General features: G+C 43.3%; 2 protein-coding genes across 7 annotated transcripts; one reads left to right on the plus strand and one right to left on the minus strand.

The window, feature by feature from the left end:
* Window positions 1–4,491: 4,491 nt before the first annotated feature.
* CDK1 (cyclin dependent kinase 1) lies at window positions 4,492–14,667 on the plus strand. Of its 2 annotated transcripts, none has more exons than XM_033148903.1 (8): window positions 4,492–4,609; window positions 6,261–6,318; window positions 8,090–8,246; window positions 9,172–9,295; window positions 10,666–10,836; window positions 12,149–12,312; window positions 13,059–13,200; window positions 14,329–14,667. In XM_033148903.1, the coding sequence occupies exons 2-8, from the start codon at window positions 6,282–6,284 to the stop codon at window positions 14,443–14,445; spliced, it is 912 nt and encodes a 303-aa protein (XP_033004794.1). In that variant the 5' UTR covers window positions 4,492–4,609; window positions 6,261–6,281; the 3' UTR covers window positions 14,446–14,667. The 2 variants fall into 2 exon arrangements, with proteins under 2 accessions (XP_033004794.1, XP_033004793.1); XM_033148902.1 differs by having other exon boundaries at window positions 4,509–4,679.
* Window positions 14,668–29,117: 14,450 nt separating this feature from the next.
* On the minus strand, window positions 29,118–87,029 carry RHOBTB1 (Rho related BTB domain containing 1). Of its 5 annotated transcripts, XM_033148905.1 has the most exons (11): window positions 86,840–87,029; window positions 78,806–78,902; window positions 61,980–62,181; window positions 60,224–60,327; window positions 47,738–47,923; window positions 43,741–44,717; window positions 42,141–42,259; window positions 34,176–34,326; window positions 33,396–33,484; window positions 32,204–32,309; window positions 29,118–29,757 (listed from the first exon to the last, which is right to left on the minus strand). In XM_033148905.1, exons 3-11 carry the CDS (start codon window positions 62,169–62,171, stop codon window positions 29,588–29,590), a joined length of 2,094 nt encoding a protein of 697 aa, XP_033004796.1. In that variant the 5' UTR covers window positions 62,172–62,181; window positions 78,806–78,902; window positions 86,840–87,029; the 3' UTR covers window positions 29,118–29,587. The 5 variants fall into 5 exon arrangements, with proteins under 5 accessions (XP_033004796.1, XP_033004799.1, XP_033004795.1 ...); XM_033148908.1 differs by lacking the exons at window positions 78,806–78,902; window positions 86,840–87,029 and adding an exon at window positions 73,810–73,828; XM_033148904.1 differs by lacking the exons at window positions 78,806–78,902; window positions 86,840–87,029 and adding an exon at window positions 73,322–73,383.
* Between the last annotated feature and the right edge of the window lie 57,150 nt (window positions 87,030–144,179).

A 144,179-nucleotide genomic window follows, 5' to 3' on the forward strand; every position in this document is an offset into this window, starting at 1 on the left:
GTGATCTTTGCATCCTCTTACACTCAAAGTGTGATGACCCATGCTTCTAGGATCAGGGGTGGGAGAACCTGGGGTTCTGCAGGTGTTATTGGAAACTAACTTGCATAGCCAACATAGGCAATGTTTATAAACAATGGGAGCTGTAGCCCAACAACCTCTGAGAGGCCACACGTCCCCCATTCTTGCTCTAACCAGTGTTTCCCAAACTTGTGTCTCCAGCTGTTTTTGGACTACAGTTCCCATCATTCCTGACCACTGGTCCTGCTAGATCAAAAAGTCCAAAAGCAGCTGGAGACACAAGTTTGGGGAACACTGTTCTAGAAAAAGACATTTTTCCAGAAGTCTTTCCAGCTGACTGCCTTTCTAAAACGAACTGCATGGAGTTATTGCCTCTGTGTAGTTACGCTTTATTTAAGGGGAAAAGGCTATATATCTGCACATCCATCCGTTTGCCAGCTCTGCCCTCTAGTGGGCAACTGTCAAAATAGCCACTAATAACATTTCACCCCCTCCAACTTTCCTCAAGTCTATTACAGATGAAATCCAACGAAGCTGTGATTTAGTTGACCGTTCACTGCCTTAAAAGAGCATTTCTGTGATTCCAGCATTATTAAAATATGTTTAAGTACTTTAGGTTCCAATTTTATCTCCATTTCACTCAAAGTAAGCCCTGCTGTACAAAATGGGACTCATATGAACAGGCATATATATAGGATTGCAGGATTAAACTGTTTTAACACGTACAAACTTGTAGGCAGGGCCGGCTCTGTCATTAGGCAAACTGAGGCAACTGTCTCAGGTGGTAGAAGCCCCCCAAATGGTGCAGATTTGCTGCCGGTATTGGCTGAAATTGCATCCGAAATCACACCCAAATTGGGCAAGATCTCACCCAAAATTGCAGAAGCAGCAGGGTAGGCAGAGAAGTGGTGCCAGGAGCAATAGCTATGGTGGCAGCATTTTCTGTTTCGCCTCAAGCTATGAAACAGGATGTGCGGCCCCTGCTTGCAGTGCAACTGAAAATAATAAAATGAACAAATTAATTAATAGAATTGCAGGTATCAACACATATTGCCAATCAGCTGAATATTAAATCAAATGAATATTGCAGGTTCTCAATGCCAACAATTGTTTGTGCGTCCCTACCCTAGTTCTTCACCATCAATCAACGAGAAAATAAATTGCATTCAAAATTTGTCAAAGGGGCACGAAAATGTTGGTGAAATTCTTGTGAATGGGATGCAGGGTTTGTGTCATGTTTTGAATTGGCCGGGTGTTTGTGATTTCTTTTTCATTCTGCAGATCTGCAAAGTGCTGGACAAATGTTGACTAGAAAGAAAAATGCACACTTCACCCTTGGCCACCTTGCAACAATAAGGCAAGCTCAAAACCCTGTGCCATCTGAAATTCTAAGGTGCCTGGACAATGAGGCAGAAAAAAATGGAAGCCCTTTTCATAGAATTGCAGAGTTGGGACCATGAGGGGCATCTAATCCAACCAGGAATCTTTTGCTCAACATGAGGCTTGAACCGACGACCTTGAGATTAAGAGTCTCATGTTCTAGTGTCTGAGCCACTCTGAACGGGGGGCGGGGGGAAGGAACCCTGAGGAATTAAGAAGGCATTTTTCAGAACAGCACTAGTTCTCATGGTATGTAGAGCTGACACTTTTCTTTCTGGGCAAGGCTGTTGTTTGTGCAAGTGCAATGACCTGAAGAAATATGGCAGGTGAGAGACTGAGCAGCAAGCGACCAAAGAGAGGTAGATTTTGGACAGTAAGGAAAGCCAGTGTGGTGTGGTGATAAAAGTTTGCTGCAGAGCTTTGGTTCAGGGATTGTTGTGAAGGCAAAATGCGTTAACCCCATTTAGGCTGCCACGAGCTTCTTGAAGGAACCGTACAGTGCCAACGCGATGGGCCTTGAGAAGGAGTGGGAAGAACAAGATGCGGCTTACTAGAGTAGTGGACAGGGGAGAATTCATCTGACCCAAGATCAAACCTACCTGTGAAGAGAGTCAGATGCCCATGACACGCGGCCAAGCAGCATGTGACCTGATTGCATCATTGCATAGCCATATTGTTTTTGGCCCCAGAAGGTGGTTAACAGCTTCACCTGCATACTTCCCCAGAGGCTCAAAATGGAAGGCAAAGTCTAATCAGCTTCATGTCGAGTCACTCGTCATTTGACCCAAGTGGATTTCACTCTTATAACCACTTGCATGGCGTGTTACAAAGACATCCATATTCAGCGAAAGGATTTGACTTGAAAGCTTATGAGCCATGGGGCCTGACCTTGATTTCAGAGAACAGAATGGTTGTTGTTGTTGTTGTTGTTGTTTTACATGCATCCACTACGCTCTGTATCTCATGTCATCCATAAAGGGGAGTAAAACTGGCAGATGTTAATTTTCATTCACAGCGCGCCTAACCCTGCAACTGCACTCAGAAAAAAATGTAAAGGAAAAAGAACAGCCTGCCCATCTGCTGAATCAGCTGTAGGTAAGTCTCTGCCACCCTTATCACTGTGTGTTATGGTGCTTAAAGCCAATTTTGTCCTCGGAGGGGTGAGCTAACATACACCTTCCTGCCTGTCCCTCATAGGGATCCAATATACTCAATTTTCTTGTGCGTAATAACCACACTATTTCCCTTCCTTGGGGGTGTTATTTGCAGGCAGGGCTGTTTTGCCAAATCTTTTGGATTTTGTGGCAGACCCAATTCGGGAGATTTAGTTGCCCTAGAACAGGCATCACCAACCTTCGGCCCTCCAGATGTTTTGAACTACAGTTCCCATCATCCCTGACCACTGGCCCTGTTAGCTAGGGATCATGGGTGTTGTAGGCCAAAACATCTGGAGGGCTTCAGGTTGGGGATGCCTGCCTTAGAACCTATAGTGGCTATATGCTGGCTGGCCTGAGATTTAAATTCCTCCCACCTGCTAAGCTGGGTCAATATACCTGGGCCGCCATTGTTAATTAATCCTGCAGGTGCACTACTGCTGGCAGGCACTCAGCCTTCAACTGGTCCACAACTGGATCTTCCCACATCCTGCTGATACTCAGAGGCGGAGGAAGCCTCTTCACTGCCTGGGGCGGTGGCACGGAGGCACCCCCTGGGGGCGGGGCACAACGCACGTGGATGCAACATGGAGGTGAGGGGTGGGCCAGCGAGGAGGGGGCGTCACACTTGTCACTGTCATGATGCCCTCTCCTCGCTGGCCCCCCCTCCCACCGAAAAAAAGCCGCTGAAAGGGGGAAGCAAAGCAGGCACATTCAAGCCTCCCCCCCCTTTCAGTGGCTTTTTTTCGGCGCTGGGCTCCCTGGGTCTCCAGCTGTTTTTGGACTACAAAGCCCATCATCCCTACCTAACAGGGCCAGTGGTCAGGGATGATGGCAATTGTAGTCCAATTGGAGACCGAAGTTTGGGAAACCCTGTCTTAGGGTGTCATACAGACCAGCTCACGGCACGTATCACCATAGCGGAGTGTGTGTGTGTGAGTGAGAGAGCTTGTGAACCCAGGTGACCTGCATGCCTGCTCAGTCTCCTCCAAGTGCTAAGTTTTAAAGAGTAACTTCATGGCCCTTATAGAGGACTTCTTAATTTAGTTATTATTAATTCTTCATATTAATAAAATAATATTAATATTACTTATTAAAATATTATTACTTATCTGCCCATATCCATAAAGTGTACATTTTAATGAAACTGGTCCATTTTTTCACTTCATCAATCTTGGCTTCAATATATAAATTAAAAAGGGAGCATAACATGGGAAAGTTTGGGCTATACTGTAGTACTTTTCATAATAGAATCGCTATCCTTTGCTCTGTCCCATCCTGAGATTCATTGCAGGGGGTTGGACTAGATCAGGCTTCCTCAACCTTGGCCCTCCAGATGTTTTTAGACTACAATTCCCATCATCCCTGACCACTAGTCCTGCTAGCTAGGAATCATGGGAGTTGTAGGCCAAAAACATCTGGAGGGCCCAGCTTGAGGAAGCCTGGACTAGATGACCCTCAGAATCCCTTCCAACTCTACAATTCTATGAATCCATGTGTCTTTAAAGTTGCACAGGCAGAAATTCAGCAGGTGAAGCTTTCCCAAGCAATAGGAGAGCCTCACCGATGAATTTGCGCCTGTCGTGGAGCACAGTTGAAGGTGCAGCAGGGAGACCCGGTTAAGACGGGAGGAGCAGACAGACTCCAGAAATGCGGAAGAAGTCCTCCGCAAAAACAAAAACACAGCTTGTTCCAGAAAGGCTATTCCTGCCTGAAAGCGAGCCGAAAATGCAAACCGAAAACGCCAAACACCAATTAAACCCGCCCACGTTCGAATTCCTTGGCAATAACAGGCGGCGGCGGGTGGAGAAGAGCACGCTCTGCAGAACCCTTCCGTTCTGGTTGCTGCGCCCGCCCGCTGCGTGGCAACGGGACCGCTCTTCTGCACGGCTTTGGCGCCTGCCCTCCGATTGGCCCTTTTGAAAGCAGCGGCGCGGCCCCATTGGCGCGTTGGGAGTCGGCTCAGCGCGGTCGATTTGAATCCGTCTGCGCTCGGCCTCTCTTAAGCAGGCGCTGCTAAGCCGCCGCCTCCGCTTCCTCCGCCGGTTCTTCGGAAGGTGCGTCCTTGTTTTCGCAGGGAGGCGAGGGGAACGGCTGGAAGCAGTGGGGCTGGCCCGGGCGGAGAGGGTAAGGGGGCTACAAGGGGGGGGGGGGGGGGGAGAGACGCGTGGCTGGGATAGACCAGGGCAGGAGGCTGCCGAGAGCATAAAGGGCAAGGGTAGGGGGAGCGCATTAAACCCCACTTTTTAAAACAAATGTGCAACTCTTGTGTTCCTGTTCATTCTCCCTTCACTGCTCTACACTTTTGCCTGGATGAGTGGGAGAACTGTTTTTTTTTAAAAAGCCACAGAAGCAGTGTTGCATTTTCCCCAAACTGCATCCCTTAACTCACTTCCTCTTTTTTTGAAAAATAAATAAAAAGTTTTTACTCTGAAGGCTGCAAACTTGCCATCCACAGGGGATTACTTTTGAGCAACCCCTGTAGGGAGGGCGGGGGGGGGGGGAGGAAACGCTAACCAGAGTATTTCTGAACTCTTCTTTCTCTCTGATCTGGGTATAGCGGGTTAAAAATCTAGTCTACTTGGTGGGTTGGAGGGGAGGCAGCTAGAGGTTTGTTCTTATCTCTCCCACATGTGCTTACCTAATCCCCAAGATCTCCTTCTCCTTGGCCTTTGTAAATCTGCACTTGACTCTCCTGGCCTTAGCATGTGGCCTCTTGTAGAAATGCAGTGAGTGCAGCACTTGTGAGCAGGATTGTGGCCTTTTCAGACTGCAAGTTCTGTTGGCTTAACTATTCTCAGCATCAGAGGCACGGAAAGGAGTTTTCTGGAATACATTTAAGCAGATGTCACTTTACAGCTTGTGCAATAACTTTAAAACAGATGTCACTTTACAGCTTGTGCAATAACTTTAATATGCAGCCCCTGTTTAGATCAATGATCAGACCTGGCCTTGGTTATCTGGTGACCTCCAAACTAGACTGCTGCGTTTTATGAGGAGCTGCATCTGAAAACTGTCTGGAAGCTACAGCTGATACAGAATGTTGCAGCCCAAATGTTGGTGGGGGCCAGAAGCTCTACATAACTCAAGTTTTCCACTGGTTGGAGTAGCTACCTGTTTGCTTGCAGACCCAGTTCAATGTGCTGGTCTTAACCAAGTCCTAAGCAATTTAGTGTTTTAAAGATTATCTTCTGTCCTACCTAAGCGCTCTTCTTGAGTGCCTGCTTTTAAGATATGTTAGGCTGGCATGCACAAGAGACGGGGCTTTCTTAATGGTGGCTATAAAACTATGGAGCTTTCTTTCAAAGGACTTCTGCCTTGCCCATTGAATTCTGACACTTATTTGGACCCAGCAGTTTGTGGCTGCTTTTAATTCCACAAACAGCATGTGTCTCCAGGGCAGCTTCTGGTTAAACCTTTACTTGCCTTTCCTTTGCAAATTCTTAGCCTTTTCAACCCAGACTTAACTGGAACGAAAGGGAAAGATGCCTTCTAGTTGACTACTTTTGCATGATGGCAGTAATACGGCAAAATACCTTTGCTTTAGCTTAATTACAGCTGGCTGAATTACTGCAGGAAGGAAAATATCTACATGCCACTTGAAAACACACCAAAGTGGCTTTTGGAAACCCTTCTCTTTGAAAAAACAAATAAATGTAGGGATGCACCTGTCACTACAACCGCTTGACTCTCCTTGTTCTGTTTCAGGCCTTTTCATATTGAGGAATAATGGACGATTACACGAAAATAGAAAAGATTGGTGAAGGTAGGTAGCATTTGATCTATTACATAATCCTGCTTTGTCTTGCACCTCCAGCCTAAATCTGTACACTTGGAAGCAAGTCTCCTTGAGTCAGAGTCATTGATAGTGCTTACATGGGTCATGAGAGTCCCCCACTCACTAATGTCGCATCCCAAAGAACTGCGTGATGTGCTAACCCACATACGTGCCTAGGGATAATCACTGAAAAGCTTGCATTGTGATTCCGAAACTGCTTTCCTAATATTGTACTTGCATTTGGCACCCATTCATTGCTACTAGTGAATTTATGAAATGGGAAATTTTGTGTGGAGAAATAAAGCCTTGGAAAATGATCAGCCCCACCTCACTGAGCACCCCACCACTTTCCCCCGGTTGTTGCACATGCACTTGTAAACTGAATGCTCAAATAGGACATAGATGTTTGCTCAGGGCAACGTGCTTCCATCCTTGGGCTGAAAGGCTTTGTATCATGTTAAGCCCTATGCCCTGGTTGTCACAACATGGTGATCTTAGTGGGGCAGTGTGGGCTCCTGGAGAGGAGCTTTGCTCCTTTACTCCCATGGCATGCTGCGCTAAGCCAGGCTTCAGCTTAGGGCATCACCTAAACCTTGTGCTTGACCTCTCCTTGGAAACCACAAGTCATAGCTAGTAATAAAACTTGGCTACAATGTGGTTGTTGAAGAGAGAGCTCAACCACTAGCCCAGATTCAGAAGCCCAGAATCAGCAAGGCACGCTTTTTGACTGGCGTGGGTTCAATTGCGATCACGTGGAGACCTCTGCATGCCAGGTTGGCGACTGGGGAAAGCAAAATGTCACTTGGAGAAGGATCTGAAATATTTTCCTTGAAGCTTGAATTGGTCTTATTCTGGATTGTTTAATTTGATGTTTTAATGTGTTGTAAACCGCTTTGAGATTCGTTCTTTGAAATCTAAAGTGGTACAGTATAAAAATGTAATGAATAAAATAAGAATACATTCCATTGTGGCGACCATGACCCAGGTTTAAGGTGCCATTTGGCAATTAGATTACACACTTGAGTTTCTAACACTGCAGAAGACACTGCTAGCTCAGTGGGAGTTCACACGTTTGAGTTGGCTTAATGCAGGGGTCGGCAAGCTTTTTTGGGGAGGTGGGCCGGTTCACCGCACCACAAACCTCCTGGTGGTCCGGAGTGCATGTGCACATGGCAGAGGGGGCTTCTCTCTCCCAGCCCCTCCAGTCCCCCTGCCTACCTAGAGTGCTGCCAACAGGCAGAGGCTGGCAGCGTAGGAGGAGGAACAAGCAGCCCAAAAGGGCTGCTTTCAGGCTGCTTGTTCCTCCTCCACCAATGACAGCGGCAGAAGCGGAGGAGGAGGAGGAGGAGGAAGGAGCAGCCCAAAAGGGCTGCTTTCAGGCTGCTTGTTCCTCTGCCGCTCACAAGGGCAGGCACAGGAGCCGCACTTGGCAGAGCGGCAGTGGCAAACATCTTGCTCCGACGAGGGGCTGCTGGAAATGCGCTTGGCCAGCTCAGCCCAGCCCCCTTCCTCCTCTTGGCCACGCGCAGCTGCTGCTTGCCCATTGGCCAGGGCTTCAAACCTTAGCAGGTGATTGGCTGGTGATTTGCTTCACCGGGAGGAGGTTCCGCTATGGTGAGGGAGAGGGGGGGAAATGTCGGCGGGGAAAAAAATGGTGGGGCCTTAGGTTGCTGACCTCTGGCTTAATGTATTGTGGAAACCTGGCTTAATGTATTGTGGAAACCAGAGGACTAAACTGGAGCTCTTTCCCCCCCATTAGGCACTTACGGTGTTGTGTATAAAGGCAGACACAAAGCTACAGGCCAAGTGGTGGCCATGAAGAAAATTCGGTTAGAGAATGACGAAGAAGGTGTTCCCAGTACCGCAATCAGAGAGATTTCCTTATTAAAAGAGCTACGTCATCCCAACATAGTCTGGTATGTCTACACCTGTATAACCTGGGTTTCAGCTATAAAATTGGGTTTTCGTCCCCTTTTTTGGCACCCAATGAGTCTGCTGAATTACACCTAAAAATGTGAGGAGGTCTTTCATGTGTGATGATGAGGGAATTGGAGTTGGAAGGGACCCTGAGGGGTCCGGTTGGTGATGAGTTAAGCAGAAGCAGGTGGCGTGATTGGGCTACGATGCTCGCATGACCTCTTTCTGGCTGCGTTGCTGCATGTTAGAATGGGCCATCCTGGTTGTAAACACACCGGCAGGAGTACTGGGTTGGGTCACTCCTGTTGTACAGCAGTGGCTCCACGGGAGGGAGGTCAGGTTGAGCAGAGCAGCTTGCTGTCCACTATTGTCCCTTTACCTTTTTACCCATGTACTACCTGCAACCAAAGCAGAACGTTGGGTGCCAGATGTGAAATATATTGGCATTTTTTTCAGCTCTCCCACCCCACTTCAGAAACAGGGGCTGACAGTACTAAGCAGAACACTATACTGGGTTGAGTGCCTAAATGTTCACCTTTGAAACAACTACATGCCCCCTGGTGAACATATGCTTAAATAACTAAGTGTATTGAGCTGGTTTCATTTAGGCTTCTCTGTTTCACATTAATTTATAATTCTCAGTCATTCGTCATCTTCATAAGATTTATAGCTATAAAGCTTAATGGATCAGGCAGCATGTTTAATTACCAGCTTCCACATAGGCATGTATATGCAGTGAACCTGCAGAAACCTTAGCTCGGCATGTTACGATGGCTGATTAGATGGAAGTATAATAAACTATGGGATGTTCGTCCAGTTAGAGATGAAGGGGCCTTAGTGCCGCATATAACAAACCCACATTGTATGCTTAGTGAAAAGGTTTGAGCTGTTTTGACTTCCTTTAAAAAAAGAAATTCTTTTCAGTCTTCAGGATGTGCTTATGCAAGACTCAAGACTTTACCTGATATTTGAATTTCTTTCTATGGATCTCAAGAAATACTTGGACTCCATCCCATCTGGGCAGTACCTAGATCGTATGCTTGTTAAGGTAAGGAAACGATACTGCCAACGGGTGGCTTTCAACCTACCTGCCCACGGAACCCCGTCTACGTTGATCTGCCTGCCAGAGACTCTTGAGGTGAATTGGTAAGAGTAGGCAGGTTGTGTTTGGCCAATGCTTCTCCATCATCACAATCCTTGCCATCAAAGGATCCTTTTGTAAGATCCCAAAGCGCCGTAAGGATATCTAGGAACAAAGTTTGAAAATGACTGCTGTGATTTGTTCTGCAACGAACAGGTGCAACAGCCTGGCGTAAGAATTGGTGGCCCACGTGGTCGTGGCAGCCAACAGGCAATTTTGAAGCCCTTGTTGAGGACCAAAGGTATAGCAGGGCTTTTGTGTTCTCCTGTCTCAACATCTTAAAGGTTATCCCCCTTGTGCTAATTCAGTGCTCTAGAAGCAAAACAGGGCAGTACAGTGGTACCTTGGTTCTCGGATGGCTTGGCTCCCGAACAAATCGGCTCCCGAACGCCGCAAACCCAGAAATAAGTGTTTTGGTTTGCGAACGTTTTTCGGAAGCCAAACATCCGACGCGGCTTCCGACTGAGTTCAGGAAGCTCCTGCAGCCAATCTGAAGCCATGCCTTGGTTTTCAAATGGTTTAGGGAGTTGAACGGACTCCCGGAACAGGTTAAGTTCGAGAACCAAGGTACCACTGTAATGGTCTTTTAGGTGGCTTACTGAATTTTGAAGCTGACCCTTTGAAAGAAAGCAGCTTTTCTAGCCATCTTATCTATAAAATCACCCTAGTAAATGATGTGGAGGTGCCACTGCAACGGCATATTGAAGTTAAGCGAGTATGCATCTGCTTGTCACCATTCATTAGTCTTTTGTTTTAGTTAGTGCCATCAGTGTGCATGATGTTTCGGTTTCACAGAATTGAACCCCTTGCAAGCAGGAATCTCAACTAAAGCATCCACAACAGATGGCCACCCAGCCTCTGCTTAAAAACCTCCAAGGAGAAGGAGAGCCCACCAGCCCTCGTGGGAGTCTGTTCCTACTGTCAGGAAAGGTCCACCTGTTGTTTTGCTGGAGTCCTCCTTTCTCGTAACATCAGCAAAGATAGGTCCCGAGCCCCAAAAAACTTGCAAGCTAAAGCTTGATAGTGGACAAGGGGAGCGAGGGATGCATTTCAGCAAATGAGGTGTATGTGATTGGACTCACGTAGCCTGGATTGGAGACCACTAGGAACCTAGTGTAAGCAGCTGCATTCTTCTAAAGGGATGGAAGTTTTGTAATACCTGTTTTTACCACACCTGTCCCGTCTTGCCCTTCTCGTTTGGGCAGACAAGAGGTGAAGTGCATGCCCTTCTGAACACGTCGTCTTCCAATGCCAACTCTGTTTCAATATTCTTTCAGAGTTACTTGTACCAAATCTTGCAAGGTATTGTGTTCTGTCACTCGAGGAGAATTCTGCACAGAGACCTGAAGCCTCAGAACTTGTTGATCGATGACAACGGAGTAATTAAACTGGCCGACTTTGGTCTGGCTCGAGCTTTCGGCATTCCCGTGCGGGTCTACACCCATGAGGTAAGGGACTGTGGATCTCTCTGCGCTAAATCCTACACTAAAAGGTATAAGTTCTGGATTGCTGAAAGAACCAGTGCTTTGGGGTTTAGGCAATAAAAACATTGTGTTTAAGACAGCTAATAAAAAGCAGTAAAAAATCCCAGGAAAGGTGGGGTGGGATGTCAAGAAGAAGGTGTACAGTCATACCTCGGATTACGAACGCGGCAAACCTGGAAGTGTTTACTTCTGGGTTTCGCCGCGCGTTCTGCGCAGGTTGCACATGCGCAGAAGCGCGATATATCCGCTCGGGTTGCAGACTTTTTGGGGTGCGAGCGGCACCCCGGAACGGATCGTGTCCACAACCCGAGGTACCACTGCATATGATGATAAATGCCTTGGAATATCTTTGGATAATTAATTTTAAAATTATATGGAAAAATTAATTCCTACATTGAAAGGCTAGCAAGTTCCCCCCCCCTTTAATGTTGCTTATTAAGGAGGTTGCTGCATACTATTAAGAAGAGCCCTGTTGGATCAGACCCAGGTCTGTCTAGGGCTGGGCGACATCTGGTGTTCGATATCACAGTATATCACCAACTAGACATTATTACAATATATATCACCAACCAAACATCATGGTATCTCGATATATCACAATATGTATCTGCAGCGACAGGGTCTCCCGGGAATCCCTGCAGTGGCGGAGGGCCTCACGGCACCTATTCAAGGTGGCAGATGACCTCGCCAGGCCTCCCTGCGGCAGCAGAGAGCCCCATTGCGCCTCCCCATGGAAGCGGGGGGCTCTGTGGGTATCCTCGCAGCAGAGGAGGGCCTCACCACACCTTCCTGCGGTTGTGGAGGGCCTTGCTGCACCTCCCCATGGCGGTTTGGGGCGTTTCAGATGTAATGAAGTAGTAGACTTGATAAAAATACCAGGGAGCTCATGGAGGAGCCTTGAGCTGGAAGGTGTTGCTCGGTGTGACCTCCTTTTACATGATAGCTACGCAGATGAAATGTGGTTGAGCGTGGAAGGAAGGACTGAGGCAAACAGGGCAAGAATTCATCTCGAACAATTAATACGCAAACTTCCTTGAGTACATTAGCTTACAAAATAGGAACTAGAAAACTGGCTTTTTTTCTTTGTCTTTGAAAAGCGACTTCAGAAACTGGCGTGCCGATTCCAAAAATGTCGTATGCTGGATAGTGTGGTTGAGTGATTTGCAGTAATTCATGCATAATTGTTCCAAAGCATGTTAAATCCTCCCCCCCCTCTCAAAGCTGGCGGGTTTTTTAAATTAAAAAAACCTCCTAATGCCTACTATTCTTGTGCTAGGTAGTAACTCTGTGGTACAGAGCTCCAGAAGTGCTGCTAGGTTCTGCACGTTACTCCACACCTGTCGATATATGGAGCATAGCGACGATATTTGCTGAAATGGCAACCAAGCAAGCACTCTTCCGTGGTGATTCAGAAATTGATCAGTTGTTCAGGATCTTCAGGTATCTAACTTAAAATGAGAAGTTTGTGGTCTTGTTTTCCTTCCGTGGAAATGTTGTATCCCATCAGTCTGATATTGTGTGAATTTAGTTATTATTATTTTAAAACAAACATACATGGTGCAATGAATTGAGGCCTGTGGGTTTTGCCCTGTCATAACAGCAAACTTGATAAACAAATTTTTCTAATTTGAAACAAAGTACGGTCCTCGCTATATTTGCTTTGAAGCACGTCCCACTTACATCAAGGAGACTGGCTTATTTGGCAAGTGTACTCGGGAGTGCAACCCTGATAGCCTGATCCTATGAACATTGTGCAGGATATCTTAAATAGACTGGGAGGCGTTCAGATGTTGTTGTCAGGCGAGGGTATTGCAGCAGTGTCTTGTCAACTTTCTCTGGCAATTGCTGTTGATGCTGGGTTTGGATACATTGAACTGATACGTAAAAAGTATTACTTTGGCAACAGTTGGCATGGCGGATTATGTTGAATCCATTTCACTTCCTTTAAGTGCACTGAGCATGCTACCCACCTTACTTCTGTATGTTATGGATTTTATTTTTATTACAAGTTTTTATTTTTTATTTTCTCTTGCATAGCCTTTGTGGTTCAAAAACACAGTACAGACATCTCTCCCTCCCCCCCAATCTTTCAGTAGGTAGCACTCAAAAGAAGTGTTTTGCTGAATTCATTCGAGCAGATTTGCCAAGGCTGCTTAATCAGCCCCCTTTTACTGTTTTCCTTGTAGAGCTTTGGGGACGCCCAACAATGATGTGTGGCCGGAAGTAGAATCCTTGCAGGATTACAAGAACACTTTCCCCAAGTGGAAACCGAGCAGTCTGGCCTCTCTGGTGAAAAACCTGAATGAGGATGGACTAGACCTGCTTTTGGTAAGCGACTGTTTCACTATCATAAAACTTGTGTATCGTTTTTTAAAAAATCATTCTGATGCAACATAAGACCGGTGACATCCAGGCCCCCGAGCGACTCCTGGGTGGCCCTCTCTGGCTGGTCCCCTTCAGACCAGAGTGCCGTTAATATGCGGCCCTTCTCTCCTGAGAAGAGCGCACACATCTTCTAGCATCACTCAGCAAGAAGAAAGAGACATCAGTAGATCTAAACTACGTTTATTTACAGTCCATGTACAGAGGGTCCATTTCCACGTCTGTGTTCCCCAATCTCTGGCAGAACAATCCAACAAACTGACGCAGCAGAAGTGAAACCAAATTACAGTACAATAAACACTCCGGTGGAAGAGATAAGACCAGTCTTCCGTTCCCACACTCTTACCCAGACACTCATATGATTTACACTAAACATAATAGTCCTGCTGAAGCAGCTAAGGATACTTAAAATCCTAACAGTTGTACCTTCCTGAAATAATTTTGTTTCCCCTGTGCATAAGCCTGCATAGAGTTCAGTGCGTCTAGATGTATGCAGATAAGCTGTTTAATATTCTTGGTTTTGTACATCTATAAAAATGCAAGACAGAGAGGCCTGCTGCCTTGGGCAAAGGCCAACACAGTCCAGCGTTGTACTTGCCACTGGTGCCCAGCTGCACACCTTTGGAAGCAGGGCGCAAAGGCAAAAGCCCTCCCCAGCTGTTGCTTCCCCAGCTGCTATTTATAGGTGTGCTGCCTCTGAACATGGAGGTTCTACTTGACCGCCATGGCTGACCACTACTGATGATAAACAAGCTCATGGAGGAGATGGCTAATCCCCCCCCCCCAAAAAAAGCCATCTGAAACTGTGATCATGGCTACAATCATACGGGATGTGAATGCCGTAAATATAATTGTGTGGTGTGTGGAGAAGCACGTGGGTTGGGGTCTTTTTTTGTTCATCTGTCCTGAAACAACTGCCGCATCACTTTCATAGGGTGATCCAGAATTTTAGTGCAGTGACAGAGGAGTCTTTCGCTCTCTTGTGTACATATCCACACTGGGTTTTATAAAAGTCCCCTCTACCCCACCCTCACTCCTGGTTTGTACCAAACCTGCCTTTGTTTCCTCTTGCAGAAAATGTTGACCTATGATCCAGCAAAAAGGATTTCTGGCCGCGTGGCTCTGAATCATCCTTACTTCGATGACTTGGACAAATCCAAACTACCAGCCAATCGGATCAAGAAATGCTAACTGCCCCCGAAAAAACCTGAATGTGGTTGAAGCAGAAATACTGAAACTCGTGGTATTTTCCCCCCACTGTCGAAGTTTATTGATATCCCTGTTTTTATATGTGTCTGTCGTGTCCTATTGTAAAACTGTAGCCCTGTCCATAGAGTGCTCTGGTTTGAATCTTCCTTTAATTGTAAATATTAACCTATTCACTTTCAATAAAGCTGTACACTGCTCAGTGAAGCCCACTATTTAATAATAATAAAAATAATTAATAATAATAAATAATAATAAACTTTAAATCTGCCATGGGAGCAGAGGAGGTTCCAGTTCTTCAGCATCAACCTCCCAACATAACAAAGCATCAAATTTGCATGGCAGTTGCCAAAAAAAGAAAAGAAATTACGTATCTGAGTTTTGATATGGATTTTATGAAAGGGATTGCAGCTGTTTTAACATATTCATCTCTCTCTCTCTCTCTCCCTCTCTTCCCACCCCACGCCCCTAGCACTACTCCCCACATCGAAGGCTTCCTCAATATTCTGAAGATCTGGGGAAGGGGCAATAAGGCTGCTGTTACACTGATGGGAGCCTTCACTAGATTAGCAGATGGGGCGGGTACCATTGGATACAATCCGATGGATAAAAGAAACTGCTAACTAGACAGGGACAGGCTTGACCTCCCCCCTTCCCCACCCCCGATGGTTGGAGAGAACTTAAATGGTTGCAGCCCCCCCCCCACCTAGCTGTGAAATCCAACAAATTGCTTACATGGGTTAGAAGTAGGCGTTGTGTAATGGTATCCACAGAGCACATAGATGCAGCCCATCACACACGCTCTCTGTCATAATGGCAAGCATTTTGGTAGTAATTAGTGCTATTTTTCTAGAGAAAGGGGTGCTGGAACTCGCCACAAATTCCTCCCTTCTCTTGTAATGGCAGTGACACACACCTGGTAGGTGCCGGAACTGAGTTCCAGCTGGAGGGGGGGGGGGAGACCTAGTAATGTGCAGTATGCTGTTAATCTCTTGTGTGTGATGAAATTATCTGGAGCTATAATTAGGGCTCAATCGCTTTCAGTTACAGATGTAGGATTGCAGCCAAACTACTTACCCAGGATTATAAATTGTATAGGACTACTTGGTACACCTGGTTTGGTTTAGCCATTGGTCAGTTTGACTTGAACATGGCAGGGGTTTCTTTTCCCAGTCTCTTCCCTGATCCCCCCCCCCCCGGCAACTTCCCACTTATGTGGGTTTGTTAATTTCTCACATGATCTACAGAGGTACCCCCAATTTCTTTTTTTTTTAAACGGTGAACCAACATCTCCTCCTTCAGGAGGCAGCTTTACCAGGGATGCTGGTTACAGGTATGGCTGTTCCTATTTAGATTCTTGCAGAACAGAGAATGCCAAAACTGAAGGCTTATGGGTCTTGGCAGATGGCCTTCGTGTGTGTGAGTGGTGTTGGGGCTATTGGGACTTGGGGAGCTGAGATCACTGTTGGTACATTTGATGTTCCGGTCTCTTGATCAGGCATAGGCAAACTCGGCCCTCCCGATGTTTTGGGGCTACAACTCCCATCATCCCTGACCACTGGTCCTGTTAGCTAGGGATGATGGGAGTTGTAGTCCCAAAACATCGGGAGGGCCAAGTTTGCCTATGCCTGCTCTTGATCACTGGAGGAGTAGCATTCTACGTTGCTGCTAGGGCAGGCAAAGCAACATCTGCTGAACATCAGCCTGCCACATTGCTCTTAACTACAGAAGGGAGAAGGCAACTTTACATGCGACTGGTGCATTTTAAACAGTTACAAATGGAGAATTACATGATGCAGGTCAACAAATGAGAATTGTAAAGCATAACTATTATTATTTTTTTGTGGTTGGGGTGTCATATTGTCCTTGACCACAAGATGCCACTGCAGTATCTAAACATTGATTCTGGCAGGGGGGCGGGGGAATATCTGTCCAACACGATCATTTTTGCCATACAAAACGGGTAGTTTAATAGCATGTATGCCTAAATGGCGAACATGAGCTGGCTTTGCCTCAGATTAGGTGTTATTTTAATGTCTGGATTTCTGGAACTTGTAATTCGGTAAGGCTGCTGGCTCAATTTGTACATCTACTTGGAATTTCACCAGGAGGAGTGTTTGGTGCCTTAAGGCAGCGTAGACCCACCCTGGTGAATTGTGTAGGGAGCTCACCCCCAAGGAATCGGAAGTAGCAGTTTGCTGTGTTCTCTTGGCTAGCAAGAAGACATAAACTTTGGTTTAGAGTTGCAGCCTCAGTCCTGGTTAAAACTATGCTCGCTGAAGTAACTTCTGGTTGGGAACTAAGTATTTTTGTGCTACTAATTTCACGCATGACTATATGGCAGTAACAAATCCTGGTAACATTTATGTTTAAGAAGGGTGTGGCACCTCCAGCAGGTCTAGTTAGGCCTAGCAAAGGTCCTGATTTGACCTGTTTCCCACAAGCCAAGCCCGTTTGCTGTCTTCAGGTGCAGGTAAATGCTTGGTTGCCATGAATTTGAAGTCTGTTTGCATTGGAAACCACTTTCACCGGGACATCAAAACGACAAGTCGTGGCTCTGAGCAGAATCATATTGCAAAGGCAATGTGCCTCAGCAACCATCAGCTGATCGGCACTGGTACATTGCCTTTAAAAGTCACTTCGCAAGCGTGTTTTAATGAGACAACTTGTTCCTCATCTTGTGTGACCCTGAGGGTCAGAGAAAAAGAGTGCGTTTGATGATTCTTCTTTTTTAAAACCAAATCCGTAAAACATGGTGTGGTAATTAAAATTTATCTGTTTAATTGTAAGGGAGCAGCGGTCTACATTGCTGAAGCAGTCCTGGCAGGGCCTGGCCAAGGCGGTGCACTTTCTCCTTCCTTGACACTCGAGTAAGGACAGAGGCACATGTTTGTCCCCAAGATGGGGCAGTACGTGTCTCGCATGTGTGACATCGCACACATCTCCCCACCTCATGCAGGCCAGTGCAGCCTTCCCTGATGTTGCACTGGGCCCCCTCAACATTGGTGGGGCTGGGCCACCTTCAAACAAATATTGAGGGGTCCCAAGACACCTCTGCCCCCTAGAGTTGGTGCACCTGGTTAAGGATAGGATAGTGACCAGCTTTGTGATGTGAACAGAGGTGACCATTTTAAGGCCTGTAAATGTTGGAGTAGACAAGCTTTTATACACGCTCAGAAGGGATCCGTAGCTGGTCGTGACCAAACACTTTAAACTGCCTGACATTTTCTTCCTGATAGTGTGTGTGTGTGTGTGTGTGTTTGAATTTCTCCCAGATCAGCACATTTGAGACAATAAGCTTTTTTTTCCAGCTTGGAGGGGCCTACTTAGGCAGAGGAACAAGACTAATAAGTGTCGCTCTGTATAATCCTCATTAGCTGTTACAGTTTAGAGAAGGAAATCCTCAGAGGGAATTCAGGAATTCACTTCAAAAAAAAAAGAGGGAAAATATTTGCTTATGCAACAAAATCCGGCTTGTGCATAATATGACATACACAGAGTTGGGGTTGTTTGTTTGTTTGTTTTAAGGAAAGGAGCTGCAAGAGTTAGTCCTCACAAAACAATGCTCAACCTAATAAAACAAAAAGCCTAACCCCAAACCATTGGTTGGTGTTTTTTCCCCACTTTTGACATGGTTATAAGGTGCAAAGGAGGACAAGGACACCAATATCTATGCAGCAGGCATAAGACTCAGCAGATGCTGCTTGTTTCGCTGCAGGTTTACAGATGTGCAATCTAGGTCAGTTGCTCTCTTTGCTTTTTTGTGTGTACACACACACACACACACACACTCCTTGCTGGATTAGGACATGGCTAGTGCTTTGGTACTGATATACCACTTCTACTGTGCATGCAAAGACTTTAACCCTTCTTACAGCTTAAAAACCTTACAGCAATTCATTTCAGTATCTCAAGTTTGTCTTGTGTTGGTCAGTTTTATAGAGTGTGTTAATAAAGCTTGGTGCTACGGAGCATGCAGCAAGTACTTCATGTTTACTTGTGGCAAATAATATGTATGTGCGGCAATGTTTTATAAAGCATGTCTACTGATTAGGAAAAGTGTCAAAGTCACCCAGTCAGTAAAACGTTGACACTAGGTACCCACCCTCTGCCGCAGTGTTTGTAGCTGCAGCTATATACCGTACTTCAAGCAATGATCTGACAGGTGTAAAAAGTACTCTTTAGTATCTGAACCTGGATAAATATGGTTCCAAACAACCAGCTTATCCTATTGCTTAAACGGCTCCAATGGAAAGGCTGGAGGGTGTATGGAGACATAGTGGCTTCGAGGACCTTGGGCGCAAGTGACTGAATCCAAGCCCAAGGTAAAAGCAGGAAGAGCCATAAGCAGGAGCTGTAGGTCCATTCCCAAAAAGCAATACATGTACTGTGTATGCAATGAATATGCCAAATGGCACTAGAGTTGGGGCTGCCCCAAGACAAAGGACAAAATTCATCTTCCCATCCTTCCATGTACTGAAGCCAACCAGGCTGGTGGCTGGCTAGATAGCATTCGGCACATATGAGAGCAGTAGTTTAGGGGAAGGCAAGGCAAGCCTCCCAACACCTTTTTGCTGTTCCTACCCACCCACCCAAATCTTTAGATCCAGCGCCAAGGGCCTTCTGGCGGTTCCCTCATTGCGAGAGGTGAGGTTACAGGGAACCAGACAGAGGGCCTTTTAGGTAGTGGCGCCCACCCTGTGGAACACGCTTCCATCAGATGTCAAAGAAATAAGCAGCTATCCTATTTTTAAGAGACATCTGAAGGCAGCCCTGTTTAGGGACGTTTTTAATATCTAACGCTGTACTGTTTTAACATTCGTTGGGGAGCCGCCCAGAGTGGCTGGGGAAGCCCAGCCAGATGGGCGGGGTACAAATAATAAATTTATTATGATTATTTACTGCTGCTTCATTCTGGTGTAGTCACATGGTGGCAACAGCACAACCATACTTTTGCAAAAAGCAAAAAAAATAGCTAACTGGTTTTCTTTTGTGTGGGGGTGTGATATATAAGATAGCTACTGAAAACAAAACAACTATATATTCTATGATGCTATGGCACCCGGAATAAAACCCTTTATGCACTCACTGCAATATGCTTCCTTCACCTTGTTTTCTATGTGCTTTGGTGAAATTCATTCCTTTTTCTTTCGTCTTTCATATTGGACCATCTAACTGGAGCATCATCGACAAGTTTGCCAAGGAATTTGATACTGGTTACCTCGCTGTTCAGAAAACAAAATAAATTGTTCTCGTTGCTCAAGGTCCTTAGCAGATCAATGCTTTACTAATCAAAGACAACCAAGCAGACTCTGCTACCATCATGGTGGTGCCCTAGTGTTGGGTTGTGGCAAGAGTGGCTAAGAACTTGCAGAAACCCATCAGCACTAGGCGGAAACCAGGCAGAAGCACATCATCGTGATAAAACACCTAACTCAGGCGGCATTTGTATGTTCATTCACTTGTTAAAATGATGGAGAGTTTGGCAGGACTTCCGAAGAGGAGTGGGAGCTTGCTTGTCCTCCGTGATGATGGAAATTGCAAACACTTATGTTGCTGAGACACTTAAAAAGAAACCCATTCAATTAGTATTGGACAAGTTTCTATGTGTTCATAAAATAATGGCTGTTAGAAAGAAGCGAGCGAATTCACCTCTCGCCCCCCCCCCCCAAAAGGCATTTTTAAACACATCTTTTGGCAACTTCCTTTATGGCTTGAAACATAAGGATGATTAACTTTGGCAATTTAGAAGCCTAGCTGTAAAAATAGGAAAATTGCTGCTATATTTTAATGGAAGTTCCTGCATGATGTTTGAAGAACGTCAGTAAAAAAAAACCGCCCCAAAACCCTCTTTAGAGACAAATACATAGTACGCTATAAAACTGCAACAAACCTGTCTGCTACTAGGAGTGAAATCTGTCCGCTTATCCAAAATGGATGTTTCTTGTTGCTTTGTTCCGCTTTCTGTGTGCGCACAGGCTGATAACAGTCTATAAAAACACACACAGCTGTTTTGAAATCAGAGGGAGCATGGAAAGCCATGGGTTTGCATTTTTATACCAAGAAAAGCTGCCTACCCCTTTATGCATAACCTTGCAATGTTCTGCATCATGCTGCAGTGCAATTCTGCCGCATCACAGTCGAGCAGAGTTTGTATGTGTGTGTCAAGTGCTAACGTGGACAAAATTTTGTACCACCTTTCTGCATATTGTGCACACAGCAAATACATTCAAGAGAAAGAGGATTGCGCGTACCACGCCCCACTTGTTTCCATGCACGTGGCCAAATGTGAAACCAGTAGATAGAACCTCATCTCCTCTAAAGGTAGGTGTAAAGCAGACTAGTGTGGTCTTGCTCGTCTGCCTGCTCACCAAATGTAGAATATGTAGGGAACAACAGGAGGGATCCTAGCATTGCCATGTAAGGGTGAAAGTGTTAGGTCCTATATCCCCAGATTCTTTTTAGATAAAAGAGCTCCTTATAACGACCTGGTGACGGAGCTAAGAAGAAGAAAAATCTCCTTCAGTTGGGAATTTCCAGAAGGCCTGGCATTTACGTTTGAAGGGAAAAAGATAAGAATAAGGTCCTTGGCGGAAAAGCAAAAGTTTCTGGATAAGCATCTGGAATTCTTCAAAGGAACTCCATTGGACCCAGCACAGCTCTACAAGTTTCCAGAAGTATTCCCACCACCGCCGGGACTACCGGGACCAAGCCAAGATCCGGAACAAGACAAGAAAGGACAGGCAACTGGAGGAGAGGAATAAACAAAGAAATGGCGCTCAAGTTAATGACTTGGAATGTTCGGGGATTAAATCAGAGACCAAAGAGACACAGAGTGTTTTATAGCATAGAAAAGAAGAATTTGGACATAATATGTTTACAGGAAACCCACATAGCCCGACGTCACAGAAGACTATTACAGAACAAAAAATTAGGCCAAGAGTTCATATCATCGGACAAGGTCAAGAAGAGAGGAGTAGTGATTTATGCAAAGGAGAAATACAGCCCAAGACAGCTATTTAAAGATGAAGAAGGGAGATACATCGCAATTGAAATCAATGTACAAGGCGAAAAATTTTTGATTCTGGGACTTTATGCACCAAATGATGGAAAGTCGATTTTCTACAAAAAAATACATGACTTGCTGCTGGATTATTTGGATTATAAGGTAGTTTGCCTTGGAGATTTTAATGGGGCAGTTTCCACATTAATGGACAGATCTCAAAGAACAAAATTAACAAATGATGGGAAACTCCCAAAGACTTTCTTTGAAATGGTGGACAATTTGAACTTGGTGGACTCTTGGAGACTAAAAAACCCCACAGAAACAGAGGCAACGTATTTCAGCGAATCCCAGCAGTCATGGTCGAGGATAGACTACATCTGGATCTCGAATGAATTGGCTCCAAAAATACAAAAGGCAGAAATCGGCCCTAAAACGCTTTCAGACCATAATCCGGTACAGGCAAACCTAAAAATGATTTCCAAGGATTCTTTTAGATGGAGAATGGATGACGCATTGATGAGAGATACCAAGCTAGTAGAAAGAGCGGCGAAAAAGATGAAAGAATATTTTCAAATTAATTGGACTTCAGAAGTGGAGAAAAGGATTGCCTGGGATGCAAGTAAAGCGGTAATGAGAGGATTCCTCATTAGTGAAAAGGCAAAAAAGAAGAAACAACAAAGTGCAGAAATGGAGAGATTGCTAAAATTAATCAAAGAAAAGGAAAAGGAACTAAGAGGACACCCCAGATGTGTCAAAATCCAAAAAGAAATCAAATACTTGCAATCCCAATATGCCAATATAATGAATCAGGACATTGAATGGAAAGTGAAAATGATGAAACAAAGAACATTTGAATCGGCCAATAAGTGTGGAAAACTACTAGCTTGGCAATTGAAGAAAAGACAAAAGGCAAATGTCATCAATAATTTGGTAGTAAATGGAAAACATGTGGAGAAACCGGAGGAAATCAGATGGTGTTTTCAAAGATTCTACAAGCAACTGTACAAGGAGGAGAAGATAGATGAAGTAGAAATAGACCGATTTCTGGAAAAGAACGGATTGCAAAAGGTCCCAGAGGCAAAATTTGCTACTCTCAACCACCCAATATCGACGCAGGAAATAGAAGACGCAATAAACAATATGCAATTGGGGAAGGCTCCAGGACCGGATGGACTAACAGCAAAATACTATAAGATACTGAAAGACTGGCTATCGCAGCCGTTAAGAGAAGTTTGCAACAAAATACTAGAAGGAGATAGGGCACCAGAGACGTGGAAAGAAGCCTTTATCACACTGATTCCAAAACCAGATACAGATAAGACTTTAATGAAAAATTACCGTCCAATTTCCCTTTTGAATGTGGATTATAAAATTTTCGCAAATGTTTTGGCTACAAGGTTGAAAAGAGTGTTGAAAGACTATATACATAGAGACCAAGCAGGTTTCTTGCCAGGAAGACAAATAAGTAACAATACGAGAATTATTGTGGACATTTTAGAAAAACTGGAGAGAGACATAAATACAGATGCGGCACTATTGTTTGTGGATGCAGAGAAAGCTTTTGATAAAGTATCTTGGACATTTATGAAAAAGAATTTGGAAAAGATGGGAGTTGGAGAAAATTTTTTAAATGGCATTAGGGCCATTTATACAGAACAAAGAGCAAAAGTCATTGTAAACAGTGTGATATCGGAGGAGATCGAAGTAGAGAAAGGAACAAGACAAGGGTGCCCTATCTCCCCTTTACTTTTTATTACGGTCCTGGAAGTCCTTCTAAATATGATTCGGAAAGATAAACAGACAAAAGGAATTAAAGTGGGAGAGAAAGAATACAAATTACGCGCCTTCGCAGACGATTTGATGTTATCCCTGCAAGAACCAGAAAGCAGTGTCCCCAGAGCTTTGGAACTAATTGAACAATTTGGACTTGTAGCTGGCTTTAAATTAAATAAGCAGAAAACCAAGGTTTTAGGTAAAAATTTGAGTGCAGAACAGATCCAAAGAATACAAGAAGCCACAGGCCTCAATTTTGTTAAGTCTGTAAAATATCTAGGTATCAATCTCACAAACAAGAATCTGAACCTGTATAAGGATAATTACGAAAAACTGTGGATGGAGATAAAAAAAGATATGGAGATTTGGACAAGACTTAAACTGTCGTTAATGGGAAGAATAGCAGTGGTTAAAATGAATGTCCTACCAAGGATGCTGTTCTTATTCCAAGCCATACCAATTTTGGACAAACTAGACTGTTTTAAGAAATGGCAAAAGGACCTTTCGAAATTTATATGGCAGGGCAAAAAGCCAAGAATAAAATTTAAGATTCTAACAGACTCTAAAGAGAGAGGAGGCTTTGCCCTGCCGGACTTAAGGTTATATTTTGAAGCTGCGGCCTTTTGCTGGTTAAAGGATTGGTTTAAACTAGAGAACGTTGATGTGTTGGACTTGGAGGGACATGATAACATGTTTGGTTGGCATGCATACCTTTGGTATGACAAGGTTAAAATCCACAGAACTTTTAAGTCTCATATAGTTAGAAAATCCCTTTATCAGGTTTGGACTAGATACAAAGACCTGCTTGAGAGAAAGACTCCTAGATGGATCTCTCCAGTGGAGGCCAAGGCATATAAGAGACCGAATATGTCTGCAAACTGGCTAAGATATATGGACATATTGCAGCAGGAAGGGGACTCGTTTAAGCTAAAAAGCTATGATCAAGTAAAAAGTCAGGTCCCCGACTGGCTGCATTATCATCAGGTTCATGAAATATTTAAAATGGATAAAAAAGTTGGTTTTCAAGTAGAAAAATCAAAACTGGAAACAGAACTGATAGAATCAAACTTTAAAAACCTTTCCAAAATGTATAATCTTCTGCTAGAGTGGCATACAAAAGATGAACTGGTTAAATCATCAATGATAGATTGGGCAAAAGATGTAGGACATAATATCATGATGGATGACTGGGAAAGATTGTGGCAGAAAGGTATCAAATTTACTGCTTGTCATGGTTTAAGAGAAAACATAATGAAAATGGTTTATAGATGGTATTTGACACCAGTTAAGATTGCCAAGATGAATACCAAAATGTCAGATGTATGTTGGAAATGTAAACATGCGAAAGGTACCTTTTTTCATATGTGGTGGTTGTGCCCAGCGGTAAGTGCTTTCTGGGATAAGATTTATAATGAGCTTAAGAAGGTAATGAAAGTTACCTTTTGCAAGAAACCAGAGGCATTTCTTCTGAGCATAACCAATGAAGAGATACCCAGTCAGGATAGAGTGTTTTTTATGTATGCCACAACAGCAGCTAGAATTCTATTGGCAAGAACATGGAAAGGCGAAGAGATACCAACGGTGGAGGAATGGCAGATGAAGATGATGGAATACATGGAACTCGCAGAACTGACCGCCAGAGTCCGGGACCAGAGGGAGGGGAAGGTGTCACAGGAGTGGAAAAAATTCAAAGACTATTTAGTTAAATCAGTCAAACTGAATATTTGAGCAGATTTAGTCAGAATACCGGCTTTGGTAGATATGTGTTAGATATAAATGGTAAGAGGAATTTTTGTTATGTGAAAGATGTATGTGTCAAAATATGTTAAGATAGGTTGCCAAGATAAGTTACATAGTTAAAAAGATATTTGACTAAGTAAAAGTTAAGTATACTAAAATTTGGGCAAATGTTAATTGAACAATATATAAAGCTACCTTGAAGAAGTATTTGTTTTTTGAAGACAGGGGAGGGAATGGGGGAAGTCCCCAAACAGAGAAGTTAGAAACAAGAAATGTATAAAGATAGATAGTGGATAAGGTTTGTATATGTCTTTTTTCATGTTTTTTATTGTTGCTATTGTTTTTATGTTGATCATGTTTATTGTTTATTATGTTTTGTGTTGATGTTGGACTTTGTTTTCTCTTTGTCTTATTGGAAAATAATAAAATCTTATAAAAAAAAAAAAAAGAAAGTGTTAGGTCCTGGAATGATGACAGTGAAGAGGCGGGCATAACCATTCTAGCAAAGTACAGGGGTAAAAAACAACAACCCCACACTGTTGTGAAGGCCAGGCTGGGAGATCTACAGTCGGAGCAAAACATCAGTCTGAGTCTCTTTTCTCAATAAAGCTTCAAGGATTCAGAGGTATCCTGAACACAAAGTGACTGGTGCTGGTGGGGAGAAGAATTAATTCTACCGGTTCTGAATGAAAAGGACTATGTGCAAACTCCTAGAACCAGCTGGTCAGTGTTCTGCTTCCCTGACCTGTTAAGAATAAACCCGCCCTGAAATATTCAACATGCAATACTTTCTGGCTACATATTTTGGAGAAAAGCATCTTGACGGTAAAAGATTCATTGTGACGATTTGAAACTAGACCCAATAACCAGGAAACATTTATAGCTAAACAAATTTTTTTTTATTGAGGTTGGTTTTTGGTTTGTTTGTTTTTGTTTTTTTTGCAAAATAAAACAATAAGAACCCCCCACCAAGATTAAAGGCCAAAGGCAGAATTAAACCAAATGAACCAGCCACTTGGTTACAGTAGCTGATAACTAATACAGCTGGTTATTATTGCATATACCCCTGGTTCATTTATGCACGTCCATGTCAGTTTGGCAAGATTACAATCATAGAGAAGCTTTGGTTTTGTAAAACTTCAGTAATAGTAATACTTAACAAAACATATAACCTGCTAATATAATTTAGGCTCAATCTACACGGAATGGCGCAGACCCATTTGTCTAAATCATTATCTGCCCCCCAACCCATGCATATAGCAAGTATCAACTGGTGCACAGGTGAAGGGAGCTAAACTCTTTCACCTTGTGCTTCCTGTGTACTTTGTCCCTTCTCGCTCTCCGTAGGACCTCCCCTCCCCAATATTGGATATGACTGGTTGTAGTTAGGAGGCCCTCATGGACCCAGGCTTAAAATAACAGGTCTGCTCCTTTCACATGAAATTTGAGCCTCAGCAACAGTGGTTTTGATAATGATGAACACACTACTACTGTTGACCATCAGTTTATGCCATCCAGCTTGCAGCCATTTTTCACTTCATAGCCCTTTATCAGAGTGCAATGATATACCTTTTGGATATCGGTAAATGGAGCTGGTCTTTTAATTTCTACACTGAAACGTATTTCCTACTGTCCTCGCCAGAGGTTCTACCTTCATCTACCACCCAGAACCTGGATTATTTTGGAAAGTTGGGTGGGCTTTGCCACTTTTCCTGTCCTTAGCAACCTGGTTTGGACTCACGGTTGTGTTTGTAGGAACAGAAAATGGAACAGCTCTTCCAAAGGGCATGCTGAGGCACCTGCAGGAGAGAATAAAGGAAACCAACAAAATGCAGTCGATAAGCTTGACTGGAGAAGTATATAGCAGGAATAGGCGACTCTTTGTTTTTCCTCTAAAGCTTCCGCCACTGCTGCCACGCCACCCCTGGCCTAAGCACAATGCTCATAGCTCTAACCACATCTACCTTCTGTGGCAAAGTTCGGGGCATGCTAAGATGCTACCTCTTTCCACTCTGCCTGCTGCTTGCACATGGTGTTCACTCGCCTCCAGTTTGCAATACTCGCCTCCTAAATATTTATTTCCCTCCCTAATTCTACATATTAATTGGTGGCCAGTGTGGGGGCTAGAAAACACCCAGCATGCTGCTCTGCTACATGGATGGAAACAGCTGGGGCACCAAAGTAATGTCTAGGCTAGGTCTCAAACACCTCACACACAAAATGAAATGCCACCACGTAATATATAGTAGTGCATTTACTAATGAACATTAGCATCACTGCCAGTGGGGCTATTGCCAAAGATAAGGGAAGGAAAGTGATGGGACAGGCTTCAAACCAAAACTGGTATGAGTGGGAAACAATTTTAGGAGTCCACCATTTAGTGCATAAACCAAGGGGAGGGGGAGGAGTCAGTTGCTGGCTGTGAATGTTCCCCTGCTTGAAAGGCAGTCTTTAAAAGCTCTCTTATGCTACCCTTCCCCCAAGTAGCTCAGAGGACAGAGGTCACAGAATCATAGGATTGTTTAGTTGAAAGGGACCCTGAAGATCATGTAGTCCAACCCCCTGCGATGCAGGGACATGCAGCTGTCCTGTACGGGGATCAAACCTGCAACCTTGGTGTTATCAGCACCACACTCTAACCAACTGAGCTATCCAGTTGCTATGCATCCAGATGGAGTGCATGTTGCATTTTATCCGCGCAGCATCTCTGTAAGGTAGGTTAGGCTGAGAAAGAGAGAGAGAGAGAGAAAGACGGTTGCAAGGTCATAGAAGTAAGCTTCATGGCTGAACAAGGATTAGACCTCAAGCCTCCTAAGTCCAGCACATCACCCATTATACCACACTGGCTCTTTTGGCCAGGAATTATCTAGTTTAGTGCTAAAATATTATGACTTGATGCAGAAAAACCTCAAAGTGTTGTAAGCTTGGTGTGGGGCTGTGCATGCATTATTAAAACAAAACACTATTTTCTCTTGTCGTTTCTCTTTTCTCTCTCTTTCTTTTAATTCATTAGTTCTAGATATAATTTTATTGTATTGTGAAAACTTTTAATAAAAATTTCTGGGGGGGGGGGGGGAGGGAGCTTTTTCTGGGATATCTTTTGCAGCATATTTAAAAAGGCAAGACATACTTGTACACCTTACTGACATGACAGCAGCCACGGGTAATTGGCTTCTCCATATAAGCCTGACTGGTGGTGCCTGCAAAAACCCTTCTTTTGTTACAGGTGGCACAATCATGGTGTATCCACCACAGACCTCTGGGGTGCTAACTCTACACCTGGATGGACCAGCTCAAAGCGCATTGATGCCTGACGATGCACATGGAACATCTTACAGAGGCAAGCAGTTTGCCCACACTGCCATCATGTCTGTTTCGGTGCTCAGAGATTATTTGGGCCAGAATACCACTGATAGTGAATAGGTGGGTGGGTCGCTCCTATATGAATATAACGGAAGGGATCAACTTATCTCCACAGCCATTACTTAACATGTGGATATTCAACAAGCAAGCAAAACAGTTTTAAATATACAGATATTTCTTTAAAAGGCGTAGACAACTATAAAGAAAGTAATTAACTAAAAGTCTTACTGCCTTTAGGTTTAGGTCCCTAGGAAATCTGCAGTGGATAAAGACATAAGCGTAATGAGGTCTTCTAATTATTTTTAAATGGTCCTTTTGAAAATAAAGACATTGAAAGCCATGGAACACATAAAAGAGGAAGTATTAAATTTCACACGGCTGTTGCATTCTGCCCTTGCATGGCAAATACTGGAAATACATCGGGTACAGCTGAAAAGGTAAATTACATTTCATATTCTTCAGCTGAAAAAAAGAAGAAGATATAAATTCTGTATAACTTTGTTGTCACTGGATCGTGTTACATCCCGTTACTTCAGAAAGAATAAGGATCTAATTGTTGTGAATACATAGTGTTTGGGAAGAAGTGGAGGGTGGGGGTGGGAAGCCAGTTGCCTAGCAAGAGTTGGTTTGTTGCTAGGATGGCAATTTAAGCCAGGGAGGTTTGTCAGAGATGTTCGTCATATTTCATTGTACTTGCAAGCGGAAAAACGAAAGAAACATAGTCTAAATCAAAGAGTTCCACAATAACTGTGGTCTGTGAAACAACAATGCCGAAATAAAGACCTTCACATACATACACAACTGTATAAAAATACTGTCCACTTTGGAGACTGAAATATTAATTGCTGGGATTTGTTGTCGGTTTGTATAAAAAAAAAGAAAGAAAAAGAAAATCAATACTGATTTTATACAGTATTTCAGCTTATAAACAAACAAACAAACAAAAATACAAACGTTTGACATTTTAAGGAGCAGTTTCACACCCACTTCAGGTGAGCTTGTGCTTGTTGACCTTAGAGATGATAAATGCACACAGGTGGAATAAAAACAAGTGCCCCAAACATCTTCTGCACAATCCACCAGAAACTTCTGTGGAAGCACCATTGAAATGAACTCCCATTTACTTCAATGGCATCTGGTACAAGAAGGGTTCTCAGTGGACTGAGGTGCTCTCCTTCATGATAAGACTTCCTCTAAAGAAATGTTTTCCAAGCCACTCTGTTGATAGGTTTGCCTCTCCTTCTCTCAGACAACGACTGTGGAGGAATTCCAGAAGCACCACTTTCGTTTTGAATGATGTTTATTCAGTGCAATGTCTTCCTTCTCTCTTTCCTTTTTAACACGCTGGAAATGATCTTCTTCCTTAAGGTACCACACAGGAGGCCAGCGGTGCCTCTCGAAATATTCCTGATTATCTGTATTTTTAAAAAAAACAAAGAAGTCCCCAAATAACTAGGACAACATTTTAATTCTGCAAATAGTTAGAAATTAGCTTTTATGGCATCAAGACAGTTAAGAAAAGTAGTTACTTAGAGCTACATTGGATATAACCCAGTATATCCAGGACTGTTACTTCTACAGACCAGAAACTGAAATCTTGTGCAAAAATCCCAGAAAATCTCAGCCTTCATTTTTCAAATAAATATGTCATGTTTCTAGTTCTCGTGGTACATGACTGGTAATATGTGTAATTCCAAATCTGTGATGGAGACCTAAGCTCTCCTCTCTCTAGTTTTGCATTTTCAGATAACAGGGAAACTAAAAAAAATAGGTATTTGCAAACTGTATTTACGAAACAACATAAAATGCTAGAATACAATAGCTTAAAAACAGAAATTCGAACTCTGCAACGATAAGAGATGCTGCAGAAATAAAAGTAGTACACATACAAAAGCATTACATAAAAGCTCTGTTCTGATGTCAGACAAATCTGATTTTAAAAAAAAATGGTGAATTTTAGCGGTGCAGCAAAAAATAAAAATCCTCCTAGGAGGTGATACATGGGCTAAGCAACCCATGATACAAGTGACATGTGTGAAGAATCTAATGTCAACCTGTGATCCATAACCCCAGATATCACCAGATAAATATAAGGGATTATTGAGCCTATGCATGCATATACTGCTTTGATGTTATATCCAGTAAGTGGAAGTGAGATGGTTCCAGAGGCAGCCACGCCTCAGGGAATGATGGCCAGGTATAATTCTGCTGCCACACTGAATAAGCTTCTAGGCAGGTTGCCTGATGTTTAAACAGTACTATCAATATTTATAATGCAAAGTATTAATGATCAAATAGAAAAGAGGAAGTTCAAAACAAATCCAATGCATATCAATATATTCCCCCCCCCCCCAGCTAATGGAGCAAAACCAACTCCTTTCAAATCCATAGGCTAGGCTAAGGAGAAAGCACTATTATTCTCATGTAACTACTACTACATGGGGAGGAGAGCAATGCTATCAATGAAATTCACATGCATCTCAATCTCTAGTACATGGGTAGGCAAACTAGGGCCTGGGGGCCGGATCCGGCCCAATCGCCTTCTCAATCCGGCCCGCGGACAGTCCGGGAATCAGCGTGTTTTTACATGAGTAGAATGTGTCCTTTTACAGTGGTATCTCTGGTTACATACTTAATTCGTTCTGGAGGTCCATTCTTAACCTGAAACTGTTCTTAACCTGAGGTACCACTTTAGCTAATGGGACCTCCCACTGCTGCCATGCCGCCGCTGCCCGATTTCTGTTCTCATCCTGAAGCCAAGTTCTTAACCCAAGGTACTATTTATGAGTTAGCGGAGTCTGTAACCTGAAGCATCTGTAACCTGAAGCGTCTGTAACCTGAGGTACCACTGCATTTAAAATGCACCTCCGGTTTATTTGTGGGGCCTGCCTGGTGTTTTTACATGAGTAGAAAGTGTGCTTTTATTTAAAATACATCACTGGGTTATTTGTGGGGCATAGGAATTCATTCTTTTTTTTTCTTCCCAAAATATAGTCCGCCCTCCCCCCACAAGTTCTGAGGGACAGTGGACCGGCCCCCTGCTGAAAAAGTCTGCTGACCCCTGCAAATGTAGGGTTGTCTTCTGAAGTCAAATCAATAATGTCTTTTGTGTAAGCCACAAAGACCATCAAGTAACAAAAGTTTGGGATTTCAGGCCACAGTTTAAAGAACTGTAAACACCCCTCCCCAATTAATATATGCTTGTCTGCCCTTTCTTAAACCTCTATTCCATCTCTGACAAACTGCACCACCAATTCACTTCCTGCCGTCATTCACTTTTTTGCAACCTTCCAACTTGAATTCAAACTTTGGTCAATACAGCCAGGCCTAGATTATCTTAAAAGCAAAGGATTACACACGGTGGCAGCATGCCTGATACAGGTAAACAGAACTCGGCATGGCTTCTGATGCAGGGAGAGATATGGTAGATGCAGCTCTTCCTACCTGTTGCCTCCTGGCCTTTATGCTTGGTCCCTATCTCACCTAATGTGGTGAGAAGGATTTCATGTTAAAGGTGTGTGTGGGGGGGAGAAGATGAAAATGAATGGGCATGAGATGCTGGGGTTGCTGCTGCTGCTTCCCACTGCACTGGAAGATTTCAAGGTGTCTTGCGTCTGGATAGTTAGATGGCAACACCATGGAGACTCCCTTCCTTTCCCATTGTTCTCCGCCAACCCAAACCTCGCCAAAAGCTCAATGAAAACCTGGGTCTTGGGAGCCAAATGAAATAATGAAAAAATGCATGTATGAGCATGTAAATTTACTTGATTTGTAGCCCCCCTCCCCAGCTTTAGAATAAGGAGAAGGCAGATGTACAAAGGTTTGAAGAAAAGGTGGGGAAAGCTTGCTAAATGGCCTTACCAGGAGATTTAGTTTTGATTTCCTTTCGGAATTTGGAACAAACACTGTTGTAGTTGGTGCAAATATAGTGCAGGCACCAAGCTGCCAGCTGGTTAGCGTTGTGGAACTGGGAAAAAAAAGAGAACCAAATTTATATTCTGTAGAGTTAAACAGTCAGTATGTGGAACAATTCTGAAGTTAAAGGCAAAGGAGAATTACTCAGGGATTGAGACATCACAGTGGCAAAGCCACAGTACTGTGGAACCAGCAGGGCTAAAAATCAAAAGTGCAACAGCACCAAAAAAGAAAAAAAGAAAAAGTTGGGATCCAGAGCAGAGCTAACTACTTTGAGTCAGGGTTGCAGATGGATTCACAATCAAAAATTAATTGAAAAAGATGCTGGGGAAGGGCTGAAGCTGAGTGGCAGAACATCTGCTTTGCATGCAAAATGTCTCAGGCATCTTCTGGTAAGACTGGGAGAGACCCTGGTCTGAAATCCTGGTCACTGCCAGTCAGAGTAGGCCTTACTGAGCTAGATATACCAATGACCTGACTGTAGAATGTAAGGTTCTACACTTAGGTAGGAACAATCAGATGCACAAATATAGAATGTGAAGCATCTGACTTAACAGCAGCACCCGTGAAAAGGATCCTGGGGTCTTAGTTAGACCATAATCTTAACATGAATAAACGGTGTGATGCAGCACCTTCCAACTCTGCAATTCTATGATACTATGACTCAGTGTTAAGGCCGATTCTTATGATTCCAGCTTGTCAATGAAAATAAAGTACCGAGGCAGCAGACCGCCTGGAACCCCATGGTATTTATTCAAGACCAGAATTAAGACCAACTTTTGGGAAAGGGAGAAATGCATGAGTGTGCATTTGTAGGGGTGAATCAGTGGGCAGGGAAAGAGTTAAGCACCACTCTCGTTCTCTCCCATGGATGCCCCCACCCCTGCATTATCTCAGCAAACACACGTTTGGGAAGATGTGGTGCAGTTCCACACTGAATTTTCTAAAGAAATAGCAGGTTGGTGGGAAGGTATCGAATCTCAGTAACCATGGTTATCATCACAGAGGCTTTCTAAAAACTGATATATTCTTTTGATCCTTGGGAAACAGCAACCTTCCAAGCATTATACATTCATCATCAGGAAGTTCCAACCCACCCCCCACCCCCCGGTGACCACAGATAATATATTATACTAACCTGGGCTATTTCCAAATCATACAGCACATCTCCATCTATGCTAACACCACTCACTGATGTTTTGGTAAGCTCCTGCACAGCATGCTGCTCTGTTGGGGTTGAAGAGAAACACAAACCAGTTTACTGTGCGGAATAAATCTAGCTCCCTCCAGTCCCTGTTTCAACTGCCTTTCATCCATTGCAAGACTCCCCAAGGAAAAACAACAATACATGTACTATTTGGGCTGACATAGATTTCTTTTTTTAATTGTTTCTCTTGCAAACAATTGGAGGGAGGGGGGGAGGAAATAAGCAGTTTATTGGAATTAACTATCATCATATTACTAACGAAATAATTAACCATCAGATTAGAGCAGTAAAAGTAACTTGGACTGCTCTTTTATGCAATACTTGCTTGAACTGGATTAATTTAAAATTGCCCAAGCTCCATTATTAGACCCTTAAAACAGGAATTTGCAATGGAAACTTTAGTGTTCATGCTCTTTCAATTAAGAGTAATCAAGTTGCCTAATGGGCATTATGAATTGCAGGCACTTATTTGTGTTTTGTCGCTTAACCATACACAAGAATGCAGCCTAAATTAACTCAGCACAGAAAAAGAGTGGAGGAAGCAATTATGTTATTCTAACTGGAAAATATGTACTTCAGTTTGATTTTAGGAAGAAACACTGCATGTCTATTTTTGCCCAAAGATCGTGGGGGGAAAACAACAGCTGACAATTTCAACATCATTGGCAGGAAGCTGAAGGCGACACCTGTAAAGAGAGAGAGAAACCTTACCTGCAAGCGCAACCAAGTGTGGGAGGCAAAATCTGTTTGCCAGTGCAATTAATTCAAGTGTATCCAACTCCTGACTGGATGATAGGTGCTTGGTGTACAGATAATCCAGAACTGCTTGCATGGAAGTCTTGTTTATATTGGGAAGAACAACCTGAGGGAGGTAGAGGGAAGGTATTTTTAAAACGCTCAGAGCTTGGAGATGATCTACTCAAGGATAAAACACTTGGGCCATATGGCTGTTGCTACTCCCCCCCCTCCCATGCAACTCTGCAATGCTTTTATAAAACAAGAGAAAGAGGTTGAAAATAAGTACGTCTTGTTGCAGAATAATAATTTTATTATTTATACCCCACTCATCTGACTAGGCTGTCCCAGCCACTCTGGGCAGCTTCCAACATATTAAAACATTTTTTAAAAAGCAAACATAAAAAATCCCTATGCAGAGCTGCCTTCAGATGTGTTTTAAAGGTTGTACTCATCTCCTTGACTCGGGGGTGGTGGTAGTGTCACATAACTCCATGCCCTCCAACATTTCTCCAATGAAAATAGAGACGTCCTAAGGAAAAGTGTGACTTCCCGGGGTCAAATCAGAAACCAGGACGGCTTCTATATCTGGGACTGTCCTTGGAAAATAGGGACACTTGGAGGATCTGTAAGAGGCCCTCATAGTAAAACAAATGAACCCCCTCATAGTTAACCAAACTTCCTTCATAAAAGCACTGCTCAGCTTCTGTGTTGTTAAACTAAAACAGAACAGCGGACATTTTATTTTCACCAGGTCACCACCATCTGTTTTGCACAGCAATGTATCAAGTGGGAATGTCCTTGCAGATGGGGTAGTTCAAATTAGATACTGAACTATTTGTGCAACACAGATGCACCGGTTTCCATTCTGGGAGGCTGTTTTGCTAACGTCTTGTAAAGGACCAAGTTGGCATAGATTGACCCCTTAAGGTTCTCCACAGAGAGCTGCAGGTTAAGTCATGGACAACAAAATCTTCCCCAACAAAATCGAAGAACTTAAAAGTGCTTAACTTCAGCTTGATCATGCACATGTGTCTGTGCATTCATGCACACACAAGCAAGCATGAATGTACACCCATCATGAGCCAAATGCCCGAAGAGGAAAAAACCCTACATATATCAGGTGAAGAAAAATAATAGGCACAATATATACAATGTCAAGGACACGTCACATTGTCATTTTTGGACTTTGCCTCTGCATTAGCTCATTCTTGTTCTTAATATAAACACCGAGCAGCTAAAAATAATTCAGAGATGCTCTCTGGGCTGCTGATTATTTTTCAGCACCTAGCAGTATTACCTTTCCTAGGACAATTGCTTTCAGTAACTCCGTGTTTGCTGCTACAAACACTCCCTTAGCGCTTCCAACAACTTTCTTTCCCAAATAAAAAGTGATTATGGCTATGGGATGAGAGCCCTTTGGCACTCCCCCAATGGTATAAATATAGCAGTGTTTTCCAAACTTCCAATACCTGAGACACGTCAATTTTTCTGAATTAAACTTGGGTGCTACAGATCTGGAAGAAAGAATGCTCAGAACACCAGCCGTGTATAAGTGTATTTGGAGATCTCTTTTAAAAAGTAGGCTGTTCTGATGCCCCTCTGCACCAGGACAAATCATCCTACTATAGCACAACACTGAAGCACAATGGATGGAAGTGAGAGCTGGACCATAAAGAAGGCTGATCGCCGAAGAATTGATGCTTTTGAGTTATGGTGCTGGAGGAGACTCTTGAGAGTCCCATGGACTGCAAGAAGATCAAACCTATCTATTCTGAAGGAAATCAGGCCTGAGTGCTCACTGGAAGGGCAGATCCTGAAGTTGAGGCTCAAATACTTTGGCCACCTCATGAGAAGAGAAGACTCCCTGGAAAAGACCCTGATGTTGGGAAAGATTGAGGGCACAAGGAGAAGGGGACGACAGAGGACGAGATGGTTGGACAGTGTTCTCGAAGGTACCAACATGAGTCTGACCAAACTGTGGGAGGCAGTAGAAGACAGGAGTGCCTGGCGTGCTCTGGTCCATGGGGTCACGAAGAGTCGGACATGACTCAACGACTAAACAACAAAACATCAACAGAAAGAAAGGAGGCCCATACAGAGAGCCTCAGAGCACTCTCTAATTCATTCATTAAATTCCTCACAGAACTCCAACAGGTCTCATTAAATTACAGAAAGGTGGTGCAGCACATGCTTTGAAACAAATGTCTGGGGCTTTTAAAAGGGTGTTTTGTTGTTGTTGTTTAAAGATAATATGTGGGTCTGTCCTGACTGATTGACCTTGTCTGGCTGCTCTTCGTGACTGAACTTGACAAATAGCCAACATGGTACCCCTGGTTATCTGTCATCCTCCTTGACCACACAAAGGCACCTTTCACAAGCTACCTAGGTGTCCCTTACACCTCACAGGGACCTCCTACTCACTAATGAGAAGTGCTTGCATTAGTTAATCAGCATTGTTGTTGTTTTCTTTGACATACCTTCCCATTCTCCCTTATATCCTGCCATTGTTTGTTTGTTTTAAAAATGTTTGTTCCATTTGGAATTGTGTTTTGGAATGACTTAGTGACATTCTTAAGGGACTGTTGCCCCATCTCCTACCCCTTCCTGCCAACTAAGCCACTTGGGGTTCAGATGCACACATTTTCGTGAAAATGTGAGGAAAACAACCTCTGCTTAAGAACATCCAAGGAAGGAGTGTCCATCTCCTTATGAGGGACTACGTTCCACTGTTGAACAGCTCTGACCATTAGAAAGTTATTCCTGATGTCAGAATCTCCTTCCTTGTAACTTTAATCCTTTGGTTTGGATCCTAGCCTCTGGAGCAGGAGAAAACAAGCTTGTTCCATCCTCCATGTGACATGACAGCCCTTTAGATATTTGAAGGTGGCTATCATATCTCCTCTCAGTCTCCTCTTTACCAGGCTAAACCTACCCCATTCCCTCAACTGTTCCTCATAGAGGTATACTTTTCTTTATTACTGTTTTCCTCAAAAAAGAGGGGGAAGGGCATGATCAAATGTGAGAGGGAGTGGTTTGGTTAAAGGACTGAGCTACAAAGACCAAGACCATCAGCTTCCTTAAAAAGATTTTGCACTGCTGAGGGACAATTACTATGTACTTTCTGACAGGAAAATAGGCTTTAAACATCATCCTCAAGATGTGGTCAATCCCAGCCTCCACCTTTTCTACAACACGACAACTGGCCCTGAATGTCAAAGAGAACAAATTCCTGAAGAATCAGAATAAACCCTATGTTCATCACAGGATTAATTTCAAATTGTATCCTCAGGAAGTAGATAAAACTTTCATTGCAACCCAAAAGGCCTAGCAAAACCTGATTGGTTATTTTGTCTTACCTTCGCAGCTAAATGTAATTAAAAATGTAATTCCTAAGGCCATATTTTTTAAAAAAATATTCCAATACTTTTCCTGTACTTCAGCCTTTTTTGTCCATGCAAACAGTTTTCAGGGAAGAGTCATCCAGTCTCTTCCCCACCCCCACCCCTGTAAACTCTGTGAGACTCAGAAAGAAACAGGAATAGGAAGCAACCTTGTTCAAATTTCAGTGTGAGAGTTGTGCCAACTACTTCTCGTTAACGTCCTCCCATTTCATCAGTATGTATTGCTGCTCTCTATTCCAGTGTTGTACAAGAAGAGGGGCATATCCAGAATTACATGGCCAAAACAAATACTGCCAAAGGAGGAAGTCTTGACTCGCAAGCAGGGAATCTGTCAGTTTCACGGGGTACACCTCATGGAAACTTGCCTCTTCAAAGCTTTCACCCTGGAAGATTTCGCTTTAGTGGCCACCATTGTGTTTTCACCACAGTGCGCTGACACTGCATCAAAGTGGGGATTGCGGGGGTGGGGGAGGGTGGGATGATGGATGCCGGGGGGTGGGGGAACATGGCTTTCAGAAGCTTTACCATCTCCTACAGCTAAAAATGAAACAAAAACAAGGGCAAGAAAAGCCCACAACTGTGCCACAGTGTGAAATAAGTTATCCATGAATCTCAAGCAGGCCAGCCCACATGGATGGAAGGAGATCCAAACAGGGTACTTTGCCAAGAGCACCCTTAAACCTGGGTGAAATCTACACACATAGAAAAACTGTTCAGAAAATTCTTTTTAAAGTGTTTTTTAAAAATGCATTGAATTTTCCATAATGCTCACCATCGCCATCTAGTGTCACATTGTATATTGCACTTAAAACACAGTTAAACGTTTTATTTGAAGCTGTATAGCCGAGTCCCCAGAGCCAGTTCTAGGAACATTAAAAGTTAGGGTGGAGCTCACCTTCCTGCTTTGGACATCCTCAGTTAAGTGCAACTATATTCAGTGCGCCTCAGGGAAACCCTGAGCCACCTTCAAGGAAACGCTGGAGGCATTGCTGCCAAATGGAAGCTCATGGATTTCTTGACAGGGAGTGGAGCTAACAGCTAGGCACTGAACAGGAGGCAAACTAATACTAGCAAATCTCCAAAGCCACACAATATACCTATGAAAGCAACCCACAAGTGTTCCAGGGGCATTTTGAGCAGGAGCTGTTCTTGGGGGTTGGCTAGCGAAAGCAACTATTGCAAAAAGTGCAGCAACCGTCACCTTGTTTTTCTCCAGGAAAATTTAGCTAATATGATGTTAAATAAATGCAGAATCCATTCAAGTTCAGTTGCAAAACAATAATAGTAATGTTTGGAATCCACTGTTCTAAAAAGACAAGCGCGGTTTCTAGCTGCCACTAGGGGAAAGCAAAGACCCACCATCTCTCACAGTGGCTTAGATTTAGGTGGATTAAATTTGAAAACTGGAGATATTTTCGTCGGTGTATGTTGCAAGGACTAAGTGTGAATGCATGAGTTATTGCTGCAAATAACCTGTTCTCCCTGCAGAATTTCAAAACAATAAATAAATTAGAAGCAGCTCATTATATTTATGTCAAATTGCCTCAGTGTCTACGTGCAATACACATCTTGGAACCAACTACTTCCCCGTACATTTCCATGGCTGCGCTTGTACTTTTGAACTTAAAGATCTCAGTTGCGGTGCTTTATGTGCTTCAGAAATCCAAGTCTTTGCAATTAATATTTTAAGGTTACCAAGAAGAACACGAGCTATTAGGGTTTATAATTAGGAAGCAGATTGTAGAAAATTAATATATGTTCTTGTTGCAGGAGAGCTGCTTACTAAAAAAATCAAGGTATGTATTTTTAATGAGCCACCTGCTGAGAGTGCCTCTGGGGAGGGAATTATGCTTACTGCTGTTTTAAAAGTAATGAGAAAAAAATTTAAAGTAGAACACAGACTTCCAGAATATTAAATACAAAAAAAGAAAAAGAGAAAGAGAAAGAAAGCTAAGCCACAGCAATGCTAAGGGGTATTATTTTCCCTTGATGTGGATGCCTCCCTCAATATTCAAGCAGAAAGCAAAGCTGCTGTAGTTAAAATGTGATAAATAATTAGGAAGCTGTCCCAAGCATCTGAGTTTAGGCAAAAACTAATCAGGCTGGGATGAGCTGAGCTGCCCTTCTTATTTAAAAGCATAAATACGATACAAAACCGATAGTCTCTTTCCGTATTGCTACTAGCACTTTAGCATTCCAGCTGATACTTCATAGCAGTGTAGATAATGAGTATTCTTCACTTTAAGAATGGAGGTGTCTTGAGGATCTTCTTTTAAAAAAATATCATTTAAGACTGTATTAAGTTTTTATTTAGAATTCTGGTTAAGGTCTGGCCAGCGCCATACCGAAGGCAATTTTAACACAAAACTGCTCTGTGGCATTTGCTCTGTAGCACAGAATCATAGAATCTGTAGAGCTGGAAGGCAACCAGCTGCAATGCAGGATTTATTTATTTTTTCCTAGGGTGGGTCTTGAACCTATGACCCTGAGATTAAGAGTCTTATGCTCTACTGGCTGGGTTATCCCAGCTTGCAGTTTCGGTGGCCGTTTCTGCCCATGCTGTAGAGGGAAGCAAGGGGCAGATGGGGCTTGTCACTCTGGGAAGGCAACCCATCTAGGAGAAGGAAAACTGACCTTAAACCTCTGCTGCCTTATGGGATATCTTTGGGAGAACAAAGGGTTAAGGAGTAAACCCTACGTATTGCTCTGCTTTGCTTCAGACTATATCAGCGATGCCAGGGGTGTGTGTGTGTGTGTGTGTGTGTGTGTCTCTTATCATATGGGCAGCACCTTGAGGTCACTTCAATGCTGCTAAAGCAGTTGTTTCACTTCACCTCCCGAGGCACACTCCATTGTCTCTTGAGACGGACAGATGCCAACAACACTGGTTGTCAGTGCTCCTTTGAGCACAGTTTCAAGTTTTGCTTCCTTTCAAGCCCTAAATAGCTTACAGGTAGGTTATTTGAAGGACCATCTGCACTCATCTGAGCCTGCCTAATTCTTAAGATAGGCCTGCTTGCCAGCCTGCCAGTAAGGTCTGCTAGGTTGCTGGTTGTAAGGCTTCTCAGTGGTGGCCCCATGATTATGGAGTTTCCTCCCACAGGAAGTAAACTTGGCTCTTTCATTGATTGTTTTTTTTTTAATGGCCTCTGGGCATCTGGTTGATTATATCTACTTTAAAGTACCATATTTTTCCAGGTATAAGACGCCCCCGTGTATAAGACACCCCCTATTTTTGGGAACTCAGAATTAATAAAATGGGGGGGGGGGAGATATTGCCCTCATGTATAAGACTACCCCCCCCATTTTAACATTATTTTTTAGTAAAAACAAAAAACAAAAAACAAAACCCAAGCCTTATACACGGAAAAGTACGGTAATTAATTTGAGGCTGCACTGGGCTTTTAAGTATAATTCTATTACTGCTGCTATTTTTTAAAAAAATCACTGCTGGTTTTTTGACTGAATTACACTTACACTGTTGAATTTATATTTTATTATTTTAATTTGTTTTATGATGCGAACCACATTGAAACATAGCTGTCAACTCTCCCCTTTTTTTGCGGGAAATTCCCTTATTCCAGCACCGTTTCCCATTGCAAAAAAAGGGAAAGTTGACAGCTATGGCCGTTTCCCAATGCAAAAAAAAAAGGAATGTTGACAGCTCTGCATTGAAAGGTGATATACAAATACCTAAATAACTCAGAAGGGATGGGATTAACATATGGATGGAAAGAGACCCTCCTCTCAAATGAGGCAGTTTGCCTGATATTTAATCATGCTTCCAATAAGATCAGGCCCTCACGGGTGTGTACTTGGCAGAGAAAAAGCTATTGTTTAGGTGTGGTTTTCATGAACGATACAATGTGCATTTATTTTGTAGCCTAGATTTAGAACCCGTCCAAGATGTCACAATGATTCAATTTGAAGATATAATGCACTGCCTAGCAATCGAGACTTTCAGAATGTCTGCTTTGATAACAGAGTCAGGGAAGGAGGGGCAAGACTCCTATTCTCCAGAGAAGACCTGCTGGAAAATCCTATTGCCACAAATGCCGATCACACTCTTTGGGTTAAAAATCAGGAAGCCAGACAATACTGCTCAGGAAGCCAAATTCCATCCAGGGCACTTCTATCTGCGACCCCCAGAAAAGTGGCTTGAAGAGTTTCCCTGTTCTTCTGGTTCCTGCCACCGAAGTTCATCTTAAGTGATCCTCTTATTCACAACAACAGTACAGGGACACCAACATTTAATTTACTTTAAAATTCAAATTTAGGAAATGAGAGAGAGAGAGAGAGAGAGAGAGAGAGAGAGAGAGAGAGAGAGAGAGAGAGAAATTACCGTAACAACTGATTCAGGTGAAACTGCTTGAGAAAGGAGTCACTTAGAACCTAAAACATTTTGAAAATGCTCTCTGGGCTAGTGATGACAAACTCCAGCAAAATGTCGCCTTTGTTTAAACCACCACAATTTATCAACCCAAAGGGTAAAGCTTATGGCACATTATTGAGGTTACACACCAAAGAGAACAAGTACCTCAGTGTTTGAGCTTTCAATGAATGATCCTCCAAACATTGCAGACATCCATTCACAGCTACAGATCAGTAGTGGCTTGTGGGCATTAATGTTTCCATCTTCCAGCTTAAACGTCACATCTGTCAATGGGATCAGAGAAACAGAACCATAACCTATGGTGGAAAGTGCTTGGAGCCAAATACAGCAACTGGAGGAGGGCATTACAGAAACCGGAGGAGGGTGTTACACAGCTCACTCTCTCACGGACATTACTGCAAATGCATCCAAAAGGGCACATAATAATTATTTCTATGTAAGACACAGATGACCATTAAAACCTGGGCCTGCAGAGGAAGAACAGCTTTGCACTCCTCACTTTTTGGAAGTCTGGCCACTGAAGGCTTCATATACACAAATGGAAGCAGTTTAAACTCGTCCACTCAGACCCGATTCGTTTGCTTGTGGGGATACAGGCAGCACCCAGCACCTGACAATATTCCATTGTACACTTCATGAAATTCACCCAAGAGGATGGCATCCAAGAGGATGTCTCAGAATTATGGAGCATAGCTCAGTGGTTGGTGGCACACATTCTTTCCAAGATACTGAACATTCCCTTTTAGGGCTGACCAAAGATCCCTGTCTGGAACCCTGGACAGCTCCTGCCAGTCAGTCCACACAGTTTCTGATAAAAATAGAGTAATGCTTTGACTTTGAATAAGGCAGCTTATTAGGTTCTTGATTCCTTGTTATGTTAGTTCTTAGGAATGGGCTATAGAGAAAAATATTAATGAATCAGTCTGCCTGCATAAGGATGAAACAGGATGTACATATGCAACTTTAATTCCTAGACACAGGTTCATATTGATTTGAACTAGCCAGCCCAATCTTTGCTGTGGACCTCTAGTTATTTATAATTTTTCTTGTGCAGACTAATGGTTTTGTCTACATTAAATTAAACTGGTTTAAGAGCCACACCCTGAGATTGGGAGGGGGGAGCCCTGTTGCACTAGTGCAGGCATAGGCCAACTCGGCCCTCCAGATGTTTTGGGACTACAACTCCCATCATCCCTGACCACTGGTCCTGTTAGCTAGGGATGATGATGGAATGATTTTTCCCACATATTAGCACAATTTGATATTTTATTTTATTTTTAAATCCTCATGAAAATTCACCAGCATTTTACCACAAATCTCTCCTAACATAATTTTATATGCAGTTTTGACCAATGTGCAAATTTTTGCACGCAATTATCCCCACTATAATGCAGTTTCACTAATAACTTCATTTCCCCCGGTATATGCATTTTTGTAAACACTGGTTGGAGAACTGCATCACAAAATTTAGAAAAGTTTGAATTTTGAAGGATAGCTTTGTTTTGGTTTGCATATTGTTTCAGAAAGTGCAGATTTGATAGATTTGGCTTTAACTGCATTTTGGATCAAATTTCTCTTCCATCTCTACATAGAGCTGCTGTCCTTGGTAGGCTTTATGACGTTGGAAGTGGACCAATGACTCCCACTTGCGTGTTATATGTTGCTTTATATATGGAACTATTGATTGAATGACTTTTGTGGATTAATTCAAAGGGATAATGAGGATGTATTCATGTATTCTCACCAGAAAATGTTTCTTTAGAGAGGCATTCTTTTATCCTGTTAGCTTTTCTGACATGGAAAGCCTTTGTAATTTCCTGGTTCATGAAGGCTTCCTTATTCGTAATGTTTTCCACCATCATCCGCAGGTCAAACACTTCCAATATCTCAGCAATCTGAGCTACCCTGGTGAGATCCTTCTCATTTTCATCCAGCTGCCCTGTGTACAAAAACTGCAGAACAGTTTTAAAAGGACCAGGCTGAATAGAAGCATCTATCTTGACCACTGTCACAGCACAAGTCCTCTTTGAAACAGGGTTGACTTGCATTTCTCTATGCATGCTAACAAATCCTTTGCCCCAAAATGTTGGCGCTTGCTTCAGGCAACTGGCTTCCCCTGCTTCAAGCTCTAACCTTGTTAAAGGGTTACCACCATCTGCTAATGACGTGAGTTTGGCATTGGAAGATTTTAAGGTTGCCACCTCACTACTATCATCTGTTTCAAGGCTGCATTTTCTGGCCATAAAGCTTCTACTGGCCCTTTCTTTATTGCAAGGAGTTTCAGGTAAGTCTGGGGTTTCTTCACATTCCATTAAAAAAAGGTCATAAAACTTTGAAGAGGAGGTAGCTAGGTAGATCTTGTGAGCAAAAATGTGAGTATCTTCTTGGAGGATAAACATGACATCTGCACACAATGGATTGTCCAATAAGTATCCAGCTTCATTGATACTGGTGACGGGACACTCTGGGATTTTGATAACCGGAGGAGGTGCCTTTGGAGGTAGAAATGGAGCTTGAAGCAAAGGCTTCTGAACTTTCTTCAAATGCGACTTCCAGAACTGTAGATGTCTCCTGGAGATCAGGGCAGCTCTAATGGCATTATCAAACACATCCTTGACGCCAAACTGGTCAAATACACTGGTTTCGTAATATGGTATCCCAAGCTCCTTGGCAACCTCTCTGCCTCTTTCTGGTGGCAAGATGTCTCCCCTTTTGATAGGCCTGTGAAGTAAACAAACAAACAAACAAGTAGCACATGAGAGCTGGATATGGCTTCCATATCTCACTGAAATATACCTAGGCATGGGTGGTGGTGGTAGTAGTACTAGTAGCAATAATTTGAGATATATATGTGTGTGTGTGTGTGTGTGTGTGTGTGTGTGTATGTATGTATATATATATATATATATATATATATATATATATATATATATATATATATATATATAATGTATATATATATATCACTTAATTCCCTGATGGTTTTAAAGCACTTTATGAAACATAAAAACCAATTGCACAATACTGCTAAAGTACATAATTAAAAATATATACAATAAAACAATCCCATAGCAAATAAAAGAGGAGACTTTGGTCAACGGAATGGTTGGTAGAATTCCAGTACAGATTTCTATTTCAGCAGGAAGTGCATTCCACAACACTGCTACAAGTGGAAAAGACCATCTTCATGTCACCATAAGCCAGTGATGGCCAAACTTGGCCCTCCAGCTGTTTTTGGACTACAACTCCCATCATCCCTAGCTAACAGGACCAGTGGTCAGGGATGATGGACATTGTAGTCCCAAAACAGCCTGAGGGCCAAGTTTGGCCATCACTGCCATAAGCTGATAATGATCAGGCTGTGTGGTAAAGACTATCCACTTGGTGATCTTAATGCCCTTACTGGGCAATGAAGGGGAAGTCGGCCTTTCAGGTGATCTGGTCCAGACTTATTTAGGGCTTTATATGTGAGTAACAAGACACTAAAACTGCCTCAGTGGCTGATACACTGCAGGTCCCTTCACCAACAACATGATGTGTGCCAGGTAAAGTGCACCAATTACCACCCAGGCCACAACATTCTGCACCAGATGCAGCCTCTGGACCAGTCATAAGAGAAGCCCCACATAGAGGGCATTATAGTAGTCTAAATGTGAGGTCAGCCTCAGAGGCTGAGCTATCTTTGTTCAGAAAAGGGTGCTGTGGGTGCACCTACGCCTCTATGCACAAAGATGGTTCCAAGAGCACTCCAAAACTATGTACCGGTACCTATTCCTTCCAAGAAAGAACAGCCCCATCTAGAACAAAGTACTTGAATCTTGGACCTGGGAACCACTGACCCACAATGTTTCTGTCCTAGCAGGATTCCATTTCAGTCTATTCCAGCATCCTTAACTATCCCTCCAAAGCAGTGCCTGGAATGTCATGGTTATAAGCTCAGCCTGCACTTCTTTTCCTTCCACAATCATTGCCTACCCCCTCCTTAGGTGGATTTTGAGCCCATTGTGTGATACTAAAGGTGCTCTTGAATTACTGCTCCACAATAATAGCCTCGGGGCAAGCTGGATTGAACTCTTCAGTTTAAAACATTTAAAAATATTTAAGTTAACAAACATTGCAATCTTAACAACATGCAAGTATATGGATTAGTATTTCATTTTTCCATTGGTTTTAATTGTGTGTTGTTATTAAGGTAACAATAACATTATGTGAACAATAACTGGTTAGAGAAAATATGCTGTAACAGCACCTACCATCCTCAGCTAAGGGTCAAGATTCCTTTGCATCAAGTATTATGGAAGTACTATTTCACACAATGCATGGTTAACCTTGCCAGTTAGCTCAGTTGGTTAGAGCATGGTGCTGATAACGCCAAGGTCATGGATTTGATCCATTCCTGCATTGCAGGGTTTTAGACTAGGTGATCCATGGGGTCCCTTCCAACTATGCTTTTATCTTTATGGAATTCATTTCTATACCACATGACCATTTCTGTTAAGCTTCAGTGGTTTTTAAAAGGGTTTAGGCAAGTTCAGGATGGCAAGCTTTACCCATGAGGCATATCCAAAGGGAACCTCCACATTCAGGGACAACGTAGCTCTGGATATAAAAGAAGAGGGCTATTGCTTTTATCAATGAGCATCTTTCTGGCTATTATTTGAAACAAGGTGCTTGAACTCCATTCTGATCCAACAAGGCCCTTATTATTTTGAACACTGTTCCACACAACAATGACATGGGCTTTCTGGGTCAATCTGACACAAAATAAACTTCTTTTTTTAGAAACAGAAAGCAATTGCACTTGAAAATCAGAAGTATGCATCTGGCACCAAATCAAGCAATTGGCTGCAATTGTTGGGCCAGTTGTGTGTGTGTGTGTGTGTGTGTGTGGCCTGGACCTCAGCAGCAGAGCATATGCTTTAGTCATTTGGTTCAATCCAAACAGTAATAGGGTACTGGGTTACAGGACTGGTTAAGACTTCTCCTTAAGATCTTGGAGATTCACTGCCGGGTGGAACAGAGAGTACAGTGTTAGATGAACCAACAACCTGACACAGTATAAAGCAACTTGGCATATATGGGGATGGGGAAACAGTGGCCTTTCAGATGTTGCTGGACTACAACTTCCATGACCTCTGGCCAGTGGCCATGCTGACTGGGACTGATGGGAGTTGGAGTCCCAGAACACCTGGAGAGCCAAAGATTCCCCATCTCAGATATATACTGTTAGGACAGGGGCAGAGAATCTGTAGGCCTAAGCTTGCATAGCCCTCAGCATCATCCAGCTCTTGCTGTCCAGACCACTGTTCTGAGAACTGCTTCCCCTTTGTGTCTGCACACATGTAAGAGAAGGGATGTGGTGGCACCAACAGATAAAAGAGTTTTGGCAGCAGTGGGCAACCTGATGCTGTTAGACTATAACTCCCATTATCCTTGACTACTGGACCCTGCTGGCTGGGCTGAAGAGAGTTGTAGTCCAACAATATCTGGGGGGCCCAGGCTGCCCACCTGGAGCTATGCAATCTTGCAGGCACTGCCCCTTTTGTTTGTGGCTCCACCCACCACTAACTCTGGCTCCTGACTGGCTTTTGCCATTAGCCAATGGGCCTTTATAAGAAAAAGGTGAGCCACTCCTGATTTAGGAGCTAGAAGACTACATACTCCGCAGAATCTGAGATGCATACAAATATTGTCAATTGGAAACATGGATTTCTCCTACTGAATATTGAAGCCAACTTTACCTTGCTAATGGCCTTCTGGCTCGGTTTACAGCTTCCAGATCAGCATATCGAAGATCCAGTTGGCAACCAACCAGAATAACAGGTGTGCGAGGACAGAAATGCTTGATTTCTTGATACCACATGGTTTTCACATGATTCAGGGAGTTAGGGTTAGCAATGGAAAAACACAGGACAACAACATCGGACCTGGAATAAACATGCATTGGCTTAAATGAAAATTAAATCTCATCTGTGTGTAAAAAGGAAAAGGAAAACAAAAAACCACCCTATATTCCATGCACAGCATCTCCCTTAGGTGTCTCAAAACAAGGTTCCTAGAGTATACTTCATACTCATGAAAATTATTTGTTAAAATCCTACTTTCTTCCACAACCCCCAAGACACCAGAGAACCCTCCTTATCCCCTGACAGGTGTCATCTTCAGTGAGTAAGAGAGCCATTGCCAAATTCTACAACAGCAACTAGAGATGGGAATGGGCTGCCATTTTGCTTTCATCACAACATGCCAAACTCTAATTTGTAGCAAAAAGTTAGGTGGCCGTCCAGCCATTTCTTAATACAGTAGGAACATGTAAGGTAACATGACACAGAGATTAGTCAAGAGTGCTTCTCAGATTGGACCATTTCACACAGAATATAGTAAAAATACCAGGTTTGCCACCAAGTGTAAATGCAACAGGGAGGTATCTGGCGCTATGTTGAGGATACCTGTATGATGCCTGCATTTCCAACATTTTTTGTCCCATTCATACAGATTTAGGTGTGCACTTTAAAAACAACAACACTTGCATACGTGCATATTTACAAGATGTGCCCTTAGCTTCCTCAAGCTGGGAAAAGAATGAAGTTTCTTTAAACTGGCAACAGTCAGCCCCAGTGCACTGAATGTTATAGGCTATGATTTTTTTGAGATTTATTTATTTTTAATCTTGTTTTTACCCAGTGCTAAGTTCACCAAGGCCAACCACTTCTTCAACGTGTGGAAATAAACACTGACAAAAAGGTAGAATTATGCAGATGCCCTGTTAACATTTTTGCACACCGAAGCTTTTAAATAAAAATAGATATTGCAAAAAAGAGGTGTGCTACATAAGACAGAGAAGGACAAGATCTTTAGAAGCAAGTGATATGGTAATTATAGTGTGTGTGTGTGTGTAGGTATGTCATAATTAGGGTTGTGTTCCAGGCAATATAAGCATGCTTTTAAAAAAAAACACATACACATATATAAGATTGAACACTTTTCCTAAAACAGGCACCAAAATAATTAAGGAAATTAAGGGATCAGTTCATAATTCTCAGTCTTAGATAGTAACTGCAAAACCTTAATAGGTAAAGTATCAAGTATAACAGTGCTAGAAAGGGGAAATGCTCTTAGAAGATTCCCGCAAACGTGAGTAACAGCAGCAATGGTGAGCCAATAAAAAAACTAAAAAATGCAAACCATTCCATTCCAATTAATTTCTATTAAACTTTAATTTAGCACCAATTTGTTGTGCCTCCACATTCGGGCAATTAACAGAGCAAGACCTGTATGAATACCAACATTTGCCTTCTAAATCATTAATGATCTACCTGTTCCATACTGCTGCTCTCTTTGTTTCACAGAGGACACAGCAGCTCTATCTAGCACTTCTTAGCAATACCTAAAAATAATCTGCAATAGAATGCAATGCAGATAGTGCTGTACGTCCATGTTTAATAGTAGATAGGTGAATGTGTGTGTTATATAAATGACTGCAAACCCATAGAGCAGAGGCCTTTAATGTAAGAGTTTGTGGCAAACATTCATTTCCCTCATGCTTTTGGGAGGCTACTTCAGAGTCAGATATTCTGGAAGAAACTGCAACACTTATGTACTTGGGGCTTAACCTATGCTAACATTTGCTATCAGTTTCTTGCATTTCAAGCATTTTATATTCGCCATGAGTATATGACAGCTTAATTAATATGAGTGTAACTCAAACCTTTTAAGTTTCAAGTTCTCACCTGCTTGGTGTCTCTTCCCCACCAAGACCCATTATAGGAGGTAGAAATTCACCAGAGATTTGTAATGTGCTCCCTACTTAGGCCTGAAATCTTAAGTTATCCCTGCAATACAGAGATGTTTCCATCCTCATAATTATAAATAAATCTGTGCTGCTGTAGAAGGGTTAAGGAGACACAAGTCACATCCACAAAATATATTTAAAATACATTGTTAAGGGTGCTGGGAATTGTCGTTGTTTTGAGTGGTCAACTACAGTCCCCATAATTCTTTGTGGGAAGCTATATGACTGTTGAAGTGGTATAAATGTCATTTAAATGGTGTTGGTATCAGCTAACTTCTCATCCCACCCCTGCATGAACCACTCTCATCAAGGGGCAAAGCATTATAAATTTATCAGGTCAAAACTGCACAAGACTGGATTTCAGGGGTTGTTTTGTGCTGTCAGATGTTACTAAATCCCCAGTCCTTTTGCACATTCACTTGAAGTCTCATGGAACTCAATGGCATTTCCAGTAAACACACATAGAATCAGGCTGCACAATAGTTTAACACAGCAAACTATTCCATACATAACCTTAAGATTGCAGGGACACTTGACTCAGCTGACTCAAGCACTCTAATGTTATTTTATGCTGTGTATAGTATCACCTGACCTTCAGTATTTGTATTTCTAGTAAGGCAAGGTACACTGCGCTTTCAGTACTGATGGAGATTAATTATTGCCAACCCCAATGGATTTCAAATCCAAATTTTGTAACAAGGACAACCAAATCCGTATCTAGAAGCCTCAATTATGCAACCAGGTTGTACTGTGCAATGGTGCATCAGACTGCTTGCTTTTAAACAATTTTGATAGCACAACTTGACTTGTTACATCATGGAATGCAATTTTTCCTTTGGTAGGAATGAGAGTTCTAGAGAAAGAAAGGGAGGGGTCATAGAGGCTGTATCACCTACTATGGAACCAGTCCCATTACTTATTCTGGAGCAAACACCCTCTTCACTGTTATTATTTATCTCATTGTGCAACTGCTAAAGAGAAAGGCTTAGTGCAACTCTGCACATTTCCTCCTTTTCCCATGTATAGTCTATTATTATGACCAAATACTTGGGTGTGAGGAGGTGGAAATCCCATCTGCAGCTTCTCTGACTCAGAGGCACAACAAACAACACAGGGGGTGCAGCAGCTTCTGGTTGGTGTTTGCTGCAGTAAAACATGCAACACCTAAAAACTTGTCCAATCAGATTAGCTGCAGCCCCCTGCATTTCTGGACATGCACATCTCCCCCCTCACACTTTGGCTGCCTGCTGCAGTAAACATGTAAATTCCTCAGTGGCCCAGGGATAGAATTAACGTTGGTCAGTCATATCCAGTGCTGCCTGCTCTACCTTACAGCAGAAAGGATTTGTCCCAGGGAGCATCCATAGGTCAGTGGCAGAGCACATGCTTCATACTGAAAAGGTCCCCAGATAATCCCTGGTGTCACCAGGCAGGGCTGCAAAAGACTCCTACCTGAAACCCTGGTAAGCTGCAAATAGTCAGTGATGATAGCACAGAGCTACATCAACAAATGACCTGGCCTGGTATGTGGCAGCTTCCTATGTTTCTATATTCATAGAAGTATTTATATACTGCAATATGTTGGGGTGGTAGACACAAGGGCGTAGGAAGGGGGCGGAGGGGGCGGGGTGCCCCAGGTGCCACTCTAGGAGGGGTGACAAGATGGCCCCTGCCTCCCCCCAGCTGTAGAGCGACGGAGGACATGCACAGCGTCCGTACGGGCAAGCTTGCCGCCCACTGCTTGGGCCAGCCCCGCCTGCCTGCGCAGTGCTCTCCAACCTGCCGCCGCCCACCCGCAGCATGCGCACGGCCCGGCATCCCTAAATGGGACAGTTCTGTCCGTCACATTGCCGCTCCGCCATCTCTCAAGAAACTTTTGTCTTGCTGGCCAATCAGTGGAGGGCGGCCAAGGAGCGGGGAGGGGAGGCGGGGAGCCAACGCAGGAGAGAGGGCTTTCCCGAGGAGCTTTTGCTCATGCTCAGCTCGCGCTGCCAGCTGTCAGTCCCGCTTCCTGCGCCACAAGGTAGACAGCAATGTATGTATACAATAAAACATATAACACCATTATAAACAGTACAAATGTACAGACCGTAAGGGCTGGTTGCCTGGGTTCCCTTTAGTGTGAATGCCAGGGCTTGGCTTTCGACATGCAAATGATGTTTTATACCACTGATCTATGGCTGCTCTCTTGCATAATTTAGCCTAAGCCAAAACCACCATTACAATATCTATCCCCTATTATTTAACAGTCGTTCCCTCTCACCAGGGAAATACAGTTCTTTGGGGCGAGGAAATGGCTAAGGATCTCCAGCAGAGAATTCTTAGCACCCTTGCCAAGATACCGTTCCCAGCATGCTTTGGGGGAAGCTGTAGTGTGGATATGCCTAATGAAGCTTAAGTATTTGATCAGCATAGCTCTGAAAAAAAGGCAGACCAACTATCTGTCAACTCCATTATATTGTTTATGATGGAGAAAATCTGCTTTTACAAATGGGTTAACTGAGGCACAACTTTCCCCATTAATAAATGCATACAGCATTCATGCACACATTTCAGTGCTGGGGAAGACAGAACTAAAAAGGCTTGCACAGATAGCGTATAAGCAAGGCAGTGTCTTCACAATATTAAAAGTTTCAGTAAAATGTAGCAGCAGCCACCATATGAAGATGAAGTTTATAAGTGACTGGGAGGCATAACCAAATGATCTGAAAATGAATGACTATGGCTGCGTTCAGACATCACAATAAACTATTGTTTATTGTGACAGGAATGAGCCACAGCTAGCCTTGGGGTTATGTGATCCCTGTCACTCTCTGGTGTGTCCATAAGGAGTAGCTTGGAAGCTGTCATTTCCATTTTAAAAATATTAACCATATCTTGTTATCTCATCAGAATCTGACAAACTGATTAATCTTAACTATGGTTTCTGTGAAAGAAGTAAATGTCAAATAAAGGGTTATGAAGCTTGTTTCAAACCACAGTTAAGGCTAACCGCAGTTTAGGGGGCAAATGTAATGCTAAACTGTGGTTAATCAAAAACAGAAGTGAAAGCTTCCAAACTCCTCCTCATGGCTGTACTCCAAGGAGGAGTGGGAAAGGGGAAACATTTGACCCCAAGGTTTGCTGCAGGTTTTTCCCCATCATGATAAACAATGGTTTATCATGGTGCCCACAGTTACAGCCTATGAGTGCACTCTCACAACAAATGGGACTGCAATGCAAGGAGTAGACTACAATATGAGGGGCCAAAAAGACATCCAACGAAGGCAGGGCAAGACCATGCACCAGCCTGGATGGGAGCAGGAAAGAAAAATCAATTCTATACTTTACCGAGAGCAGTGAGGCTTCTTAAGTAGAGGTGTTATGTGCGAAACTGTCAAAACACCCTGAAATATATATTCAGATTTTGATAGTGAGGAGCATGCAGAGGTGTCCCCCCCCAAAGAACTTGCGTAACATGAGATTTCAGTTAAAGTCAATACGAAAAACAGCAGCAGCTCAAGGGAAACAGGTGATTTTCAACTTATATTGTTCAACGACAGCTTTAGAAGATGAGAATACCTAATTTCTTTACTAACCATGGGCTGCTTCACAACTGACCTTTTTTCTGAGGTAGCCCTGTATACTGAAGAGCATATTAACTAGTGTTGAACTGCAGAGTACTGTTATTTTCACCAAAACTACACTATTTGGCTTACTCCACCAGCGTATTTGCTACAAGAACTCTCAAGTGGTATTATGATCTGCTCTTTTCTTTATGGTTATCTCCATATAGGAAAAAAACTGATGTGTGAAGCAGTCCTAACTAGAAATTTTCATCAGAAAATATGCTCTTCCCATTTGTCTTTAAATGCAGCAAAGGAAAAACACACCACCAAGTTTTATCCCCAGAAAACTTTAGTAATCAACACGTAAGTAAAACTTACCATTTAACCTCCCCTATCCCTGATATTGAATAAAAACTCAAAAGCTGACCGTTGCTCCAGTTCATTCTCACATGCTGCTGTTGTCTGCAATGTGCTTCCATCTTCCTTCTTTTAAGTTACACGCTGTGGTTGCTTGTCATTCTACTGTTCAAGAGGTACTCACTGAAAAGTGGATGACTAACTCAGAGGTATAGAATGCAGCTCAATACACACACACACACACACACACACACACAGTTCATCTGCACAAGGTTTTGCTGCAATACTTCCTTGGACATTGAAAAGAGCTTACCTGATATTTATATAAAAAATAGCACTGCACATTTCAGAATAATATTAGCAAGAATACTAGGTAAAGAGTAAAAAGGATGCATGCATTAAACCTAGCATAAAGACACCTAAGCAGCCTTCTCCAAATCCGAACTTTCCATAAAAACAAAATATGATACCTAAGAAGCAATAATGCTTTAATCTGTATATACTTTCCTAGAAAGGCATGAATTAAAATTGAGTCAACAGTGGTCCTTCTTTTTGAGTTTTGCTATACAGTTCCGTAAATGGGCAACTGCATCGACAAATCGCTTGTCGATAAACCCCTCCTTGCAGTGCCAAGAGAGGACCCTCCCACAGCCGACTCTTTGAAGCAGGCAGTGCACCAGAGAAAAAGAGGATCTTTTCTTATGCCAGTGATGGTGGTAGGCTCTTGAAGCGGAAATCTAAATAGCTAAAAACCCATTGAGCCACATTCACGTATCACTTTAACACTTATGGCTTCCCCCAAAAAATCTTAGGATTCTTAAGGGTGTTGAGAATTATAGCTTGGAGGGCAGCACCCTTAAACTACAGTTCCCATGATGATTATTATTTTTTTGGGGGGGGGGAGCCATGCCTGTTAAAAGTACCGGTACTTTCAATGGATAGTGTGATGGATCTGACCTAGGTGCATGACTTCACTACACAGAGATGAAGCCTATCTTCTAGATCCCTAATTCCAGGTTCAGAACAGGCAAGATGCCTTCATATCACTGCAAAGAGCACGTCACGTTCTAAAGACTACTCTTTATGCTCCATTAAAAAAACGGAACAGATATGCAGCAAAGCATTGAAACAGTTCTTTAAAATAGAATGGAATTTAATCCACTAATCAAGTAAAAGTAGTTTAACAAAACTAAACTCCCTCTAAGTATGCATTTATTTATAATCATGATTATTAGTACATAAACTAATGTTATTGGCATATAACATATTATTATATTATATTATAATTATATGTTATTAATATATAAACATGTACACATCTAAAATAAACAAGCAAATATTAAAACAATACCAAACACAGAGACTATTCTGTGGCACGCGCCAATTAAAGCTTACTAGTCTAATTATTTTTGACATATCGATGTAATTCTTTATTGTTGTGAGCCAAAAGTCTTAAAGAAATGAAAAAGGGAAGGGGTAGGTCAAAGACTTATGCCCAGCTTGTTCACACAAATAATGCATGTTACTTAGAAGGGAAGTTACATGCAAAACATGTCCCCCAAACCTTACAGATTAAAATACAAGAACATCCCTCTACTTTCATACTCAGGTGACAGCCTGCACTTCTCCTTCCCCCCCCCATACTATTAAGTATTATGATGATACATAATATACACTGAAATTCACTAATTTATTCCTCTCTATTTTGTTGTGATGAATAAATGCACATAATATATCATGTTTTACCGGCATGCCTCTGCTAATTGTCATGTGATATTGGACTTAGCAGCTGCAGTAGCAGATTAGCATCTTTTATTTTTAATTAATTAAATTTGCACACCGTCCTTCATCTGTAGATCTCAGGGTGGTTCACTACACAAAAATGTAAGATAAAAAACACCTAATACTTAATAACCGCCCGCTCCCCCTTCTCCCACAACACATTTAAAGGCATATTGGATATCAATTAGCTAAAGGCCTGGTTGGAGAGGAATGTTTTTGCCTGGCACCTAAAGGTGTAGATAGAATGAAGGGTGCCACTGCAGAAAAGGCCCGTTCTCATGTTGCCACCCTCCTGACCCCTCATGGAGGAGGCAGAAGAAGAACAGCTCAGAGTATGATCTCAGGGTCCGGGTAGGTTCTCATGGAGAGAGGCGGTCCTTAAAAGATGAGCATGACTTCTTCTATTTGTGTTACGACCTATTGTTTGAACAATTTTTATAACCTTCTTATATTATGTCTGACAATTAGTGAGGCCAGGAACCTTTCCCATACCTCATGCATGTCTGCTGTAACAAAGCCCCAGTCAAGCAGAACGGAAATAAATTGAACGTGAATTCATGATGATGAACATGCTAAGACATGGTTTGATCAGAAAATCGATTGGAATGTATAACCCTCAAATAGCACCAAGAAACCAGATCAGTTCTGCATGGCACAGAATTAAAACAGAAGAGGAGAAAACACGAAGTAATAGGTTGCGGGGAGAGAAGAGTATGTATGTATGTGCATATACGTGTATCAGAGAGAGGTGTGTGTTTTGCACAAATGGAAGAAGAGGTACCACAAGCTCAAAAACTTGTCCTCCATGCTATTTAACTCACCAGCCAGCACCATTATAAAGTGTGGGAAAATCCACCATTTTACTATTTCTCTGGTAGTTTAACATCATTGTTAGGGAGTGCTTTGAACTAGCCATTCCACATTAAGTGATCTCAAGGGTGAAAGCATACATTATGTGCTGTTATACAATTCTTTTTCCAGACCTTTTTTCCTCCTACATACACTGAGGCTACATGATGAAGCAGAAGACCAGCAAAACAAGAAAAGGGGGGGGGGAGCTTCTTAACCCTTTATACTTGTGCAGTTTTATTGTTGAAAATCTCTACCTAGCTACTTTTATCCCCACTGTAAAAAAAAGATGTAGACATGTTTGATTTTGAATGTCACAGCTTAGCAGCAATGAAAAACCCTTGATTAAGATTAAGAAAAGTTCATTATTGCTTTTCAACATTGAAATAAGTCAATTTTACCAACATTTGCCGTAAGAAAACAACTTTTACAGCACAATTCTAAGCCTCAGTCAGTGCTGCTGGGGATGGTGGCAGGAAGATTAGGTGGGCGTTTCTGCACCCAAATCATGGGCAGTGGACAAGTACAGCTGTGAGTAGCCACAGACATTGCACCCCAAAATAGCTGGGAGATGGGTAGCAGAGTCAGCCATGAATCTAACAGATCCAAAACTGTTCTAACCCTCTGCTGTGGCAGCCAGGAGCTGGTACAGGAAAAAAACAAATGAAAACTCCCCACTCACCCACCTTCTGGCCAGGCCAGCAGATTTTTGGATTCAGCAGTGTTTTGGATGCAGCTGTCACGGGTTAGCCAGCAGTAAATTACACTGTGCAAACTGGAGTTAACTATTAGCACGATCAACACAGGAGTGTCAGGCCTAATGAGCACAGCAACTTATCTCCAGTAGGTCTTGCCCTCATGAAGCAGTTGCAGAGACTGAATGTCCCCATCTCCCCACAGCTGCCTAAGTCCCTTCCTCTCCAGGGTTTCCCCCCAGTAGACTGCACTTCTGCATCACTGATCTCTACTCCGCTCTTTTCAAGTCTTTTCTGGTTCTGGGAGACAAGAGGGGAGCAGAGCTTGTTCGCAGCAGGAACCGGAAACACCTTTCACACTTCACCAACCTGACTCATCTCTGCCTCTTGGTCTCTCTCACCCCACTCTTCTGCTTCAGCTCCTGCATCTGATCCTGGCATTGTCTCTGCCACAGACTCTCTAAGCTCACTAAGCCCTGTTAAATCTTCAGCTTCCAACCTTCTCCTCCCGGTGTTCTCCCTCTCCGTTGTCCCACCACCAGTCCCTGGTCTCTGAGCCTTCTTCCCTTTTGGGTTCCCTAGCCGGTCCCAGTCCATGAGATTACATCCCTAGTCCCTTGTTTGGATTGCTCTGACCCTCACATAACTATTCCTGAATTAAATATGCACAACCTTTGTAGGAGTGGGCATGAAATATGTCATCCTACACCTTCTCTCTCCAAAAACTGGAACATGCCTGATTTTGTCCTCTTAATCTATACTAATCTGCTCAGTGACAGAGTGTATGTTGACATAAGGACACAGCAAGCAGGGAGAAGAAGAGTAAACAACAGGAACCACTTAATTTTAAACTTGCTAGGACCTAAGTAAATTGATATTTTGTGACTTTGAAAAATGTATTATATATTTTGCAATCTTTGAACAGTGCATTCAAGTGCAATACTCAAATATTTGTTGTTGTTCAGTCATTCAGTCGTGTCCGACTCTTCGTGACCCCATAGACCAGAGCACGCCAGGCACCCCTATCCTCCACTGCCTCCCACAGTTTGGCCAAACTTAATACTTAATACTTAAATATATAAAGTATTTAAATTGTATGCTTTAATTAGGGATTGGATTGTCTTTCAAAAATGAGCAGTTAACACACTAGTCACCTCTCACAAAGCTCTCTGCATCAGGACAGTGAATTCAAAGAAGAATGATATAAAGCAGCAAGGATGGCCAAAGCGTCCAAATCAGGGAATGGCACAGCAAACCTCTTCTACCCGGTATGTTTGCATAAGCTTCCCTCCCAGCCTGATGCAACACATTTCCTTACCCCTTCCATTGCTTTTGCTACTTGCTCCTGTTGCTTTTCAGTGTCCTACAGCCCTTCTTTCTGTGATAACTTCTGAGGGTCACCCATACATTAGAGCCCCCATTCAGGGGCTCTAATGTTTGTGAACTTATGATCACATGCTTCAGCCTGATGATGTGATAGGTTTTGATACCAGCTTCTATCAGAAACACGCAGTTTTGTGCATGGGGATTCCCCATATAACCAGAGATGTGCACACGGTTAAGAGGCTTGCAAATATTATGACTGTCTCATAAAAGCCATTTCTGCAGCTTCCACATGGGAGAGCCATAATATACAAGGCGGCCTTCATTGCTGGTTCTTTTTCTCTCCTACCCCGTATACAATTGCTGGGTGAGAGACACTGAAGCTATTACATTTTAAGTGTGATGGAAGTAGTCTGAAATAACTGCCCATGCCTTGAAAATGCACGTGCATTTTTGTGACAGGGTTTATTCTTAGTTCTGTAAGCCTGCTAAGAGAAAGCCTTATGTCTACTGGCTAATGCTTATGGTGTTACCAATATATCTTCCCTTCTCTCAATCCTTCGCAGTGTTTATAAACTGCTGACAGAGTAGGTAAATTGAAGGATGAACATATATGAGTATAAATGCACGAAATGTCCTATATATTTCATATGTAAGAGGGATACCTTGTCTTAGACATAAGGGAAAGGGCAAACCTAAAAACCTGTATAAAGGAAACTGTGAAATCATATTCCTACTGTGGATAAAGAACTGTTAAAAATGTTACACCTGTCTCCTCCCATATGACTGGACTAACAGAGTAAAATACTACCACCACTATAGACTGTATTAAACTACTAAATTACTGCTCATGCAGACATCACCCAAGGTGCAATGTACTAAGCCAGCAAAAAAGGCAATGCAAACCTATTATCAGCAACTGAAAAGTGAGCTTAGATGCAAATGCCAGAATTGCAAGAACCATACAACTGATTCTGCATAGCCAATGGGGTTTGGGCTTGTAGCTCTCCATCAGCACCCACCCACCCACCCCCGGTGCTACAGGCAGGCATAACAGAACTACTTCTGATACCCAAAGCTTTAGGGTCATGCTTAAAAGTAGCTTTCTGGATCCCGGCCAATGGTCTGTAATGCTGATGAAAGGATATCTGATATTCAGGTAACACAACCTGTTCCCTCTAGTTACATTTAAATCAACAAAATAGGAAGCAAGTCTTTAATGGACTTCAATCAGGTTACAATTCTACATGCATTTTAAGCAATTATTACTCTAACCCTGGTCAAACTGTGCTTAGACCAATAAATTTAGGACTCGGGGACAAGAAGCATTTCCTTCATCCACACCAACATGCCTATGAGAACTGGATTACCCATGAATAGCCTGGAAAAAACAGAGTCACGCTACACTCAAATATGAAGGAGAATCTGGGTTAGTCAGATTTCACATCATATGCTTGTACAGCAGTGGTAGTTGTGAAAGATTTCTCCCTGTGCAGAATCACAAGCATTTGTATTGAATTCTTTAACACACCTGGCAGCTATTTTAGCAATAAGTGAATTGATTACCTTTCATCATGGCATTCAAGCAATTGACAACACTTCAGGTTTTTGTTTTTGTTTTACATTTTTGCAAATGAAAAAGTTTCAAGACTTTTGCTCAAAACCTTTGTGGCACTGATAAACTACATAGATAAGCTATGTTCCCTTCAAAGATGTATATATTCATAACCCTTGCGATAGATGCTGTTCTTCGAAAGAAAGAGGAATGTGAACACTCTCGGTGTATTTAATACCTCACATTTCACACTTCAAAGATGCAGTTCTTTTCCCACTAGGTTTTACTTGACTTGCAAATGAAAAGTTGGGCTAACTCCCACTTACCTTCCATAAGCAAAGCGCCTATCTTTGTGATGATCGCCAAATGTGTCCCAGAGTCTGAGAGAAACACTCACTTCATCCACAACATCCCGGGAACGTTCAAGAACCTGAAATAGGTACATTTCCATCAGTTAGAAGCTTGCTGCAGATACAATTCCCTGAAGAAAGTCCTAATATATAAGTATGCTCTAGGACATGGTCAAAGGCTTACTTGAGAAATTGCGCCAAACCATGGTTACAGAGGCTTGAATATGTTCTAGCATGATTTCTGATTGCTGAACCAGAACCAGAAGTTAAGTTTTGAAGGCCCGGAGTGAATCTATGAAGGTGAGTACCGAGTTGATGGAAAGACAGACAGTGCTAAACCACAGTTTTGCACATTCATAAAATTCAGAACATGGCCTGGATTATAAACTATGGTTCATACAATACATTGTTTGGCATAATGTCTAAATATAGCCATTTATGTTCTCTCTTAATTAATTATTTTTTTATTTTATTTTACCTGTCATAAGGTCCCAGGATGGGATACAACAATATAATATAAGGTTATGGTTGTTATAACCTGCCCTGGAACCTTTAGGTGAAGGGCAGTTTAGAAAACTTTTAAATAGATGTATCACTGGGACTTAACTGCAATTAATTTGGATCCTTACGCACCGGCGTGGTTCATCTCTCTCTCTCTCTCTCTTCTCCTAACAAACTGATTATTTGTAATGAAACAAACAAACAAACCACAAGTACTGATTTGCATGGAATGGCAAGCCAGATTCTAGTTCTGTTTCCTCCTTGGCACACTGAAGAAAGGAGCAGAGGAGGAACAATGCATGATATTATAAGCAGCATGCACCAGCCCACATCAAACTACAGTTTGTGATATGAGAAACAAGTCACTGTGAAGCTCTGCAGCACTGAAACCTGACTTGGGGGGTCACTTGTGAATGCACACGGTGAGCTGAAAGGTGAGCAGCTTTCAACTTTGGCACAGGTTTTATTAAGAACACTGTCAGCTAAAGCCACCAGATGCAGCAAAGCTCCTGGACTTTTTAAAATTAAAGTTGCAATGAAAATGAAATCCAACAAGCATAGCCTTTCTCATTCTCAAAGCTCTATGACAGGACCTGCTGAAATTTCTTGTGTCACACTGCTATGTGGAGGGTATATCAGACTAGCTCAGTCACCAAGACCAGAAGCCAGAAAGAGGGGTGTGTGTGTGTCTGTGAATCAAAACAGGGTGCTGAGATATTCCCAACTCAACAGGGTCCTGAAACTGAATGGACATCAACCCTTTTAAAAATGAACTACTGTATAGGAAAGATTCCATGTATTATCCACAATGTGTGTAAGACATAGGTTTTCCTCTGTGTAAACATCACAGGAAAGCTTAGTTGTCTGTTCAGGAGATATCTGCACACAAAAAAATACTTTTAAAACAAAGGAGACTGGATAAATAAACTCTAAAAGGATGTATATATTCAAACACAACACAAGATATTTCAAACAACAACCATATAGAGCTGTCACTTTGGAACAGAGCGGTCCAATGATTTCAAAATATGTTCTATCAACACTGATGGAAGACCAGCCTTACTTGGTCCATTTTGAATTACTTCTCTTTCTCCGAACACCATGCATTCAAAACACACAACTCCACTGACCGTTCCAAAGCAGCAACACTTAAAGCCAATAACTGCATCAATGCCAAGGCAAAACTTCCTTGTACATTATTGCACAACTTGATAAAGTGGACAGTACATACCTCTTGGCAGACTCGATACTGATCAATTGCCCAGACTGTAGGAACGTGAGTTGCTAGCAGCTGATATTGCGTCAGGGTGGTGTTACATGCTCTTGCACAAATTAAGCGAGTCTTCCCCACTGCATTGTCACCAACAACCACACACTTGATGGTTTCAACGTTAGGTCTTTCGTAGTCCATGTCAGCATCCATGTACCGGAGACTATAAAAAGACAATGATGCCAGTTTCAAACAGTAGGAAACCTTATTATTTAAAGAGTTCTACTTTCCCCCCCATTTACTTGTTCAAAGGCAAGGATTGAAGTTCAGACTAAACTATACTGCTGCCAAAGCTGATTTATAAACTCCACACAGTTCATAAAATCCAGGCAGTTCTTTTGACCTTGAATGCCTTCCTTCCTTATTTTCTGCTTGGTTTTCTATAAACACAAACTTGCTTAAAGGAGATAAAGCATGGTGCAGCTAGGATTGCCAACAGGACCGGACAGCAGTTGCTTTAGCCTTTGCCACACAAAGTGTGACACAGCTCCATCACGTTAACATCAGTGCTCACTGCTATTCCCTCACAGCAAACATGAAAGGGAAACACATTTAAAACAACAACAACCACCTTGTATTACTTTTTGAAAAACCAGTAGCCTCGAACCTCCCATTGCCTTGGAATTCTAATAAACAAAAGCATCAGTGCAGCTTAGAAACCAGGGGTTAAGATCACTGGCATTTTGAAAGGTTCAGTCTGCCATCTTGATTCAAAATGGCATCCAACAGTATCCAAACAGACAAAAACCTGCCCCTTGATCTCAGGAATCATCATACAATTTATTTTTTACGGTATCATAAGAGGTGCCCAAACACATAAAGAATAGACAAAAAAAAATCCTTTCCAAAATAGTTTACAGAAGTGAAACTGCTACAAATATAAGGTAAAGGACCCCTGAATACTTTACATTCTGGAGTCACACCCAGATTAATTCTAAGGTAATTAGCCAAACAGATTTCTTGAGTGCCCTACAAACTGACACTAGTAATGAACAAACTTGGCTCACTATAATATGAGCACCACTTTTGATCTTAAATTCTCACCCTTGAACATGCATTGACCATTCACAGGGGACCTGCACCTAATCATTGGTCACCAGTGTGCATATTCATGTGCTTAAGAAAAAAGTTCCTCAATGTTATGCTGTGAAGACTAACAGCATTAACGATGGCACAAATTACTGCTCCATAAAGCATTTTGGCAGCATCTTGACCCATCAAAATTTGGATACAAACTGTAAGCTTGTTCTTAATAGATGCACTTGTGCTTTCGGGAGCATAAAACCTGGCTGGAAAAAAATAACACCTGTTAACAACTAAAATAGGAATTCACTGCTTTACAAGCAAAACTAAAGGAACCCATATTTTATTCTGACTCGTGTCAACTTTATTATCCTACTATACTGTGCACAGAGGATTCCATAAATCTTTGCCCTGCTCTATCTTTTTAATTCTGAGTGAAAACCAACCTCAACAACAATGCTAACGATTTCAAGATCAACCATTTCCAAGCAGTATTGATAAAAATTTGGGGTTGTTTTGTTCAACAATTTGCTACAGAAAGCAAAAGTTCATGCTTTGTATTTCCTCCCCCCACCCCCACCCCAAGTCTGGAGGAGAAAACTGGTGATGAATTTCCACACAAAAGTGAAGAACTTTGTTTTGCAGATCAACACATGAGTGCTGGGTCCAAAGGTTCCCTTCTGAATGCAAACAGCACCAGACCTTGCACAGAAAAGCACAAGAAAACTGGAACTAAGTCCACAAACATTACCCTGCTTCTGCATCCTCTTGGGCAAGCAAAAGCAGGAGTTCTGCTGCAGAACCTACCTATTGTGTACCATGTGGCGCTGTGGGTTAAATCACAGAGCCTAGGGCTTGCTAATCAGAAGGTTGGCGGTTCGAATCCCTGTGACGGGGTGAGCTCCCGTTGCTCGGTCCCAGCTCCTGCCAACCTAGTAGTTCGAAAGCATGTCAAAGTGCTAGTAGATAAATAGGTACCGCTCCAGTGGGAAGGTAAACGCCGTTTCCATGCGCTGCTCTGGTTCGCCAGCTGCTGCTTTGTCATGCTGGCCACATGACCTGGAAGCTGTACGCCGGCTCCCTCAGCCAGTAATGTGAGATGAGTGCCGCAACCCCAGAGTCGGACATGACTGGAGCTAATGGTCAGGGGTCCCTTTACCTTTTTATGTGAACTCTTGCACAAGCAATGGCACCATATCCCTTTCTCTCAAACTACTTAAAAAAAGTACCATCTCAAAGCATTATTGAGTTTCCCATAAGAAAAATGGATAACCATTCAATTAAAGGTATCAGTGAACCTGCAAGCACACATTGTCTAGCATACTAATACATTTTGGTGTGAATGACTTGTGAGTAAGGGAGTTAATTCACTTTTATTTTCCAGTCACCCTGCATTTGCTTTTGTATTTGTTTGGGTGGGGAGGGTAGCACTGAATAATCTGACAGTCAAGTCTTGAAATGCCCCTTGTTTTCTCCACCAAATCTCTTCATCTATTTTTCTTTGGGGAGGGGAGGGGTAATCCAACAATGCTCCTCCCCCCCCCCCCGCACGCCACATGTGTTGGCATAAAAATGTGCCAAGGTCCAAGACATGAGATTCCTGGGCCTACATGAACATGTTTGTTCACCAGCCTGCAAATGTCATGCTGAAGGGGTCCAACTCTAGTGTCCAGAAGTGGCAGGGAGAATAAAGACACATCAGAAACAAATGAGGATACCCTAACCTGACAATTCCACCTTGTATATATGAAGGACAGAGCCAAGCAACCACCACAGTTTGCAGGTGAGGGAACCTTAAGATTTTTCTGTTTAAACAGAAGCCTTCCTGGAAATGTTCAATAGCTGTCAAAACTTAATTAAATCTTTTATCGTTGCACTGTATTTTTCTACACAGAAAAGCAATTTCAGAATTAAGGAACAAGTATAATTATAGCGGCGAGCAATTTCGCCTTTGTGTGTGCTGCATAACTACAGTCCCCCTCACACCTTTCATAGCTATAGAATGAGCATTAAAAGCATTCTTCCAGTAGTTATAAGTGCTGTTCTGCTGTTCAATATTTGTTCTGTCCAATCAATTATAGTTTGTAAAGCGCAATAAGAGATGTTTTAATAATGGATGGACTGTAACTAGTGTTAATTTTACTTTTGTTTCAGTTGACACGGCTCTTGAGACATAGGTAATGTAAAAACTAAATATTACCTAAGCAAAAGTTCACACATTGCAATGTGAGGGCTAATTACAGGGGGGAACTGACTTATAGTATATTTATTACCAGTCTAGAGTGGAGCAACAACATTACATTAACTGGTCATGCTGCTCTATGCATGTAGGAAGCTAGAGCATTAGGAAAACCACAACGGGGGCAATTCATAGAAAACTTTATGGCCACAGGGAGCATAAAAGCATAGTCAACAGAATGACTAGAAGTAGACTAGAGGAGGGAAGCTGGGGGAAGTCTAAACAAGTCAAGAGACTTTGGCTTGCAGTGTCACAGACAGCTACAATACATCAACAACCACGACTGTTTCTAATTTAAGCCTCAGATAAAACTATTTTGTAATCAGATAAAATTAAAATGTATGTACTAAATAGAAAAAGCCATGTGTTTGGTATCTGAAGAACAAAAATATGCTGAAGACAGTAAAGACAAAGGTAAGGTAAAGGACCCCAGACAGTTAAGTCCAGTCAAAGGCGACCATGGGGTTGTGGCGCTCATCTCACTTCAGGCCGAAGGAGCTGGGATTTGTCTGCACACAGCTTTCCAAGTCATGTGGCCAACATAACTAAACTGCTTCTGGGGCAGACACAGTGATGGAAGCCATAGCACACGGAAACACAGTTTACCTTCCCACCACAGCTATACCTATTTAGCTACTTGCACTGGTATGCTTTCAAACTGCTAGGCTGGCAGAAGCTGGGATAGAGCAACAGGAGCTCACCCCGTCACATGGATTTGAACTGCCAACCTTCCAATCTGCAAGCCCAAGAGGCTTGGTGGTTTAGACCACAGGCTCTGTGAAATACAAGTGTTAGAAACTCAGATATAGAAGCTAGGCACCAAATGGCTCCTTAAACCAGGATTATGGTCACCAACAAGGACTGCCTAGCTGCCATTTTTGGGGCCAGACAGCTCTAAAGTCATATTTTTCAATACAACCTTTTGGTTCTTGAAATGTGTTCTGATTATGCTGATAAAATATCACGGATACTGAAAGCAGGCAAGATCCAAGGATCCCTAGGCATGTAACCTCCAGATGGTGGAGCTGTCAGGCACCATCCTGGAGCCCAGGCATCTTTTCTTGGTAGCAAGTGGCCGATAGCCAAGTACAAGTTGTACTTGGCAAATTTCAAACACTGGTGGCACCCCATAGCTCAAGAGCTAGGGGGTCAAGAAACACTCATCCAATGCAACTTCTAGAACTGCCCCCAGAGAGAAGATTGGGACCAATGGAGAACAGTGCCCCTGGTGGCCACATCCTGTAGACTGCCGAAGAGGATACCATGGTTGATAGTATCAAAAGCTAATGAATGATTTAACAAGAGCAACAGGGTTGTGCTCCCTCCAGTCCTGGGGCAAAATAATGGATGAATCATTATAGGGAACAGTGGCATATGAATAACAACACAAGTTATTTTCCTTTTATTTTTTACAAGTTATTGATAGCAAAGGAGGAGGGATGAGATAATTGCTAACATTTCTTCTTGGACTGGAGAGGGTTGAATGGGTAGAAGAGTGGCAACTCTTTATTCATCAACTCAGGTGAATAAAAGTAGGTGTAAAAAAAACCACCCATGTAGATGTATACCAAGTATGCAAAATAACTTCTGGGCACCCCCACCCCCACACCTGCCCCTGACCTCTGTACCCACCACAGAAGCATACAATACCACACAGCTTGTAGGAGCAAGAGAAAGGAAAGAAAGGAAGATAAATCATTGAAATTGGGATTCGTAACTATAGCCGAAGACTATGCTGAAAAAGCAGTGCAGATGTGGTCAAACAACTGAGCTTTTAAAAAATTTACCAGGAAGAAAGATACGGTGTCATACTCAGAACCTATAAGGTTACTCTGGTGAAGAAAGGCAATACAAAGTACAACTGGTTAGTTTCCGAGAAGGCGGCGGCATGAGAAAGCTGGGGCAGATAAAAGGAGAATGGGAGAAAGAATGCAGATGGTCAAGGACACAGAGATAAAATTTCTAGAAGTCAAAGGCATTGGCTGTCCATGAGCTGCAACAGAATAACTTGCTGTTATTCACTTCCTTCGGTGCATAGCATTTTGTTTTCTAAAACTGACTATATCACACTAGGATCTATTGTTTCCTTTCCTCCCCCCCCCATTTCTTTTCTTCAGGTATGCTACTCCATTTCAAGATAACTACTAAAAATTGAAGTCAAAAAAGAAAACAACCACACTCATGTTAGAATTATTTGTTTGACAGAGAAACTGTGCTGCTGCTACTGCTGTTACACCAAACAAATTGGATTTCAGGAGGCAAAGGACAAGTTCAGCTACTTGACCAAAGGTCCTACCCAAAGGTCCTATTCTGTTGCTGGGACAAAAAAATGCTACTTATTTGAGAGCAGCTAAATAAGAATGGCAGAATAGGCTGTTCTTGGTCATTCTGGAATTCATCCCCTTCCGAAGACCAGACTTACATGCTCCTTCCCTCTTGTGATAGCGGAGATGGCTCTTTTTGATCTGTAGCATATGCTGGTGCCTTTGCTGTTAAGGCCCAAGGGGCAGAGGGCATGAGCTCTAACGTTCAAAAGCAATATACCGACACATTCTGGATCCCTGAATGTCTGCTCTTGTCACCCTGATATGGTGCTGGCCTTGAAACTTTGGGCTTCTCCAAACTCTTGAAAAATTCAAACCTTGGAAGAATAGGAGGACAGGGAGTAAAATCATCTGTTCTGTTCTGTTCTCTTCCCTTCTTCTAAGCTACAGTTATGTACGAACTTTGGTGTATTTTAACTCTGAAATTGTACTTTGCTAATCAAGAAGAACACACCACAGTTACTTGATCTTATATGTAATAGGAAGGCATAGTTTAATCAAAAGTGGAAGATTTCACCCTCAGCCTTCACATCCTGAGGATAGCAGTAATGAGCAAGCCTGCGGTTCACCAGGCCTTATTCACAGTTGTCTAAACCAGGGCAGTATCTGAGCTGATGTGCGTTTTGTTTAAGAATCCTATGAGATCATTACCCTTTTAAATTCAACTTTAGAAGCCGAAGTTAATATACAAACACATGCTGCTTCACTGATAGTTTCTCTAGCTGAAATATTACATCTTGTGTAAAAATCATAATATTTAATGTTGGAAAAGAAATGTTTTAGGGTATCACCTCAACAAAAAGGTGCACAAAGATGATCCACAACAATAATATCCATACCAGACACCATTTCAGAGCCAATAGCTACAATCAAAACCCAACTGATTCAAATTATAGGATAGGAGATTCCATGTAAACGTTAGGAAGAACTTTCTAACAGTAAGAGCAGTTTGACAGTGGAATGAACTACACTGGAAGGAGGTGGACTCTCCTGTATTAGAGGTTTTTAAACAGGGGTTGGGTGGCCCTTTTCATGGATTCTTTAACTGCGATCCCTGCATTGCAAGGGCTGAAAGATATGACCCTTGGTGTCCCTTCCAACTCTACAATTCTATGATCTTCATGTCCTGCTTTTGAACTTCCAAAATACCTGGCTGCCTTCTGCTAGAAACAGAATGCTGGACTACATAGACTGATCTGATCTAAACAATACAATTATTAGGTTCCCATTGTATCACAAAGCAATGCGAGAATAAAAGGGGAATTCCTTCCCTAGTACAAATCCTGGATTTTGCCTTGAAATTACCAGTTTCTGCAGCGCGAGTAAGATTAGAACCAAAGCATGTTGACACAACAATCAACAGTCAATGCTGAGTTAGTTTATTTAGCATGCAGCTGATGTGCAGTGTTTACACTGAAAACATCTGAAAATTGTTGTAGGAAATCACATTTCACACTGTAATGCTTCTAGTTTTCCAAATCAAAACATTTCACAATACAAAACTGTGTGCAGAAAACCCACATTATGCCATGTCTGAGCGAGCCTGTCTTTCTGCCTGTGCTCCTCCTGGGCTTGGCAGTTGGCACAGGAGAGACTGGCAAGCTCACTTTCCATCACTTGTTTTGTGAGACTTCTGTGCTACCATTTCCTAATGCATATGTAACAGTGCAATATTTGCAGCATTCTGTGCTCAGCATAGAATCAGGATTCCAGCACCACCATCAACGGACCTTTATTTTCTTGTTGGGAAATGGTAGGTACTTTCTGCTGTGCTGAAGCAATTAATGTTGTTCCTTGGTACTGGTGCATGAAGCCCTTAAGCCCTGCAAGAGTATGGCAAAAGGGGCCGTGTTTAATTGAGGCTTCCAATGGCCTCTTGCACCTCATCCTAAGGCCCTGATGCTAGTGGGTTGGCAGCTCTGGCAGCATGGTTTTCTCCTTGCTTTTGGAGGCCAGCAGAGTGGAGTGCCCAGCTCTACTTGCCTTGCACTGGATGCTGCAGCAACTCTCTCAAGACATTGCCTCTATTTGCACTGCAGTGGATGTAGGATAGGATAGAGCTCGGCAGTCCATTTCTGTGCCCAAATGCCAGCAGATTAGAAAAGAAACAAAAGCACCTTTTTGTGATGCCTTGGACCAAACCCCAATCAAAATGAAGCATAATTAAATGAAATTTCATTTGCTCACATTTGCCCCCCATTGCCCTTGTTTTCCTCTAATCGTCTCCTCCCTTGACTCTAATGTTGACAAAATATATAATGTAAACTCTTTGTTTCTTAGTCCCCCTGCAGGATGGCCCCTGTTGTAAAGAATTCTTTTCCCATATGAATCAACTCAACTGTCCAATGTAAACATTCTTAAACAGCCCTCACTGCCATTGAGGTCACTGACAGCTTGCTTGTACAAACACTCTGGCATACAGTATAAATTAAAGACATGAAAGCATACACCAATATTCTTCTTCTTAGGCTCATACAGCTGATGCATTTTCAGAGATGCGGAAATGCAATTGTCCTCTTCTTGTTGTGTGCAAAATATACACATTTACAGTATGGCTTTTTCCACCTGTTGCACTTTCATCACTGGCGAACCAGTTTTCTAGTGGCATTTTCATATTTTGAAATATACCTACTAAGATTCTAACATAACCTGCCCTGGCCCAGGTTTATGCCTGCAACAGCCATCTATTGAATAGTGCCTGTGACATCAATGTCAGTTTCGTGTCATCAGTGACGACAAAACATGATCTCTCAGTGTCTATACAGACCAAGAGCTTGTTTTCATGGTTTTTACATTAGTATATGGCAGGAAATTTGTTTAAGCATTCAGCTCAAGAACGCTTCAGTAGCCTCTTAAAGAAAAAGAAAAAACGGGGCAATGTTATTCCTTTCCACACTGCAGCTCACAATTTCTAGAGCCGTTGCTTTTTCTTTGAAGATGTGAGCTCCCTAGTGCCCCCTACCACTGGAGTACACTTTTCTCATCCTCTTCTTTATTATTAAAAAGAAAGGTGCTTACCACCATGGGAGCACTTCTGCTGAAAGCACCGTATGCTACAATAAATGCAAATGACAGCAACAATGTCAGTGTAGCATTGCACCTCTCCCACCATTACAAGAAGAGGAAGGCTTTAGCTCAATGCTGGTTTATCTGTGTTGCATGAAGAAGATGCTAGATCCAATCCCTGACATGCAGGCAGGGCTAGCAAAGTTTCTCTGCCTGAAACCTTGGAGAACCACATTTCGTTGGTACAGACCAGACTTCCCCACCCAGACACCCTCCAGATATTGGCCTCCATCAGCCCCAGCCAGCATGGCCAGCGGTGATGGAAGTTGCAGACCAACATCTGGAAGGTACCAGGTTAGAGAAGGCTAGTGTAGACAACACTGAGGTACGTGAAACTATGTTCCTAAGCCCTCCTCTCCTTTACATTTGTACATCACTCACATTACTGTTGCTGTAATCATTAGGAGGGAAGTTGTTCCCATTACTCTGAGAAAATGATATCACATAAAAGTCTTTATAAATACATTATCTCTCTCCTTCACAACAATAAAATATTACTTACTGGCATTTGAATCAACTTCTATGGCTGCCATATTTTAATGCAAAAGGACTTTACATTGTTACCAAATAATTAAATAAACAGCCTTGTTGGGTGGATCCAAACCCCACATTCCTTCCATTTGTATATTAATATGTTGCTTTATTCTATATATTAATAGATGTAGGGATGATGAGACTTAATTATTGCCTTAATAACCCTTCTTGTTGTTAGATTGATGCCAAATTATTAATTGTCAAATAGAGCTTTCATGTGATAAAGGCCAAAGAGCAGACAGTGGGATATTAGTGCAAACATTGTAAACTTAAGCCAAATTCATATATGGATTTTGATCAAACTGTAGCAATAGTGTGTTCAAAGTTTCCTGAGAGATGATGAAAACTATTCTCCTGAGTGTGGATTTCAGTATTTAGCTTTTATTAATGGTTGATTTTTTCCCCCAATCCACTGAAAAAAGTGTCTCCTGACCTAGATAACAATGTACTTCAGCTGATACGAGCTATGAACTATCCAAAAGTATCAGAAGAACAAACTCCTCAGGCCTTTGGAGAACTGCAGATTAGTTGCTGTATAGATACCACTAATGCATGCAAAACAACACTAAAAAGGAAATAATGTTTCAAAGAAGTCCTTTTTGTTTGCTCTCTTGCTCACAAAACATTTAGAAGAGCTTTGCTCATTAAAACAAAAAGATAATTTAAAAGGTAATTTCAGGTGTAAGCAAAACATATTTTCTTGAAGAGGGCAAAGGAAGCATGGCGGGTATGCAGAACCGTCTTCTGCAAACTTCTGACTTAGCAATGATTAATTAAGCGAACCATTGTAATGGCCATTGGCCGGGTTCCAAAAATGCATACGACAGGTTGAATGGGCCACATACATGTTTTCTATCTTCTCCTATTTTTAAAAAAATAGCTCCAGCACTACTTAGCATTTATTTAATGCCGCCAGTTTGCTAGGCGCTACATGCTTGGCTGCTGTTCAAGAGAACGTCCAGGAACAGAAAACAAACGGCGGGTGAGCTACTGTCAGTTGCTGAGAATATTCTGGCATCGCCTGCCAGCTCTCGCTGTGACCATATGCAGAACTTCACGGTTCCGTGCGAACAGATGTGCAAAGCCAGCTTTTCAGCCGCATGGTTTGCGTTATGGCCAGCAGCAGCCAAGTCGGTCAAAAGGACTGGCTCGAACTGCTTGCCTTGCCTTTTCTGCTTTGACAGGGATGCTGTGGCTGTTGGAAACCACAAGCTCCAAGCAAAAAGGAATAGGGGCAGAGAAAGGAGGAGGAGGTACCCAATTGTTCTATTAAAATGTTTATTACAGTATAAATATCATTAAGCATGATGCAACCAAAGCTCAGGACTTCTTAAGACTATTCCTATTAGTGGCACACCTGCTGTCTTGCAACTGGAATAAATGGCTTGGCTGGGTTGCAACCTGTGTTTCTCCCACTCATTCAAACATTCAGCAGACTTGCTTTCCCCATGACACACACACACACACACACACACACACACACACACACACACAGTGGACATATCATAATATATATGGTGGGCTTATTCTTCAGACACCAAGAAGCAACCATTGGTTGCTGGCTTGAACTTGTACGCCCCCTAATGTGTCCGTTGCAAGCCCTCTCATGGTAGCCCCCTGGCTGTTGTCACAGCAACCCACAACAGACACAGCAGAGGCTAAGGCAGGCCAGTGAGCATTTGCACGGACAAAAGGGGACAAGTTATGATGCCTTTAGGTTTTGCGGCCAATACTTCCGAGATGAGCTTCCCTTCCCTCCCGCAGGTCAACCGTGCCATGCCAACCTGGGAATAGTGCCCGGTCAGCAAATCTGGCATCACGGGAGACCACCGGTGTGGGAGCGACCCGCCTGTTATGGACTGTCACCAGTTCCCTGGGTCAAAGGCCTGAGATCCCTTGGGGCAACCCCGCTGTTACTGCCCCCATTAGGCTTAATGTCCTACCGCGCTAACTTTCTGCCATATAACACTTCGGGAGAGGGTACCTTGCACGTGTGGTCGGCAAACACGCGAGCGAGCTGACGGGCGCGGGAGGAAGGGGGTGTGATGCTGGGATGCAGCGCGCACAAAACTTGGGCACGATCACGCGCGGCGGCGGCGGAACACACGGCGCCTTACCCGGCAGGGACTGGTGCCTTGCAGCCTCCGCGGCTGAGCAACGGCGGCGGCCCCCGGCGGCGGCGGCACTGGCAGAAGCAGCCGCTCCTTACGCGGGGCACACAATGCCAGAGAGCCGCCCGCCAACTTTGCACAAAGGCAGCATGGCGCTGGAGCTGCCCTTCGCCCCGTTCCTGCAGCTGCAGCCGATGCGCTCTCTCCGGCTAGACCCACTCCTCCCTCCCTCCCTCCCTCGGGATTCAGGGTGAATCTGGAGTGCAATGCAAAAGAGCCGAGCTCCGGAGCAGCGGTAGCAGCCGCTCTCATGGTGACGTCGGCAGCCTTCGGGTCTATTTATACTCGGCCGATTGGATTTCATTCATGAAAACGGGGCCGGGTGGCTCTGCGTAAGGAGGCGGGGACTGAGGCGACTGCCAGCGCCCAACACAGTCACAGCGAGCGAGCGCCAACACTGTGTATGCACAGTCCGGGTCGCTCTGTTTACTCACCGCCCCCATCGGCAGAAATTGCAAGAGAGCCTTAGATCTGCACCGCGCGAGCAGATCTCATGGAGTCGCCATCTCAGGACCCACCTCAAAGGCATTCGGCTCCCTTGTAGCACACCAAACCCCGAACGAGGAAGAAACTCACCTCACTCACCGTCGTGTGGAGAGGCTGCAGTCACCCCTGGCTCCCGGGGGTGGGGGCATGCATGCATTATCCCCATGCTTGCAAACACATTTGTCACATGCTGCCTTTGCATCTGCTTAGAGGCAAGTGTAGCTAAGTGGCATATACATTGTTTAAGTACATAAATATGCACAATGTTCTAAGATAAAATGTAGTGAATCAAGCATACCAATGAGAAGCCTGCCTTTGTAAAATTAAAGTAACTCCACGAAAGGGGACTGGAAGCTACTCACAGCGAGACTCCCCAACACTACCGTATGCAAGATTTTCATTGAGACAAAAAAGCAGCTTATAGGGGGACTTCGAGCAGGAAAGTAGCTAGAGGAGTAAGGGGGTAAGCATCCCATGCCATTCCTTAAAACAAAACAGGAGACTTGTGTCTGCATCTGTTGCATGCGCCTTAAAAAGTGTAGGCCTACTGTAGTTTGGCTGAGAGGTAGTAAGGTAATTTGCCCTTGCAGAATCACCTCTTTCATTCCACATCAGACAGTGGATTTCACAAACTAGGCTTGTGGTGTTAGCTCACAGTTGATCTATGCAACAGACATGCATGCTAAAGGAAGAAGTCCCTTTATACTTAAAAACAAAGTGTGGGCAACAGAGATTGAACATATTAATAACACAACTATAATTTATGACATAATGCAATTTCCCCAAATGTTAGCTGCAATTATAAGTGTACATCACTTTTTCTATCTCTCTTGTGCTGCCAACACATGAATGATGAACCACTGCCCATCTCTTCTTGTTGACTCCAACTGCCATCACCCCCCCCCCCCAAGCCATGGAGGGCACAAACCAAACAGGAAGAAATGCAGCAGGGGAAACTTCACCCCATCACTCCATCTCTATGCCAATATAAATCTTGGTATATATCAGGTAAACACGTGTGCATGAGTAGTCACTTCAAAATCTGTAGGGTTAATAATGAATAAGGCAATTTCAGGGCACTAAGCTTACACTTGGCCAAGAAAGAGAGGGCTGAATGAATGAGATGCAGGATGTGGGCACACTCAAACCTCCTAATTCTTGAGATTGTATATTCATACCTGCTTGTTAATATAGTGAAAGAAATAGGAGGGTGGTGGTATCTCTCCAGCCCTTCATGCTTGGTAACCCATTTAGTACAGACTGTGCTCTTAAATTTCATTAGAAATTTGTTGATTTGCTATAAAGAGATTGAACATTTAAGTATTAGACAAGCTGCAAAGTGAGTGCAACTAATGCAACTAATCTTAGCAATACATAGAAATCCTGGATGTCAAGGAAAGGGGACCCTGAAATTCCTAAAAGGATTAAATAAGAGGTTGGAGTACAGAGTAGTGTTTATGTTGCTTGGAGCATTTTCCAGATTATATCCAATGCTTCCATTTCTGTTAAACTTGTATAAGCTTCATAACACTGCTAAAGGACAGGAGAATGCTGCCTTGAGCTACTGCTTCTCCTTTGTGACTTTGATAGACAACTTCATGGGCAGCCTTGTGGATATGCCACACTTGAAAGTAAACCATGCCTTGTGAAATTCTCATAAAGCCAGAGGAGCAGCTGAATAGCTGGGGTACACCCATCCTAACTCCTTGCCCTTCCTTATGACTAGCAAGTATGTCACACAAAACAGTCACTGTATAACTACTATGTACACAACTTGCCTAATTTACACAACTTGCCTAATTTACACAGGTTGCAGAATTCAACTCATCCTGGGCAAAGAATTGTTGGCTTTTGGTAGAACATATGAACAGCCCTGCTCTTGGGCATGGATCAGTGTCCAAAATGCATCACTAGAGTGCCACTTTTATCCGAAAGCCTTAAGTGATGGAGTCTCACTGCAGGATCCTGTCTGAGTAGATGATATGGTCTTAGGACTGCTAATGCAGTTCACAGAACAGGAAAAGAGCTGTCCGTTGTCTTGTTCTCTTCACTATACCAAAACAACAGTGCCAGATTAAATGGTAAAATCAAGGACAGCTTAATCTAACCACTGCTAATCTTAGAGAAAGAGCCTTGTCAAATGCAATTTACTTTGAGAGCAACGATAGAGGCAGTGAAGTAAAAGTCCCCCAGTTGTATTTTCAGTGCCTCACTCAAAGGCCATTTACATTTTAGTCAGTTCAGCACCTCAGACAATGACTGCCATAACATTTAGATCCACAATTTTTATACTTGAAACGGTGACTTGAACATTACCAAAAAGAAAAGAAACATTTATCTTGTCTTCACTGACACTGAATGATGTAGCTGGAGTGTATTTAACAACCAGCAATCCTGATCCACTGGGTTCCCCCCCCCAAAAGCTCATTATTTAATATTTATAATTCTGTCTATTGCTTTGATAATTAAAATATATTTCTGGGGATCTAATTGCTTTTTTAAGCAACACACACGAGAGAGAGAGAGAGAGAGAGAGAGAGAGAGAGAGAGAGAGAGAGAGAATACAGTTGTAGCTGAACAACAGGTTACAAAGAATAGTAAAGCAGTTTTGAAACATGTGTTGAATCCCTGACATTCATTAGAGGTCTATGCAGGGACATTATTCCTGGGTAGCCCAGGGATTTTATGATGGGCCAGGGTATCTTGCCCCTCCCCATTTTTTAAACTTAAAAAGCATGGTTTTAACTTTGACCCTAAGCCAGCTGGGTATACAATAAAGGTCAGTGCTAGTGAAACCTTAGCCATCCGCTATGCTTTCCCCAATTGATCATTTATGCATACAAATTCACATATATCAGTTTATCTCATAGACCAGGGGTCAGCAACCTTTTTCAGCCGTGGGCTGGTTCACAATCCCTCAGACCATGTGGTGGCCAGACTATTTTTTTTGGGGGGGGGAATGAACAAATTCCTATGTCCCACAAATAACCCAGAGATGCATTTTAAATAAAAGGACACGTTCTACTCATGTTAAAACATGCTAATTCCCGGACCGTCCGCAGGCCGGATTGAGAAGGCGAATGGGCCGCATCTGGGCCCCGGGCCTTAGGTTGCCTACCCCTGTCATAGAACTGTGCCCCAAGCTCTTTAAGCAACTAGCAACACCCCTAAGCTCAGGATTTCCATCATGTTTAGTTAAAGGCATACACACAAGCATATTTTCATGACTCCTCTTGTGAATACTGGAAACTATGGCTAACTTCAGACAGAGCCATTCCAGTGCTTCGGTGAGCCTACTTGGGAAAGGCAGAAAAATAGAGGCTGGTGATACATTCATTCATTTGCCTGCTACCCATCTGGTTGGGTTGCCCCACTCACTCTGGGAAACTTCCAACCAATTATAAAACCACAGTAAAACATCAAACATTAAAAACTTTTAATCCACCATCAACAGCTCTCCAGAGAGGGTGCCTTCTGTGTGAATGGTACACATCTTTGAAAAGCAAAGGATGGTTTTGCAAGACAGTTGCGATGTTAGCCCCCAAACTAGGAGGACAAATATCATGAAGAAAGGTTAAAAAGATTGCTGGTCACATCTGTATCACTTACATGAAAGACAGAAGATTACTGCAGAGAGTTAAAGGTGGATGAAATAAGCATCATTGTTGAAATTAGTACTCTACTTCATTCTGTCCTCTCTGGAAATAATCTACTGCAATCAGCTTAATTTTCTAGATGTCCTCTGGATGTCTGTAAAATTAATTCAGATTTTGGTCTGCCTTTGGATCAGGGCAATTAGCTGTGGCATGTGACTATCGCCTGGTTTGCATGTGACACCAAGCCAAACCAAGGCTTGGCATGAATAGGTGTATTTGCAGACTCCGAGAGAGGATATTGTGGCTGATTTGCTCTTCCTGGCTGTTTTGGTGCTGCGCTACACTGAGCTAAGCTATAGTTTGGGTAGTTTAGCAGTCCTCTTCCCCAGCCTCTGCCTTACACTAGAATCAAAGAGTTGGGAGTAAGGAATCCTTGAGTGATCATTCAATTCAACCCCACAACCCCAAAGCACTACATTCCCCTTTCCCCCAACTGCCATCCTCCTCTTTTCTTGCTGCAAAACAGGAAATGAATTTTGATAAGATATGCAAGCCTACATAACTTCAGTAACTATAGTTCAAACAAAATGTATGAGCTACACCTTGAAACAGAGTGAAGAGTTCACACAAAATTGCTATATATTCATAGGTAAAGGTAAAGGTACCCCTGACCGTTAGGTCCAGTCACGGATGACTCTGGGGTTGCGGTGCTCATCTCACTCTATAGGCCAAGGGAGCCGGCGTTTGTCCACCGACAGTTTTCTGGGTCATGCGGCCAGCATGACTAAGCCGCTTCTGGCGAAACCAGAGCAGCGCACGGAAACGGCATTCCTGCTGGAGCGGAACCTATATATCTACTATCACTTTGACATGCTTTCGAACTGCTAGGTTGGCAGGAGCAGGGACCAAACAATGGGAGCTCACCCCGTCATGGGGATTTGAACCACCAACCTTCTGATCGGCAAGCCCTAGGCTCTGTGGTTTAGACCACAGCACCCCCTGTGCCCCCTATATATGCATATACACATACAATTTCCCTTTCAGGAAAATGCATAAAAAGGTAATTTAAAATATTCTCCAGGATGAATTAAATCAACTTTATTCATAAAATTTATTGTGTCTGCCTTTATGACTCTCTCTGCGTGTGGTTTTCCATAAGAGGGAAACAAGTGCTGTCTAGTCCCACAATGTGGTCCACGTGTGAACGAGCCTCTTTCAAGAAAAAGGTTATTTTATATTGCAAATGGCATGCTCTAGAAATAGCTAGATGAAGGATGGCTTTAGTGAAGCGCTTTCATCTATCACCACTTCTGTGACATACATTTTCCAGGAATAAATTTCTACTCACCACCAAGAGAAAAAGGGTGTTCACAGCCATTGTAAGAGCTCGGTCAGAAAGGAATCCTTTCTTAAGAGACAACTGTTCGCACGTTTCCTTATCTTCCCTGTGGGGGGAAAAACATGGTGTTTTACACAATGTGAGCGAATTTGTTTTTATTTAGGACTATGCTACATTGCCCCCAAACCACCATTTAGGAATCAGCTATTTGGGATAGAAAGAACTCTGAAAGTTCTTACCACCTGCTGTCTACAGTTATCTAGCATTACTCACCAATCACTTACTAACCCCCAGCCTGCCACCATCACATGCTCTTTGGTAGGAGTCAGTATCTGCTCTGTCTCAACCTCGCGCTTTCTTAACTGGTCAAGTTTGCATCTCTGGGGTTTATTTTCTTTGAAGTCTGGCTATTCCCGCTAGAAGTAAGTGTATATCAAAACGTGTGGCAAGTTAACCCAATAGATGGATGGACTTCACACACTTGATCCATTGCCTCCTTGCACTTCTTATACACTTCGGCAAATCTATCTCCCTATTATGTCTGTATAGTATCACTGAAAACAACACAAACGTAATGATTGGGTGTAATTGCAAAGCTGACCAACATCAATATTTCTTGCTGTTGAGCAAAACAATCTGGAGGAGACATGGTGGAGCTGGCACTGAGAGGCAAACACCTCAACCTGGGAATGCTACTTATGAATACATTTCGGTTTTCTAAAAAATTAGTTTGAAGCTGGACCATCAACATATGTTTTCAATGGCCATCTCCTCATCAATATTTGTAGGTTGTTCTGGAAGCCACTTTCAGCTGAAGAGTGGGATATGCATTCCAACAGACTAGAACAAAAATAACATTTTGCATTTATATAGTTTGTGTGTGTCCCCCGCAAGGTGTTTCAAATGCATATCCCGACTAACCTTTACATGCAGTTTGTAAAGTTGGTTAGCCCTGCTGCCCCACATTAATAGGGCATTCCATATTATATAATACAATATATTTCAAATTTTGCTGCTTTGGCAATTGGAAAATCTGGGGTCTGATCCATCCTCAGCTACGATTCTTACTGGGTGACCTTCCCACCTGCCACTCTCTCAGCCTTATCCATGCAACAGAATTGTTGTAAAGATAGAAAGGGGGAGGGAACTGTGTAGGGTGCCCTGAGCTGCTTGGGAAGATGATAGTATACTGTAAATATGCAAAAATAATAGACATACTAGGAAGGAAACTGACAGTAACATCACTGATATAGTGTACAAAGTTCTCAAAACACTCTAAAGCCACTATATAAATGTCAAGTATTATTGACTGTGCAGCTCCCTTATCTCTGCACTATCCATAGAACATACAGTGTGGGAATCTCATCCTGAGAATTGTTCCCTTTGCTTCCCTTTTTCAAAGTTGTCGGGAATGTAGTTGCAGCGCTCTAATAAGCATACCTCTATTATGCAAAGGATTTTCCCACAAATTGCTATCGCTTATCCTGATCTGACCCCTAATACCAAGTCAATGCCCATGTGGCCACCATGCCCCATAAACTATGCTTTGCCTTGCTCTTAATCTACCTATATTAGCAGCTCGGCTCTCAGCTTCTCTCCATTTGCTTTCAAGAGATCAAATCACATGTTTTAAGATACCTTCTTCTCAGGAAGCCTAACACAAACCCACCCACCCCCACAACCACTCAGCTGCTCTCCAGTAATCAGTCATTAACTAAATGACTTGTTTTTCTAAGGCTGTGTCCAAACCATTTCCCTTTATTTAACCCCATTAGTCCCTGTTTCTTTATGTTTCGTTTCCCTTTCATCTGCGCAGTTGTGCCTCCCTTCGTAAGTGCATCACACTGTGGAGGGGCTTCTGCACAGTGGAAACAGTGAAGGGGCACACTCAGGAACCGAATACCAGCATAAGTTTGACTGGTGTGCTACTGTAGGCTATGCACTTTAAACTGACCCATTCCAGTGATGTGGAGCAGAACTTTCCCCAAGCCTTTATTCCCTGCACCCCCCCCCCCCGGTGGAAAATTGTCCATTTCCTAAATTCTTCAGTAACCATGAATGACAGCCAATTGTGAATACAATACTAAGCTTGGCAATTTCAAAGCTTTTAGCTCTGTTTACTGAATTCAAGTGAAATAAACATGCAAATCACTACCTTTATTTGCATATGAATAAAACCATTTTCAGAAGTTTACAGAAAGCCCACATCATTGGCCCTCTCTGACTCATGCTGTGGACTAGAGTGCTGATATAAGGCCTTGAACAGTCTTTATCCAGAGGTCATAGAACCACAGAACTGCAGAGTTGGAAGAGACGCCAAGAGTTATCTAGTCCAATCCTCTGCAATGCAGGAATATCAACATGCTGTCCCCTATCCAGTTTGAAACCATACAAGACCCTGCCTAGCTTTGCAAATGTGCTAGCAGTTTCATTGCTGCATCAATGGGCAGGCGGGGGGGGGGGGTATATTCTGCCAGACCACCAAGCCTCATCCACTCAAGATAGCTCTCAGTAGCTTCTCATTCTCTTCATCATCTCAGCTGCTTATACTCAGGCCAGCTATCCTTCGTAACCCTTTGGTTCCATTACACGTAGGCTCCTCAACTACTCCAACTATAGCGTCCTATCTCAGGGGTACTCCAGCTATAGGGACCAGATCCTACCTAGTAAGGCCTCAATAGGTTTGCAGGTTGCTTTATTTATGGCATATTGTAAGGCATGTAATAAATAGGTTTCAACTAGTCTTCTTCCAGCCCACTCACTTCCAGTGCATGCTGCCACTGTTGCATTTCCTGCTGCACTCTCTCCTTTGCGCTTTTCCAGCACTGAAGCGATTCCTTTAGCCTTTTATTCCCAACTCTGCTGGCAAGCTCCCGGACATATAAAGCAGATTAGCAGCTACTGACTAGAATAACCCACAGTCCAAGCTTGTTAGCTGCTCACTCACCTGGTGGACCTCCACAGCCAGCCTCAACTAGAGTCTCTGCAGCTGAGCTTCCAAACCTCTGACTAAAAAAATGTTCTCACTTCTGGAGGATTTTGGACAACAGAGTTCCTCCTTTCTGAAATGCTCTTTCTGGGGTAGTTTGTCCACCTTTGGTCCCCTACCCTGCACCTCCACTGCCTTGCAGGATGTCTTTGGGAGAAGAAAAGGCTAAGGAGAATACCCTACACAAATCCAGAGTGGAGCCCCTAAGATGGTTGGATGGCACCTTTTACACTTCCTTCCAGCAACTCCTGCAGCCAAGCTGGTGCCAAAGTATTGCTCAGCTTTCCATTGGATCACATCAGTGAGGCTGAGAGGGTGGGCCTGTTGTCTGGACACCCCAACATCTCCATATACACTACACCGCTCAGGCTTCCACCCCATGGCGGTCACTTTGGTTCTGTTAATGCAGCAGTTTGTCTTCACCACCAAGGGCGCACTCCATTGTCTCGAGACAGACAGATGCCAACAATCAATCCTATTAGAAGTGAACAGCAAGCAATATAATTGCCAACCCCACTTCAGTTTTCACAAAGCAACAGGAAGGATACCCTGCAGGCTGCTCCCTCCCAGTCCAACATACTCCCATCTCAAATCTCTCAGCTACTGTATCTCCAAACTCAAATGCCAAACTGCTATCTTTTCTTATATCCTGAGCATTGGGTTTGAAGCCACATCTCAACTCCTAAGCTTAGCTTCTACTGAAGTAATTGCAGCCAATCATCCCTGTTAGAAAGAAAACAATCTTGACAATAAGAGTCATAACTTCAACCCACGGATACGGTAGCACCCACTGCCCCACAGAGAAGCTCTGTCTTGAGAAGCTGAAGGAGGCCAGCGCAGAAATACATGGAGGAGACTGATAGAAGAGCACATGGGAAAAGGAAAGTCCAAAGAAACAATGGAGGATATGCTAGTTTACAGCAGGAGTCAAAGCTCATTTAATGAGAGAGGGAAACACAATCAATAACTTGATGAAAATGACATTTTGAAAATCCCCTAATTTATTCAGAATTACAATGTTTCTAAAGATATCACACTAATATACATTTTTTTAAAAGTAATGTAAAATCAGTCTACCCAAGCCAAATTCAAAATTCACCCTTACTGTTACCCAAGTATTATGCTACATTCAAAACGTGGTCAAGGCAATAAGTTTGTAGCAGGAAACATTTAGAAAATATCATTTAGAAATGAAACATGCTTAATGGATCCCAAAGTCATTAAGCTTCTGCTTAAACAAGGAAACCAACTGCCTGAGTAAAGCTGTGAAAATTGCTTCCTCTGGGCATTATTCAAAGAGAGGCCAGCTCTCTCAAGAAGACTCTGGTAGGTTGGAAAAATCTAAGGCCCTTTCCAGTGTCTATGGATTCATTCTCTCCTATAATATAAGCATATAAGTCCCTGGTGTTCCAAGGAAGTGGTGCATCAAATTTCCATTATGAGAGCTCTAAATGATTAATGAAAGTGGAAAAAAGTGCAAGGTTGTATCTTGCTTCTTCCATTTCAATTTTTATCAGATAAAAATGGCCATGTTGCAAGCATCCCGTCTTTTCGTTGCAGCTACGTCATAAAATAGGCATAAAGAAGTTTTATCTAAATTATTAAAAATGCATAAATGATTCACAATCAGTAACAAAACTTGGATTCAGTGTGCAATGTTCTAGAAAGCAGCGGTGCTGGGTGTAATAGACAACTTGATAGCAACCAATCATCTCATAGCAAAGGCAATTCTATGCATTATGTATCATGCCATTTCTATAATTTATTTTAAAAGAAGAAAAGCTTCTTTATAGAAGTTTGCTGTCTTTGTCAAAGGTCTACAGTCAGCCTAACAATGAAACCTACAAGTCACTGAACCTGTTTTTTTCTTCACTTTCCAGTAAGCACACCAGTTTAAAACTGCAACCCTGACCATACTTCAAACACTTCCATCAGAAATGCTTGCAAACACAATGCAATAATGTTACATACACACACACACACACACACACACACACACACTCTTAGGGCACATTCCAGCCAAAATTAAGCATATTCCAATGGGAATAAATAGGATTTAAAAATAAAATAAAATGCTCAACTACCCTTATATAGGAGAACATTTCACTGGGTTGTATTAAACTTTTATTCAGAACAGACTCATTGACATGAATGGATCCAACTTAGTCATGGTGATGAATTGCAATGGGTCTACCGTGAATAAAAGTTAGTTAAATGCAACCCCTTGACTCAATGAACCTTGATAGGTATGTTTACATTATTACATTTACTGGTAGGCTCAGTGTGCCATTCCTTTTTTTCTTTTTAAACATAATTGCAATGAAGCAATTCATAAGGACTCCTGGATCATGGTCTGCTTAAAGAATGAGGTTTGGGGAAGTTTTTAGTTTTCAGATCAACTTCACTTCTTACACTTATCAATTTACTCATACCTTTGTTCTTTCCAGCTTGTTCGTTGTTTACTTCTCTGTATCCAGTTTTAGACCACCAGATTGCAATCCTATACACACTTGCACAGCTAGTAGCAGCAAGCCTCACTGAACTCTGCTGGATTTACGTCTGAGTGGAAATGTATAGGATTGCATTGCAAGGTGTGTTTCGTTTTTGTTTTGTTTTTTTTAAAAAGGTTGCCTATGCACACATGCAACATGATTTTCTTATGTACACTAAATTCCCACTAAATTCAATGGGATTTAATTTCAAGTATGATTTAAGGTTGCAATCTAAAGGTAAAGGGACCCCTGACCGTTAGGTCCAGTCGCGAACGACTCTGGGGTTGCAGCGCTCATCTCGCTTTACTGGTTGAGGGAGCCGACGTACAGCTTCTGGGTCATGTGGCCAGCATGACTAAACCGCTTCTGGCAAACCAGAGCAGCGCACGGAAACTCCGTTTACCTTCCCGCCGGAGCGGTACCTATTTATCTACTTGCACTTTGTGCTTTCGAACCAGTGTGTTGTAGGGTTCATCCGCACTTCTGTTTGCGTCACAATTTCTAGGCACATGTTCATGACTTCCAGGCATGGGTCTGAGCAGAAAACCTGATTGGTGTTTCTTTTCCCAAGGGAAAGGAGTGGGACAAAAGAACACTTGGACCCGTGCCTAGAAACTGCAATGCAAACTGACGTGTGAATGAGCCCTTACTTGCAAATAAATATGGATCGAGTTAGGACATAAATTTCCTACCAGTATGTATTCACTTGCAGCTGTGGTTTTATTCTGTATTGTAAGCATCCCATGAGTTAGCTATTGGAGAGGTCACATAATACATAATTCACATAATGCATAACACATAATTCATTATACTTGTTTTCCCTTAGCAGCTTCCAAGACACTTTGGAAATACTGGGCACCAGCCAGAGTTAATACACTGGAAGAGAATTGAGCCTAAGCAAATCAATGGAGCTTAAGTGTGTTTTACTTTGCCTAGATTTGTGCCCACTGTTCTTTACAAGATACTACATAAAGGAAAGCAAAACCCTACTGGTGTGGGAGTGCTGAAGCTGGTTTTGCAGAATACAAGTTACCAGACTTGAAAAGAAAAACAAAAGAGCAGAACAATGTGTGATTTGTGTGGTGCTCACAAGGCCTTGTTCTGGAATCACTATACAACATCAGGGATGGCTCCTGGAATAGACACAGAAGTCATTTAAAATATGTCTCAGGACATGTGCAGAGTGCTTGTTCATCACAGCTGACATCACTCATGGAAGACTTTCAAGGGCAAATATGCCTTCCAGGCAGATGTAGTTCTTTAGAAATTAATCTGTTAAATGGGAAGCAGCTTTACCATCTTCCCTAACTAGCCATATAAGCATTGCTGCGGGAAAGACCAAAAATTAATGAGTAATGTTACTGTACTTTCGTGCTATCCAAGAACATTGTTACAGCTACTTGGTGACCATTCTTCCTTCCTTCCTTCTGCTGACTGCTTATTAATAGCCACAGATGAGAGGCTATTTTCCTCAGTGGGAGCTGGCATTTAGGACACTAGGATGTTTGTTTGGTCTCCTGAATGGCCAATATACCTGCAGCATTGAGTCGAAGACCATTGCTCTGCAAACAGGTGTAAGAAAAGGTAGCAGGTGGCAGTTCTGAATTTTGAGAGGGGCAAAAGGACTTCCAACTTTAACAGGATTAGAATCTGGAATGGGGTGCAGGGGTCCACACTGTTACTCTCTGGGATGCAGGCTTAGTGATTTTGTTGCCCATTGTTGGAATGTAAATGTGCTAAATAAAGCAGAAGTGATGCAAGGCCAGCATAAGTCTGCAGAGTGTTCTTGCTCCCAAAGGAAACCAAAGCTGTGTCCACATTATACCATTTAAGCACATGTGAATCACATTCTTTACCTCAGTCCCCAGGCACTGTAGTTAAGGGTTGCTCGGAAAGTGCAACTGTGAGGGATAAACTACAGGTAAAACTGCTGTAACCAGTGCTATTCTTTTAGAAAAAAAGGTGCCCGAACTCACCACGAACGCTTCCCTTGTTCTCTTATAATGGCAATGGTGCCCACATGAGAGGTGCGGAAACTGAGCTCAGACTGACAAAAAGCCCTGCCTGTAACCAATGCACACTTACCTCAGAGCAGACACGTGCAGCGTTGCACTGTAAACTGATACTGCTACCCATATTTCTCACCAATGGGAGAAGTGGGTATGAAATTAATACAAGCTAATGGCGAAAACTTTCTTGTGGCAAGCTCCACAGTCTCCTTTAGTTGCTGTATATCTGCAGAGGCAGTAGTTTAAGTAAAGCATACTAACTGCACAGCTTATACACACTGTGTATAAACATAAATGCTGTTCTGTGCTTAATACCATGCAAGTGCTTCATCGTACTTAAGACACGGTATGATATTTCTCCAGGTCAAGAAAGGGGAACGGAGGCTTGAAGAAGAAAAAGAAGAAGCTCGCCACAGTTCCGAATTAAATCTCCTTTTTCCTCTAGAGACCCGCCAGCCTCCCTCGCCCCTCCCTCGCAGCTCCCCTATTCCCCCTCCGCTCCTCGACTCAGCCTCGCTCGCCGCCTTCTCCGGGTGACCCGCGCGCGCCTCACCTGACAGGAGGAGAGACTTCTCCGAGAGGGGCACAAGCCGCGCGCTCCAGAGGGGGGGGGCCCGCCGCGACTCGCCCCCGCGGCGCCTTCGAAACCTGCGCGCGGGCAGCGCTCGCTCAACCTAGTCCGCCTGTCGCGAGCGCGGAGCTTCTTCCCTCCTTCCTCTCCCTCGCCTACTCTCCGGCTCGCTGCTCCAGGGCGCCACACCCCTCCCAGCCTGTCCTTCCCCTGGCTGGGACAAGCCGCACAGGAGCCGCCACGGGTCACGTGACCGAGGCCGTGAGGCGGGGGGGGGGGAAGGAGAGAGGAGGAAAGGATGCTCTTCTTGAGGAGGAGGATTATGGGCTGTATCCTGCGCACGGCCTGAAGTGAATGATTTTCCTCCTCTCTTTCTCTTCTTCTTCTTGGGTTTTACTAAGGTCGTAAGGCCACTTTTGTCTATCTCTCCCCCGCCCCCAACTATACCTATATATCAACATATATAAGGCACAGGCCGGAGTTATTAGCAGGTGTGAAGAGCAATCAATTGTCTAAATAAAGGCCCCGCCCGCCCTAGACACAGTTACTTGCAGGTAAGCCCAGGTGAATTCTGACAGGCTTTCTTCCTTGTAAATGAGCACAAGGTTGGGCTGCAGAGAGCTAAGAGCTTTCCTGTGACTTTCATTTCTCCATCCCAGACAAGGTTCCAGCCTTTGCTTTTTGGGTTTCTCACCTGCCACATCAGCTTGAGAGTTTAGCAGGTGACAGTGTCCTTTTAGGATGGAGATGAAGGTGAGGAGGAAAGCGCCGCCTCCCAAATGTCTGCAAAGCCAGCCAGTATTTAAAAGTAACAGAGCAGGGCCAAAACAGCCACAACAAAGCTGGCAACTTTATCATCCATAAATTGAGGAGGATTTCCCCTTCTTGGTGGCAGCTATAGTTCTATGAGCCATAAATGCATGGAGAAGGGCCAGTAACCCTATAGTTCTTTTACTATAAAAGGAATATGCTGAGTTAGCAGTGGCAGGGGATATGTAACTCATTCCTATGTGCTTCTATTATATATGTGAAAACTCTACTGCAGAGGTTTTCAACCTTTTTGTGTCCACGGCTCCCTTGACCAACTGCATTCTTTCTGTGGCACCCCTGGTGAGGCTCAGGAGCCCAGTTACATCACCCTTTGCCTGAAGAGCTGGCAGCCTCTCTTTATCGAACACCCTCCCTTGTGCAGTGTTCCCTCAGCCTCCTCTCCCCTCACCTTGGGAGTTTTCCGGGCCTGGTCTCTAAGCTGCCCCCCCCAAAGAGAGTTGTGTCCTCACCCTACTCCACAGGGGCCTGGGACTTGTCTGTCCATTCCCAACAGCAAGGGCTGACAGACTGGCTGGCTGGGCTCCCTCGCCTGCTTGCTTGCTTACTCCGAGAGCCAGTGTGGTGTAGTGGTTAAGAGCGGTAGACTCATAATCTGGGGAACCGGGTTCGCGTCTCCGCTCCTCCACATGCAGCTGCTGGGTGACCTTGGGCTAGTCACACTTCTTTGAAGTCTCTCAGCCCCACTCACCTCACAGAGTGTTTGTTGTGGGGGAGGAAGGGAAAGGAGAATGTTAGCCGCTTTGAGACTCCTTCGGGTAGTGAAAAGCGGGATATCAAATCCAAACTCTTCTTCCGAGGCCATTTCAGCTCCTGGCAACCAACAGCCCCTGGCCAGCTCCAGAAACACCATTTGCTTGGTGAGCTTGTAGCCAGGGCTGTGCAAGCCTTTGGGAGGCAGAGATGCAAGAGGGCATCAGAGGAGGGAAGGAAACAGGGACAGAGGCCAGTGTTGCCCACGGCACCCCTGACCATCATTCAAGGCACCCCAGGGTGCCATGACCCACTGGTTGAAAACTACTACCCTACTTTCAATGATACTGACTCAGAGAGTGGAAAGGGGTCTTGTAAGCCAAATAATCCATCAGCTCTAAGAGTATGTGTGCCAAACAATTGCAGCATCATGCATAGCTATCATCTTTTCCTTGGCAAATTGCCTTTCCTTTAGCAACCACTTAACAGATATTCAACAGAGGGTGCTCTCTCCAGAGCAGTCTTCAGTCATGGGATAAGGAGGCAGGGGCAGCCCTATCCTTAGACAGAATGAAGTAAATGGCAAATTCTTTGGGATGTTAGGGGGAGGGGTAGTACCTCTGGTGGGGGACACATTGGGCCACCCTAAACCGGATTAACTGGAAGTATCTCCAACTTACTTCCAAGTAAGGATGGGCAAATCTATCAGTTTTGGTTTCACATTGTACCAATCACATTTCCACATCAGTTTGTGATTGTTATTATTTTTAAGTGCTTGCGACAGGGGCGTCGCTAGGGGGGGGCGCTGGGGGCGGTATGCCCCCGGGCGACAGGGGCCACAAGCGGCGGGTGGGGGCGACAAGCGGCGGGTGGGGGCGACAAGCGGCGGGTGGGGGCGACAAGCGGCGCCCCTCCCGCCACTCCCCAGGCAACGCCGGTCACCCCGGGAGCAGCAGCGCTGCACGGATGGGGTGCTCCCTCGGCCGTGCGCTGTTGCTCCTGGGGCGACCGGAGCGAGCGGCGGCGCATGGGGGTGACAAGCGGCAGCCCCTCCCGCCATTCCCAAGCGCTGCCGCTCCCTCCGTCACCCCAGGAGCAACAGCGCACGGCCGAGGGAGCACCCCGTCCGTGCAGCGCTGCTGCTCCCGGGGTGACCGGCAGCGTGGGGAGTGGCAGGAGGGGCCGGCGCTTGTCAGCCCCACGCGCTGCCGCTGGCTCCGTCCCCCCCGGGAGCAGCAGCGCACGGTGTGTGCGGTGCTGCTGCTCCTGGGGCAACGGAGCGAACGGCGGCACGTGGGGGTGACAAGAGGCAGCCCCTCCCACCATTCCCACGCGCTGCCGCTCCCTCCGTCACCCTGGGAGCGGCAGCGCACGGCCCGACGACGGAGTGCGCCTGCGCGCGCAGGCGCACTCTGTCATCGGATCGCCGCTTCCACAGCCTCCTTTTGAGCCGGAGAGCTTAAAAGCGAGCTCTTCGGCTTAAAAGAGGGCTGCAGAAGCGGCGCCGGCACCCCGGAAACGCCCTGGGGGCGGAGCGTCATGACGTCACAATGTGATGTCACGACGCCCCGCCCCCGGGGCGTTTCCTTTGCCGCCCCGGGTACCGCGGAGCCTTACTCCGCCACTGGCTTGCGAAAATTTGTCAGCATTTTAGTGTGAATTTCTTCTAATATACATGTAAATTTGCATGTAAATTTGTCCAATATACACATTTTTGCACGGCATTTTTTATAGTATAACACATTTTTGTATGCTATTTTTACTAATAGGTGCGTTTTTGTGGATGCTTTGTGCTTAGTATGTGCATTTGTGTACACATTACTTGTATGGTAAATTCAGTAAAATGCTAATTTCAAAGGATGGCTGTGTTCCATTTCTCATATTGTTTTGGAAGGTACAAATTTAATAAATTTGTTTTTAATTGATTTGAACTTCTCTCCCATCCCTACTTCCAAGTGGGACTCAGACACACATTATTTAGGTGTCTGGTGCCCTTGCAAAGACTGGGACATGCTTTATTGCTGTGACTAATACCCATTAAAACCAACAGGAATGCAAGGTTATTGAACGTACAATGTGCCACCTTTACGGAACTTCCTAGACCTCTGACATCACAAGGCTGTCACGAGAAAGGCCATCTTGCCCATTTAAAAGCAGCTTAAAGGTAAGCCTAGAACAAACAAAGAAGGCCAGTAATTCACTTTTATGGAGGGGAATGCAACAAGGTTATTTGCTCAGAGAGTCATCATGAGAGTAATTGTTTTGGGGCAGTCTAAGCACAATATATGCCAAAAACTTGTGATGAAATCGGAAGAATCTAATATTTCAAATGTAAAAACATGATTTCTGAGATAAATTGGGCTGCAGTGGGGACTTCCAGGAAAAGCCAATTTATAGTCTAACCCTCAGAGTCAATGTGGTGTAGTACTTAGTGTACTGGGATAGGACCTGGGGGAGCAGGGTTCAAATCCCCATTCAGCCATGAAACTCACCATGTGACTCTGGACAAGTCACTGACTCTCAGCCTGATGTACTTCACAGGGCTGAGAACAGAATCCACCCTGATTTGCATAGCACTATAGTTAAGACCTTGGGTTCTTTATCATAGCCATGGTAACGTAGGACAAAGAAACAAACCCTGGAACTCACTAGTTACATATCTGTTACATGCTTTCTCAAAAGTGTTTAGAATTGTGCTTTTAGCCTCATAAGAACCCTACGAACTAGGTCAGGCTAATATAGAGGGACTGGCTCAAGATAATCCACAAGCTTCATGAAACGAATATGGGTTGTAACTTGGGCTGCTTACAACTCCAGACACCCTACTACATTAGTTCTGGCCTGTTAAAATTTATGGTCTGTCAGCAAGCAAATAATTATGCCCACCCTGAATCAACAAAAAAAAATAAAATACATAGCTAACTGTGGTTCTCTCCCCCCCCCCCCACAAAAGGTCTGCCCCCCCAATCTACATCTATGTAAATAAAGATACCACGAATGGCAGGTCAACAGTGCAATCATGTATATTAAGGTTACCAGATTTTTTTCAATGAATCCAGGGACACTTTTCAACTTCAATGGATTTTGTCTGGGGACTGATTTGTAAATCTGGCGACTGTCCCCAGGAAACGGGGACGTATTGTAACCTTAATATATATGTCTACCCAGAGGTAAGTCCCATTGAGTTTAGTCAGTCATATTCCCAGGTAACTAGTTAATTGCTGTCTGAGTTTCAGTTTGGCAAAGTCTGTATGAAAAGGCATACTTGAGCACTTTGCAAACATTTACCTAAGTACGGTAGTCCTATTAACTTGATTGTGATCCCAGTAATATATTTGCCCAACTGATGACACTAAGTTGAAAGTCTCATGTGTTTGCTAAAAACATGTCCCTAATTATCATAATACATTGGGCAATTCCAGGCAGACAGGTAACAATGCAGGGTTATCTTTGTGTCAACTTAGATGGCAAAAATAAGACCTTGTCTTGGTCCTACATTTTTTAAGTTTGCTGGATTTCATTGTAAACAGCAAGAGATAACAACCAGCTAATTAGCTTGCACTCTGCACTTTAAACCACAGGACTATATGAATGTTTAATGAGTCTCCACATCTACCATTGGTTAAAAAAAAACCCCAACAACAGTGGACTTTATGTGACATGATTGACATAATTAAGAGCTATATTCTCATTTCCTTTTATCCCAGTGAACGCAGGGCAGCAGGGTCTTAGGAATAGCATTCCATTATGTTCACAATATTGTGTGTTAGATTGAGAAGCACTGATTGTTATAAGGGCTCCCAATTTGCTTCATGGGATTTGAACCCAGATTTCTGTTCAACACTGTTTCTGCAACACCACAATTATTGTTTCCTCCAAGAAGGAGGAAGCTGTCCTAGGGTAACTATCTCTTACCTCCTGAAGTTGTTTGATTACCATATCGTCTGAGTTTTGGCCACACAGACTGGGGCTGATGGGAATGGAGCCCAGCAACATCTGAAGGAACACTGATTCTACATGCCTGTCCTACCTACTGCACCTGGCTAGGCCACAACAGGAAGATAAGCAGCTGTCTGAAGGAATAAGTCCTGGAAGGGATTAGTTTTACTTTGTACCAGGCACTAAAGCAGGGTTTCCCAAATTTGGGTCTCCAGCTGTTTTTGGACTACAGTTCCCTTCATCCCTGACCAGTGGTCCTGCTAGATAGGGACGATGGGAGCTGTAATCCAAAAACAGCTGGACCCAAGTTTGGAAAACCCTTCACTAGAGGCACTGAGAAGCAGCAGGAATCCCTCACACTTCTTCTATATGTCTCCAGAGCCCAGCACAAAGTGACACAGTTCCACCCCTAAATTCTCTACATATGCCAGAGGACTTGTAGGTGGGGAGGGATTGGTGTGACCAGATATAATTGCTAACTCCAAAGGCCAGACAATATTTATTGGACTTGGAGCACAGTGCAAAGTCAGCATGATGTAGTGGTTGTTGGAGTGTCAGATTATGCCTCTCGTCCCACCATCCACCGGTGTTGCTGCTTCTTATTGTATATAGCCATTGTGACTAGTAGCCATTGCTAGCTTTACTTTCTGTAAATATGAGTAATCCACTTTTAAAGTTGAAGCAGTTTCATTTCCTAGAAATGTTGCATTAAGATTCCGTTTTCATAAACACACCACTGAATATTCCAACCGACTGAGAAGAGAAAAGAAGATTAAACAGTGAGCAGCAAATGCTGACTATAAAGTAGGACCGCCACTGAAAATGATTTATTTACTTGACGAGCCAAGGGCTGAAGCTCTCCACCTTAATTTGATGCCTGCTTCTATATTAGTTCATACTTTCTATCTCCCCGGAGAACCAGAGGTACACTTTGTTTCAGCCATAAGAATGTATTATTGTTTTAAAACATTAGCTGTAGATGGCCCTTCAGCATAACAAGCGCCAAATATTTGAGCCAGAAACCACCACCCCGCCCCAAGATGATAGCCCAGATGCAATGAACTATGCAGAAAGGAAGCTTTCAGATGTTCAGGATACCTATTCTACATGAGCTTGTTTGCCGAGGAACACCTGCCATTCTGCTAAGGGCTCTTGTGTGTTGCAGAGGATTCAGGATAGTGTTTAAACCTGCACACTCAGTTCACATAGACTGCTGTGGCCAGGCCTCTTCAATCAGCAAATTGTTCAGCTGTGACCTTGACAAGAACTCCACAGAAAACAATGTGGCAAAGCAGCACCATGGAGAACTCCAAGTGAGCCACCTGCTTCAACAGAATCTCTAAGGTCACATCCACACAACACATTTATAGCACACACAAATCCTAGGAATGGTAGTGTGTTAGGGGTGCTGGAAATTCTAGCGCTGTAAGGGGTAGACTACAGTTCTCAGGATTCTTTGGGAGAAACCAAGTTCTTTAAATATGTGGAGTGAATGTGACAGGCTCTGCCCTATCCTATGGATACTCAGCTTTCTGGGTATCATCTACAGAATGCGATCTGTTTTGGGGTGCTATTCGCACCCCGAAAAGTCCGTAAGTAGAGCGCCGCTACTGCACATGCGTGAAACACAATAGAGTGCTTCTGCGCATGTGTGAAGTGCGCAGATCGCTTCTGCGTGTGTGGCAAACCCAGAAGTAAACACTTCCGGGTTTGCTGCGTTCATAACCTGAAAAGCCGCAACATGAAGCAAATGTAACACAAGGTATGACTGTATTTAAAAAGCAAGTTTCTAGCCTAGGACTGGAAAAAGTCCTGCATCAGCTAACTGCATAAGCTCCAATACTAGTATTGGACATAGATGGGAGCCTGTGGCAGTCCAGATGTTGTAGGACTCCAGCTTACATCAGCCCCAGCCAGCATACCCAACTGTCAAGGATGATGGGAGTTGTAGCATCGGCAGGGCTGCACGTTCCCCATCCCCCAATCCCATTTCTGTTTCCTCTCTCCAGCTGTTTGTAATCATTCCATTCCCACTGAGCATGCTCAGTTGTTATTGGCTGTTTAGGGGTCTTCACCGCTTAGGGACTAGTGTCTGCCTTTTGTGCATGAGTGGTGCCATTATAGATGTGGAAGGATCAGAGAACTGAGTTTGCTATCAGCGGAAGAGAAGTGTGGGAGGAAATGAGGGAGAAGTGGCTTCAGTATCACCCAGTTAATATATTGTAATAAGAATGCTACTTTGCAGTGTCAATTGAGGAGGTAACCTGTTCTGTAGTCTTTTGTTTAGCTCACAGCTTGAGCATGTTTCTCAATAGGCCCCGATGTTTTGGCAGGTACTGTCAGCCAAGACCCACCTACCTGCAGTGTGGGAGCTTAAATGAGTGGTGCATCAGTGTTTATGTGTGTCTTTGAGTATGGGAGAAAAAGAAAGCAGTATAGCGCTGGAATGTATCTAGAGAGACAGGTCTGATTTTTGCAGTTGACATGCAGGCAGCCATGAAATTTGGGGCATGTTGCTAGCTGTGGGAGAACTGACACTGCTTCACAGATTAATGTTGTCTGCACGGGTGCTGTCTCCTGCGACAGGATTGTGAATTGTGTTTTCGTAAATAAATGGATATTGGAAAAGGTACTGTTAAATCTCCAGTGAAGACCAAAAAGGGAAATTCACAGTGCAATCCTATGCATGTTTATGCAGAAGTAAATCCCACTATGCTCTGTGTGAGTTACTCTCGGGGAGGTATCCAGCCATAACACTATAACGATGTCCCTGAAGTACGGAGCACAAAAATATATATAAGTTGGTTTTAAAATGAGTGTGCCTCCTTTACAAAGAAATGAAAATGCTCAAACCCTTTTATGTTCTCTTATTTCAAGCGCGCACTATATGCTGCCGCAAACTTCTTTAAATTGCTTCAGCCCTGTTGTATATCCAGGCACTCAGCCCATTCATGACTTAGAACAAATAGTAAAGGATATTGAATGTGACACTGTTCTTAGCCTGGCAAGCTGAGCTCACCATGCCTAAGGCAACTGGCCAGAACAAGCCAGTCTGTGTAATTATGGATGAAACAAGTCTTTTGCCATCTCTTCTTTCTTCTCACACAGCATGCTTAACCACTATTAAGGCATCTGTCTTTCTTACCACCCTCACTCAGAAATGGGGAAATGTTATTCCGTTGGTAGAGACTGCTTTCTTGCCTTCTGCCATGACTTGCGAACATACCTTCCCAGATTTGATAATAGGTAAGTCTCCTTGAAGGAAACTGACTATAAATAGGATTCCTTGATGCTGTCTAATCTTCTTACAGGCGGTTTTCACTTGTTCATTCATTCTGTCTTTGTTCACTGGGTGGAGTAAAATTAGATTTTCAAGGAAACAAGCTAAGAAGGAAATAAACATTTGTTGGCGGATTGGTGCTGTCTGGGAATCACGATCATGAAGTATGCAGATGCCCCCTGAATTGGACACTGCTTAAGTAGTTGTAGTAGCTGACTGGATGAGCTATGAGCCCGTAAGACCCAAGTTCAAATGCAATTTCATCCTTGACCTCAGAATTCTGCCTTAGCGGGAAGACAGATGCCAACTTATTTAGAAACGTGGCACACGCAGAGAGCCACTTGTGAGGGGTTAAGCCCACATATATATATTTGGAGCAGAAGCTGGGTGTGTTAATGATGGCCCTACCATTAGGCAGAGTGGGCAGCTGCTTCAAGCAGCAAATGTTGGGGGATAGGCAGCGTAAAGAGTGACAGTGAAGTGTTAGAAGGGTGACGTTTGACCTGCATCCCTTAAGCTAGCCTGCTGCGTTCAGGTGCAGTGAAGGACATTGTGAATTGCTAGTGTTAAAAGAGCCAATTGCCGGCTTGGTTAACTTCTGCACATGGAATTGGGGGGGGGGAGCAACCTGTCCTTCAACTTAGGCATCTTTCCTTGGTTAGGGATGGATGCATCAGCCGTCAATTTCACTTTCAGTTTCTCATTGATCCAGTCTTAAGTACAGTTCACCATCTTTCCACATCAGTTTTTGGATTCTCTCCCCCCATCCCCCGCTGTTAAAAAGGGCTTGCAACTATTTGTCAACATGATCAACCTGCATTTCCCCGAATATATACAGTTTTGCAAGCTATTTTCCCCAATATAATACACTTCTGCGTGTTAAATTTCATTAGTATATGCATTTTTATGCAAACTACCACCTAATACACACACTTCTTTACACATTTTTTTTGTTAGGAGAACCAAATCGCAAAATTTGGATAAGTGTGACTATCAAGGATAGCTATGTTTTACTTTGAGTCTTGTTTCAGGAGGTGTGAATTTCTTCCCCAGTTTTGAGTCATCTGTTATTGACTGGCATTGGAAATGTTACCAAGAAGTCTCTCCCCACCCTCAGAGTACTTTTGCAATTTTTAAAAAACTTTCTTTTTTTTCTTAGTAAGGTGAAGCAGTGCTTTTAAAAAAATGTATGGAAACACAGAGGGAAAGACTGATTGCTGAACTAGAAATCAATTCACTGACCTATGTATACCTGGCATTCAAGTTGTGAGCCTGGGAAGGAACTGGATTCACATCATGACTGTGTGACCTATTCTGAGTTCTCTTCTGCCTTCCACTACTTAGGCATGCCACAATTTCCCACTGTTCTGTTCTAATAATGGTCACAACACTGAGAGCGTTCTGAGCGGGGAGGATTTTATGGCCAGATTTCAGGGTCCAGCAGAGCAGAGTTAGGTGAGAAAAGAAGAAGGAAATACAGGTGTCCACAGAGCAGAGTCAAGGTCCAGATCCTGGTAAAGCAAGGCAAGGCTGAAATTCAGGATGTAGCTAGCATCTGTAGGGAGCTCAAGCTAGAAATTTAGGGGAGCAAGGTTTAGATGTTGTTTCAGCAACAGTCAACTGCAAACAGAGCTTTAAATGGGAGTTGTGGCACCAGTGAGAGAATCCTCTTCAGTTAAAGGAGCCTAGGTTGCTTATACAACTGTCAACTCCAAGGGAACAAGGAAGGCCTTCTGGGCTGGATTTGTCAGCGAGAAGAGGGCACCATGAGCTGCTTAGGCAAAGAACCGCTGGCAAAATGATCTACTCTGGGAGCAGAGCTTCTAGGGCAGTGGGGATGTCTAGGGTCAACACTGAGGGTAATTTCCTCTCCCAGTCTCACGCTGCTTCTGTATCGAAATCGGGTCATTTTAAGAGAGATTTCCTGAAAGTTGTTTATGGGTAGAGAATATAATAATGTTGCTGACACCCACTGCAAGAGTTCCGCTTGCGGACATTTTCTTTTTGAAGTTATGTGCCTGCATTATCAAGCGCTCTGCTGAAAGTTATTCTGTTAATTGATTCAGCTGGGAATTAGGTGGGGGTGGGAACAGTATGTAATAGCATTTCATATTGGCATCTTCTTCTTCTTCTTTTAATGTTCAAAAATGAAGAAATGAAGGAAGAAATAACCACACGGTGTGACACATTGTATGTGCAACTCTGGAACTCATTTGGCATGGTCTGAATGCCAGGACACATTCACATGAGAGTTTCAATGTAGAAATATAGGAACTGCCAGTCAGACCACTGGCCCAACTACCTCAGTGCAGTCATACCTCATTTTATTGCGCTTCACAGATATTGCTCTTTATGGGGACGTGGGTGCAGCTGCAAGCAGCTCAGCGCTTCCAGGGGAAGGAAACCATGTGCCACGGCTGTCCCTCTTCTGGCCAGAAGTGGAGCTGGCTAGGGCTGGAGCTGAGTATTTCCCCTCCTGCACCTACAGCCGGGGGGTGGGCCTGGCTTAATAGACTGTGGTGGTTTCTAATCAGCAAAGGACCCCAGACACCCTGTTTTTCAAAAGCCAAGTCATGGACTGGCATACACAATGTTAGAAGATGAGCAATTAAATAGGCCTGAGATGGTATGTTTGATGTTGTTAAGTCCAGTGATGATGTTGTCTGGGTGTATGTGGCAGCAAAGTTTGCATCTGTGTTTATTGCAGGCTCTGGTACCAGTGTCCATGTTAAGACTGCTTGCTGTATTATTGTGGGAAAGGAGTTGTTTAAGATTGGGTGGCTGTCTGTAGGCAGTGAAAGCTCTTCCTCCCAGAGCTTGGGAAAGAGAACTGTCCAGAGACCTAGCAAGCCCAAGCGGTACCCAGTGCAGATTTTTTTGTCACCCCCACACACACATCCGCCCACACCCCTTCAAGTCACAGTGAGCGTTTTGTGTTTCCCCCACAATCCTTTGCGGCACCTCATTTGCATATCCAGGATAAGAGGGGACTGAGAGGAGATATGATAGCCATCTCCAAATATCTAAAGGGCTGTCACAGGGAAGATGGAGCAGGCTTGTTTTCTCCTACTCCAGAGGGTAGGACTTGAACCAATGGCACCAAGTTACAAGAAAGGAGATTCCGACTAAACATTCGGGGAAAACTTTCTGACAGTAGGAGCTGTTTGACAGTGGAATAGACTCCCGCAGAAGGTAGTAGACTCTCCTTCCCAATCTGTCATGGATGCTTTAGTTGAGATTCCTGCGTTGCAGGGGGTTGGACTAGATGTCTCTTGGTGTCCCTTCCAACTCTATAATTTTATGACTTCTGGGTCCAGGAAGGTCTTTTTATGAATACAACAAGCACCTTTTGTTATTATCTAATATACGTGGGTGGCGCTGTGGGTTAAACCACAGAGCCTAGGGCTTGCCGATCAGAAGGTCGGCGGTTCAAATCCCTGCAATGGGGTGAGCTCCCGTTGCTCGATCCCAGCTCCTGCCAACCCAGCAGTTCGAAAGCACGTCAAGTACAAGTAGATAAATAGGTACCGCTCCAGCGGGAAGGTAAATGGCGTTTCCGTGCGCTGCTTTGGTTCATCAGAAGCGGCTTAGTCATGCTGGCCACATCACCCGGAAGCTGTATGCTGGCTCCCTCAGCCAGTAAAGCGAGATGAGCGCCGCAACCCCAGAGTCGTCCATGACTGGACCTAACGGTCAGGGGTCCCTTTACCTTTCATACGTTATTAGTGATGAGTGATGTAGCTCCCATTCCTGTATCGTTTTGTAAACTTCAATTTTTAATTTAAAAAAATGAGGGGGGATCATAATCACTGTGGGGTACCTTCTCCAGCCACAAGCATAGCAATGAAGTTCTCGTGCAATGCTAGGTTGTTTTCTAAGTTGGAAGAGTGGGGCAAAGCTACCGGTACTTGCCTTGGCTCTTGTGCCCTTAAAAGCTACTTGATCTACAGCTATTAGCAGGGGATAATGCTTATCTCCATGCTGTGAAAAGCTTCACCTGCTGATCAAACTGCTATTAAAGGAATAATAGCAGGGTCAAGCCAGGCACCCCCCTGCCCCACTCAGTCCTTTGGCAATCTTACTGTTCGCTTCCCCATATCGTTTTCATATCACAAACAAACCATACTGTACTACATTCATTGAGCTGCATACTACATTCAGCTTTTGTCTTTGCCTAGTAAAGAAAAGGAAGAAGCATGAGAAAGTACCGGTAAATTGATGAAAAGTACCGGTAAATTGATGTGGTCTCTTACTGGAGTTGCCGCCTTTCACTGCTTTCTTTCCTGTGCCTTTTAATGGAGCAAACATTAAGCTGGTGAAGTTCTTTCTGGCCTGGAGATGCAGTATCTCTGTTTAACTTCTAAGGTTATAAGAATTGGTCCACGGTGAGGGGGAAATGGCAATCTTATCCCCTGTGTACATTTCCCTATAGCCGGGAATAGACTTCTTGTGACATTTGAGGGGGAAAGGGGCGTCAACTCAGCTCAAATAGCATTGCACTATTGTTCAAGGTGATAAATCACTGCAGCTAAAAGCCAACAATCAATCTGTGCTTGTGACTTTTGCAAACCTGAGACAGCAAAGGCTTACTAGCAGAACAGACTGGTTGCCAAGGCGATAACACTTGAGACACCTGACCAATGTAAACAAAACTTATCGTAAAAACACATTAATAGGGCTTCACACTCACTAGCCAGCCTCCCTTTCCCTGCCCTTCGTTCATTGTCACAGCCCTGATGTAGAAATAAGGGTGTGTCCTTAAATGCCATGTTATCAGCTGTGAGTTGGAGTCTTGGAAAAGAGAACTGGGATTGTGTGGTGGAGTCTAAAAGCAGTTGCTGCATCATGGGGGGAGATGAAGTAGATAAGTGGCAGATAGTATCACGTAGGACAATTCAGGTGTGGCTGAAGAAGAAAAGGACCTCCTTGGTAGCAATGCTCATGATCTTTCTGTTTCGTGGTAATGAATCAGTGATCAGTCACTAGGACTTTAAATTTTAGACAAAAGTTGTGCATTTGATGTGCTAGTTACAGGAAGGTAGCTGTGTTGGTCTGCTGTAGTTGATACAAAATAAAAAATAAAATTCCTTCCAGTAGCACCTTAGAGACCAGCTAAGTTTGTTCTTGGTATGTGCTTTCGTGTGCATGCACACTTCTTCAGGCATTTGATGTGCCTGAGACAAATACTCACTAAGCCACCAACTATTCCCTTGGCTGTTATTTTCACGAGTATCTTCTCCAAGTAACATTTTCCTCTTTGTCCTTCCTGTCCCCAGCCATATTTCCCCACATGCTACTCAGTGCTACTTTTCTAGAAAAAGAGGTGCCGGAATTCACCAGGAACAGCTCCCTTGTTCTCTTAGAATTGCAATGGTGCCCACCTGAGAGGTGCCAGAACTGAGTTCCAGAGAGTTCTGGCTGAAAAAAGCCCTGCTGCTATTTAATCTTATTGGCCATGGCGAATTGTGACTTAATTATGAGCATCTGTGATGGCACCACATGGCACAGTAGCATCAGTAACCCTGAGAACAGTGAGGGCTATCCAGCATAGCGAACATGCTGTTTTCGCAGAATGAAAGTGAAGAGTAGACATATATTGAGGAGACTGTTCCCATGCCATGTATTTACATAGAGTACACCTAAGGCATGATAGGATAGCTTTTATAGCCTTCTCGGTGGTGGTGCCTCAACTATGAAGTCCTCTCCCTAAGGAGATTCATCTGGCATCTGCTTTGGGGTTATTTCAGTAGCAGGTCCTTTTGCCTTCCCAGGCTTTTAAATCTGTTCTACTTTATGTCTGCTCATTGATTTTCTGTTGCTTTCTTTCAGTTTTATTTCTGATAATTTTTCCTTGTTAAGATTTAATTTGCTTTTATTATTGTAATTTTGATTATTTTTTTAATCCACTTTGGGAATGCATTGAATTGACAGAATATACCTCTCTAAAATGAATGAATAAAATGATATTCATTTAGGCTGCAGGCACCTCAGAGTTAAAACCTTTGCAAACTGATCACTGCTTTAAGAGTTAAACCCACAATACCATTGCTTGTGGTTTGGCCAGTTCTATGTCCTTTCCCATTCATAAGTAGCTGGTGGTGACTCTCAGAGGCACAATTGCCATGTGTAGTAAATTATGTATGAAGATTGCCCAATGCACCTCTCCTGTGATATAGTTTACATTAAATTGTTAATCACGAACACAGCCCTTCGCAGCATGTAATTGAATACTGAGCCAAGAGAGAAGCATTTAAATGAAACCTCCCACAAAGCTTCAGATATCTTGGAGAGTTCAAAAGAAAAGAAGTTGTGCTATTAAAACAGAAGTATACAATTAAAAAAAAAACCCTGTTCCAAGTTACAGCTGACATTAATTTGTTCTCCAAAATTATTATCTGCAAACCTGGACATCAAATGTTGTGGTGATGTTCTTAAATGTCTGCCAAATAGTCATTGAATAACACACATCAATGTTATTTGATTCCAACATTTCCAGTCTTGACAATTTATAGTTGACATGCAATGGCATTCTTTGTTTGACTGTAATAGCAGACATGCAGTAGAATGTAGCATTTGAGTGCTTTTGAGATTTAATATTTGATGCTTCCTTGACATTCAACACTTAACACTATGTTTGTTTGTTTGTTTTTTAAAAAACTCGTTAAAGAATCTGTAACAATCAATTATCTACCTTTAATTGATGGTTAGCCCTAAATAAAAAGTTCTAGAAACACACACACACGCGCACACACACACACACCCTCAAAAGAGGGGAGATGTAACTATCAGGATTTTTTCCTTTTCTTTCAATTAATGTGCATGTTGCAGAGAGGATTGCAAAAGACACAGTTAATTGTTTGTTCTCATGGTTTTTCCAATCCTTCCGTTCCCTTTTATTAATTCTGTCTAAATTTTACATGGCTCTCCAGAGACTGGCACTCGGGCTTTACCCTGCCTTCTCAATCAGCATCTTATTTTTGCACAGGGAGTGCTGCCTGATCCTCATCTCTACAGGATCAGTCAGCTGAGTTTTAAAACCATGAAGCCAGTCCTCTGGTTCATTGCACAGCACATGTTTCCCAGCACCGCTGCCCTGCTTTTACTTTCACTTTTTAATTATTTAAGGCCGTTGAACAACTTTGCTTGTTTCCTTTTGAGAGGCCTGTTTAGTATGCCATTCTTAATCTGCTTTGTTTCAGTCACATGGATTTCTTGTTTTACTGCATTGAAGGTACCAGCTGCATTCATAACCATGCTGAATACTCTGTTCTTATTGGGTGGGGGTGGGGTCCTAATATGCCAAAAATTCAAGATACCTCTCTAAACTAAATTTAATATCATAGCTTCCTTTGGTCCACTAGTTCAGCTCCCCCCCTCCTTTTTGTTTAGATTCATGACCTCCATCCCTACATTACCTAGAATGCATCACAATAGTCTAGCCTTACATTGTTTACAACCTAAACTACTTTTAATATCAAGCTGCTGCCCTTAGGCTTAATGTGTGATCCAGGTTCTGTGAGTGATTGTCAAGAGCGAGCCAGCAGTAAATCACACTGTGCAAGTTGGAGTCAACTCTTTATTAGCAAAAACAAAATCAACACAGGGCTGTCTGGCCTAATGAGCACAGCAACTCATCTCCGATAGGTCTTACAGTTGCTGAGACTGAATGTCTCCACCTCCTCACAGCTGTCTAAATTCCCACTTCTCCAGGGGTTCCCCACCCCCAGGCAATTGGAGACTGTGTCTGTGCATCACCAATCTCTCCTCCACCCTTTTCATGCCTCTTCTGGTTCTGGGAGACAAGTGGGGAGAGGAGCTTGTAACAGTAGGAGGGAGAGACACCCGTGACTCTTCACAAGCCTGACTCATCATGGCCTCTCTTCTCCCCCCTCTCCTGCTTCAGCTTCTGCCTCTGATTCTGGACTTCTCTCTGCCACAGGCTCCCCCAGATCGCTAAGCCCTTACCTCCTCAGCTTCTGACACCTCTTCATTCCAGTCTTTTCCCTCTGACTACTCATCGTTGTCCCACCACCACTCCCCGGGCTCTGAGCCTTCTTCTCTTAGTGGTTCCCCAGCTGGTTCTTATCTGTGTCCATGACAGTGATGTATGCTACACAGCCCATCTATTTTGTGGTCTGAGCCAAAAAGGAATGGGCAAGCTTCAGAGGTAAACACAACACTATTCCGATGCTTATCTCTCTCCCCCCCCCCCCGCCCCGCTCCCCGGTCATGTGAAGAATGACTTACCTACGTTATCAACCTAAGAAATGTTTATGTCTGAAGTATAGCCCAGCTGGTACTTCACACTCCCTTGGTACCAACACTTTCAAAAAGTCTTGCTGCATCTTTCAGACGCCAGTTCCTGCACCCAGATATCCCACCCTTGTTCCATGATGCCACCTGGATCAGGTAACTTCTGTCTTCCTTGCTTCTGCTGCTGGGCATTGACAGTGTTATTTTCCATCAACAGTTTCTCGGCCAACTAGAATTAATGCATGGGGTGGGTGGCATCTCTTTATGTCATCATACCACCCAAGCTGCAAGGTGCTGAACGTTATGTAGATATATACCCACCCATTTTCAACTTCACAGAAACGCCAACACTATGATAATTGTTTCAGGTCGGTTGCAGGTAGGAGGAGGAAGGCAAAATATCTGTATCAGACTTGCACGGGACTTTTTTTTAAAGCAGCACCCAAAATAGAAACGCAGACATTGTCAGCAGCCTGAAAGAGCACACTGTCCTCATTCACTGAAGTTGTGGGTGTTCCATTCTGTTGTCGCAGATGCTACTGCTACACACAATACAAATGAGATGTGGAAGAATAACAAAGCCTCGTAATGAAAGAAGAAAAGAACCCCATCCTCTCACAGCAATGACAAACAAAACCACAAAATGGCTAGGGAAGCCTGCGAGTCATCGGTACCCACCCATCTGCTACCCTTTTTTTTAAAAAAAAAGATAAGCCATGAATATGTAGTTTTATAAAATAGTAAAGGTGCACAAAACTGAACGTTTAAACTACACTCCTAATCCCACTTACCTAGGAGGAAGCCCCATTGTATTCAATACCAGTTGCTAGGAATCACAGTTGAGGAGAGTGCTGTTACACTCAGGTTCCACTTTTGAGGTTCCTATAGGCATCTGGTTGGCCACTGTGAGAACAGGATGCTGAACTGGATGAGATGTTGGCCTGGTCCAAAGGGCCCTTCTTACGCTCTTAATAAGATTCCCCCCCCCCCTGAATAGATGTGGTTAGCAAGGCCGGCACTTCCATGAGGTGAGGTGAAGCAATTTGCCTCAGGCGGCAGGTCCCTTCCCCACCGTTGCCCCATTGGCAGTCCCACCCTGGCTTTGCCTATGCAACCACACTGCAGAGCCCTTGCCCTCACTGCTCACACGGCTCCCTTGCCGTGCCATTGTGGGGATAGCGTGAGCGCAGCTGCAGACAAGGTGGCAGCATGGGCAGAATGGCAGGGGAAGGGAGGGGTCTTATAACAAGGGGGAGGAGTCAGGGGGCATTTTGCCTACAGTGGCAAAACGTCCTGGGCCACCCTTGGTGGTTAGGCTGCCCTGTTAGGATGCAACCCTGTACCCACTTCCTTGTGGGTAAGCCCCACTGAATGCCATGTATAGGACTAACCACACCTGGCCCTGCTTAAATTCTGCCTTCACATAATGCCTGAATCATAGTTCCATCTCTGTTGTATATGCAGTGACTCATTTGAACAAATGCTTTCTGGCAGCAGTGATTAGAATTCTGAAAAGCCAGCATAAATATTTTGCAAACATGTTGCTTTAAAATATTTATTTATAGGCCATCTTACCCTCTGGCAGAAAAAAAAATTAACCAGGTTCATTTTTAAACCTGCCAGACCAAGAATCAAAAAGTATTTGATATATAAAAGTTCACTGGGTGGTGGCTGGGGTGTGTCCCCCGCCACCCCCAAATCTTACTATTGCAATGCTTGCCAGCTGTATAATATTACAGTGGTACCTCTGGTTACGATCTTAATTTGTTCTGGAGGTCCGTTCTTAATCTGAAACTGTTCTTAACCTGAGGTACCACTTTTGCTAATAGGGCCTCCCACTGCCGCCGCACCGCCGCCACACAATTTCTGTTCTCATCCTGAGGTAAAGTTCTTAACCCAAGGTACTACTTCCGGGTTAGCGGAGTCTGTAACCCAAGGTGTTTGTAACCTGAGGTACCACTGTGTATCTTTGATAAAAATGGAATAAGTGTGAACAATGGGTACAAATGGAGAATGTAGACATAGAGGGCACCCCATTAAGTTTTATTCCTTTTTGGAAGCACAAGTTCCATTCCTTGCATTGGTTGGAGAACACATTTTCCCGAAAAACGTTTAGAATTTAGATAAAGTTGGTGGTGCCCTTAGCATCAGAGATGTCCTTTATACCACTGCACTACAACCTGCTATTCAGAAATAAGTCCTACAAAATAGCCACGTGGAGATCTTGCCAATAATATTCTTTGATGGACTATTTGAAAGTTGGTAAACGCTTCTGTATAGATGACATTGAGATATGTTTAGATACTGAACAACTTCCATGGCTTTTAGGGTGCCAGTTGAGAACCCTTCTATTTGGAACACAATAAAAAAGGCTGCTACTAGACAGCTGACTTTGTTGGAGGAAATAATTAAGGGAAAATAACACATACAACGGGCTCAGTTTCTCTGCTACAGAAAGTTTTAATCAATATCTCATTTGGCTCCATCCAGAGAGACACTGGTGGGAATTCAATCGCAACACTCCCCTCGCAGAAGGGGAATGGAAGGGGATATGGCCCCAGACACATTATAGATCACAGTCAGCCCAGAGAAAATAGCTCTCATTGAAAGTGGTCCATGGCTGAACACAATGACAGCTTTCACTTATACAGCCATGCAGTTCACCCACTGGCAGCTGGAGGGGCTGCCAGTGGTAAGCACCTAAAGGAACATGTGGTGGAACAGTGCTAAAGTCTCGGAATTCTGGACTTAGGTGTTTAGCACTGTGCTAACTCTGCTATGGAAAGTAGGAATCTCTCTTCCAAACCTTTCTCTCCAACAAAATTGGCACACAATTTAGGAATTTCTGGCTTAATTAACTGGCAGTTGAAGAACACTAAAAGAAGATAAGGTTGCCCTTAAATTATAGCCAAGTTACCTCTAATTGACTGAGTTTATGGTGGCGCTGTGGGTTAAACCACAGAGCCTAGGGCTTGCTGATCAGAAGGTCGGCGGTTCGAATCCCTGCGACGGGGTGAGCTCCCGTTGCTCGGTCCCAACTCCTGCCAACCTAGCAGTTCGAAAGCACGTCAAAGTGCAAGTAAATAAATAGGTACTGCTCCGGCAGGAAGGTAAACGCCATTTACGTGCACTGCTCTGGCTCGCCAGAAGTGGCTTAGTCATGCTGGCCACATGACCTGGAAGCTGTATGCCGGCTCCCTCAGCCAGTAACACGAGATGAGCATCGCAACCCCAGAGTCTGACACAACTGGACCTAATGGTCAGGGGTCCTTTTACCTTTACCTATGGTTAAACAAATCCTGTGACAGTCTGTCAAGGGGGAACATTAATCTTGGAGCCCCTGAGGCAGATCTCCTCCTGCATTAACAATATTTCCATGGCTTCCCACTCTGAATGGTAGCTGAGCAAGGTAGCTTAATTTTATTGGTTTATGGAAATGCAGGATTTCTTAAGAACATTGCTGAGCACACTTGAGAGAGTTATTCCCTCTGTGGGATTCAGCCCTATATTAACCCACAGTTTGAAATTGACTTTCAGGAATTGTAACATTAATTTTTCCCTGCTTCATTATTCTTAGAGTGAGTGGCTGGAAAAAAACAGTTTTTTTCCTTTAGTGCCTTCATAAATGTCTTTCCACAGTGTTAGCAAAGAATCATGCCGGTCTCTTAATATGCATACCACACTGTCGCTGCTTACTGAGGTATTCCTTCTTGTGATATCCAGCTCCTTAAATTCATAGTTAATTCCTCAAAGCCTGGACTTCCTGGCAGCAGTAATGCCATTAAGTATATGTTCTTTGTTAATCATCCAGAAATCCTCCCTGTATTTTGTATGCATAAATGGAGCATTACAATATAAACCCCGGCAGCATTTGAATTGCTAAAGGAGCCTTAACTTCAATAAAGCATTTCAAATATTGTACATGCTGTAAATAAAGAGCTTTGGTGCTCTGTTATGGGTGGGGAAAACAATAACTAGATCCTGCTCCATTGGTATAGGAATGGCACCAGATCCAAACAGAGGTGAAAAATGAGCAATTTAGATAGTAGCAAAAAATAAATGTATGTTATTGTTGCCAGCATCGCATGGTGGTGGGACCCAAACATTTGGTTTGACCTTTTCATCTTCAATGTATTTAATCGTGTTTTACTAGAGAATAGTCCTCAGGCATGGTTTCAGCATATACCTGCTTTCTTGTTTTGGGGACGTTTGGGAAGATTTAATACACGAGCTGCTTTCCACCTAATAATCACTCACTATAAGCAATCTTCTATATGTCTGTGGTGGCTCCCCTTTTGTGGAATGCTCTCCCCAGGGCGGCTCGCCCGGCACCTTAGTTATGTATCTTCAGGTATCAGGCAAAAACGTTTCTCTATAACCAGGCCTTGGACTGATCAATTAATCTATGGCCTTTTAAATGTGTTTGTGGGAGGGTTGTTATTTGTTTCTGTTACGCATTTTCTGTTCTTTTTTTTGTGAGCTGCCCTGTGGTCTTTCGATGAAGGGCAGTATACAAATTTTAATAATAATAATAATAATAATAATAATAATAATAGCGGCTAAGACTCAGTGGAATAACACATTTGGCCTGTAGGAAGTCCCATGGTTAGCTCCTGGCATTGCCAGATAGGGCTTAGAAACCTTGGGAAGCTGCATCTGAGTTGCATCTCTTTAAGTCCAATCTTTTTACACACGAGTTGGCAGTTTATAAATACCCAAATAAATAAATAAATAAGCAAGCAAGCAAAGGAAGTCTGGGTCTGGTCTGTGCCAGAATGGGTGACCTGGGAACCACGACTGTGGGAAATATATGTAATAATGCAAATAGATTTCTGAATTGATTTCATCCTCCGTTGCTGATTTTAATCTGTTTTAGATTACATGTTTGTTTTATTCGCATGCCTTCATTTTATGGTTCTAGATCTTCATTTTGTAAACTGTCCAGAGAATTTCCAGAGGGTAGAAATATGGCATGCAAACAAAACAAAACAAAAAGCTATTAGAGATTTTAGCAGAGTTAATTGACCAGACCCGGAGAAGGGCTTCTTTCATATGATGGTAGACACTCCACATAAATATCTTTATTTATTTATTTACTCAGTTACTGACTAAATCTAAAAACCCTTCATCAGAGCTCATCTTGGGGCAGGGTAAAATACTATTACAAATCGCCACAAAACCATTTTTAATGTTATAACAATCGCACAGCAGATATCCATTACCCACGAGAGCTAGTAAAAAATAACTGTAATTAAAACCACAAATCCTTAAAATCTTCAAAGTGGGTTACATACTTTCAGCAATACCAGGTTAAGAAGGCTTGAGCAAACAAAGGAAGTTTTTGCTTGGTGCCAAAATGAAACAACAGTTGGCGCCAAAGTTACTGTACTTGTAAGAGGAGGGTGCTCACACAAGCAAGGTACATGCCACAAAGGTGAGGAGGACCTGGGCTGGTGCAGGGTTTAAAGAGCGAATTGGCAGCTGGGCCTGAGAGCAAAAGGTGGGAGTCAGGAGAAATGGAGCAATGCCAGAACGATGTTCTGTTTGTACCCAATCGGTTGGGAGGTGAGTGTCAGCATTCTGCAGCAGCTGAAACGCTGGATGTCTTTAGCAGCATCTCCATGCAAGGTGAAGTAGCCAAAGCAATGTTTTATCACAGCATGGAAGCATGGCATTAACCTGAAGAGTTTCTGAGATGAGCTGCAAAGGAAAGTAACCCTGAAGTCTAGAGTCCTCATCAAAATAATTCAGATTCATAGCCTCGCAATGGGTTCTCTTTCACTTATGGCAGGCCTGTCCAACAGGTTGATCTACTGGCCGATCGTGGGATGTCCCTGGTCCATCCCGGTCGATCACGTGATCCCGATGCCCTGCCCCCTGCCCCCAAAGTTCAACAACTTTGGCTCCTCCTGCCCCCCCAAAAGCTCAACAACTCTGATGAAGCTTTCTCCAAAAAAGCTCAACAACTTTGGTCAATCCCCATACAAGCCACCAAAAACAACAACAACAAAAACCTCTGGTCAATCCAATGGGGAGATCACTGCCAGTTATTTTATAGTGGGAGTAGATCGCAGTCTCTTGGAAGTTGGATGTGCCTGACCTATGGTATGGATTAAAACACAAAAAAAGACTTCACATCACATAGTTGTCTTAAGGCTCCTGCTAGTCTTGGTAACCCCAGTTTGAATCCAGAAGATCATTTGCAGAGGTAGTGTTATGTACTGAGCTGAATCCTAGAACAATAGGATACATAATTCAGCAGTCTGATTGGTCCGCACGAGCCACCCAATCCAGCTCCTGGTGGAAGTGAATCAGCGACCTGATTGGCCTGCAAGAGCAGCCAATCAGGCCCCTGGATGAAGTGAACTAGCAACCTGTTTGGCCGACAGGAGTAGCCCGGAATTAGCCAATCATGTGGGGCCCATTGTGTAAATAATGTATATATAGCAGACATTTTGGGGAAAGATTCATTCATTGCTACTATGAGCTGAATAAATAGCATGAAATTCACACTTGTCTCTCGAGTATATTTCAGGTAGCCAATGTGGTGCTTTCTAGGGGCTGTTGGACTGCAGCTCCCAACATCAACCACCAGCCACCATGCTATCTGGGGCTGATGGGGGGTTGGCCACATTTGGAGGAACCCGCATTGGCTTCCATTGCAGTAAGGGGATCTGTCATAATGACAACAGAAGCTGAGGATCACTGGCTGATCTTAGGTTTGCAAGTCCCACATCACTGACTCGGTGCCACTCCTGAAGCTTTTATCGAGATAACGCGAGTGATTCAATGGCTTTTCTGAAGATGAAGAAAACTAAGCCCTTCGGCATCTAATTTCTTTTATACTGGCTTAAGCCTCTCTTCCTATTGAACTATCAATCTGTCTCTTCAACCCAAAAGACAGGAAGCATTTGACATCTCAGTAGGACTGCAAAGTTTCTGGGTGGAATTGAGCATAGATGGCAGGGGGGGGGGTGAAGTCGTTTGAAATAGATGAGTATGTGGACATGCATGCAATGCCATTCACTTTTTTTTCGCAGCAATGAGAAAAATAACAGGAATTGACACTCAGTGTACAAAGGGAAATAATCTAGCAATATATTCTCAGTGCCAAATTAAATAACATTGCTGCCAGTTTTTCTCCTTTTAATAGCATGGTCAACCCTAGTGCACATTAAACCATAGACATACTATTCTAAGTTCTGCTGTGATAACAGTATAACTGGCAAATGCCGAGGCAATTCTTGCTGTTTTCACCCTCTGATTTTTGTTTCTTTTGAAGACTAATCATCTTTCCACTTTAAGATAAAAGCACTATTATTATTTTTTAGTTTAAAAGCTAACCAACTTAATAAAACAAATATAGTTATACAATACAAACATCTGAAAAGAACCACAACAAATATGAAAAGCTATCCTTCTGAAGGAGCAGAAGGTGACCAGGCAAAAAAATAAGGCCTGATTTGGTGCAAATGTTTTCCAATAACATGAAGCAAGGGAGGCCTTACCACCTCTTGATCTGAAGAACAGTAGAGCAGATAATGAGAAGGAAATGGAGCAGTAATTAGTAATTCATTCAGACTGCACAAGCTACTCCAGCACGTAACAGAACAGAAAATTAGCTGTTGCAAAGCTATTAAAATGCTGTTTCCCAACGTTCCATGGCACTCTGTGACCAAAAAGGAGAACCCAGGATGGGTCTTTGCAGGTAAGAGGAGGCTTGATTTTCAGTGATTGGGGGTCACCAGGGAATGATGTCTAATGATGTCACAGAATTCCAATGAAAACAAAAGCCGAAGTTGCCAGTCCCGTGTCTGAAACAAATCAGTCCAGCTGTTCCCCCCACCACCACCACCACTGATCTATGAATGATATGTAACTGATTACTCCGAAGGCCAATTAAAAATGCATTTCCTTTTTACTGAAATGGATGGTCTTTGCATTGAAATGGAAATAATTATGCCATTAATCATGTTAAATTCATAATTCATGCAACCTAGGTAAATAATTATGTAAATGATTTTAGATAGCGCACAGCAAGATGAATAATGTTGTATTTGGTGGAAACCAAACTACAGCAGAATGGGAACAGCACTGATTGTGATGAAGACAGGCTGGAAAGGATATGGCTGCCTTTTTATATCCCTGTCAGGCATAGATTAAGTTTCCCCTCAGATGGTTTCCCCCCCACACACACATTTACTCCTTTATTTTACTCCTTTACTGTTGCAGTAAAGGTAAAACCTGCCTTGAAACTGAATGGTCCATCTTGCACTATCCAAGGGTAAGCTGTAGGTGACAGTGGGGAGATCTGCTCTGCCTCCTCCCTGGGGGTCCTTGCAACATGCATCACCACCTCCACTCTCATCTGTGGCAATGGAGAGCACCTTGCTGGCATATCCTTTGCAAACCATCTTTTACATCTTTCACTGATAGCAGTGTTTTAACCTCCAGTGTGGTGTAGTGGTTAAGAGCGGTAGACTCGTAATCTGGGGAACCGGGTTCGCGTCTCCGCTCCTCCACATGCAGCTGCTGGGTGACCTTGGGCTAGTCACACTTCTTTGAAGTCTCTCAGCCTCACTCACCTCACAGAGTGTTTGTTGTGGGGGAGGAAGGGAAAGGAGAATGTTAGCCGCTTTGAGACTCCTTCGGGTAGTGAAAAGCGGGATATCAAATCCAAACTCTTCATTGTCGTTGCTTAATACAACATAGGTCCTGACTGATCCGCCCTGCGATCAATTGATCAGTTATGAAATCTATATGTAGAGGCTCTCTTTGTAACAAAATGCCTTGCTGAGCTACAGATGGGCAATTTAAGTACGGCTTACGTGCATTTATAAATCTCATAAACTTCGTGCCAAGAAGTTAGAGCAGAACAAGATGTTACCCAACCCACAGAAATGGAATGGATGCTTAAAGCAGCAGGCCCCTAACCCACCCTTTTTTGCCCCACAGCATGTACTAATAAACCATCATTCATTCGTTTATTTATTACACTTATAAACCAGCTAAAAAGGCACATATAGGACGGCTTTCACAAAAGTAAAATATGCAGGGGGGGCTATTTTCAGCACTGCTGGGGCGGAGCCGCAGGGGCAGCCAACGAGGGGGGGTGACACCCCCCCTCGCTGGCCGCCCCTGTGGCTCCGCCCCAGCAGCGCTGAAAATAGCCTTTAAAAAAAACCTGGGGGCGGGGCCACCGCCCAAAGTGTCACCCCCAGCAAGGTGCTGCCTGGGGTGGGCCGCCCCCGCCCCCTTGCTATCCCCCTGGCCTTGACTCTCATTAACCCTGTTTCTAATCTGACCCATGCGTTTGAAATTCATCTAGGTACTTGCAGGAGGGCTCTGAGGAGTTTAGATTGAACTCTCTCGAGGAGAGTGAAGGAAGAGGATGGTGGGCCCAAGAAGGACCCATAGAGGAGCTCAGCCAACGTTCTGGCCTTGTATAGTATAATAAACCACCTGAGATGACATAATCACATGGTGTGTTTCCAGACCACCCTCACTCCACGCCATTGGCTGCTGCAAGATGGGGTGGAGAAACACAGGGCAGCGCAATATCATGGGGAACAGGAGAGGGAACAAGATAATGAGATGCTCTTTTCAATGGCAACTTGTACTGGGCGATAAACCTTCTTTTCTAGAAATGCAATGGTTTGATAGAATCTCAGCACTGAGGTATGCAAAAAGCACATACCGCATCAATGGACTTCTATCAGGTGATAAGGAAAGCAAGATAAAGGGGGGTAACCATAGAGCACAAGCAAGACAAACAGTACTGTTTGGACATAAGGCACCAGGTTTTTTTCACCAAAAAAAAAGAAAATGCAGAGAAAAAGCACAGCCTTGAAAAGGGATTTGCTGCTAAAGTACACAAAAGCCTGCATGTACATTGCTTTATGTCATAATCCAAGAGGGATGTTGAAATATACTTGGTGTCCAGTGTGAATTTCATGCTCTTTATTCAGCTCATAGTAGTGAGGAATGCAGTTCCCCCAAAACGTTTGCTTTATATACACTATTTACACAATGGGCCCCACGTGATTGGCTAATTCCGGGATACTCCTGTATGCCAATCGGAGTGCGGATTCACTTCCACCTGGAGCTGGATTGGGTGGCTCCTGCGGACCAATCAGACTGCTGCAATCTCAATCCTATTGTTCTGGGACCAGTCAGACTGCTGCAATCTCAATCCTATTCAACTCAGTACATAACAGATGTGTGGAATCAAGTTTCTGTTATTAATTTTTGTTTGTTGCTTAGTTTCTTAATGAGGGTTTACTTTTCCAAACCAAAAAAACAACATAAAATAAAAAATACACCCCCCCGCCACTGCCAAAAAGGTATAGCGTTGTAATTGTTCTTCTAAGGAATTTTCCCACCTTGTACAAAAGGGTTTTAAAAAAAATCTCTCCAACCATTTCCAACGTTACCGCATCAGCATATCATACTGCATACATTTAAACTCATTAAACAGCTGTTCCCTCTCCCCTGGAAGCTCCTGTAATTGTAGGTCAGTGAGGAAGAAAAAGGATGTACACGACTGGCACAGTCCCTTGCAACTTTGCAATTCTATAATTCTACAGTAATTCTCAGTTCCTCACCAGACTACAGCTCCCAGAATTCTTTGAATGTAGCCGCAGCAGTTAAAATGACATAAACCACAAAGTTTGACATAAACAGGGCTTTAATGTCCCTAGATTCTTCATCTGTGCTTTTTAATTATTATTTCTGTAAGTTTGCCAGCTTCAAACGCTGTACAGTTCTTCCCCCTTCCAAGAAGGAAGATAACACATACAATTAATGTAATTGATCTTGTCTGAAGGCAACAGATTCAGTATGGTTTAAAGTCCCAAGCCTCACCCCCTGGATATAGTCAAGATTAAATTGTAAACTGCCACAAAACCCGGCGGCATTTGTTGTAGCTACTTTTTATGTCCTGGCATTTGTTGTTCTAGTATAATGAATTGTTATAATTCATTGTCAGGAACTGTGTATTATCATAATACTGTTTAATAGATGACATAATTTGGAACATTGCATTTATATCTGCTGTGGATCCATACTGGATACCGTAATTGCTGAAAAGATATATGTGAATCTGATCTGACTTGATATTTCTCTCAATAACTATGATGTTGGGTTGTATTCAACTATAAGCCATAGTAGGCCCATTGATTTTAGTGGGTCTTCTCCTAGTGTGGCTTAGATGGATACAACCAAATGACATCAGCACAAGATGAAAAGTCCACCTTCCGCCATGACCAAAGCAAAGGAATTTGTGCTTTTGGCAGTTATTGCATACCTAGTATATAAGGCCATTTGTTTATAACAACAGACTGATGCAGAACAAATGCATATGTGCAAAAAGCAGGTGCTCCTGAAGAATAACCACATGTAATATGAAACTACAGTGGTGCCTTGCAAGACGAAAATAATTCGTTCTGCGAGTGTCTTCGCATAGCGAATTTTTCGTCTTGCGAAGCACCAACGGAGAATAGCGGTTTTGACGGGGGAAAAAGATTTTTTTTCCGTCTTGCGAGGCAGCCTTCCACTAGCGAATGCCTTTCGTCTAGCGAGTTTTTCATCTAGCGAGGCATTCGTCTAGCGGGGCACCACTGTACATAGAAACCCCAATATGATTATTGTATTTTAACATTCTGTTGGAAGCTGTCCAGAGTGGCTTGGGAAACCCAGCCAGATGGGTGGGGTATGTATAAATAAATAAATAAATACAAACAGTAACTCCCCTCACCCTTAAAAAGAGAGAGAGAGAGAGAGAAAAGAAAGATGAATCCATTTACCAGGCCCTCCAAGTGTCCCTATTTTCCAGGGACAGTCCCTGATTTACAGTAGCCACCCTGGTTTCTGATTTGATCCCAGAATGTCCTGCTTTTCCTTAGAACATCCCTATTTTCATCAGAGAAATGTTGGAGGGGGTGGAGTTATGTGACCCCCAAGCCAAGGAAATAAGTAACTATACAACCTTTAAAACATATCTGAAGGCAGCCCTGTATAGGGAAGTTTTTTTAAAATGTTTTATTATGTTTTTATATATGTTGGAAGCCACCCAAAGTAGCTGGGGCTGCTATTATTATTATTATTATTATTATTATTATTATTATTATTATTATTATTATTATTTCATTATTATTACTGTATTGAATATTTCCATTGGAGAAATGTTGGACTGTATGCATTTTCTCAGTGGAGATATGAGAATAGTACCAAGTTTAGGAAAGCCCTGTATACTAATTTCTGTCATTTGTAGATAGAGGCTGTGTTTCAAAACAAGGTTGATGTGATAACATAATAAATAAATAAATCTGCAGAAGGTTATCCTATCGTATCCTCCCCACCTCACCCCCAGCTCCAGAAATGGTGTTAGAATTTCACATCGTTGACATAATCTGTTACCTCTTGGGTTTCATTGATCAAGGGAGATGTAGGGTTGGGTTATCCATTATGCTAAATCCACTGTTGAAAGTAGGCCATAGACCTGTTTCAGCAAGGCCATGAGTATGTAGGGAAGAGACTGACCTTCAGCAGGAGCAATCCATCATAGGGTGGGACAATACAAAGCACATTGCCCCAAATAAAGCCAGGATTCTCAATGTGATGGATAAATCAATACATTAAGCTCTTGGGAGTCTCAAAGTCCCAAGAATAGGGCTGGTGGTAGCACAGCCTCAGTGTTATGAATAGTGGGACCTCAATCATTTTACAGCGTGATACATTCAGGTAGGGGAGGCTCAGGTTGGCATTTCCTTCTTAGATTCAGCCACCCACAAAGAGCATCATTTACCGGTAGCTGAAGAATAAACTTCAAAGAAAAAAGAGCTATGATGCTGCTTCAACACAGTTAACTGCCTGCTTCACTACTTCAGAAGGAGAAAGGCTGCTTTCATGTTTTATTTCCTACTTGAAACCACCAAACTGGGAACAAGTCCCAATTTAGCTTTGTAAAGTGAAAATAAAACTTCAGAGTACCATTTGCCTCCGAAACACTGTCTAACTCAGTAGGGGGCTAGAAGGAAGCCTACAATGAGGAGAGAAACATACCCAGCAGAGCCTTCAAGCTCCTTTTGTTGCTAAATTCTACAGCATGCGTTTATAGGTGGTTAGATTCACTTCTTCTTTTTTATTGATGAAGCAATGCATTATTTCAATCTGAAACAAGAGAATGGTCTAAGAATATAGGCTAAAATTTCAAAGGTTTAGCGCTTTAATCCAAAAGTTTATCAGAAGACCTCAAATAACTTCCCATGGGGAGAGAATGCCATGCACATAGAACATAGGTGGTTTGTGGACAATCTAGTCACTTGACCAGGTGTGGGCGGAAGGCAGAACAGGATCTGTAGGGAGATCTCTGGCTGATTTGCATTAGCGGGCAACTGTTTCTACTTTCCAATGATTTAACCATTTAAAAAACAGCAAGAGGGATGCCCCCCCTTTCCCAATTAGGCAGCTGGAATAAGGGAAACACGAGAGAGGGATCATATGTTTGCAAAAGGACTGTGAGATCCGTAATGGTACTGAAAACAAAATCCTGGGCGAGCATATGCTCAGAGGCACCCTGCTACTTAATTCTGTGTCCATCCCCTAGAGGCATACCGGTACTTCTGCATTTGGTGGATCCTAGGCTCTAGTAAAGTAGGTCCCACAAGCCTGAGAGAGGGCAGCAAGAACTTATAACATATTCTTATCCCAGAAACATGGATAGGATATTGACAATGTTATGTCTGTACCAAGCCTTTACAGCTGCATACTTAGTGGGAATGAGTCTACTGAATGGGATTGGCTTTGGAGTGCTTAGGGTTTTATCCAGTGTAGTGCCATGTAAATGTTCCATCAAATGAAAGGGGTACTAGTTGTACAATGGGAATTTGGGGAGGGGGAGGGGAGGAGAGGAGAGGGGAAAGCCCCATTGCGGAAGCAGAAATCCTTGCGCTGATGTTGAGTACCATCCTTAGGATCAGACTGCATAAACCACAAATTAGTCAATTCTCCAGGCATCAAAATGTTCTCTTTTGAGGCTTCAACTTTGCTTTTACATACCGGTAGTTTTACACACACACACACACACACACACACACAGAGAGAGAGAGAGAATTCAGCTATTGTGTCTAGTTTTTGAGAAGTTAAAATTAGTCTGAAAGGAGTAGTCAAGGAGGAAATAGGCTATTCCGAAATATTAAAAGACTATGAATGGCAAAATGAGTTTAAAAACCAGTGCTGATGTAGTTTTGTTAAATCTGAAAAGGTGTAGCCCTGGTAATGTGGATTGATTTTTGCTCGGTGGCAAGCCTAATTATTAGGCAGAGGAAACCTCTTATATCAAATTATTCTTTCTTTTGTAACCCACTCTTCAACATTCCTCTAGGTAAATACTCCCTCCCCTCATGTTATATACGTACGTATATGTGTTTGTTTTATTTTATTTGGCTAGCTTTACTGCACCTGAAACATGTTTGCTAATTTCCCCCCAATTGGTTGCTTTTCTAGAAACTGTGCATTCTAAACAGGCATTCCTTCTTCCCGCTAACCCTAGAAGCTTGTTGTATGCTAGCATCTTGTGGGGGACAAAACTGCTGCATCCTAATCCCAAATTTCAGTGTAAGCCCTCTGTCCACCATGTAGCTAATAATGCTTGGGATTCAGGTATGGGGAAAGGAGCAGGGGAAAGTGCCAATTAATGTTGCTAGTGCATGAACAGCCTTTTCACCACTGAGGGAGGATGCTTGCATTTTGGTTCCTTTCCAGGAAGAGAAGAGAAGTAATGAACTTGTTATAAGTGACAGTCACTTGGAAAGAGATGAGGCAGCAACAGCTCTCTCTCCCTCTCGCTCTCGTTCTTGCAGTGTGTGTGTGTGTGTGTGTGTGTGTGTGTGTGTGTGTGTGTAGGGGCAAGACAATTCTCTGTGAAAAATGCTTCTCATCAGCAGTAGTCTAGTGGAGGGAGGCATTTGGAGGAGTATATCTCTGGGACTTTTTTCCCAGAGCAGATGCTACAATGTCATCGGCCGGAGCACCAGAATAATGGGCAGATGCTCCTGGCAAGTGAAAGAGGTGATAATGAGGCTTTCAAGTTTTGCTATGGTATGTGACATATATGCACACAGGAAGTCAAGAATGCAGCCATCTTACTCTGCTGTGACTGTCATCTGATCCTGATATATTGAGCATAACCAGTGCTTTTTTCTGGCGATAGTACCAGCACTAATATATCCTGATATATTTGGTATAACCAGTGCTTTTTCCCTGGTGATACACAGTGCCAGCACCTTCCCCCCCCCTCGCCCCAAATCTTGTGCTGCCGGCAACAGGAGTCGCCCACAGGTGCCTGGGTGTTGCACATGTTCACTGCCTTCCCACCCTTTAGTCAGTGGGCGGGGAAGGAGGGGAAAAGAAGGAGCCTGGGGCGCAGGGAGGGGTGGGTGCGGCCTCCACAAGCCTGCGCGTGTGTGGGCGGGTGGTAGTGCAGGCACAGTGTAGCCAGGCAGCTGTGAGAGGACAGAGCAGGGTAGGTGACTGTCTGCCTGGCTTTTTGGGCGGCAGACATTTTGAGTGGTCCCACGATGCGCCCCCTGTGGAAAGGGCGGCATATTGTCATGAACCTGGTGTGTACAGGCACATTTTTTTTCCTAGAAAAAAGACACTTGGTATAATGCTATGTGCTGGCGTGTGTGTGTGTGTGTGTGTGTGTGTGTGAGAGAGAGAGAGAGAGAGAGAGAGTGAGTGAGTGAGAGAGAGAGAGAGAGAGACAGACAGACAGACAGACAGACAGACAGACAGACAGATGGACCCCTGAGCTCCTTCAGTATCTTCCCTACGTAGAGAAATGCCTGGAACCTGGTCTGTGTTGTTAACCACCAGGGACCAGAAGCGGTTGTCATACTTATCGTTATCCCTTTTACAATTGTACTTTTATAATCATACCTTTAACCGTAAGCTGCTTTAGCTGAAAGGTGAATAAGATATTTTTAATGTAATAAACAAATAGGAACACTTATTTTAAAAATTAAAGGCCCCCATTTTCAAATTGCTGAACTATTTGCTAGAAGCCGGCATCCGCACCAAAGCAATAAGATTACAGTTGTATGAAATAAGCACAGCCTTCGAATAGAAAAGGAAAAAGAATGTGACACATTAAATTAAATGCCTCACTGACGAATCAGGGTATTGTTTTGTTTCTTTTTATTTAGCAAAGCAACAATCTTTTCATCATCTTCTTATAGCCCTGATAATAATTTTATTTCCTCCTTGAGGGCACTTTATGATCACTTACTTAGCTATTGTGTACAAAAGAATTCAATATATGCAGGTTTCGGTTGCATGCATTTTCACATTTATTCCAGGAAATAGATACATCTTTGCTGGCCAGGAGGGGGGGGCAGTGGTGGTAGAGGAAACACCTCTCTTCATCCAAGGAAAAATAAACCCCTTAAATACTCATTTTAACACTCATGTAGACAATCAAAAGGAGGAATAGCATGAAGCAGAGCCCCTGGAGAATTCTGTGGATAACAGAACCATTCAGTAGGAGCAAAGCTCTTGTGTTTATTTTATCGATCATGTATTGCTTGTTTTTTTTTATAAAAAAGATGCATAAACCACTTGCCTTATAAGAGAGCCGTGTACACAAACCAAAAAATAAGTATAAAATCTACACCAAGGAAAAAACCCAGTTAAAATAGAATTACACTAGAAGTCGATCAATAGATGGTAGTTTAAAAATGCCAATCAGAAAGCCTTGGGTGAATACAAAGGTCTTAAGATGCACCTGAAAGAATAGGTGGTTGGAACATGCTTTATCTCAAATGGTAATAAATTCTACATTAAAGGGCAGAATTATCAAATGCATTCTGTCCTTTGAATTTCTATTAGACCATAATATACACTTGGTGGATTTTTAATGTCTTAGTATATATTTACTAATAAGAGGTGTTTTGGTCAATGTTTGAATGACCATTTACATTTTGTCATGTCTTCATTGGTGCATTTATGATGAAATGTTAGGTTTGGTTTTGTACATTTTTTTCGGATGCCATGAGCTGCTTTGAGCAGGGTGTACTATGGAAAAGTGGCATCCGAAAAACCTGATGATGCTAATGGTAATGGGATCACTTTTTCAGATCCTTGAAGCATTACTCTAAATCAGGCACCCCCCAAACTCAGCCCTCCAGATGTTTTGGGACTACAGCTCCCACCATCCCTGACCACTGGTCCTGTTAGCTAGGGATGATGGGAGTTGTAGTCCCAAAACATCTGGAGGGCTGAGTTTGGGGATGCCTGCTCTAAATAATAATCTCTCTCTCTCTCTCTCTCTCTCTCTCTCTCTCTCTCTCTCTCTCTCTGTGTGTGTGTGTGTGTGATCAGGGTCAGGACCATGGCATGCAAGGAGTGGGTGCTTAACCCTTTCTTCCTGTGACACACTCCTGGTAAAAAATACCCCCTCTTCTGAGCTGCTATTTGGTTATGGGGGGAAGCTGTGATGGCAATAATTAGAGCAGCCCTCCTGAGCCAAATAGTAGCTTTAGGGAGGGCTTTGTTGTTGATGTTGTTGGGACCATATTGGGGGGGGGGGGGAGAGAGAGACTTTAAAGCGAAACTCTTCACAAGTGTGCTATGATGGTCCTGATCCTGCTTCTCTAAGTTAAAAGCTACACATACAACACAACATCAAGTAATGTGCTTAGTGATGCATGCGTTTCAGCCCTTTTGGAAGCAACTATGCACCTCTCCCAGAAATCCCCCAATTCCCAGATTTTTGTGTGTTTGTGAGAGAGAGAGCGCTAGACAGATAAAGAAGTGATTGGGGTGGAACAGAGAAAGAAGGAGCTATTTAATCCTGCAGTGCCGGGAACTGTGCCCACTTTTGGCTCTCGACCCATCAATCCTTGCTCAACTAGGGATGTGAAAAGGTATTGTTTTCTGTTCTGCTCTGATTTTCTCGCATGCAACGCTGTCTCCATTCTGCTACAGTACACCTTCCGCCAAACGCTACATTGCTCGCCTTATTCACTGTGGTGAAATCGCATAACCTATGTAACTTACATAATTATGTTGTCATTATTGCACTCCGTTCATTTCTAAGCAATGCCGATGTGTTGGGGGGGGCGCACAGGTAAACACAATCAATTACATATCATTTGTGGACTGAAAGCAACAGAAGCAGCCAATATTGATTGCATCTGCTGGATTGATTTCCGTTCTGGGCATGGGATAAGCAAGCACAGACAATTTCCATTTTCATCAGGATCCCCCCGCCCAATGCTCCACCCACCATCAGTGGTGCCCCCCACCCACATGACTTTCCCCATGGCTCAACAGCCCTTCCTAGGAAAAAGGTTCCCTGACCCCTTCTTTTTGCAGAACAAGTTGATGCCCATACGCAAGCGTCCCGATGTACACACCCAGACATTATTACTGATCCTGATTAATCCCGCTGTTGAACTCTTTGCTCTCTTAACTATCACCCTTTATACTTTCAGTGGCTATATTGTATTAGTCTGGAGGCTTTGGGTGTTGATGAACTCTATCTCAGCTGGTAATCGTACCCCAAAGGAAGGATGATAAAGCATCAGCTAATTCAAACAGGGTTCAGTGCAGTTTACGTAGTCAATGGCTTTCTGCCAGCCAGCATAATACAGCAGCACTGCAGTTATTAACCTAGAAATCTTTTCCTTCAGAGTCTAAAATATCACCCAATCAGGGGCCGCAGGGGAATGCCATGCAGTGTTATAAATGGCAAAGCTGCTTTCCAACTTAAAGGATAGTGTGGAAGCATTGCTTTAGCTTTGATATTTACCAATGTGGAAGGGAACATGTTTCTGAACACGTAGCTGGCCCTTAAGCAAGCGATTTCTCTCTCAATCTCTCTCTCTCTCTCTCTCTCTCTCTCTCTCTCTCTCTCTCTCTCTCTCTCCCCCCCCCCCCCCCAGATTAGATGCTGCTTAGCTTGTGCTAGTGTAGTTAGAGAAAATCCTGGCATTGTTTGCATTTTGCTTCCAAACGGTGTGATTCTCCCCACCCCACCCGGCTCTCAGTTTTAGGTATAATACGATATTTTAAAGATTATCAAGTAAACGTGGGTTTTCCTTTTCCTGCCACAGATCGAGTAAATGCGCACAAATGAATTGCTGGCTTTGGAAGCAGTAGCTGGTCACTTTAAAGAAGTGGTAGTTTGTAAGTAGGCCATGGAAGGGGAAGAATATATTTTTGGATAGATTTTTCTTCTTTTTTTAAAAAAATGATCAGATAGCATTTTCAAATTGAGACAGACAAGCACAGCGCCAAAAGGTGCCAAGTATCAGAGCCTACACTCACTTAGCTTCAGCACTACCAAAATGTCTGTTGTTCCCAGACTATTCATTGGGTTCTCTCATAGTCTATGCTAGATGTGTCTCTCCCTTCCCATTCATTCCTCTGTTGCCTTCCCTACGACCCACATTCAGATTGTAAATTCCTCAAAGGAGGGGTTCCAGGTTTGCCATCAGAGGTCCATTCGTTCCTTGGAGGCTTTTAAGCAGAGGTTGGATGGCCATCCGTCGTGTATGATCTAACTGAGATTCATGCATTGCAGGGGGTTGGACTAGATGACCCTCAGGGTCCCTTCCAACGCTACAATTCTGTGATTCTAAGAGGGAGGTTGCTCTAAGGTAGGGATGGAGGAATCTGTCAATTTCAGTTACCCTAATTTTCTCATTTTTCCCAATCTTAAGTTTCGTTCTCTGCATTTCCACTTCAGTTTGCATTAAAAAAAAAAGTGTGTCCTCGTGAAAAATCCACCAGTCTTTTAGTGCAAATTTCACCACGATGTCCCTTCCAACTCTATAATGCAGGAATCTTTTGCCCAATGTGGGGTTTGAAAGCCCACAAACCTGAGATTTAAGAGTCTCATGCTTTATACACACACAAACAAACCACATTTTTGCTTAATATACACATTTTTACAATGCATATTTTCCCTAATATGATGCATTTCTGTATGTTATTTTCACTAATATACCGGTATGCATTTTTATTCCTTGTGGGTAAAGCAGGCCTCTCAAGAGAGTAGGATTGAACCCTCCTCTTGTCAGCTGGTGAGCAGAGAGTTCAATCCTGCCGGGTGCTGCATTGAAAGTGCATTCCCTGTAGGGAATACTGATTCTCTCTCCCCTCCCCCCCCCTCAATCCCATGGGGCAGCTTTGACAGGTTGGCAAGACTGCCCACCTATCAGCCACATGGCACCATCATGATGCAGGGCCTAGAAAGTATGCAACAGCAAACACAGTTGAACTTACCTCTGAGTAAATGTGAGCAATGATTCATGCTACATGGTGCATGCATTTATCACGCAGCACGAGTAAGTGCTTTTGAAAATGTTCCCTTGTCTTTCCCACTGAAATCCTCCCCAATATTATATTACTGTATCTGGACCGACACAGGTCAACATTTGAAAAACAAGGAGCTATGGAATTTGGATGCTCGAAATAAGGAACATCTATTACACTCCACAGAAGTGCGACATTCAGAGATAAAGTGCAGCCACTCTATGTTGTATAAAGGACAACCAGTTGCAAGATGCCATTCTGTGAAATAAGTCATTTCTCATAACTTTAGGTCGATGAATATCAAGCCAGATGGGAGAGTGCCACCTACTGACTCGCTTGCTCATCTTCCTTTCAAAATCCTGAGTCGCCAGTGCTAACTTTGCAGTCCTTATTCTGAATGCTGCTTGCTTCTGAGTAGGTATTATGCGTGGGGTTGTACTGTAAGGGAAGAGTAAACTGTGCACAAAGAGATCAAAGATTGATCCCAGTTTCCATTCTTCCCCTGCCACAGGTGGAAAAGAAGTGGATATTAGCGGCAGGAGGGGATCATAAAAACAACCTGCAGGGGGGAATAATAACAATAATGCAAAGCACTCCCAAGGTGCCATTGATGTGATCAGATCTGCAGCCTCTGAAGCCTCAATTTCCCTTTTAAAACAAAACACCAGCACTGAAAGATTGATCACAGACCTCCCAGGGCACATGTAGTTCGGCTCTGAATTAAGTAATATTTGCTCATTATTTTAGTAGCTGTGCTCTAGTGCCTTAAACACTGGCCTGGCAGACAGAAATCAAACAGGCAAAAGCTGTTTTTCGGCACTGGGGTTAATGAATTGGGAAAAGCTTCAGTCACTATTCCCCCCCCCCCAAGACAGACGGGTTGATATTAGAAGCACAGAGGCAGTAACAGTGATAGCTGTCAGCCCTGAATATATAATTTTTTAAAGAAGCTCAGCAGAGATACTGTAGTCCTCTGCATTGTCCTGGTCTCTCCCCCCCCCCCCCACCCGCCCAACCCCATCAAGCATTTTTCTTTAAAAAAAAAAACTTTTGTTGAAAGAAAATACGTTGTCCTGTAAAAAGAATCTAAACAGCCACAAAAATATTTCCTACGGACTGGATGCCTCTGGTAGTATATGTGTACACACACACACACACACACACACTTGGTGAAATTCAATTGTCATATATGCAGATATTATAGTGATATTAATGCCTGCCTTTAATGTACTGTTATCATTTTATGTTCTAGGAACTCTAGGCAGATTTTGCATTTTAAATCCATCCTAACACCTCATTGATCAACTGGGATATGAGATTTCTGTGCCCCCAATCTGCACTGAGGTTCCCTTGCTGGATCAGGAGAGATGCACACAGGCTAAATGTGTCTGCATGCAGTTCACATTCAGAAGGGAAACATTGCAGCCAATGTGGCCCTTCATTTGCACTACAAATGGCTGTGCTCATTTCCATCTGTATATCCATCTCCTGCCTTGGACTACATGTATGCCGTGGTGGTTCTCTAATGGGCCCCCTCTGGCTTCTCCAGCAGTGGCAGTCGGCTTCCACGGTGGCAGTGGCAGTCAGCTAGGCTCAGGAGTAGCCATATTAATTACAAATAATGCCTCTCCTCCATCATACTGGGGACCAAAATCGGGGCGATCCTTTGTTGGTCCTGAGCTCTCACACCTATGTGTGAGAACACAAGACCAAAAATTAGTGGTTTTCGTGTGCTCTGGCATGACCTGGCTGACTCACACCAGACCAAAAAACAGGACATTCCGGGATCCAATCAGAAGCCGAGATTGGCTTCTGTAATTCCAGGATGTCTCGCTTAACATAGGGTGGTTGAGTGGTATGCTAATGTGGCATTTCCCACAGGGGATTGTGGGAAATCTAACCAGTTGCTTCCTGAACATGTCCACTTTTTTCAAAAGGGGATTATGACAGACATCAGCAGCGTGTCTTTCTGGAGCACTGTGCTAAAGCCCTGGCAGTTGCTCAAGGACGCTGCATGCTGACACCAGGTTTGGTTGTTGTATGCAGTGATACTTGTATGGGAACCTAAACTGCACCCCACAAGCTACAGAATTCTGAGCAGCTTCCCTGAAATGCACACACAAACATCCAAGTGACTACGCTAAGAGCACTTGCAGTAAAAGGGTTTCCGGGTTGCCAATTAAAAATTCCTGGCACCAGCCAGTGTCATTTAATCTTTGCAAAGATTAATATATTTCTGGCTGCCGCTTTGTGTCTTCCGCAAGCAACGCTCTCCTTATTGCCTTCAATGTAGCTTGGAGTTTCTTGAATGTTTTCTTTTGCTACTAAGGTCAATTTCCACTGTAATTGATGTGCGTGTTTACTTAGCTCCCTTGGGTGACTTGAACAGCAAATAGAGCCAGCAAAATGTTGTAGTTTCAGATGCTGCCATACAAGTTACTGCAAAGAACACTGTAGATCAGAGTGGGGTGGGGGAATCATTTTGCAAGGTGCTGAATAAGGAGAAAGTCACAGCATCAACCATAGCCTTCGTTTCCACCACTATTTTTATCCTGTTTCTTGAATTGATTCCTTGAGGTGCTGAAGCCCAATCAACAAGACTTAATCTGAGCCTATTAGTGTTCAGACACTTATTGCTTCCATGCATTACTTGCATTAAGGATTCTCCGGGGCTTAGCATGTTTTTAGTGGTTGGAAAAATGTGAAATAATAAAGGAAGGCCTGTGTTTGAGTACATCCAGAATGTTTGCCTCCTCAATACTGTGTCACCATACACACACACATGCAGATTTAGCAGCAGGTCTGGTTCAAGACATTTTGCTGCCCAAGGCAGAACATCAAATTGTGCCACTCCCATCCCTGCTAGTCAACATGGAATGTATCCAAGGCTGGTCAATATATTTTGGCTCCCCAGGCTGAAAATCCCTCAACTATTTCTCTCTGGAAGCAAAGATACAGCAACAGTGCATTTAATAACTAACCATTTGCTGCCCTTTCATGATATCCTCGGATCAGTTACCCAAGTCACATGCCCCCATTCTGCCTAATAGTAGGGCCGGCACTCTTTTAGTGGAAAGGAATTGAGCAAACTGGTATGTTGTGGGGAATATGGGTTGAGTGAATCAGTCAAGGTTTGGATGTCATAAACTCAGTGGTTAAAGCATCTGCTTAGCAGGCAGAAGGTCCCAGGTTCACTCCTCAGCATCTCCAGGTAAGATTGGGAGAGACCTGTGTCTGAAACCCTGGAGAGCTACTCTGCCAGTCAGTGTAGACAATATTCAGCTACAATAGATGGACCAATGGTCTGGCTCTGTATAAGGCACCTTCCTATGTTCACTATACATATTTATTTTAACTTTTTTACATGCATATCCTGCCTTTCTTCCATGATTGTGGGTCTCAAGCGTTATATCATCCAAGCACACCCCAGACCCAGTCTGCTTACCTTTAGCAAGGTGGGGGCGCCAGCCAGCTTGCCATTCAACCAACATTTAGCACATTACAGCTCAGCTCAAATTCAGATGAAAATGTGGGAACCCAGTGTAGAGCACAGGTTCAGCTGGAAACGGCACATGTGGAAAATCATTCATATGACCACTTCTGCATGCCAGCCTCCCAGAAATCCACGAAAACTGGTAGATCAGCTGACATATTGCAGACCTACTGACCCCCAGTGGTAAAGGTGGTATAATTCAGGGAATATCCTGCAGGTCCAACTGTGGATGCTAAGAAAGATGACTGAGTAGTCAGCTGTGGGAACATCACATTATCTCCTCTAGCCTCTGCCACCCCTTACCAGAAAGGCAGGAATTATACTGGCCGTGATAGAATTTCACCTGCCCTGATCAATTACTAGAACAGGAGGATAAGGAAATTTGGCATCCTACTTTTCTATTTTCTGTAAGGGTTTTTTCTAAAAGGGAGAGAGTGAAGTGCTTTATCTGAGTACATTGCTTAAAGGCAATTCATCCTTTCTTAAAATTCAGGCTCCTGTCAGAAGAGAATCATGCTCTGTGCATGCTCAGGTGCCCATGGCTTGTTACTGAGCCACATTTTAAGAACTCCACGTTAGGCCTTTGCATTCAGTGGGGCTTACAGCCACTTCTGTCTATTGAAAAATTAACAGGCCGTCACTTTCCTACCTCCTAGAAAAGGCCAAAGTAGATGCAACAGATCCATGCGCTTAAACCTAGGATCTGCTGCAGTCGCACTGAAAGCAGTGGATGAGGTTCCAGTTTGAAGAGCAAAATGGGCACATGAATGAAGAGTCCAATGCTCTTCTTGCCACCCAACTTCCTTCAGCTCCTCCCCCAAATACTTTTTCTTCTAGCTGGGCACATGGCATCAGAACATGGTTGAAGGGAAATCAGCCTTGCGGGATGGACTGAGGAGCTAAGCTGGGGGCGGGTGTGTAAGAGAGAGTTCTGGATTACTCACCCTCCTGTTATTTTTCACTCTCAAACCTCAGTGCCACGCCTACATTCTGTGTGATTGCCCCTAAATGGAGTTGTAATTAATTAAGCGTCTACCCAATCTTGGCTCCTGTCCTGTTCAATATATACAGAAGTGGTATTGTTGACCCCTTTTCTTTTCATTGCCAGCTTATGCTTCCAAGCTGGCCCCAGAAAAGTGCTACTGTTTCCTCGTGTTCCAAATGATGCTGTAATTCTATCCCAGGTGAGGTAGGCCAGGTTGAGAGACTGTGACTGGCTCAAAGGCACCAAGTGACCTTCATGGCTAAACAGGGATTCGAACCCTTGTCTCCAAGGGACTGCTAGCCCAACACTCTAACCACTGCACTGCACTGGCTCTTACATACTGATTAGCTGCCACATCTAGTGTGGCCCCAGGAGCAAGTGGCAAATCAGCTGATTTGAGGATGCATCCTTCATCCCACGCCATCCACAAATATTTATGTGCGAGGAAAAGGAAATAACCATCCTTGTCTTTGTTAAGTTCTTTGAAAATATATTTCACTAGAGCAGCCCTAATGAATTATTTATCCGTTTTTGGTGTGTGTGTTCACAGCAGTTTTAATTTGAAGAGATCAGCAGTTTTATTCAAGTTATTTATTCAAGATGTTAAATGTAAATACGACATCTTTGCATCCGGTGCGAACCATTTGCATTAGAGTTCTAAATAGCAGTTAATAAATTTCAAGGATTTTGCTTGGGGTGGGGAACGCATACATTTTCCTTTTTAAAAAGAGAGAGAGAGAGAGAGAAAGAAGACACTGAGATGATGAGTTAAATAAATCAAGGTTGCCACCGTGTTTATGAATAGAGGCACTGTGAACTGCTGCATTACAGGCAGAAATCAGCAGGTGAAGTGTTTTCCATTTAAAATAGCCTTGCTCAAGCACTATTCCCAAACAGGATACATCCCACACCATGCACAAGGTCACACACATCAACCCAACCCCCAAAGTCCCTGCATGCACTGTCCCTGCCAGTTACACCCCCAAACTTTTCATATTGAGCAGGAGTGTGCAAAAGAGGGCTATACGTGTGTTTGGCTGTCACAGGAGCCAGCCAGTAATCACACAGTTCAAAGTTGGAGTTAACCCTTTATTAGCAAAAACACAATCACTACAGATTAGACTGTCAGGCCTAATGAGCACAACAGCTCATACCTGGTAGGTCTTGCTCCATGAATCTGTTGCCAGGACTGAAAGTCCCTGCCTCCCCACAGCCGTCTACATTCCCAGGACTTTTTCCAAGCAATTGGAGGCTACACCTGCGAACAGCCAACCTCTCCTCTGCCCTTTTCATGCCTCTTCTGTTTCTGGGAGATGGGGAGGGGAGCTTATCACAGCAGGTGGGGGAGACCCATGACTCTTCACCAACCTGACCCATCTCTGCCTCTTGGCTCCGCTGCTCCCACTCGCCTGCTCCAGCTTCTGCCTTTGATTCTGGACTTCTCTCTGCCACAGGCTCTCCCAGCTCACTAAGCCCTGTTCCCTCTTCAGCTTCCGACACCACTTCTTCCCATTCTTCTTCCTTTTTTCCTTCTGACCACTGAATGTTGTCTCACCACCAATCTCCGGGCTCTTAGCCTTCTTCCCTCAGTGGTTCCCAAAGCTGGTTCCTCTTACCCTTCTTCTATGTCCAACCAGGCCATGACAGATGTGGTGGCAAGTTAAAAAAAACAAAAACACAATTAGCAAGCAATTATGATAATGTTTGGCTCCCCAAGTCATGGAAAGCTGTGCATTTGTGCAGAGTTCTTCGTGTCTTGGACTTGAACCACGTCCCTCACCCCCCACATCCCCATTTCTTTTCTGGACAGTAGGTAGTCTGCCACCGTTAAGCCCATCAAAAACCTGCCCTTCCTCTGTGACATTTAAACTTTTATTGGGAGAAATGTTCAAAAGGAGACTGTCAACCCTTTCAAGATAAAAAGAAAGGCCAGATTAAAAATGGACAAAGCACTGCCACGAACCAGCTGAGAGAATTTGTGTGTGTGCCTCTTTACTCCCCTGCTTTTCATCATTCTCCAGAATGAGATGAAATGATAATGGGCATGTGAAAGTACACAGATACTATAAGGATCCAAACCCATGATTCTGACAGCCTTTTCAAATATGAGCACTTTCCCTAGAGGAAAAAGTGCAGTGCCAGTGTGTATGTGACAATTCCACAGGCATGGATTTCCCCATATGAACCAACCTGGACTCCGTGATCATCACCTATTAACAGATGTGAAGCAAACAGCAATGGCTTTTTGGTGGTGGCTTCCCATAGAGGTTTGCCTGGCACCTTCTCTATTGTCTCCCCCCCCCCCCGATGAAAACCTTTTCTATTGTGTTTTGAGTCCCAGTTATAAATTCAGCCTTACCTTCCCCATGACAGAGCATTTTATGTGAAAAACAAAATATAAAATCAAAAAATCCTTCCAGTAGCACCTTAGAGACCAACTAAGTTTGTTCTTGGTATGGGCTTTCGTGTGCATGCACACTTCTTAACATACAACACCTCGCCTGCAGCATGAAGAGATATGGGGCAGAAAAAGTGTTAGCAGTTAGTTCTGTTTAGCAGTTTTCTACCTCTGCATTGCCTAACACTTTCCTGCTGTAAAGAAGCTTTGGCAGAGAGCAAGATGCAATGGAGATTCAGCGGTGGGGAGGGTGTACTGAACCCCTCCTCTGCTTGCTATTTTGCCTGAAGCTGCTGCCCCCCCCCAATATTCCCGTTATATGCTTGTGAAAGCCATATAAATTACCACCTGGGTACTCACCCAGGCCCAATTGTAGCTCCAAATTTTGTGTATGTGTGTGTGTGTGTGTGTGTGTGTGTGCATTTTCCAATGAACTGCAGCAGCCTTATTGGTACTGCCAATTCACACCTCTGCATAGGTGTCAGGTTCTCCTGAGTATAAAAGCTGTATTTGCCACAGTCCCCGTGGGTAAGGCATATTCATAAGAGCAGCATTTTAATGGAAAATCTTCCTATTATCTTTGGAGCAATAGAATGGGGGGAAGCGGGAGGAATACATCACAATTGCTAACTTCCCCCAGAGAATTCAGACCAATATTTACATTGATTTTGTATTTCATTCGACACAAAATATTTTCACCCCCCCCCCCCCCGGGGAAATCACGGCCATTTGTGGCTTCTCCATAAACTGTCTTCTAAGGACTAATTTGTTCCATACAGTTGCTTGGCAGTGGACATGAAAGAGCAACACAATAAGCAAAAGCACTCAGTGTAAACTCTGGAAATGGGTTTTAGAAAAACTAGAATCCTTATGGAGTCCCTGGAGTTTGAAAGTTGCTCTGCTTTTTAATGGATCATAGGTAGACAAACAACAGCTATTAAATCTGATGGCCCTATTTATTTCGGTGTGTGGCTGATTTTCTAAACATCCATAAAAGGCGTCTGTGAGAAAATACAAGCTGGGCTGAGTTTTACAGTTGCTCAACACCTACTATATTTTCCCCAGTTTAAGAAGAATGCCCATTGATTTAACACACTTGTAAAGACGAGCCTGTGAAATGGTCAGGAGAATGGTTATTTCAGTGGGGCGGAGGGTGGGGGGTGGGGAACCCTTCTAAATATCATGCAGGATAATATGTGGAAACCTGTCTGAATTTTGTTAGGTGTTCATGCTTACTTGCAAATGCACCCCTTGCGTACATGCACCCCCCAAAAAAAAGTTTGTTTATTTTATTAAAGTTCTAGACCACCTTTCATCTGAGAATCACAGGGCAGTGTATAATATAAAAACACCAAAATGTATACCATAATAACAAACAAAAACAACACACACACACACACACACACACACACACACACACACACACACCAGTTTAAAAGGCCATAGATTGTTTAATTAGCCAAAGGCCTAGGAGAAAAGTGATGTTTTTGCCTGGCACCTAAAGATATGTAACAAAGGTGTTGGGTGAGCCTCCCTGGGGAGAGCATTCCACAAACTGGGGAGCCACCACAGAAAAGGCCTGTTCTCATGTTACCGCCCTACGGACCTCTCGTAGAGGAGGCACACAAAGAAGGGCCTCAGGTGATGATTGCAAGGGCCAAGCTGGTTCATATGGGGAGAGGCGGTTCAGATGGGGAAATCCATGCCTTTGGAATTGTCACATCCAATGCCCTACACACTGGCACTGCACTTTTTCCTCCATGGAATACTAAAATAGGGTTTGGATCCTAAAATATATTAACAAGGCAGTTCACTGAAGGGAAGTTTTCCCTACAGGTACCTGCAGCCCTTGAAAAACATATTATAGAACAGTTGGGGAGCCTCCTGCACAATGTGGGATTGGTGCAGAGATGGGAAACTCACCTTCTATTAACTTTCTTAAGTTAACTTCTCAGTATCCAAGTCAAATTTTGTGGCAGGAATTGAGTCCAATCCAGTTCCTCAACCATCCTGATTTGAGTGGGACATTAGAGGAAGCCATCTCAGCTTCTGAATGGATCCTGGAATGTCCTTTTTTTCTTTTTTCCTCTTTTTTTGCCCAGCACTCTGGTGCAAGTCATCTGGCTCATACCAGAGTGTCAGACCAAAACACACTTTGGGGGGTGGGGTCTTGTGTTCTCATGCGAATCAGCTGGCTTCCTCAAGAGCTCAGGACTCAAAAGATGAGCATCCCAGTTTTGATCAGTGGGATGTTGTAGAGTACATTAATGGCTTCTGACTGAATGGTTTCATCATTGCACCATAGGGTAGGACCTGAACCAGCAGGTTCAAATTACAAGAAGCGGGGTTTAGATAGAACCAGTGTATGGATTGCAATCCAACATTTAGTAATGTATTTAGGAAAATCATAAAACCACAGCAGCACAGTTCACCATGCCACTGCTGCAGATAGTAAGTTGGAGAACACTTTCCACATATTCGCTTGTCAGCATCACACAACAAACCTATGAGGTGGGTTAGTATATTCAGTTTCACCATTGCAAAATACTTTAAAATAATTTCGGTCATCTTGATGCTCCAGACAGACAATAGCCCTGGAGGCAGATGGCTACTTGACAGGCAAGCGGGCTCATTAATTTGTGAATGGAACGATCAGGAAACATATGGAGATAACATCAGCAATAGTTAGATAGGTAAAGTCCATATATGTCTATATGTAAGAGATCATTAAACCAGTGTTTTTCAACCTTTTTTGGGCAAAGGCACACTTGTTTCATGAAAAAAATCATGAGGCACCATTAGAAAATGTTAAAAAATTTAACTCTGTGCCTATATTGACTATATATAAAGTAATTCTCTTGAATTTTTCAATTTTCCCCACGGCACACCAGGCAACATCTCGCGGCACACTAGTGTGCCGCAGAACAGTGGTTGAAAAACACTGCATTAAACTATTGATAGGCTAGACAGCAGCAGCAAGGTTAAATTCCGCCTTGTTACAGAGAAACTTCTTCCTCACCCCATTTATGAGCCACTTTTCCCTTGGTGGGGGAATCCTTCCCAAAATCAGATGAAGTCAGACAGGTCTCTGCTGCCTCTTAAGCTTCTGGCACCTACTCAATAGCTTTTTACAAATTCATCAGGTATTTTAACTGAATTCTTATTTTATGGCTTTAGCCAAATTTCATCTTTATTGCCTTTAGTTCCTTGTACACTGCTTAGAAACTATTGCAGTTAAGTTGCACATAAATTGTAGATAACCAATCAACCAATAAGGCAGGAATGTACCCATTTGAAACCCACTAAATCGAAGGCAAAATGTGTCACAGCCTGCTGAGTCAATTGATAATCCTTTATTCCTGCAATTCCAGGAAGTGCACACAGGAAGTTTATCAAGTTCTTGTGTGTGGCAATACATAGCTATTGGCTGATATTAGTCTTGGTGGGTCGTGTTGTGCAGAAAGGGAGGAGAGTGTCCAACCGCTGCCAATGTAATTATATCCCAGTGTTATTTAAAAAATGGCTTATAAATAAGCCTGATGCTCCCGCCTGCCTTGTGGGTCAACTTTAGGAGAGTTTGAAGCCAAGATAACTCATCTGCACACCCACAAACCCACAGATAGGTACAGTGGGACCCAACTGGGTAGTAGTAGTTAGTCTATATGAGGTAAAGGTGAAGGTACCCCTGACCATTAAGTCCAGTTGCGGATGACTCTGGGGTTGCGGCGCTCATCTCGTTCTATAGGCTGAGGGAGCCGGCGTACAGCTTCCAGGTCATGTGGCCAGCATGACTAAGCCGCTTCTGGCAAACCAGAACAGCGCACGGAAACAGTATTTACCTTCCTGCTGGAGCGGTACCTATTTAACTACTTGCACTTGACGTGCTTTTGAACTGCTAGGTTGGCAGGAGCAGGGACCGAGCAACGGGAGCTCACCCCATTGCGGGGATTCGAACCGCCAACCTTCTTATCAGCAAGCCCTAGGCTCTGTGGTTTAATGAAGATAGTTCCAGGTTTATTGATGGCTGACCTTCCTCTAGATTCGGTCTGAAAGGACTTAGATGCTGGATATGAATGAGACCAAACTACATATTAATTTAAATGCATGGTTTGTACTTGCATATTTAATTTAAAACAAACAAACAAACAATGGATTGAGAGAGGGCAATCCAGTCAGGACTGTGCTGGGAGTGGATGGGAGATTAGCCCTTTTCCTTATACTGTACCATACTCTAGATGAAATCTCCCTCCTCCCGAGAGCTGCTATTTGCCCAGGTGGGGAGATCTTATTGGTGTCACTAGTTACATTTCTCCCTGTGCAAATAGCAGCTTGAGGGAAGAGGATTTCCATCAGGACTTGGCCTGGCGAGGAGAGGATTAAGCACAAAAGGAGAGGATCAGTGGCAGCTGTCGGAAAACCACAAGAACTAAAAAGACAGTTGCACAAATAGAGATGATTCCCAATGCATTTTGAAAAAACTCTTGATAATTTTTTAAAAAATGATGATGATGATGATGATGATTCTGCTTCTGCTTAGGTGAGCTGTAGTAGAAAACTCATCCCAAGCAGTTTAAAAAATAAAGGAGCTTGAAACATTTCCTTTGATAGCTTCCTGAAATGCATTAGGACCCTTGTCTTTTAGAAAAGGATTATTAATCTTTTCTCCACCCCAAACACACCTCAATCTGGACCAGCCCCTCAGCCTTCCTCCTTTAAAAAAAATGTAAACACAAGCCATGCACTTAACATAAAGTGCTATTGGATCTAAGTCTTGAGCTGAATGGGGGTTATTATTCTCAGGTAAGTGGGTATAGGATTGCAGTCCAATACACCAAACAGAGGTGTTATCTGCCTTTGTCTGAAAACCACTTACCGGTAGGTTATTTGTTTCCAAACTAGGAAAAATATGGAATTGCAAACCTCTAATTAAAACCCTAATGTATTAATAGTTACTGTCATATTTAATCTGAGCAATCATTTCTTCTCCCCTGCAAGCAAAATTGGCATGAAATGGATTGCTCTGATCTCTATTGAAGTCACAGAGAGGGGGGGGGAATGAATTTGATTTCCCTTGCAGTGCTCTTTCACATGAGCTTATGAACCCTGTAAGTAACCAAGAGGTACAACACTGTGTGCATATGTGCTTCCTTTTATGAGGTCTACATTTGCATCTGCTAAATTCCAAATGACCTCACTGGCAGAAAAATTACAACCTTGCAGCAAGGAAATGATAATGCAGGCCACAATGCAGATGCTATTCCCCCCCCCCTTTGTCAATGAAAGCAAACAGAAACAGCTGAATAGTGCTTGGTTTTACAGATCCCACTGCAACTTGAATCCAATATCACATTGACTGTGCTCAGGTCTGATGCCACCATACACACGCCATGATCTACATGTAGGGTCTGTGCTATTCTTAAGCGGGTCCCTCATGCAGTTGCACACCTTCCTCTTAACTAGGCACCACAGCAGATGCCAGGTAAACAGCAGAATGGTTGCTTTATTAGACAAATGATAAGCACGATCAGCTCCGAGGACAGCTTACACAGAACTGAACTGACAGAGGGCTGTAACACACAACACGAATCCCACTCACAGAGTCGTAAGAGGAGCAGTGGCCGCACTCAATCTACTTCTATTTCTTTACATACCCTGTAGCAGAGGGTATGTGTGTCTGTGAGGGAAGACTGTGAGATCAAGACTCACTCCCACACCTGCCATGGACTGGTTAGACACAGAGGAATCAGCTGGGGAACCACTAGGGGAAGAAAGCTCCGAGCCCGGGATATGGTGGTGGGGCAACAATGGGTGGAAAGCCCTGGAGAGGAGGGGACTTAGGCAGCTCTGGGGAGGTGGGGACTTTCAGTCTCAGCAACTGATCCATGGGGGCAAGACCTACCAGGGATGAGTTGCTGTGCCCGTTAGGCCCGTTAGGCCTATGGAGACCATGTTTTTGCTAATAAAGCATTAACTCCAACTTTGGACGGTGTGATTTAATGCCAGCTCGCTCTTTGACAACCCTCTACTGGGCACAGAATTTACATGTGTCAGGAACCAGGATAGGGGGTGTATATTTGAATCTGGGTTGTTGTTTCCCAAGCCAGGGCCCCTGTCTGATACTTGAATGCAAGACTTGAGGGAGAAACCAAAGTGCAAGCAGGCAGATGTTAGAGCAGAAAGGGCGGAAGATCAGCCGTGCTACTGGTTTTCCAGGCTTAGCCAAGCTGCTTGCCAATCACAGGGATTGATGCTGCACACCCCTCTCGCCTTCCAGGACTGATGAGCGCAGCTCCAAATGCCTCACTAGATGGACTTTGAGCCTTGGCCCGTAAGGTTGCTCATTCAAGCCTCAGAGAACCCCAATAGCACTCCAAGCCGTGGTGTGAACCTGCTGTGGGATATATCTGCATTTCAGTGTGCAAATACACTTCACAGTACATGTAGAAGGAAAGCAAAAATAGAAGTGGTGAGAATCCCCAAGAGTTATGCTTTCCTTCCATCTGCACCTTGTTTATTCCTGGCAGCTATTGTTTATTTTTTTTATTTTTTTTCATCCTCCCCTCTCAGCCAATCCTTTAATGATATGGGTCTTTGTTTCCTTTGGGCTGCAATCAGACGTTTTCTGTAAACATCTGTTCCTGCTTTAAATGGTTTTAAGAGCATCTCATATACAGGCTATTAAGGGATATTGCGAAAAGGGTTCGTTGTTTCTCCAAATGTAAGCAAAGAATACCTTCAACATTATCTCAGGACTGGAAGGCATGGCTAGTAAAATGAAAATGAAATCCGACAAGGGCGAACATATATACAAGGCCCACAATTAAAAAACGGGGCCAAGGCCAGGCCATAGTATTTCCAAAATAGATTAAGTGGTTATAGTCTGAAGAAGTTATATCTGAAGAAGTGTGCATCCACATGAAAGCTCACACCAATAACAAACTTAGTTGGTCTCTAAGGTGTTCCTGGAAGGACTTTTCTTATTTGGTTATAGTCTGACCATAGCTGTCAACTTTCCCTTTTTTTGCAGGAAATTCCCTTATTCCAGGGCTGTTTCCCATTGCAAAAAAAGGGAAAGTTGACAGCTATGGCCAAGGGAATAGTTGGTGGCTTAGTGAGTATTTGTCTCAGGCACATCAAATGCCTGAAGAAGTGTGCATGCACACGAAAGCTCATACCAAGAACAAACTTAGTTGGTCTCTAAGGTGCTACTGGAAGGATTTTTTTTTATTTTTTTGATTAAACATTAGTTGATTATGTTAATCAATCAATTAAATCTGAATAAATTTGCATATTACCATAACTTCAGTATTGAAGTTACTCTCCCACATTCTCTATTGCAGTAGCCCAGCAGGTAGCCTCAACACATATGCTGCTATCACACAGCCCCATGCCATAAGTCAAAATTTGCCCTTAGTGATTAGAATTGGTTTCTGCTTATTAATCAGCTCAAGCACAAGCTGGTTAACAATTAAAGCTTGTAGCTCTATTCAGAAGTTCAGGAAGGGTGTATTCAACATGTTCCTATGATGTTTATGAAAAGGACAACCCCATTGCCTGAAAGCAAAACATAGTGCTGTGTATGATTTCCTCAGTGATGCTTACAGGTTGTTGCAAGGTACTTGAGGGTTTTTTTTAAAGAGTAAACACATTTAACTGTTGAAGAAGAATGAACACCATTGTTATAAAGGTGAATTTGCAACAGAACAGGGGTGGCATCAGAACGTGGCACGGCTGATTCCTGCTCTGAACCCCACTTATGTTCCCCCCCGCCTCCTCTTTGTTTTTCTATATTTAAAAACTTGCTGTTGTTTTAGCTATTGTTTTATTGAGATGGGTTTTGTTTGTTTTTTGCGATTCTATGTACAGGTATGTTGTTTTAAAAATAATTATAATAATTTTTGAATGGTATTAAGTGCTTTTTGCTGAGGTAAAAAAGGCAGGGTAATTTTAAAAAATGCTTTAAAAGTGCTTTCCACTTCATGACACGGTTTTGATTTTTCTCAAACAGGCAAAGAGCTTCAAAAACTTCATAACAAGCCTGCAAATATTTCTTTGGCTTCTTGGCTGTGCATAGAATGCTCTCCCCAGAGAGGCTCACCTGGCGCCTTCATTACATGTCTTTAGGTGCCAGACAAAAACATTCCCCTTTACCCAGGCCTTTGGCTGCCAAATAGCCTATGGCCTGTAAGTTTGAGGAGAAGACTGTTATTACAATGATTATTTTATTATTAGGCTGCCTGTCAGTATGCTTTTTACTATATTTTTATTTTATTTCTTAATCATTGATAATGTAATGTGTTTTTAATGTTGTACACCGCCCTTGGATCTTTTGATGAAGGGCAGCATATAAATTGAAAAATAAATAAATAGCTCCCAACATGAAAATGGGCCTTAGGTTAGCATTCTCCAGAATGTGGCAGTTTTTCAATGTGCAGGGAGGTTGTTGAGTATTCAAACACATGATCTCCCACATATAGCCTGATATCATATGATCCAGGAACAGCACCTCACCATTCTGCTGCTTATGTGCAGGGGTGGAATTTGGTCTTTAAAATTACAGTGGTGCCCTGTGCGAGGCCACAATTTGGCTACCCCCACCTCTCAACAGCTGTTCTGCTCCATTCACTACATCATAGTTGTGGTGCCCTGTGGCGCCCCCTAGGCTTGCCACCCAGTGTGAGGGAACCGGCTTGTGCTGCCCTAAATCTGCCTCTGGTGTGTGGACTGGCTGTGATTCAAAGGGCAAGGTGTTTCAATTGCCGTCATGTTTTCCATTTGACACATTGTGACTTTTTTCTTACCAGTTTAAATACAGAGTGATATATATTGCAAGATGGTATCCAAGAAACCACCTTATTATTACTGCTGTCTGCCAAAAACAAAGGAAGGAGACAGTGATGCCCTTTGAAATCTTAACCCAAAAGCTATTCATAGGAAACAGGAGTCTAATTGGAAATTAGTTTCCCCCCCCCCCCTTGCTGGCCATTTTAAGTGTGTAGTGACAGAAGAAACTGGCTACAGAATGCAGGTGAAACAATGATGTCATTCATTCATTTTCATAACACCACACTGCCAAAAATAACTGCCTGAACTCTGAAGAACACCACGGCCTTCCTGCTGGGACAAAAATAACAGAACAGGGGTCATCTGTACTGTTGCTCTTTGCAGGGTGGATGGGGATGCAATCTCTCCCAACCCCATTTTGCATTACGGAACAATGCATTTATCTTTCTCAACAACAGCAAAAATCACTCTTTGGAGTTTTAGATTTCACTGCAAAAGTGAACTAACTCTTTGCAAATCATCAAATGGTGTGCTTAACTTCATTTTGCTTCCGAAAAACATTTAAGAGCACAATGCATATGCATAGCTTGTTCTTTATTCACAGGGATCTGAAGTACTTCCAGGGAAGGGTGGAAAAGATGTGGGAGGAAATCAGCGATGTGGTGAACATTATTTCTGATGAGCTCCTATGTTCCGAATGTTCCTTTATGTAGGGTGATTTTCCAGGTGTGCCCTGGAGATTGCAGCGCCCCCTTGCCCAATGCAGAGTGCAATATCATATCCCAACACAGAATCATAGAGTTATAAGGGATCAGGGGAATCATTTAGTCCAACCCCCTGTAATGCAGGAATATTTTGCCCAACGTGGGGCTCGAACCTATAACTCTGAGATTAAGAGTTTCATGTTCTACCACCTGAGCTATCCTCTGTCATAATACCTGTCGTTCTTCTTTTTCTGCTTTGGTGCAATCACATCTTATATGAGAGTTCAGTTCCAAGGGTTCCAAGTCCTCCACCACCACCCCTCAGAGGCCACCCTACCACCTCTCCTTCCCAAAGCAGGTGTAATGATTGCAGCTGCAGCATTACGGGAGAAAGGGGAGACTCTCTTCCCTTTGTCTCCCCGCCTCCACCAGCAGGGGAAGTGCAGCTGCTGATGCCAGAAGAAAAGAAAATGCAGCCTTTTCTCTTTCTTCTTACTCCTTCCTCCACACCATTGATGGGAGGGCGGGGAGAGATGAAAGGGACTTTCTCACCTCCTCTCCAAAACTGGTGGCAGCAGCAGGCAGAATGGCAGTAGAGCAGAGCAGGGTGGTTGCTGGTGAACTGTCCCAGTCTGTACTGTCTCTTCCTTTGCAAGTCTCTCACTGCACCTACTCACTCTTGGTCCTGCTTACCAACCCTGTCAACTTGCCCTGCCCCCCTCGCCTACCTGCCCGAACTGCCAATCTGCCTACTTCTCTGCCTGCCTACTTGCCTGGGCCAGCTGCTTGCTCTTTTGTCATCACAAATTGCAGCATGATGACAGCCTTGTAATTTTATTATATGCATAGAAATTGCTTTGCAACAATGTGTTTATTAAGAGAAATTTGCACTCAAACACTGGAGGGTTTTCATGAGGACTTTTTATAATAATAGTAAAAAATCACAATCTGATGTGGAGAAGTGGAGAACCGAACATAACATTGGGAAAATGAGAAACCAAAATTGATACACTGTATAGTATAATGGCCATAAACTACCTCCATGCCCCAGGTGCTGGGGAACAACAGCAGGAGAAGGCTATTTATTATAAGTGGACTTCCCACGGGTTTCTAGTTGTCCACTGTGGGAAACAAGATACTGGATTTGATAGACCTTTGCTATGATCTTTTTTCTTTGTTATTTGTCAAAAACCTTAACTTTTGGTTCATTAAGCCAGTGTGTTCCAATCTGGGTAGATTCTGACTAAGCATATCTCAACGCACAACTATGACAAAAGTGTGTGGTTAACTTATTTGGGGAGATGGGTGGGCAAAGATTGGAGGCTATTATAGTTATTGCCCAGTGCCCCAGTTCTCTCTCTCTCTCTCTCTCTCTCTCTCTCTCTCTCTCTCTCTCTCTCTCTCATCCTGCTGATCTATGTAGGTGGCAGTAGGTGGCAGCAGCTATTAATTCTTTGAGATATTTTAGGGTATATTTAGTACCAGCAGTTATGCTGGAACCATTAGTCAGACAGCCACTTTGGCCTACATGCTAATCCTCTGGGGTAAAGAGACGGGTTAAGACTCTTTAAAAGGCTTTGTGGACATCAGACCTCCTATGCACAAACAGGTCCTTGATCTTGTTTCCCCCTTTCCCCAGGATCTTTGCTTTATCGCCTGGACTTTGCTCACCTTGCTTAAGCATCCAGTTCTCCATCTAACCATTACCCTCTCTTGTTCTTGACAATGTGCCAAAGTGGTGCTGGGAGGCATTGCCACATTAGTTAGTTACTGAAACAAAAGTGCTGCCCTCTTTAAAAAAAAAAAAAAAAGTTCTGTTTTAATCTGTCACCAGGTCTTGGGTTATCTGAATCACTTCTTTCTGTGCTTCATAGCTTGGAGTTCAGCTGACTATTACTGAAATTACGTTACTGAACGGAACATCCAGAATTGCACTGACAACCCCATATAGCTAAATCATTTACTAAGCATCTGACTTGTATAACTTCCTTCAGTAGGGACAAAACAAATAAAAAGCAAAGGAGGAACACAGGAGTTGTGCTCAACCCAGATAGGCTATTGTATGCCCCTAATATCTTTGACTCTTATTTTTGACTTTCTCCCACACATTAAAAATAATAATAACTGAAAATCCTAGGTTTGTGTTCAGCAGAAAGCCTAACCCTGGGGAAATCATTTGCCAGCAGTAGATCAGAACTTAGACTGGACATAGGGAGTAAGTGCACAGATTTCAGAGTGAAGTGTGGGCTATTTGAAGGCCCATTTGCAAACAAGCCCATGCTGCTCTTTAAACCCCTAAAACCTGAAGGCTCAAATAGCAGCATGGGAGATCTTGCAAAAGGGCTTCGAAATAACCTCACACTGCAGTGGGAGTGAGGAACAATTCCCCCTCCTAGAGCAAGCTGTGCTCCCACTGCTCATCAGCTGACGGGGCATAGGGGAGTGCTTTGCAGTAGCAAAGGAACAATTGGGAGCTCAAGTTGAGCTCCCAGTTGTCCATTTGAGGCCCTGCTCTTACCTGCTGCACACCTGATGTCATGTTTGGTGTCAGGTGTAGGGCAGGTGGCTGTGGCTTGCCCTATACTCCAAGCCCAATGGGGAGGCCTTCTGGACTAAGTTTGGCCCATGGGTTGGAAGTTCTCCACCCCTGTCCAGGGTCCTTTCCCCACAGTGGCCAACCAGATACCACTGGGAAACCCACAAACAGGGCATGGGGCAACAGCCCTCTCCTGCTGCAGTTATCGTGATTTGTAGATCACAAAGATAGCAGACGACTTGCAGCCATCACAACCAGAGTTTGCGACTGGGTTGTAATTGTTTATTATGTATTGTAAGTATTTTTATACTGCCCTTCCATCATATTCCAAGGGAGGCCAGAAAAAGAACAAAACAATTATGTAAATACCCACATATTTATATATGCCGCAAAATTATAAGTCATCCAGACGATTTCTAAAGAGCCTGGGAAATTGGTCTCACCGCTTGGCACGGTCAGAGCCTCTTGGCCGGAGCTTATAAGATGTTTAAAAATATGTAAAGCTTCAGAACTAGCTTAAATTGCTTAAAGCTATTATTACAGTAATTGAAACATCATTCCATTCTGGGAGCAACATCAAACACTTCCTTTTATCAGGCTGCCTATAGATATTAAGAAGGCTAAACCAAGCTAGTGTCGTCTCTGGGGTAAGATACGGTAGATGTCTATTGGCTTCACCAAGTACAAGCATGTGTGGGATTTTTTCCTACCCCTTTTGATACAGGTCAATGATCCCATTAATGTCACCTGATAAGAAAGTCAAGACCTTTATAAATTAAGGATCACATGTCCTGGGAAAACTAGTTCTTGTTTTAATTTAAAACAGGCTGTTGGTAGGTTATTGTGTTTTGTTTTGTTTTGTTTTGTTTTGTTTTGTTTTGTTTTGTTTTGGGGGTTTTAGGGGATAGAGTTTACTCTTCATTTCCAAACAGTTCACAGTATATTGTCAGTTCAATTCCTGACTATATTTGAGAAAAGATCAAAGATTCCTGAAAACAGCTGTGTAGAATGTATTTAATCATTTCATTGCAATGTGCTGAATAAGTTAATAGTTGAGAACACTCTGTCAAGCATGATACTAAGTAGCACAATTGGGCGAGAGTCAACAAA

This window comes from Lacerta agilis, chromosome 5 (genome assembly GCF_009819535.1).
Source record: "Lacerta agilis isolate rLacAgi1 chromosome 5, rLacAgi1.pri, whole genome shotgun sequence".
Classification (NCBI taxonomy): Eukaryota; Metazoa; Chordata; class Lepidosauria; order Squamata; family Lacertidae; genus Lacerta; species Lacerta agilis.

Coding starts and splice junctions, on each gene's coding strand:
- CDK1 (XM_033148903.1), top strand. CDS start 6,282: ATGGACGATTACACGAAAATAGAAAAGATTGGTGAAG. Junction 9,296..10,665: donor TAGATCGTATGCTTGTTAAG/GTAAGGAAACGA, acceptor ATATTCTTTCAG/AGTTACTTGTACCAAATCTT. Junction 10,837..12,148: donor TGCGGGTCTACACCCATGAG/GTAAGGGACTGT, acceptor TTCTTGTGCTAG/GTAGTAACTCTGTGGTACAG.
- RHOBTB1 (XM_033148905.1), bottom strand. CDS start 62,171: ATGGATGCTGACATGGACTACGAAAGACCTAACGTTGAAACCATCAAG. Junction 32,310..33,395: donor ATGATTTGGAAATAGCCCAG/GTTAGTATAATA, acceptor TTTTTTTCCCAG/TTCCACAACGCTAACCAGCT. Junction 29,758..32,203: donor AATCAAAACTAAATCTCCTG/GTAAGGCCATTT, acceptor TTAAAAATACAG/ATAATCAGGAATATTTCGAG.